Source organism: Castanea sativa, chromosome 2, assembly GCF_040712315.1.
Source record: "Castanea sativa cultivar Marrone di Chiusa Pesio chromosome 2, ASM4071231v1".
NCBI lineage: Eukaryota > Viridiplantae > Streptophyta > Magnoliopsida > Fagales > Fagaceae > Castanea > Castanea sativa.
The window spans coordinates 1,718,630-1,845,041 of record NC_134014.1 but is presented as its reverse complement, the minus strand read 5'-3'; the positions used below and the strand labels follow the sequence as shown (position 1 = coordinate 1,845,041).

Genomic DNA, 126,412 nt, shown 5'->3' with positions numbered 1-126,412 from the left:
CCCACACGCCCTCATGCGCCGCCCAAAGTTTCGACAAGTTGATCCTTGCGCCTCATGCGCCCCACACGCCACTGGGTTACCTTCTAACGTCATCTCTAACATCATCACTCCCACGTTAGCATTCACGTAAGCCCTAGCTGATGTCATCACTCCAAGTCATTGCTTACGTCATTAGGCCATGTCATCACCAGTCAGTTGCTTACGTCAGCTGCTTACATCGTCACAGTGAGTTCACAGTGCCGTTGATCGTTGACTTTCCGCAAAGTTGACTTTTTCCAGTCCAGGTGCTCCTTACCCAATTTTTCACATAAATTTCATTTTTTTAGTCCATTTTTGCATATTTTGCTTTTAAATGAAGAATAAGGACGTGTCTTCTTTTTATTGCAACAATCGTCACCGACAATCCAACAAACGTTTTTGCAATTTTTGTAAACGTTTTGGCTATGATTTTAAGACTTGTTATCAACGTAATAAATCAGCAGTTCCATTTCTGCTGTTACGGTTGCTAACACTGAGAGTGTCCAACCCATGGCTCCTATCTCTGCATAGTCTAAGTCCTTTGGATCCACTTTCACCATTTCCAGAGATGACCTTAAAAACATCATTGCTAATGTCATTCATATGGTTGGTAATGCATCTTATTCCTCTTCTCCCTTAGCTTATGTCTCTTTCCTCTTGGCTTATAGATTCTGCTTGTTGCAATCACATGACACCTCACTTGTCCTTATTTTTGAACCTTAAACCAGCACAACACCCTCTTAATATTTGCACAGCAAATGGTTCCACAATGTCTGGTCATAATATAGATTCCGTTTCAATCTCCAACCTCTTGGTTCCTGGGGTCTTTAATGTGCTTGACCTTTCTTATAATTTATTTTCAGTGAGACAATTAGTTTAGTTGGGTTATTGCATTATCTTTGATTATTCTAGGTGTATTGTGCAGGATCTGAGGACGGGACATGAGCTTGGAACCGATCCCAGAGTTGGGCGTATGTTTCCCATGGACAACCTTTGTCTTCCACTTGTTGCTCTTATTTCTGTTGCTATAGCTACTACAGTTTCTTCTATTCCTTCCCTTGCATTTTGGCATGCCCGACTTGGTCACTCATCTTCCTCTCAGGTACAACACTTGGCTTCTAGAGGTTTGTTAGGTTCAATGTCTACAGAAAATTTTGATTGTGTTTTGATGTCAGTTAGGAAAACAACTAGCTTTGCCTTTCAATACTAGTGAATCAATGTCCACTGATATCTTTGACCTAATTCATTCCGATGTCTGGCGGCCTTCCTCTGTTTCTAGTATTGGTAGATCTCGATATTTTGTTGTCTTTATTGATTATTATTCCTGCTATAGCTGGATTTTTCATATGAAACATCATTCTGAATTATTGTAAGTACATTCTAATTTTGCAAAAATGGTTGAAACTCAATTTTTCAAACGTATCAAAAATTTTCGATTTGATAATGCTCTTGAGTACACTCAATATGCTTTCCAAGCTGTTTTGCATTCATATGACACTGTTCATCATCTAACTTGTCCAAGTACCTCTCTGCAAAATGGTAGAGCTGAACGAAAACTTCATCATATTCTTGACACTATCTGTGCTCTCCTTTTCTCTACCAAAGTTCCTACTCGTTTTTTGGGCGAAGCTACTCTTCATGTTGTTCATGCTATTAATCGCATTCCAAGTCTTGTTATCCAAAATCAAACTCCATATGAACACCTTTTTGGGTCACCTTTAGACTATCACCACCTTCGCTCATTCGATTCTGCTTGTTTCGCTATTCTTCAACTACATGAGCATAACAAACTTGAGCATCGGTTAAGGCTTTGTTGTTTTCTTGGCTTTGGCGAAACTCAAAAGAGGTATCGGTGTTATGACCCTGTCTCTCATTGTCTTCATATCTCCCGCAATGTTGTCTTTTGGGAACATCACTCCTTTATCAAGCTCTCTCACTTTCGTGCCCCCTATCTTCCATTTCTGTCTTAAATCTTTTTCCAGATGAGGCACATATTCCTTCTGTAATAACAAGCCCTTATAATAACATCATCTTCATTTATATATATACTACTATGTATTGTTGTTGAATGCAAAAATCATTATATGTTCCATTACATAAAACTTATAAAAATAGAAAATACTTTTATATAACACATGCACTATTTAACCTACAAATTTTACATTATTTTCTTATCAAATAATTATATTACATTTTCCTATAGTTGGTGTAGGTTTTCGACTAGCATGGATGAAAATGAAAAACATTCTTAAAGCAATTAGAAAGGGAAATAGTCAATCCTTTATTTTTTGACAAATAAACAAAATATATAATAATCATATAACATCTTTGAATAAGGGATGGCAATGGGGTGGGATGAGGCCGAAGGATGGGATCTTCACCTCCGCCCTGCACGATTTTGTCTTACCCCATTCTCGCCCCGTCCTACATGGCGAGGCAAATTTCCTTGTCCCATCCCTACCCCTTGGGGCTTCGCAAGGCCCCGCCCCACATTGCAAAACTTTCTTCATATTAATATGTCACACCTTGCGACATAGCTATTAAAGTTTTTTAAAACTTGTTTCATTAATATAAATATACTTAAAATTACAATTGAATTATCAAAATAATTTCTAAGAAGGACTAAATAATATTATCTAAAGTGTTTAACAAGATAATATCACAATAAGAAAATCTTAATATTCATGCATTTAAATACTTAGTAATTCAAACTAAGCTTTTAATACTAATAGAGTGGGGTAGGGCTAAAAAGCCTAAACCCATCCTCACCCTGTCCGAATGTGTAGAAAAAAAAAAAATCTTGCTCCATTCCTATCCCACCACCTTTGCAAGGCAAGAAAAAGCTTTTGTGGGGTGGGATGGGTTAGGGCGGTGAGAAACTGTCAGGCCTACTTGAGATTTTGTAGGTTCTAAGGCCAAAAGAAGTAGTTATTGGAACCCACCCGTACCCCTTTTTTTATAGTTAACTTCAATGCAACCATTAGTAAGGACAAAGCTTATAGTAGTAGTTGGCAAAAATAATAAAGGAGAAGTCATCTATGTTTTTTTATCTTTAAGATTATAAATACACAAACTTTGAAAGGATATGTTTATTGCACACATTATTCCTAGAGCAAAATTGTGTCTCGAAATCTTTTCTGATTGGTCCATAAATCGTACATATTGAAATTTTGTCAAAATTGGACATGAAATGGTCTTACAATTTTGGCTTAAAAAGTAGACTTGGCAAACAAATCGGCTGGTCATGTTTTGGTTTAACGCAGTATGGTACAAATCAAATTGAGTATGTGTCAAAAAAAATTTGGACCGTTGGATTGTTATTTGTACGACTCTTACTCTGTCTTTTATACATGCATCCTTAAGTTTATAATTCAATAATCATTAATTCAATAATTCCACTAAAAAAGAGATATATATACACACACACACACTCATCATAGAGGGGAAGAATTTGCAGCAGTGTCTCAATTTGAATTCAAACATGAGTTTGATTCGCACTCCTTATTCTAAGAGATATTTACCCTCTGAAAGGAGGAAAAAACGGAGTCTTTGTCTAAGAAAATGCCTTGAGATAGGACAAATGTATAAAACATCTCAACGGAAGAGTGCTTTTTCAATTCTATCAAAATGGAATCTATTCCAAACATATATGTTATGTTTCCTTACTTCGACAGAGTACAGATATCCAAAAATTTGATATTTTTAGATACTTTTTCAAACATAATGACAAAAAGCGACAGCCGTTTAACATGCCAACTCTCTCCTTCTAATACTAGTACCCACTTCAGTACTACTCACTAATCTCCACCGATCTTCACCTATATATATTCTAAAGTGGGTGATGGCAATGGTAGTAACCTAGAAAGCACCGATGTGGCTCCAAGGTCGCCATACCGGAGTCCGATGCGGCATCCGGGGTCCAACTCGCCGACTCTCCCTTTTTTTTTAATTCGCGCCGATTCGCGTCGACTTGGCCAGATTCGCGCCGATTCAGGCCGATTCCGGTAGATTCCAGCGGAAACAGTAAACGATATGGCCAAAACAGCCACCAAAACATGCCGATTCCGGCCGAAACGGCCACCAAAACAGGCCGATACAGCTGATTCCGGCTGAAACAGCCGCCAAAACAGTCCAAAATGGGCAGCAGCTGCCATTCTTCTGCTTCATGTGACCTTGTGAGAGGAAAAAAAAAAAAATGAAGGAAGAAGAAGATGAGAAGACAAAAAAAAAGGATGGAAGAAGAATAAAGGTATGTAATAAAAGAATATAAATTAAGTAGGTGGGAATGTCAATTATTTAATGTGGGTGGGCTTGTGAATTGGAAAATGAGTAAAGGGACCGACTTGAAATGTGGTTTTTTGTTTACAATTATCGAAAGTATTGATTTTATTAAAAACAAATCATAAATAATTGTTTTTTAATAATAAATTCTACCATTTATTTGAATTTTTTTATATAAAAATATTTTTAATAATTTTTTAATCACCGAGTCCCGCCGCACCCACACCCACCTTTTTCAAAAATTCCCGAATCCCGCACCCGTACCCGAGTCTTGAAACGCACCCGTGCTTCATAGTTAGTAACCATGCCATCATCTTTGTATGAATAAAAATGGTTATGAAACCATAAGACCATAACCGAGTATCAAAATAAGTCAATAATTGTTGGGTTAAAATTTAAAAACCAATTATCGTCTTTAAAAATGAAATTGTTTAAGTAAATAGAAGAGTAGGGATTCTGGGACTTGCAAGGTACCAGTTGATCAATGTTTGAACTAGAATTGGGTGGGGTGCGCCAGGCCCGAGCTATAGTGCAACACATGGGCGACGCTTAAGAGCCCCAGTAGCAAGCTAGTGTGATGGACTCTACCCCTCAAGAAATAAATTTAATATCATGTGGGCCGATGACCCACATATCAGATATTAAACTGATAAGAACAGATACTACACTTGATCTTAGCCAAAAGGCCGAGAAAGGTATGAATGTTTCTGTCACACATGCCATCTTTAATGTCCACCTCGTCCTGGTTTTCCTCTTCTGGAGGCAGTGTGGGACAATACTGCGGTAAGCTATATACACTTCTTTTTTACATCTAATTTTGTATTTCTGGTTGAGATGTCAAATGCAAAGCTCAAAGTTAAACTAGTTTTGTATTATCAGATACGATTCTTGTGATTGAACCTGATAAGGCTATTGAGTCTTAAACAGATCAAAACTTTGTGTATTATAAATAATTTACGAGATTATCAAAATGATGCAGCGTAAGAGGCTGTCCAGAAAAAAAAGAATAGATGATTTTTTGGCTGCATTAATGTAGCCTGCTACCATTGCAAGGATGATGGACGCTAATAACGACATTCAATGTGTTACAATTCTCAGGATGATTGTGTCTACTGTAGATTCAATATAGAAGCATGGTTTAGAGTTTATACACGACACAGGAACATTTTTCTTTAACAAGTGAAAGATTGAAAGTTTCAATATTATGAAGTGATTTGACGATCACCAGTAACAAAAACTACTTGGATCAATTCACCAAGGCCTTCCAGATTTTTTGATATGCAGTTTTGACTCCATCATTGATGGATGAGCCTTATGATAGAATCACAAGAAAAGTTGAAGTTCTCAAAAGAAGACGCAAGAAACTTTACATTATTCGTAGCAGATTGTTGTGGTATAATACGAATGAAAAGGAACAACATTCTATATAAGACAATCAGAAAAAGGAAGTTGTCCATCCTTTGTTCTTACTTAGAGAAATAAACAAAATATATAATTTTTTGAGAAATAATTACAAATTGTTGCTATCTCCGTAGCTCAAACCCTTTTCCCCCAGTCCCTCAAACACTTTGTACATAGGGAGGTGCCAATTCAGCGACAAGGTCTTTGGCAACAAAATATATAATGATTATCTACATCTTGGGATTTTGTAGACATTTGTTGGAACCCACCTCTACTCCTTTTTGTTAAAGTTAACTTCATTTTAACCATCAGTGTTAGTGATGACAAAGCAAAATTATAAGGGAGAAGTCATGACTTTATTGATGTTTAGGATCCTCTTATAGTTGAGGCCAAAGCAACCCTTTTTGGTTGAATTCGGCCCATTCCATCTAGTTTGGTCCACTTGGCATTATTCGGTACACTTCGGTCTTGCTCGGTTCATTTGGTCTTATTTCGTCCATTTGATCCAATTCAGTCTTATTCAGTCCATTTAGTCTAGTTCAGTCTATTCAGTCCACTTCGGTCTTATTCAGTCCATTACAGTTCAATTCCGCTCACTTCAGTCCAATAAGGTCTTATTCAGTCCATTTGGTCCTATTCCGACTACTCGGTCCACATCAGTCCATTCAGTTCACTTCGGTCCAAATTCATGACTTTATTGATGTTTAGGATCCTCTTATAGTTGAGGCCAAAGCAACCCTTTTTGGTTGAATTCGGCCCATTCCATCTAGTTTGGTCCACTTGGCATTATTCGGTACACTTCGATCTTGCTCGGTTCATTTGGTCTTATTTGGTGCATTTGATCCAATTCAGTCTTATTCGGTCTATTTAGTCTAGTTCAGTCTATTTGGTTCACTTCGGTCTTATTCAGTCCATTACAGTTCAATTCCGCTCACTTCAGTCCAATAAGGTCTTATTCAGTCCATTTGGTCCTATTCCGACTACTCGGTCCACATCAGTCCATTCAGTTCACTTCGGTCCAAATTCATGACTTTATTGATGTTTAGGATCCTCTTATAGTTGAGGCCGAAGCAACCCTTTTTGGTTGAATTCGGCCCATTCCATCTAGTTTGGTCCACTTGGCATTATTCGGTACACTTCGGTCTTACTCAGTTCATTTGGTCTTATTTGGTCCATTTGATCCAATTCAGTCTTATTCGGTCCATTTAGTCTAGTTCAGTCTATTCGGTCTACTTCGGTCTTATTCAGTCCATTTCAGTTCAATTCCGCTCACTTCAGTCCAATAAGGTCTTATTCAGTCCATTTGGTCCTATTCCGACTACTCGGTCCACATCAGTCCATTCAGTTCACTTCAGTCCAAATTAGTCTTATTAAGTCCAATTCGTTGCACTCTGTCCAATTGGTCTAACTCAGTTTCACTTTGGTCTTATTTGTACCCATTCAGTCCACCTCAGTCTGTTCAGTTGATTTCGGTCCACTTTGTTCTTATTCGGTCCACTTCTGTCTATTCAGTCCACTTGATCCAATTCAATCCACCTTTGTCCAGTTGGTTCACCTCAATCCAACTTAGTCTTATTTGGTCCCCTTCAATCTATTTCGATCCACTCTGGTTGATTTAGTCCACTTATATTTAGTCTATTTTGGATTAATTGAGTCTTAAATTTTCTTTTCTTTTTTTCCTTTTGTAGGTTGCATTTTCAGTTTTGGGCTGAAATTTTTTTTTTTAAGCCAAACTCTTTAGTTTTTGACCTAAAAAAAAAGGAATTAGAAATTAGAGATAGGGGCTCTAAAAATGCAATAAAAATAATAAATATTCAAAGAATTACCTTAAAATTTCAGTTTCAATAATATAAGTATTATGAGAGTTCCAAAACATGTAAAAATACATTTGAACGTTTAGACCCCCAAATTACAAATTACCAATTCAAGCTTATTAACAAACAATGTACGTGCGGAAAATGTAGATAAGCTAAAAACAGAATTGATAACAAAATCTAAACCAAATAAAATCACATCCACAACAGAAATTGAATGGCAATGATTAAGGAAAGAGAGATGCAAACACAAGGAAAACACAACGATGTGTTATCGAAGAAGAAACCAAAGTCCTCGGCGTAAAACATCTCCGCTGCCCTCCAAGCGGTCAATAATCCACAAAAGAATGTAGTTGGGATACATGGACAACAAAAGACCCTCCAAGCCTAATTTACCCAATGTACCTAAGCCCTCCAAGCTGCTACTCCAACGAGGTTGCGTCGAACCTATTTCTTCTTTAGCTTACCGGATTCCGCTACAGCCCATAACATCAACCACTGTGAAGTTGGTCTCTTCTTAATTGCTTCCCAAAGCACCAAACAGCCTTTTCACAGATATGGGTATGATGAAAAAGAATTTTGGTAATTTACCTCTCAAGGATGTAACAATGGAGAGAAAGAGAGTAGAGGAATTTGAAGAGTCTCTATGTGATGATTGTGGATGAGTCAATCTTGTTTTTTTCTAAGGTTTTTCTCTCAAAATTCTCTTTGGAAGCTCTCTACATTTCGTGGGTGTAAGGGGTATTTATACTGGGACGAGAAAGGAATGCGAAGAGTCAAATTTTCTCAAACAGCGCTGGCTAGCGGCTTGGCCGCACGACTTGACTGAGTCGCGAGTTCAAGCCGCGAGCAAACAAAATGGCCAGACTGGACTTTTTGTCCTGTAGTGCTTCAGTTAGCGTGACTGTTCAACTTCTCAGCATACTTTACTCATGTGCATCTTCTGGCGGCTTGAAAGTCGCGAGCCACCCGCAAGTCCCTGCGTTACTGCACATTCTTGAACATTTCTTCATACTCTCTCACACACTACCCTTACATGAATCTCACCTAAATACAGGGTTTCTAAGTGCTGAATTACAAGTAAATTGGCACGGAATAAAGCCAACAAAATGGTTGATAAATTTCAACCTTACATATTATACTTATATTTTGGGGGGAAAAAACCTACGATTCTAAAACTTATATAATAATTTAAACTTAATGTAACATGTTACATTTATTTCCATAGAATGAACGTGTACATTATTTTTTTTTTATTCTTAATATGTTCAAATTAGTCAACTAATTATAGTATATTTAAAAAAGCCTTTTTAATAACATCATCTCACTTAATGTGATATATTTAAAAAAGCCCTTTTGAAACGAGATGCAATGAATGTGAATATGTGATCCTTCCACTTAAAAATTCCTTAGCTTTCTCCATTGGTGAGCTAAACTGTGTCTTCAAGCCTTTTCTGATTGGTCCATATATAAATCATACATATTGAAATTTTGTCAAAATTGAACTTGAAATGGTCCTACAATTTGGCTTAAAAAGTAGACTAGGCAAAAAAATCGGTTGGTCATGTTTGGGTTTAACCCAGTACGGTACAAGTCAAATAGTCAAAAAAAATTCCAGACCATTGGATTGTTATTTATTTTTTTTAGAAGAAACATCATGAACTTTCATAGAAAAGAAATCAGCCAAAATTGGCTAAATGTACACCAGTAAGTTGCGAAGATATAGACTCCATCCACACAATAGAACCACTAATATGTCTTGCATGTTTAATTAGGTTATAAGTTATTGAGTTGCCTAGTCTACGGTTATTAGAAAAATAAATATAATTGAAGGCATTTATTGATAGTTCTACAGGGGAAAACAAATTCTCAAAAGAAGAAAAAACTCTTGTTCACTTCTCAAAGTTTTAATAATGATAGGATTGAGATGTTTTTTCAAACCAAAATCACATAATTGCTCCTTAAAAAATTGAAAAATATAACCAAATATTAATTTAAAAAATTTACATGGTACTTTATTTCTAAGAAGTAAAGTACCATTAAAAAAAAAACCCCAACACCTTCCCAAAAGAAGAAGGAACTCCTGTTCACTTCTCAAAGTTTTAATAATGATAGGATTGAGATGTTTTTTCAAACCAAATTCACATAATTGCTCCTTAAAAAATTGAAAAAATATAACCAAATATTAATTTAAAAAATTTACATGGTACTTGATTTCTAAGAAGTAAAGTACCATTAAAATAAATAAATAAATAAAACCAACACCTACTTGGTTTAGTCATTTAAAAAAAATGACAGTCTCTTAACATGCCATCTCTCTCCTTCTAATACTAGCATCCATTTTCAATACTACTCACTAATCTCAACTCTCTCACTCTCTCTCAACATGGATCCACTCTCGGCGGTCCGCGACTAGATGATCCGAAACGAGTTGGATCGGATCGTCCGATACAATGACGAGTTCCGGTTCAGATTACTCTAGTACCAATCAACTACACGCCAACTATAGATCAAGTCAAAAAATCTAAAGATTTACTATGAGACATGACCAAAAGAAAATATCTTGATGTATTGTATGGCTTTTTTTTTACTAGCAGATGACATCTCTTTTGCCATCATTACAAAAAGAAGAATATCACAACCTCATTAACTAAATGGAAGGATGAGATATGCACGCCTGAAGCTTGGTGGATTCTTGTAATCAGTATGGTGCTAGTCATACCACACTTCGTAAAAAGATATAGATCCTCGAATTTAAAAAGTTGTACATATCCATGCATTATTGAGACATCTATTCATGTACTATTGCACTATGAGACTTGTGTTGCACCTCAAGTCAAATGAAGCAACAGGAACTAGGGAGTTATACGAAAACACAATTTTAATTGATTCAACATTGTAAAGGCAACTAGGCAAGAGACTGTCAACGTTTGCTATTTCACTTCACACTCTTCCCCTTTCTTAATTACTAGGAAACGCTCTGATGACTCTTCTTGTACAATAATGCGTACAATCAGACTTTACATGGTGAGTACAATAATTGGCTTACACTTGAGACAACTGTTCAATAACTTGTCTGACATTTCAGACAACTCTGATGCTATTGGAATAATTGCATTTACTTTCACAAAGACTCGAAGGATGCAGATGCACTCTACATGGATCATTTGACATAGTTGGATGCTACACACATCAGACGGTCAACAATAAATTAAGTTTCAAATACTTGAGCACTTATTAATCAGCATTCTAGAATCAAAATCATCTCTACCTTCATTCTACACTTTTGATGCGGCTGTCACTAACATACAGAAAGCTTAATGGCTACAGAAAATTTGGGTCATCCACATAATGCAAATATGCGGAGCTTTGAACTAGAATTGGGTGGGGTGCGCCAGGACCGAGCTATAGTGCAACGCTTGGGCGACGCTTAAGAGCCCCAGTAGCAAGATTATCAAAATGCAACTTTGTGTATAATAAATAATTTACGAGATTATCAAAATGCTGCAGCGTATTGTCCAGAGAGAGAGAGGGAAAAAAAAAAAAACAAGAAGAAGAAAAATAATAGAGAAATTTTTGCAGCATTAGTGGAAGGAAATATAGCCTGTTACCATTGTAAGGATGATGGATGCTAATGACAACATTCAACATGTTACGATTCCCAAGATGATTGTGGCTTCTGCAGATTCAATATAGAAACGTTATGGTTTAGAGTTGATTTATACATGACACAATGATCATTCTTCTTTAATCAAATAATAATATATTTTAAATAATGCATTTTATGAATGTTTTCATTAAAATTTTTAAAGTAAAAAGAACGTTTAAAGTTTTAAACTATATCATTTTTTAACTAAAAATTGTACAAAGTGACATGATCAATTAGTTTCACATTAACTATAATACAAATTATACTACATATAAGTCTTACAAATCTATATTTATATATAATATCTAAAAGTTAAAGCGTAGTATTTATTGTTGCTACTCTACTTTGATCCATTCAGTCAATTGGTTCCATTTTGGTCAATTCAGTCCATTCGTTTCACTTTTCTCCAATTCATTTTTATTTGATCCATTTTATTCAACTTCGGTCCATTCACTTGGTCCAATTTGTTCTTATTTGGTAAATTGGTCCATTTCGCTCTATTTAGTCTAATTCAAACTTATTCGGTCCACTCAATCCAATTCGGTCTTGTCAGTTCAATTCAGTCTTATTCTGTCCACTTCGGAGCATTCCATCTACTAAGGTCCATTCGGTCTTATTCCAACCATTCAATCCAATTCTATCTTATCGGTCCATTTAGTCCATTCCATCTATTTGAGTCCATTCGGTCCTATTCTATCCACTTCAGTCTAGTTTGGTCTATTTGGTTTACTTCAGTCCAATTCGATCCACTGCAGTCCTTTCGGTTCACTTCGTAAACTTCGGTCCACTTTGATGTTATTCAGTCCAATACGGTCACATTTCGTTCACTTAGGTCCATTCAGTCCACTTTTTCCAATTTGGTCCACTTCTATCCATTTCGTTCACTTTGGTCCAATTTGGTCTTATTTGGTCAATTTCGGACCAATTGTGCCTTAAATGTATTCTTTTTGTAGGTTGCATTTTTAGTTTTGGGTTGATTTTTTTTCCACAATTTTTTGGGCCAAAATCTTTAGTTTTGGGCTAAAAATTAGGCATTAGAAATTAGAGATAGGGGCTCTAAAAATGAAATAAAAATAATAAATATTCCAAAGATTATTTTAAAATTCAAGTTTTAATAATATAGGCATTATCAGCGTCACGTTATCAACTTATTTTCAATATTTTCTCCCACCTATTTAATAATTTTTCTCCATAGTAATTTCCTATTTTACAATTACACTTTGGTCCAATTTGGTCAATTTTGGACTAATTGTGCCTTAAATGTATTCTTTTCGTAGGTTACTTTTTTAGTTTTGGGTTTATTTTTTTTCCACAAATATTTTTGGGCCAAGCTCTTTAGTTTTGGGCTAAAAATTAGGCATTAGAATTTAGAGATAGGGGCTCTAAAGATAGGGGCTCTAAAAATGAAATAAAAATACTAAATATTCCAAAGATTATCTTAAAATTCAAGTTTCAATAATATAGGCATTATCAGCGTCACATCATCAACCTATTTTCAATATTTTCTCCCACATTTTAAATAATTTTTCTCCTTATTAATTTCCTATTTTACAATTATACCTTCTCCAAAAATTACACCTTCTCCACCCCTTCATCTTCCTTTTATTTTGACTCTTCTTCTTTGAGTCTTTTTTTTACTATAAAATTTGTTATTTTCTCTTCCATTCAATCCATATTTTGCTCACACAAAAAGGTGAATACTCTCTCTCTCTCTCTCTCTCTCTCTCTCTCTCTCTCTCTCTCTCTCTCTCTCTCTCATTATTTCTTGCAACTCTACTTTAGATTGATGAATTTTTTTGTTTTGTTTTTTGTCCCTACTTTTGGATGGTACACTTTGGTGGTGTGATTTGAGTTATTTATCACATACACTCTCTATCCCTCTTATAGTTTTGATTTTAGTTCATTTTTAGATTTTTTAGAAGTGAAAATTTGAGTTTATATCAAATTAAAATTTACATGATCATGTATTTGAATGTGTCTATAAATTATTTGAGTAATATCAATCATAAATTTGTGATGAAGTTTAGTTATCATGATAATTTTCTTAAGAGAATGAGAAATTCAAATAATTAATTTTGGAACTTAAAAATTTTAGTTGTATAAAAAATTAACCATTACACACTATACAAAAATTTGAATAATATAGATTACTTGAAGAAAAAAAAAAATAGTATTTCCATTTTTTTTCACGAAAAAAAATAATGGAATAATATCAATCAAATGCACCTAAGTTTTTTTTTTTTTTTTTAATTTCAAAATAATAGAATGAAATATTTGTAGAGATGGAGAGATGAAAAATAATTTTAGAAATAATATCTTTAGTACGTTTTGGAGAATAAATCATACATTATATCACGTTACAAAATAGTTTTATATTTCACATGCAACTAGTACAAAATAATAAGGGGAAAATTACATAAAAAGCCCACAATGTATACCATGTTTTAGATTAGGTCTCAAGTCTTTAATTTGATCGATTAAAGATCCAAAGTTATGAAATTGTTTTAATTTAAGGCCAGTCTACATTATATTTTTAATGTTGTTCTGGGCAATATCAGTGAAAAAATAAAAAGAGAAAACCATGGACTAAACTCTGTGTCCACCTAACCTAAGGCTTGCTTATAAATTAATATGGCTGTCATTGAACAGAGTGTGTAGAGAGAAAACTCTTTGTTTAGAGAGAGAGTTTCTTTGTCAGTGAGAAAATGATTGTTAGAAAATTGAAATTGATTAAAGTAAAATAGAAAATTAATAGACAAAATGTTTTATAAGTCTGGGACTTTAATTGACAAAATTAAAAACTTTGAGACCTTATTCGAAACAAGATGTAAACTCTAGCCTTGTTGTGTAATTTCCCCAAATAATCATATTTAAATGCTTTAATATTTCATTTGTTAACTACTTTCCCTAGTATAATTTTTTCCATTTTTCTTCAGTATGAATTTATAGACCATAGTGTTGTAGAAATTCACTACTCTTACTTAAATGTTACATTGAGGACTGTGTTTCTACATAGATAGGTGCTACCGAGCCCTAAATTTGGGCTGCCATTTATAAACTTCTGTCTATTTTTAATACGATTTTGATCAGTTTTATATGTAAGTTCTTGTAATTTCAATCATTGTGGATCAAAGGTGTAATCAAGATTTAGTCGTTCACTAATTTCTCCGCAGTTGCAATGACACCATGACACAAACAAAAAAATCATAAGACAATTTTATTTGATAATAAATATTTTAATGGCAATACAGGTTGGGAAACAAGGCAAATTTTAATCAAGCTCTGCTATGTAATGGTTCATCATTCCTATTACAAATATTTTTCCTAATTGTGGTTAGACTAGAATTGTTTCTGAAGATATTCAACAACATTCTTGTCCAACTGGAAGGCCTTGGCAAGAACATCAGGATTGATTGGAGGATTAGATCCAAAGACTGCGTTTGCTATGGTGATCAACCCAGGATTCTGACTGCTAAGACCAGCAAAGGCAACGGCATTGGTCTGCCCTATGTTGAATTGGAAGTGAATGAGACCAATAGGGAATACAAAGACGTCTCCCTTGTTTAGAACTTTGGTGAAGAGTTTGTTTGGATTGGATGTGACAAATCCAACTAAGAGAGTACCCTCTATGACAACCAAAAGCTCAGTTCCGCGAGGGTGAGTGTGAGGTGGATTCAAACCATATGGTGCAAAGTCAAGGCGAGCCAAAGATATGCCTAGAGTGTTGAGACCTGGTAATTTATCGACGTTCACAAGATTGACACTTGATCCGACTTTATTTGTAGCTGTGTTTCCAGGAATATTGAGTCCAGAGAAGAAAAAATCATTGGCTGTGACAAGTGTTGGGTCCTTGCAAAATTTTCCATTCACAAAAACTGCACAAAGAAAAGTTTGTTATTGTCACAAATTAGATAGTTCTGTAGCAATTGACAACATGTCATGTAGGGGAAAAAAATGTGATAGAGATGATATAACCGGCGAGCATAATTTCGTCAATGTGTAGAACTTATAATGATTTCAAAAGAAAGTGATAATAATACTACTACTGCTAATAATAACAAGATTATGTACGTACCAGCAGAATTGGTGTTGTTAATTGCAACACAAAAGTCTTGCAAAGGACTAGGGTCATAGGCAGAAGCAAGGGAGGATGCCAAAGCCAAAAGGGCCACAGTTACAAGGTAAGAAACAACTTTCTTCATATTTGAGATTCTAGTAGAGTACTCTGCGTATTCTTGCTTTGGTGAGGGGTGGGAAGCATAGCATATGGGGATATGTCTATTTATAGATAGGAGTCAGTGAACCGGTCAATTGATTTTTAACAAACGAAGCATAATAGACTCGGCAATTTTTCAACCTTAATCACAATTTTTTATTTAATGGGTTCTCCATTCTTTAACCACTACTAGCCGTATTTTTTTTTATTCAAAGATGGCAGAAATTTATTTAAGAAATTGAGCTTATATAATATTGAAAAGAGAAGTAAGGAGCTTATATATTTGATGAAAGCAATCAAATTGGACCTCTTCAATGCCATTTTGAAGTTTTAACGTTGCTTTGGGAAACCCACAACTAAAGTTTATGTTGAAAGTATCTTTGAAATTGAAATGACTGAAGCTGCAAGTATGTTGACTCTGTCCTCATCAATGAAGTGGTCCACCATTGTAGGCTGCAGCTGGGGATATGCAATACAACTCTGTTTTGCGTAAATTCTCTAAGTCGAATGGTTTGAACTTATCATGTGTTGACCTCAGGGTGAGTACTAAATACTTTTAATGGTTAGGATTTAATGGTTTTCTAGAACCAACGACTACCAAATCTTCTGGTATATTCTTGCCATTTCCCCTCTCTTGTTCTCTCTTCATATTAGTTAGTGTTGAAGATTTTTCCCTGCTTAGAGATTGATAGGCCAAAAACGTATTGACCCCTTGCAATGGATTAATTGATTAATTAGCCCAGTTTAATTAATTAACCAATTTAACATATAAACCATTGTTATTGATTCCATTCCATTCCGGCCGGAACGGCCGGAATATTTCGTACCGGCATGCAAACCGGTACCACAATACCCCTTGTTCCACCTCGGGTCAAATTTCGGCCTATTTCGGGGCGTTCCGGCCATTCCGGCCAATTTCGGCCGAAATACAAATTTCAGCCGGTACCAGATTTTGGCTTTAAAAAAAAAAAAATCATACCTTCTTCTTCTTCTTGGTTACGGACCCTTCTGCTTCTTGTTTTCTTTTCTTTTTTTTTTCTTCTTCTTCTTCTTTTTTTTCTTCTTCTTTTGGTGGGTTTCGGACCCTTCGTCTCTCCTTCTCTTTTTTATTTTTTCTTCTGGTTTGTTTCGGTCCTGCTGCGGGCTGCCACTCTACCTTTCCTTTTTTATTTGTGTGCTGTAAAGGTAATGTATGGGACTACTTGTGAGCCTCCTTACTCTTCATTAATTGCTATGTCCTTTGTTTTGATTTTTTTTATTTGTTTAGTTTTTGCCAGCCGACATGCTCCCCATTTGTTACTTGTATTTTAAAATTTGAAATTTTTCTTTGTTTTGTTTTTGTGTGCCCCACGTGATTAACAATAAAAATGAATGTGGGAGCTTTTACCCTCTTTCACTGTTCCAACCTCCAATATTAACTTCAAGTTTTTTTTTTTTTCATATTATTACTCTTATTATATTTTATACATGATTTAACTGATACTTATTATTATTATTATTTGGACTTAAAGATTACATATTAGTTGAAATATGTACTTATAACTTCTTTAAAACCTTTAATAATTTATATAGGTTTTTTTATTAATAATATATATATTTTATTATAAAATATCGTAACTCCGAAATACTCTGAAACGGTACGCCGAAATAGGCCGGTGCCGCCGAAACGGGGTCCGAAACGGTATTCATAACAATGATATAAATGCGTGATAGCACAAACAAATCACCAATAAACTAAAGTATAGCAAAAAATAAATTAAGTGATGGGATTTGCTAACAGATCGAGCCTAGACATGAACTTTCCTTTTCCCTCATTAAGTGATAATTAACCTCAATATGGTTTGTTCCTATGTGAAAATAAGATTAGAAGCAATGGCTAAGGTGGAGATATTATCGAACCATAGAACATAATTATGAGAAAGAAAGTCACCAACGTCTTTTGGTATCATCTTTAGCCAATGTTGCCAGAGTTCCATACAGTGAGTTATGGTTGCTTATCTCTTTGTAAACCAAGTAACAAGAGTGTTACCTAAGAAAATGACAAAGCCTGTGGTTGAGCGCCAGTCAATAAGTTTCTTGGGCTAATTTGTGTCATTAAATGCAAAGAAAGCAAGAGAGCCAGGGGCAAAGGATAGCCCATGGTAAAATCTTTTGAAGGTACCTTTGGTAGTGTTAATGTGTATGTGAGCTTTAGGCCAACCTTATTTACTTGTACAACACACTTACTTGTACTGCACACTCTGCCTCTTATATAAAGTCACTCATATATACTCTATTACTTGAGAAATACAATACACTTATTTAGTGTTTCTAACATGGTATCAGAGCCATTGCTCTGACTTTTGCTTCATAGTCTTGTCTCTCATTGGTGTTATTCTAGACTCACAATTGCTTCTGCTGTTACAACTACTACTGCAACCATTCGCCGTTAAACTTTTGACGCATCTCAATTATCGTCTCTGGTTTCGGACCTGCAGCCGTCGCCGTTCAGAGTTTCGAGACATTGCCATATCGTTGCCACCGTGATCCTTGCCCCAATTGTGTTTTTGCAGGTACCACTAAGATCGTCCTCCGCCGATCTACTACTTGGTAGAAACTTGACAGTCATCAAAGGCCCCACACACCCTCATGCGCCACCCAAAGTTTCGACAAGTTGATCCTCGCGCCCCACACGCCATTGGGTTACCTACTAACGTCATCTCTAACATCATCACTGCCACGTTAGCATTCACGTAAGCCCTAGCTGACATCATCACTCCACATCATTGCTTACGTCATCAGGCCATGTCATCACCAGTCAGTTGCTTACATCGTCACAGTGAGTTAACAGTGCCGTTGATCGTTGACTTTCCCCAAAGTTGACTTTTTTCAGTCCAAGTGCTCCTTACCCAGTTTTTCACGTAAATTTCATTTTTGTAGTCCATTTTTGCATATTTTGCTTCTAAATGAAGAATAAGGACATGTCTTCTTTTTATTACAACAATTGTCACCGACAATCTAACAAACGTTTTGGCAATTTTTGTAAACGTTTTGGCTATAATATTAAGACTTGTTATCAACGTAATAAATCAACAGTTTCCATTTCTGCTGTTACGGTTGCTAACACTGAGAGTGTCCAACCCATGGCTCCTGTCTCTGCATAGTCTAAGTTCTTTGGATCCACTTTCACCATTTCCAGAGATGACCTTAAAAACATCATTGCTAATGTCATTCATATGGTTGGTAATGCATTTTATTCATCTTCTCTCTTAGCTTTATCTGGTATGTCTCCTTCCTCTTGGCTTATGGATTATGCTTGTTGCAATCACATGACACCTCCCTCGTCCTTATTTTCTAACCTTAAACCTGCACCACACCCTCTTAATATTTGCACAGCAAATGGTTCCACAATGTCTGGTCATAATATAGGTTCCGTTTCGATCTCCAACCTCTTGGTTCCTGGGGTCTTTAATGTGCTTGACCTTTCTTATAATTTATTTTTAGTGAGACAATTAGTTTCGTTGGATTATTGTATTATCTTTGATTATTCTGGGTGTATTGTGCAAGATCCGAGGACTGGACATGAGCTTGGGACCGATCCCAGAGTTGGGCGTATGTTTCCCATGGACAACCTTTGTCTTCCACTTGTTGCTCTTATTTCTGTTGCTATAGCTGCTACAGTTGCTTCTATTCCTTCCCTTGCACTTTGGCATGCTTGACTTGGTCACGCATCTTCCTCTCAGGTACAACACTTGGCTTCTAGAGGTTTGTTAGGTTCAGTGTCTGCAGGAAATTTTGATTGTGTTTCATGTCAGTTAGGAAAACAACTAGCTTTGCCTTTCAATACTAGTGAATCAATGTCCACTGATATCTTTGACCTAACTCATTCCGATGTCTAGGGGCCTTCCTCTGTTTCTAGTATTGGTGGATCTCGATATTTTGTTATCTTTGTTGATGATTATTCCTGCTATAGCTGAATTTTTCATATGAAACATCGTTTTGAATTATTGTAAGAACATTCTAATTTTGCAAAAATGGTTGAAACTCAATTTTCCAAACGTATCAAAAAATTTTGATCTGATAATGCTCTTGAGTACACTCAATATGCTTTCCAAGCTGTTTTGCATTCTTACGACACTGTTCATCATCTAACTTGTCCAGGTACCTCTCAGCAAAATGGTAGAGCTGAACGAAAACTTCATCATATTCTTAACACTGTCCGTGCTCTCCTTTTCTCAACCAAAGTTCCTACTCCTTTTTTGGGCGAAGCTGCTCTTCATGTTGTTCATGCTATTAATCGCATTCCAAGTCTTGTTATCCAAAATCAAACTCCATATGAACACCTTTTTGGGTCACCTCTAGACTATCACCACCTTTGCTCCTTCAGTTCTGCTTGTTTCGTTATTCTTAAAATACATGAGCATAACAAACTTGAGCCTTAGTCAAGACTTTGTTGTTTTCTTGGCTTTGGCGAAACTCAAAAGAGGTATCGGTGTTATGATCCTATCTCTCATTGTCTTCATATCTCCCGCAATGTTGTCTTTTGGGAACATCGCTCCTTCATCAAGCTCTCTCACTTTCGTGCCCCCTATCTTCCTCTTCTGTCTTAGATCTTTTTCTAGATGAGGCACATATTCCTTCTGTAATAACAAGCCCTTATAATAACATCATCTTCATTTCTATATATACTACTATGTATTGTTGTTGAATGCAAAAATCATTATATGTTCCATTACATAAAACTTATAAAAATAGAAAATACTTTTATATAACACATGCACTATTTAACCTACAAATTTTACATTATTTTCTTATCAAATAATTATATTACATTTTCCTAGAGTTTGTGTAGGTTTGCAACTAGCATGGATGAAAATGAAAAACATTCTTAAAGCAATTAGAAAGGGAAATAGTCAATCCTTTATTTTTTGACAAATAAACAAAATATATAATAATCATATAACATCTTTGAATAAGGGATGGCAATGGGGTGGGATGAGGCCGAAGGATGGGGTCTTCACCTCCGTTCTGCTCGGTTTTGTCTTGCCCCATTCTCGCCCCGTCCTACATGGCGAGGCAAATTTCCTTGTCCCATCCCCATCCCTTGGGGCTTCGCAAGGCCCCGCCCCGCATTGCAAAACTTTACTTCATATTAATATGTCACACCTTGCTACATAGCTATTAAAGTTTTTTAAAACTTGTTTCGTTAATATAAATATACTTAAAATTACAATTAAATTATCAAAATAATTTCTAATAAGGACTAAATAATATTATCTAAAGTGTTTAACAAGATAATATCACAATAAGAAAATCTTAATATTCATGCATTTAAATACTTAGTAATTCAAACTAAGCTTTTAATACTAATAGAGTGGGGTAGGGCTAAAAAGCCTAAACCCATCCTCACCCCACCCGAATGTGTAGGAAAATAACAAATCTTGCTCCATTCCTGCCCCACCACCTTTGGAAGGCAAGAAAAAACTTTTGCGGGGTGGGATGGGTTAGGGCAGTGAGAAATTGTCAGGCCTACTTGAGATTTTGTAGGTTCAAAGGCCAAAAGAAGTAGTTATTGGAACCCACCCGTACCCCTTTTTTTATAGTTAACTTCAATGCAACCATTAGTGAGGACAAAGCTTATAGTAGCAGTTGGCAAAAATAATAAAGGAGAAGTCATCTATGTTTTTTTATCTTTAAGATTATAAATACACAAACTTTGAAAGGATATGTTTATTGCACACATTATTGCTAGAGCAAAATTGTGTCTCGAAACCTTTTCTGATTGGTCCATAAATCGTACATATTGAAATTTTGTCAAAATTGGACATGAAATGGTCTTACAATTTTGGCTTAAAAAGTAGACTTGGCAAACAAATCGGCTGGTCATGTTTTGGTTTAACGCAGTATGGTACAAATCAAATTGAGTATGTGTCAAAAAAAGTTTGGACCATTGGATTGTTATTTGTGCGACTCTTACTCTGTCTTTTATACATGCATCCTTAAGTTTATAATTCAATAATCATTAATTCAATAATTCCGCTAAAAAAGAGATATATACACACACACACACTAATCATAGAGGGGAAGAATTTGCAGCAGTGTCTCAATTTGAATTCAAACATGAGTTTGATTCGCACTCCTTATTCTAAGAAATATTTACCCTCTGAAAAGAGGAAAAAATAGAGTTTTTGTCTAAGAAAATGCCTTGAGATAGGACAAATGTATAAAACATTTCAACAAAAGAGTGTTTTTTCAACTCTATCAAAACGGAATCTATTCCAAACATATATGTCATGTTTCCTTACTTCGACAGAGTACAGATATCTAAAAATTTGATATTTTTAGATACTTTATCAAACATAATGACAAAAAACGACAGCCGTTTAATATGCCAACTCTCTCCTTCTAATACTAGTACCCACTTCAGTACTACTCACTAATCTCCACCGATCTTCACCTATATAGATTCTAAAGTGGGTGATGGCAATGGTAGTAACCTAGAAAGCACCAACGTGGCTCCAAGGTCGCCATACCGGAGTCCGACGTGGCATCCAGTGTCCGACTCGCCGACTCTCCCTTTTTTTTTTTATTCACGCCGATTCGCGCCAACTTGGCCAAATTCACGCCGATTCGGGCTGATTCCGGCAGATTCCAGCAGAAACGGGAAACAATACGGCCGAAACAGCCACCAAAGCATGCCGATACGGCTGAAACGGCAGAAACGGCCACCAAAACAGGCTGATACAGCCGATTCCGGCTGAAAGAGTCCAAAAATGGGCAGCGGCTGCCATTCTTCTGCTTCATGTGGCCTTGTGAGAGATAAAAAAAATAAAATAAAAAATAAAAAAAAGAAGGAAGAAGAAGATGAGAAGACAAAAAAAATGGATGGAAGAAGAATAAATGTATGTAATAAAAGAATATAAATTAAGTAGGTGGGAATGTCAATTATTTAATGTGGGTGGGCTTGTGAATTGGAAAATGAGTAAAGGAACCTACTTGAAATGTGGTTTTTTGTTTACAATTATCAAAAGTATTGATTTTATTAAAAACAAATCATAAATAATTGTTTTTTAATAATAAATTCTACCATTTATTTGAATTGTTTTATATAAAAATATTTTTAATAATTTTTTAATCGTCGAGTCCCGCCGCAACCACACCCACCTTTTTTAAAAATTGTCAAATCTCGCACCCGTACCCGAGTCCCGAAACGCACCCGTGCTGCATAGGTAGTAACCATGCCATCATATTTGTATGAATAAAAATGGTTATGAAACCATAAGTCCATAACCGAGTATCAAAATAAGTTAATAATTGTTGGGTTAAAATTTAAAAAACAATTATCGTCTTAAAAAATGCAATTGTTTAAGTAAATAGAAGAGTAGGGATTCTGGGACTTCCAATGTACCAGTTGATCAATGTTTGAACTAGAATTGGGTGGGGTGCGCCAGGCCCGAGCTATAGTGCAACGCATGGGCGACGCTTAAGAGCCCCAGTAGCAAGCTAGTGTGATGGACTCTACCCCTCAAGAAATAAATTTAATATCATGTGGGCCGATGACCCACATATCAGATATTAAACTGATAAGAACAGATACTACACTTGATCTTAGCCAAAAGGCCGAGAAAGGTATGAATGTTTCTGTCACACATGCCAACTTTTAATGTCCACCTCGTCCTGGTTTTCCTCTTCTGGAGGCAGTGTGGGACAATACTGCGGTAAGCTATATGCACTTCTTTTTTACATCTAATTTTGTATTTCTGGCTGAGATGTCAAATGCAAAGCTCAAAGTTAAACCAGTTTTGTATTAACAGATACGATTCTTGTGATTGAACCTGATAAGGCTATTGAGTCTTAAACAGATCAAAACTTTGTGTATTATAAATAATTTACGAGATTATCAAAATGATGCAGCGTAAGAGGCTGTCCAGAAAAAAAGAACAGATGATTTTTTTGCTGCATTAATGTAGCCTGCTACCATTGCAAGGATGATGGATGCTAATAACGACATTCAATGTGTTACAATTCTCAAGATGATTGTGTCTACTGTAGATTCAATATAGAAACATGGTTTAGAGTTTATACACGACACAGGAACATTCTTCTTTGACAAGTGAAAGATTGAAAGTTTCAATATTATGAAGTGATTTGACGATCACCAGTAACAAAAACTACTTCGATCAATTCACCAAGGCCTTCCAGATTTTTTGATATGCAGTTTTGACTCCATCATTGATGGATGAGCCTTATGATAGAATCACAAGAAAAGTTGAAGTTCTCAAAAGAAGACGCAAGAAACTCTACATTATTCGTAGCAGATTGTTGTGCTATAATACGAATGAAAAGGAACAACATTCTATATAAGACAATCAGAAAAAGGAAGTTGTCCATCCTTTGTTCTTACTTAGACAAATAAACAAAATATATAATTTTTTGAGAAATAATTACAAATTGTTGCCATCCCCGTAGCTCAAACCCTCTCCCCCCAGTCCCTCTAACACTTTGTACATAGGGAGGTGCCAATTCAACGACAAGATCTTTGGCAACAAAATATATAATGATTATCTACATCTTGGGATTTTGTAGACATTTGTTGGAACCCACCTCTACTCCTTTTTGTTAAAGTTAACTTCATTTTAACCATTAGTGTTAGTGATGACAAAGCAAAATCATAAGGGAGAAGTCATGGCTTTATTGATGTTTAGGATCCTCTTATAGTTGAGGCCAAAGCAACCCTTTTTGGTTGAATTCGGCCCATTCCATCTACTTTGGTCCACTTGGCATTATTCGGTACACTTCGGTCTTACTCGGTTCATTTGGTCTTATTTGGTCTATTTGATCCAATTCAGTCATATTCAGTCCATTTAGTCTAGTTCAGTCTATTCGGTCTATTTCAGTCTTATTCAGTCCATTTCAGTTCAATTCCGTTCACTTCAGTCCAATAAGGTCTTATTCAGTCCATTTAGTCCTATTCCGACTACTTGGTCCACATTAGTCAATTGTGTTCACTTCAGTCCAAATTAGTCTTACTAAGTCCAATTCGTTGCACTCAGTCCAATTGGTCTAACTCAGTTTCACTTTGGTCTTATTTGTACCAATTCAATCCACCTCAGTGTGTTCGGTTGATTTCGGTCCCCTTCATTCTTATTCGGTCCACTTCTGCCTATTCAGTCCACTTGATCCAATTCAATCCACCTTTGTCCAATTGGTTCAACTCAATCCAACTTAGTCTTATTTGATCCCCTTCAATCTATTTCGATCCACTCTGGTTGATTTAGTCTACTTATATTTAGTCTATTTTGGATTAATTGAGTCTTAAATTTTCTTTTTCTTTTTTTCTTTTTGTAGGTTGCATTTTCAGTTTTGGGCTTAAAATTTTTTTTTAGCCAAACTCTTTAGTTTTGACCTTAAAAAAAAAAAGGAATTAGAAATTAGAGATAGGGATCTAAAAATGCAATAAAAATAATAAATATTCAAAGCATTACCTTAAAATTCCAGTTTCAATAATATAAGTATTATGAAAGTTCAAAAACGTGTAAAAACACATTTGAACGTTTAGACCCTCAAATTACAAATTACCAATTCAAGCTTATTAACAAACAATGTACGTGCGGAAAATGTAGATAAGCTAAAAACAGAATTGATAACAAAATTTAAACCAAATAAAATCACATCCACAGCAGAAATTAAATGGCAGAGATTAAGGGAAGAGAGATACAAACACAAGGACAACACAACGATGTATTATCGAAAAGGAAACCAAAGTCCTCAGCGTAAAACCTCTCTGTTGCCCTCCAAGCGGTCAATAATCCACTAAAGAATGTAATTGGGATACATGGACAATAAAAGACCCTCTAAGTCTAATCTACCCAGTGTACCTAAGCCCTCCAAGCTGCTACTCCAACGAGGTTGCGTCGAACCTATTTCTTCTTTAGCTTACCAGATTCCGCTACAGCCCATAGCATCAACCAATGTGAAATTGGTCCCTTCTTAACTACTTTCCAAAGCACCAAACAGCCTTCTCACAGATATGGGTATGGTGAAAAAAGGTTTTGGTAATATACCTCTCAAGGATGTAACAATGGAGAGGAAAAGAGTAGAGGAATTTGAAAAGTCTCTATGTGAAAATTGTGGATGAGTCAATCTTGTTTTTTTCTAGGATTTTTCTCTCAAAATTCTCTTTGGAAGCTCTCTACATTTCGTGGGTATAAAGAGTATATACACTAGGGTGAGAAAGGAATGCGAAGAGTCAGATTTTCCCAAACAGGGCTGGCTGGCGGCTTGGCCTCGCAACTTGACTGAGTCGCGAGTTCAAAGCCGCGAGCAAACAAAATGGCTAGACTGGACTTTTTATACTATAGTGCTCCAATTGGCGTGACTGTTCAACTTCTCAGCATGCTTCACTCGTGTGCATCATCTGGCGGCTTGCAAGTCGCGAGCCACCCGCGAGATCCAGCCGCAAGTCCCTGCTTTACTACACATTCTTGAACATTTCTTCTCACTCTCTCACACACTACCCTTACATGAATTTCACCTAAATACATGATTTCTAAGTGCTGAATTACAAGTAAATTGGCACGGAATAAAGCCAACAAAATGGTTGATAAATTTCAACCTTACATATTATACTTATATTTGGGGGGAAAAAAAGCTATGATTCTAAACTTATATAATAATTTAAACTTAATGTAACATGTTACATTTATTTCCATAGAATGAATGTGTAAATTTTTTTTTTTTTATTCTTAATATGTTCAAATTAGTCAACTAATTATAGTATATTTAAAAAAGCCTTTTTAATAACATCATCTCCACTTAATGTGATATATTTAAAAAAACCCTTTTGAAAGGAGATGCAATGAATGTGGATATGTGATCCTCCCACTTGAAAATTCCTTAGCTTTCCCCATTGGTGAGCTAAACTATGTCTTCAAGCCTTTTCTGATTGGTCCATATATAAATCATACATATTGAAATTTTGTCAAAATTGAACTTGAAATGGTCCTACAATTTGGCTTAAAAGGTAGACGTGGCAAAAAAATCGGTTGGTCATGTTTGGGTTTAACCCAGTACGGTACAAGTCAAATAGTCAAAAAAATTCCAGACCATTGGATTGTTATTTATTTTTTATTTTAGAAGAAACATCATGAACTTTCATAAAAAAGAAATCAGCCAAAATTGGCTAAATGTACACCAGTAAGTTGCGAAGATATAGACTCCATCCACACAATAGAACCACTAATATGTCTTGCATGTTTAATTAGGTTATAAGTTATAGAGTTGCCTAGTCTACGGTTATTAGAAAAATAAATATAATCGAAGGCATTTATTGATAGTTCTACAGAGGAAAACAAATTCTCAAAAGAAGAAGGAACTCCTATTCACTTCTCAAAGTTTTAATAATGATAGGATTGAGATGTTTTTTCAAACCAAATTCACATAATTGCTCCTTAAAAAATTGAAAAATATAACCAAATATTAATTTAAAAAATTTACATGTTACTTGATTTCTAGGAAGTAAAGTACCATTAAAATAAATAAATAAATAAAAACCAACACCTACTTGGTTTAGTCATTTTAAAAAAATGACAGTAGCTTAACATGCCATCTCTCTCCTTCTAATACTAACATCCATTTTCAATACTACTCACTAATCTCAACTCTCTCTCTCTCTCTCTCTCTCTCAACATGGATCCACTCTTGGCGGTCTGCGACTAGATGATCTGAAACGAGTTGGATCGGATCGTCGGATACAACGACGAGTTCCGGTTCAGATTACTCTAGTACCAATCAACTACACGCCAACTATAGATCGAGTCAAAAAATCTAAAGACTTACTATAAGACATGACCATAAGAAAATATCTTGATGTATTGTATGGCTTTTTTTTTTACTAGCAGATGACATCTCTTTGCCATCATTACACAAAGAAGAATATCACAACCTCATTAACTAAATGGAAGGATGAGATATGCACGCCTGAAGCTTGGTGGATTCTTGTAATCAGTATGGTGCTAGTCATACCACACTTCGTAAAAAGATATAGATCCTCGAATTTAAAAAGTTGTACATATCCATGCATTATTGAGACATCTATTCATGTACTATTGCACTATGAGACTTGTGTTGCACCTCAAGTCAAATGAAGCAACAGGAACTAGGGAGTTATACGAAAACACAATTTTAATTGATTCAACATTGTAAAGGCAACTAGGCAAGAGACTGTCAACGTTTGCTATTTCACTTCACACTCTTCCCCTTTCTTAATTACTAGGAAAGGCTCTGATGACTCTTCTTGTACAATAGTGCGTACAACCAGACTTTACATGGTGAGTACAATAATTGGCTTACACTTCAGACAACTGTTCAATAACTTGTCTGACATTTCAGACAACTCGGATGCTATTGGAATAATTGCATTTACTTTCATAAAGACTCGAAGGATGCAGATGCACTCTACATGGATCATTTGACATAGTTGGATGCTACACACATCAGACGGTTAACAATAAATTAAGTTTCAAATACTTGAGCACTTACCAATCAGCATTCTAGAATCAAAATCATCTCTACCTTCATTCTACACTTTTGATGCGGCTGTCACTAACATACAGAAAGCTTAATGGCTACAGAAAATTTGGGTCATCCACATAATGCAAAAATGCGGAGCTTTGAACTAGAATTGGGTGGGGTACGCCAGGACCGAGCTATAGTGCAACGCTTGGGCGACGCTTAAGAGCCCCAGTAGCAAGCTACTGTGGTGGGCTCTTCCCCTCAAGAAATAAATTTAATATCGTGTGGGCCGATGACCCACATATCAGATATTAAACTGATAAGAACAGATACTACACTTGATCTTAGCCAAAAGGCCGAGAAAGGTATGAGTGTTTCTGTCACACATGCCATCTTTTAATGCCCAACTCGTCTTGGTTTTCCTCTTCTGGAGGCAGTGTGGGACAGTACTGCGGTAAGCTAAATACACTTCTTTTTTACATCTAATTTTGTATTTCTGGCTGAGATTTCAAATACAAGCTCAAAGTTAAACCAGTTTTGTATTAACAGATTCGATTCTTGTTATTGAGCCTGATTAGGCTATTGAGTCTAAAACAGATCAAAACTTTGTGTATAATAAATAATTTACGAGATTATCAAAATGATGCAGCGTATTCTCCAGAGAGAGAGAGGGAAAAAAAAGAAAAAAAAAACAAGAAGAAGAAAAATAATAGAGAAATTTTTGCAGCATTAGTGGAAGGAAATATAGCCTGTTACCATTGTAAGGATGATGGATGCTAATGACAACATTCAATATGTTACGATTCCCAAGATGATTGTGGCTTCTGCAGATTCAATATAGAAACATTATGGTTTAGAGTTAATTTATACATGACACCATGAACATTCTTCTTTAATCAAATAATAATATCTTTTAAATAATGCATTTTATGAATGTTTTCATTTAAATTTTTTAAGTAAAAAGAACGTTTAAAGTTTTAAACTATATCATTTTTTAACTAAAAATTGTACAAAGTGACATGATCGATTAGTTTCGCATTAACTATAATACAAATTATACTACATATAAGTCTTAGAGCATCCACAGCAGTGGAGCTAAAAATTTAGCAATTTAACTTTACCAAAAGTTACTTTATCTATTTTACCTACACACATGCTGCAGCAGTGGATCTATTTTAGCTTTCAACACAATAAAATGATATAAACATCACAATAAAATAATATATCTACCACAATAAAATAATACATCTTACTACAATAAAAACACCACAATAAAAAGGTAATGTGAACACAAAATAAAAAATTAATTTTTTTTAGCTCTCATGAACAGTGCACATCTATCTATAGATGTGCACTGTAGCAATGAGCTAAAAAAATATAGATTTAGCTCCACTGCTGCATGCTTCTTTTTAGTGTTTTGGTGGAGCTAAAATAGCTATATAGCTATTTAGCTCCACTGTTACAAGTGCTCTTACAAATCTATATTTATATATAATATCTAAAAGTTGAAGCGTAGTATTTATTGTTCTACTCTACTTTGATCCATTCAGTCAATTGGTTCCACTTTGGTCAATTTAGTCAATTCAGTCCATTCGTTTCACTTTTCCCCAATTCATTTTTATTTGATCCATTTTATTCAACTTCGGTCCATTCACTTGGTCCAATTTGTTCTTATTTGGTAAATTGGTCCATTTCACTCTATTTAGTCCAATTCAAACTTATTCGGTCCATTCGATCCAATTCGGTCTTGTCAGTTCAATTCAGTCTTATTCTGTCCATTTCGGAGCATTCCATCTACTAAGGTCCATTCGGTCTTATTCCAACCATTCAACCCAATTCTATCTTATCGGTCCATTTAGTCCATTCCATCTATTTGAGTCTATTCGGTCCTATTCTATCCACTTCAGTCTAGTTCGGTCTATTTGGTTCACTTCAGTCCAATTCGATCCACTTCAGTCCTTTCGGTTCATTTGGTAAACTTCGGTCCACTTTGATGTTATTCAGTCCAATTCGGTCACATTTCGTCCACTTAGGTCCATTCAGTCCACTTTGTCCAATTAGGTCCACTTCTATCCATTTGGTTCACTTTGGTCTAATTTGGTCTTATTTGGTCAATTTCAGACCAATTGTGCCTTAAATGTATTCTTTTTGTAGGTTGCTTTTTTAGTTTTGGGTTGATTTTTTTTCCACAAAATTTTTTGGGCCAAACTCTTTAGTTTTGGGCTAAAAATTAGGCATTAGAAATTAGAGATAGGGGCTCTAAAAATGAAATAAAAATAATAAATATTCCAAAGATTATCTTAAAATTCAAGTTTCAATAATATATGCATTATCAGCGTCACATCATCAACCTATTTTCAATATTTTCTCCCACCTTTTTGATAATTTTTCTCCATATTAATTTCCTATTTTACAATTACACTTTGGTCCAATTTGGTCCATTTTGGACTAATTGTGCCTTAAATGTATTCTTTTTGTAGGTTGCTTTTTTAGTTTTGGGTTGATTTTTTTTTCACAAATTTTTTTGGGCCAAACTCTTTAGTTTTGGGCTAAAAATTAGGCATTAGAAATTAGAGATAGGGGCTCTAAAAATGAAATAAAAATAATAAATATTCCAAAGATTATCTTAAAATTCAAGTTTCAGTAATATAGGCATTATCAGCGTCACATCATCAACCTATTTTCATTATTTTCTGCCGCCTTTTTAATAATTTTTCTCCTTATTAATTTCCTATTTTACAATTATACCTTCTCCAACAATTACACCTTCTCCACCCCTTCATCTTCCTTTTATTTTGACTCTTCTTCTCTGAGTTTTTTTTTACTATAAAAGTTTGTTATTTTCTCTTCCATTCAATCCATATTTTGCTCACACAAAAAGGTGAATACTCTCTCTCTCTCTCTCTCTCTCTCTCTCTCTCTCTCTCTCTCTCTCTCTCTCTCTCTCTCTCTCTCTCTCTCTCTCTATATATATATATATATGTGTGTGTGTGTGTGTGTGTGTGTGGGGTCATGGATTTTGGGATTTGGCCGAGAAGCATGGGTGGTCCGAGTCCGAGGAGTACTATCTCCTCGGATAAAGCTAAACGCAAATCTGGTATAGATCCTAATGATCAAAGATGACCTTTCAGGAAGTTCTAATGATAACAACAAGTATCATGAATGTACATGAGGGATAAGGACTCAAAAATAACTAAGGGAAAGCTGCTACCACCACATTAATGAGGAAGTGGCCTCTAAACAGTATTATGGCAGCCTTACAGCCACCCCAGAAGACTTTTAGAGGGGGCTGATGGGACAAGTATCTGCATAAACCATCAACTGTCCACATGTAGTCCACGTGTAGGGTAAGGATGAAGGGAGAGATGTAATATAAATAAAGATAGAGATCCCAGAGAAGAGGGAGGATGAAAAAAGGAGAAGAGAAATCACTATAGCAATCTCAACAACTCCTGTAACCATTGTCATCCAATATATACTAGAACAGAGCTCCTCGGACTATGCCGAGGACAAACTTTCTCGCACAAACCAGGTTCAATTCTTGTTGGCTCATCATCTAAAACCATATTAACTGTTATTTATGCACTAAAGCCTAGCTCTTTGACCCACTCTCTACAAATTTATTGTATTGAGTTTACTGGGCCAAGATCCCTTACATTTTGGGCTTGGTCTGGAAATCGTGTCCCTACAATATATATATTCTTTTTTTTGGTGGATTTTTATTTAGATTGATGAATTTTTATGTTTAACTCTACTTTAGGTTGATATAATTTGGTTGTATTCTAATTTTTTTTTTTCTTTGTTTGTTATATGTTATCCTATGAAATTATTAAATCATTTAATGTCATTCTATTACATAACATGATTTGGATAATTAGATGTGTACAACTATACATTTTCTTTTGAATGTTCTTCTACTCATTTTCTTTTATATAATTTTTTTTATTTGTCTCACATTCTCTTCCAAAAAATAGGTGATTGTTCTCTCTCTCTCTCTCTCTCTCTCTCTCTCTCTCTCTCTCTCTCATTATTTCTTGCAACTCTACTTTAGATTGATGATTTTTTTTTTTTGTCCCTACTTTTGGATGGTACACTTTGGTGGTGTGTTTTGAGTTATCACATACACTCTCTATCCCTCTTATAGTTTTGATTTTAGTTAATTTTTAGATTTTTTAGAAGTGAAAATTTGAGTTTATATCAAAATATAATTTACATGATCATGTATTTGAATGTGTCTATAAATTATTTGAATAATATCAATCATAAATTTGTGATGAAGTTTAGTTATCATGATAATTTTCTTAAGAAAATGAGAAATTCAAATAATTAATTTTGGAACTTAAAAATTTTAGTTGTATAAAAAATTAACCATTACACGCTATACAAAAATTTGAATAATATAGATTACTTGAAGGAAAAAAAAAAGTATTTCCATTTTTTATCACAAAAAAAAAAAGGAATAATATCAATCAAATGAACCTAAGTTTTTCAAAAAAAAATAAAAACTCAAAATAATAGAATGATATATTTGTAGAGATGGAGAGATGAAAAATAATTTTAGAAATAATATCTTCAGTACATTTTGGAGAATAAATCATACATTATATCACGTTACAAAATAGTTTTATATTTCACATGCAACTAGTACAAAATAATAAGTGGAAAATTACATAAAAAGCCCACAATGTATACCATGTTTTAGATTAGGTCTCAAGTCTTTAATTTGATCGATTAAAGATCCAAAGTTATGAAATTGTTATAATTTAAGGTCAATCTACATTATATTTTTAATGTTGTTCTGGGCAATATAAGTGAAAAAATAAAAAGAGAAAACCATGGACTAAACTCTGTGTCCACCTAACCTAAGGCTTGCTTATAAATCAATATGGCTGTCATTTAACAGAGTGTGTAGAGAGAAAACTCTTTGTTTAGAGAGAGAGTTTCTTTGTAAGTGAGAAAATGATTGTTAGAAAATCGAAATTGATTAAAGTAAAATCGAAAATTAATAGACAAAATGTTTTATAAGCTTGGGACTTTAATTGACAAAATTAAAAACTTTGAGACCTTATTCGAAACAAGATGTAAACTCTAGCCTTGTTGTGTAATTTCCCCAAATAATCGTATTTAAATGCTTTAATATTTCATTTGTTAACTACTTTCCCTAGTATAATTTTTTCCATTTTTCTTCAGTATGAATTTATAGACCATAGTGTTGTAGAAATTCACTACTCTTGCTTAAATGTTACATTCAGGACTGTGTTTCTACATAGATAGGTGCTACCGAGCCCTAAATTTGGGCTGCCATTTATAAAATTCTGTCTATTTTTAATACGATTTTGATCAGTTTTATATATAAGTTCTTGTAATTTCAATCATTGTGGATCAAAGGTGTAATCAAGATTTAGTCGTACACTAATTTCTCCGCATTTGCAATGACACCATGACACACAGGAAAAAATCATAAGACAATTTTATTTGATAATAAAAATTTTAATGGCAATACAGGTTGGGAAACAAGGCAAATTTTAATCAAACTCTGCTATGTAATGGTTCATCATTCCTATTACAAATATTTTTCCTAATTGTGGTTTGACTAGAATTGTTTCTGAAGATATTCAACAACATTCTTGTCCAACTGGAAGGCCTTGGCAAGAACATCAGGATTGATTGGAGGATTAGATCCAAAGACTGCGTTTGCTATGGTGATCAACCCAGGATTCTGACTGCTAAGACCAGCAAAGGCAACAGCATTGGTCTGCCCTACGTTGAATTGGAAGTGAATGAGACCAATAGGGAATACAAAGACGTCTCCCTTGTTCAGAACTTTGGTGAAGAGTTTGTTTGGATTGGATGTGACAAATCCAACTAAGAGAGTACCCTCTATGACAACCAAAAGCTCAGTTCCGCGAGGGTGAGTGTGAGGTGGATTCAAACCATATGGTGCAAAGTCAAGGCGAGCCAAAGATATGCCTAGAGTGTTGAGACCTGGTAATTTATCGACGTTCACAAGATTGACACTTGATCCGACTTTATTTGTAGCTGTGTTTCCAGGAATATTGAGTCCGGAGAAGAAAAAATCATTGGCTGTGACAAGTGTTGGGTCCTTGCAAAATTTCCCATTCACAAAAACTGCACAAAGAAAAGTTTGTCATTGTCACAAATTAGATAGTTTGTAGCAATTGACAACATGTCATGTAGGGGAAAAAATGTGATAGAGATGATATAACCGGGGAGCATAATTTCATCAATGTGTAGAACTTATAATGATTTCAAAAGAAAGTGATAATAATACTACTACTGCTAACAATAACAAGATTATGTACGTACCAGCAGAATTGGTGTTGTTAATTGCAACACAAAAGTCTTGCAAAGGACTAGGGTCATAGGCAGAAGCAAGGGAGGATGCCAAAGCCAAAAGGGCCACAGTTACAAAGTAAGAAACAACTTTCTTCATATTTGAGATTCCAGTAGAGTACTCTGCGTATTCTTGCTTTGGTGAGGGGTGGGAAGCATAGCATAAGGGGATATGTCTATTTATAGATAGGAGTCAGTGAACCGGTCAATTGATTTTTAACAAACGGAGAGTAAAAGACTCGGCAATTTTTCAACCTTAGTCACAATTTTTTATTTAATGGGTTATCCATTCTTTAACCACTACTAGCCGTATATTTTTTTTATTCAAAGATGGCAGAAATTTATTTAAGAAATTGAGCTTATATAATATTGAAAAGAGAAGTAAGGAGCTTATGTATTTGATGAAAGCAATCAAATTGGACCTCTTCAATGCCATTTTGAAGTTTTAACGTTGCTTTGGGCAACCCACAACTAAAGTTTATGTTGAAAGTATCTTTGAAATTGAAATGACTGAAGCTCCCAAGTATGTTGACTCTGTCCTCATCAATGAAGTGGTCCACCATTGTAGGCTGCAGCTGGGGATATGCAATACAACTGTGTTTTGCGTAAATTCTCTAAGTCGAATGGTTTGAACTTGTCATGTATTGACCTCATGGTCAGTACTAAATACTTTTAATGGTTAGTTTGATTTAATGGTTTTCTAGAACCAACGACTACCAAATCTTCTGGTATATTCTTGCCATTTCCCCGCTCTTGTTCTCTCTTCATATTTAGTTAGTGTTGAAGATTCTTCCCTGCTTAGAGATGAAGTTAGCCCGCCCTCAAAAAAATGGGGGATTCAGCCATGAGTTTGAAAGGATATGTTTATTGCACACATTATTGCTAGAGCAAAATTGAGTCTCGAAACCTTTTCTGATTGGTCCATATATAGTACATATTGAAATTTTGTCAAAATTGGACATGAAATGGCCTTACAATTTTGGCTTAAAAAGTATACTTGGCAAACAAATCGGTTGGTCATGTTTTGGTTTAACGCAGTATGCTAAAAATCAAATTGAGTATGTGTCCAAAAAATTTTGGACCATTGTATTGTTATTTGTACGACTCTTACTCTGTCTTTTATACATGCATCATTAAGTTTATAATTCAATAATCATTAATTCAATAATTCCATTAAAAAAGAGATATATATATATATACACACACACGCACACTCATCTTAAAGGGGAAGAATTTGCAGCAGTGTCTCAATTTGAATTCAAACATGAATTTGATTCGTACTCCTTATTCTAAGAAATACTTACCCTCTGAAAAGAGGAAAAAACGGAGTCTTTGCCTAAGAAAATGCCTTCAGATAGGACAGATGTATAAAACATTTAAACAAAAGAGAGCTTTTTCAATTTGTAGTAACCATGCCATCATCTTTGTATGAATAAGAATGGTTAAGAAACCATTAAGTCCATAACCGAGTATTAAAATAAGGCAATAATTGTTGGGTTAAAAAACAATTATCGTCTTTAAAAATGCAATTGTTTAAGTAAATAGAAGAGTAGGAATTCTGGGACTTCCAATGTACCAGTTGATCAATGTTTGAACTAGAATTTGGTGGGGTGCACCAGGCCCGAGCTATAGTGCAACGCATGGGCGACGCTTAAGAGCCCCAGTAGCAAGCTAGTGTGATGGACTCTACCCCTCAAGAAATAAATTTAATATCATGTGGGCCGATGACCCACATATCAGATATTAAACTGATAAGAACAGATACTACACTTGATCTTAGCCAAAAGGCCGAGAAAGGTATGAGTGTTTCTGTCACACATGCCATCTTTTAATGCCCACCTCGTCCTGGTTTTCCTCTTCTGGAAGCAGTGTGGAACAATACTGCGGTAAGCCATATACACTTCTTTTTTACATCTAATTTTGCATTTCTGGCTGAGATGTCAAATGCAAAGCTCAAAGTTAAACCAGTTTTGTATTAATAGATACGATTCTTGCGATTGAACCTGATAAGGCTATTGAGTCTTAAACAGATCAAAACTTTGTGTATTATAAATAATTTACGAGGTTATCAAAATGATGCAGCGTAAGAGGCTGTCCAGAAAAAAAAAAAAGAAAAAAGAAAAAAAAGAATAGATGATTTTTTTGCTGAATAATGTAGCCTGTTACCATTTCAAGGATGATGGATGCTAATAACAACATTCAATATAGAAACATGGTTTAGAGTTTATACACGACACAGGAACATTCTTATTTAACAAGTAAGATTGGAAGTTTCAATATTATGAAGTGATTTGACGATCACCAGTAACGAAAACTACTTGGATCAATTCACCTACGCATTCCAGATTTTTTGATATGCAGTTTTGACTCCATCATTGATGGATGAGCCTTATGATAGAATCACAAGAAAAGTTGAAGTTCTCAAAAGAAGACGCAAGAAACTTTACATTATTCGTAGCAGATTGTTGTGGTAAACTACGAATGAAAAGGAACAACATTCTATATAAGACAATCAGAAAAAGGAAGTTGTCCATCCTTTGTAGACAGTTGTTGGAACCCACCTCTACTCCTTTTTGGTAAAGTTAACTTCATTTTATCCATCATTGTTAGTGATGACAAAGCAAAATCATAAGGGAGAAGTCATGACTTTATTGATGTTTAGGATCCTCTTATAGTTGAGGCCAAAGCAACCCTTTTTGGTCGAATTCGGCCCATTCCATCTACTTTGGTCCACTTGGCATTATTCGGTACACTTCGGTCTTACTCGTTTTATTTGGTCTTATTTAGTCCATTTTATTCAATTCAGTCTTATTCGGTCCATCTATTCTAGTTCAGTCTATTCGGTCTACTTCGGTCTTATTAAGTCCATTTCAGTTCAATTCCGTTCACTTCAGTCCAATAAGGTCTTATTCATTCCATTGGTCCTATTCGGACTATTCGGTCAATATCAGTCCATTCAGTTTACTTCAGTCCAAATTGGTCGTATTAAGTCCAATTCATTGCACTCAGTCCAATTAGTCTAACTCAGTTCACTTTGGTCTTATTTGTACCAATTCAGTCCACCTCAGTCTATTCAGTTGATTTCAGTGCACTTCTTTCTTATTCGGTCCACTTCCATCTATTCAGTCCACCTTTGTCTAATTGGTCCACTTCAATCCAGCTTAGTCTTATTTGGTCCCCTTCAATCTATTTCGATCCACTCTGGTTGATTCAGTCCACTTCTGTCCATTTAGTCTATTTTGGATTAATTGAGTCTTAATTTTTTATTTTTTTTCTTTTTGTAGGTTGCATTTTCAGTTTTGGGCTGAAAATTGTTTTTGAGCCAAACTCTTTAGTTTTGACCTAAAAAAAAAAAAGGAATTAGAAATTAGAGATAGGGGCTCTAAAAATGCAATAAAAATAATAAATATTCAAAGAATTACCTTAAAATTCAAGTTTCAATAATATAAGTATTATACTTATATTTGGGGAGAAAAAAAGCTACAATTCTAAACTTATATAATAATTTAAACTTAGTGTAACATGTTACAATTATTTCCATAGAATGAACCTGTACATTATTTTTTTAATATTCTTAATATGTTCAAATTAGTCAACAAATTATAGTATATTTAAAAAAGCCTTTTTAATTACATCATCTCAACTTAATGTGATATATTTAAAAAAGTCCGTTTGAAAGGAGATGCAATGAATGTGAATATGTGATCCTTCCACTTGAAAATTCCTTGGCTTTCCCCATTGGTGAGCTAAACTGTGTCTTCAAGCCTTTTCTGATTCGTCCATATATAAATCATACATATTGAAATTTTGTCAAAATTGAACTTGAAATGGTCCTATAATATGGCTTAAAAGGTAGACTTGGCAAAAAAATCGGTTGGTCATGTTTGGGTTTAACCCAGTACGGTACAAGACAAACAGTCAAAAAAATTCCAGATTATTGGATTGCTATTTATTTTTTTATTTTATTTTTTGAGAAGAAACATCATGAACTTTCATAAAAAAGATATCAGCCAAAATCAGCTAAAAGTACATCAGTAAGTTGTGAAGAAATAGACTCCATCCACACAATAGAACCACTAATATGTCTTGCATGTTTAATTATGTTATAAGTTATAGAAAAATAAATATAATTGAAGGCATTTACTGATAGTTCTATAGAGGAAAACAATTTCCCAAAAGAAGAAGGAACTCCTGTTCACTTCTCAAAGTTTTAATAATGATAGGATTGAGATGTTTTTTCAAACCAAATTCACATAATTGCTCCTTAAAAAATTGAAAAATATAACCAAATATTAATTTAAAAAATTTACATGGTACTTCATTTCTAAGAAGTAAAGTACCATAAAAAAAAAAAAAAAATACCCAACACCTTCCCAAAAGAAGAAGGAACTCCTGTTCACTTCTCAAAGTTTTAATAATAATAGGATTGAGATGTTTTTTCAAACCAAATTCACATAATTGCACCTTAAAAAATTGAAAAATATAACCAAATTTTAATTTAAAAAATTTACATGGTACTTGATTTCTAAGAAGTAAAGTACCACTAAAAAAAAAAAACCAACACCTTCCCAAAGAAGAAGGATCTCCTGATCACTTCTCAAAGTTTTAATAATGATAGGATTGAGATGTTTTTTCTAACCAAATTCACATAATTGCTCCTTAAAATATTGAAAAATATAACCAAATTTTAATTTAAAAAATTTACATGGTACTTGATTTCTAAGAAATAAAGTACCATTAAAAAATAAAAAAAACCCAACACCTTCCCAAAAGAAGAAGGAACTCCTGTTCACTTCTCAAAGTTTTAATAATGATAGGATTGAGATGTTTTTTCAAATCAAATTCACATAATTGCTCCTTAAAAAATTGAAAAATATAACCAAATTTTAATTTAAAAAATTTACATGGTACTTGATTTCTAATAAGTAAAGTACCTTAAAAAAAAAAAAAAAAAAAACCCAACACCTTCCCAAAAGAAGAAGGAACTCCTGTTCACTTCTTAAAGTTTTAATAATGATAGGATTGAGATGTTTTTTCAAACCAAATTCACATTATTGCTCCTTAAAAAATTGAAAAATATAACCAAATATTAATTTTAAAAATTTACATGGTACTTGATTTCTAAGAAGTAAAGTACCATTAAAAAAAAAAAAATACCAACACCTACTTGGTTTAGTCATTTTTAAAAAATGACAGTCGCTTAACATGCCATCTCTCTCCTTCTAATACTACCATCCATTTTCAATACTACTCACTAATCTCAACTCTCTCTCTCTCTCAACATCTCTCAACATGGATCCACTCTAGGCGGTCTGCGACTACATGATCCAAAACGAGTTGGATCGGATCGTCCGACACAACGACGAGTTCCGGTTCAGATTACTCTAGTACCAATCAACTACACGCCAACTATAGATCAAGTCAAAAAATCTAAAGATTAACTAGAAGACATGACCATAAGAAAATATCTTGATGTATTGTATGGCTTTTTTTTTACTAGCAGATGGCATCTCTTTGCCATCATTACACAAAGAAGAATATCACAACCTCATTAATTAAATGGAAGGATGAGATATGCACGCCTGAAGCTTGGCGGATTCTTGTAATCAGTATGGTGCTAGTCATACCACACTTCGTAAAAAGATATAGATGCTCGAATAAAAAAAGTTGTACATATCCATGCATTATTGAGACAGTTATTCATGTACTATTGCACTATGAGACTTATGTTGCACCTCAAGTCAAATGAAGCAACAGGAACTAGCTAGGGAGTTATACGAAAACACAATTTTAATTGATTCAACATTGTAGAGGCAACTAGGCAAGAGACTGTCAACGTTTGCTATTTCATTTCACACTCTTCCCCTTTCTTAATTACTAGGAAAGGCTCTGATGACTCTTCTTGTACAATAATGCATACAACCAGACTTTACATGGTGAGTACAATAATTGGCTTACACTTCAAACAACTGTTCAATAACTTGTCTGACATTTCAGACAACTCGAATGCTATTGGAATAATTGCATTTACTTTCATAAAGACTCAAAGGATGCAGATGCACTCTACATGGATCATTGGACATAGTTGGATGCTACACACGTCAGACGGTCAACAATAAATTAAGTTTCAAATACTTGAGCACTTATCAATCAGCATTCTAGAATCAAAATCATCTCTACCTTCATTCTACACTTTTGATGCGGCTGTCATTAACATACAGAAAGCTTAATGGCTACAGAAAATTTGGGTCATCCACATAATGCAAATATGCGAAGCTTTGAACTAGAATTGTGTGGGGTGCGCCAGGACCGAGCTATAGTGCAACGCTTGGGCGACGCTTAAGAGCCGCAGTAGCAAGCTACTGTGGTGGGCACTTCCCCTCAAGAAATAAATTTAATATCGTGTGGGCCGATGACCCACATATCAGATATTAAACTGATAAGAACAGATACTACACTTGATCTTAGCCAAAAGGCCGAGAAAGGTATGAGTGTTTTTGTCACACATGCCATCTTTTAATGCCCAACTCGTCTTGGTTTTCCTCTTCTGGAGGCAGTGTGGGACAATACTGCGGTAACCTATATACACTTCTTTTTTACATCTAATTTTTTTTTTTATTTCTGGCTGAGATTTCAAATACAAGCTCAAAGTTAAATCAGTTTTGTATTAACAGACTCGATTCTTGTTATTGAGCCTGATTAGGCTAGCTATTGAGTCTAAAACAGGTCGAAACTTTGTGTATAATAAATAATTTACGAGATTATCAAAATGCTGCAGCGTACTGTCCAGAGAGAGAGAGAGGAAAAAATAAAATAAAATAATAGAGAAATTTTTGCAGCATTAGTAGAAGGAAATGTAGTCTGTTACCGTTGTAAGGATGATGGATACTAATGACAACATTCAATATGTTACGATTCCCAAGATGATTGTGGCTTCTGCAGATTCAATATAAAAACATTATGGTTTAGAGTTAATTTATACATGACACAAGGAACATTCTTCTTTAATCAAATAATAACATCTTTTAAATAATGCATTTTATGAATGTTTTCATTTAAACTATTTAAAGTAAAAAGAACGTTTGAAGTTTTAAACTATATCATTTTTTAACTAAAACTTTTACAAAGTGACATGATCGATTAGTTTCACATTAACAATAATATAAATTGTACTACATATAAGTCTTATAAATCTATATTTATATATAATATCTAAAAGTAGAAGCATAGTATTTATTGTTGCTACTCTTCTTTAATCCATTCAGTCAATTGGGTCCACTTTGATCAATTCGGTCCAGTTTAGCCCATTCGTTTCAATTTTGTCCAATTGAGTTTTATTCGGTCCATTCGATCCAACTCGGTCTTATCAGTCCAATTCAGTCTTATTCGGTCCATTCCATCTTCTTAGGTCCATTCGGTCATATTCCGACCATTCGATCCAATTCTATCTTATTGGTCTATTTAGTCCATTCCGTCTATTTCGGTCTATTCGGTCCTATCCTGTCCACTTCAGTCCAATTCGATCCACTTCAATTCTTTCAGTCCATTTAGTAGACTTCAGTCCACTTTGATATCATTTAGTCCAATACGGTCATGTTTTGTCCACTTAGGACCATTCAGTCCACTTGGTTCAATTCGGTCCACATCTATCTATTTGGTTCACTTTGGTCCATTTTCGTCTTATTTGGTCCATTTTGGACTAATTGTGCCTTAAATGTATTCTTTTTGTCTGTTGCTTTTTTAGTTTTTGGTTGATTTTTTTTTCCACAAAAATTTTGGGCCAAACTCTTTAGTTTTTGGCTAAAAATAAGGCATTAGAAGTTAGAGATAGGAGCTCTAAAAATGAAATAAAAATAATAAATATTCCAAAGATTATCTTAAAATTCAAGTTTCAATAATATAGGCATTATCAACGTCACATCATCAACCTATTTTCAGTATTTACTCCCACCTTTCTAAGAATTTTTTACCTTATTAATTTCCTATTTTACAATTACACATTCTCCAACATCTACTTACTTTTACAATTTTGTCTCCCCACTACTCTATACTTTAACCTTACAATTTCTCCACCCCTTCATCTTCCTTTTATTTTGACTCTTCTTCTCTCATTTTTTTTTACTATAAAAGTCTATTATTTTCTATTCCATTCAATCCATATTTTGCTCACACAAAAAGGTGAATATTCTCTCTCTCTCTCTCTCTCTCTCTCTCTCTCTCTCTCTCTCTCTCTCTCTCTCTCTATATATATATATATATATATTCTTTCTTTTGATGGATTTTTAATTTAGATTGATGAATTTTTATGTTTAACTCTACTTTAGGTTGATATGAGTTGGTTGTATCCCTTTTTTTTCTTTGTTTGTTATATGTTATCCTATGAAATTATTAAATCAATTAATGTCATTCTATTACATAACATGACTTGGATAATTTGATCTATACAACTATACATTTTCTTTTGAATGTTCCTCTGCTCATTTTCTTTTATATAATTTTGATATTTGTCTCACATTCTCTTCCAAAAAATAGGTGATTATTATCTCTCTTTCTCATATTATTTTTTGCAACTCTACTTTAGATTGATGAATTGTCTTGTTTTGTTTTTGTTTTTGTTTTTGTTTTTTTTTTGTTTTTGTCCCTACTTTTGGATGATACACTTTGGTGGTGTCTTTTGAGTTATTTATCACATGCACTCTCTATCCCTCTTATAGTTTTGATTTGAGTTAATTTTTAGATATTTTAGAAGTGAAAATTTGAGCTTATATCAAAATAAAATCTACATGATTATGTATTTGAATGTGTCTATAAATTATTTGAGTAATATGAATCATAAATTTGTGATGAAGTTTAGTTATCATGATAATTTTCTTAAGAGAATGAGAAATTCAAATAATTAATTTTGGAACTTAAAAATTTTAGTTGTAGAAAAAATTAACCATAACACACTATACAAAAATTTGAATAATATAGATTACTTGAAAAAAAAAATAGTATTTCCATTTTTTTTTATCACGAAAAAAAAAAAGGAATAATATCAATCAAATGCACCTAAGTTTTTCCAAAAAAAAAAAAAAAACTCAAAATAATAGAATGATATATTTGTAGAGATGGAGAGATGAAAAATAATTTTAGAAATAATATTTTCAGTACATTTTGGAGAATAAATCATACATTATATCACGTTACAAAATAGTTTTATATTCCCACATGCAACTAGTACAAAATAATAAGGGGAAAATTACATTAAAAGCCCACAATGTATACCATGTTTTAGATTAGGTCTCAAGTCTTTAATTTGATCAATTAAAGATCCAAAGTTATGAAATTGTTTCAATTTAAGGCCCATTTCAGTCTACATTATATTTTTGATGTTGTTTTGGGCAATATCAGTGAAAAAATAAAAGAGAAAACCATGGATTAAACTCTGTGTTCACCTAACCTATGGCTTGCTTATAAATCAATAAGGCTGTCATTGAACAGAGTGTGTAGAGAGAAAACTCTTTGTTTAGAGAGAGAGTTTCTTTGTAAGTGAGAAAATGATTGTTAGAAAATCGAAATTGATTAAAGTAAAATAGAAAATTAATTGACAAAATGTTTTATAAGTTTGGGACTTTAATTGACAAAATTAAAAACTTTAAGACCTTATTCGAAACAAGATGTAAACTCTAGCCTTGTTGTGTAATTTCCCCAAATAATTGTGTTTAAATGCTTTAATATTTCGTTTGTTAACTTCTTTCCCTAGTATAATTTTTTCCATTTTTCTTCAGTATGAATTTATAGACCATAGTGTTGTAGAAATTCAATACTCTTACTTTTTCAACATCGAAAATGTTGCTTAAATGTTACATTTAGGACTGTGTTTCTACATAGATAGGTGCTACCGAGCCCTAAATTTGGGCTGTCATTTATAAAATTCTGTCTATTTTTAATACGATTTTGATCAGTTTTAATATAAGTTCTTGCAATTTCAATAATTGTGGATCAAAGGTGTAATCAAGATTTAGTCGTACACTAATTTCTCCGCATTTGCAATGACACCATGACACAAAGAAAAAAATCATAAGACAATTTTATTTGATAATAAATATTTTAATGGCAATACAGGTTGGAAACGAGGCAAATTTTAATCAAACTCTGCTATGTAATGGTTCATCATTCCTATTACAAATATTTTTCCTAATTGTGGTTTGACTAGAATTGTTTCTGAAGATATTCAACAACATTCTTGTCCAACTGGAAGGCCTTAGCAAGAACATCAGGATTGATTGGAGGATTAGATCCAAAAACTGCGTTTGCTATGGTGATCAACCCAGGATTCTGACTGCTAAGACCAGCAAAGGCAACAGCATTGGTCTGCCCTACGTTGAATTGGAAGTGAATGAGACCAATAGGGAATACAAAGACGTCTCCCTTGTTTAGAACTTTGGTGAAGAGTTTGTTTGGATTGGATGTGACAAATCCAACTAAGAGAGTACCCTCTATGACAACCAAAAGCTCAGTTCCGCGAGGGTGAGTGTGAGGTGGATTCAAACCATATGGTGCAAAGTCAAGGCGAGCCAAAGATATGCCTAGAGTGTTGAGACCTGGTAATTTATCGACGTTCACAAGATTGACACTTGATCCGACTTTATTTGTAGCTGTGTTTCCAGGAATATTGAGTCCGGAGAAGAAAAAATCATTGGCTGTGACAAGTGTTGGGTCCTTGCAAAATTTCCCATTCACAAAAACTGCACAAAGAAAAGTTTGTCATTGTCACAAATTAGATAGTTTTGTAGCAATTGACAACATGTCATGTAGGGGAAAAAATGTGATAGAGATGATATAACCGGGGAGCATAATTTCATCAATGTGTAGAACTTATAATGATTTCAAAAGAAAGTGATAATAATACTACTACTGCTAACAATAACAAGATTATGTACGTACCAGCAGAATTGGTGTTGTTAATTGCAACACAAAAGTCTTGCAAAGGACTAGGGTCATAGGCAGAAGCAAGGGAGGATGCCAAAGCCAAAAGGGCCACAGTTACAAGGTAAGAAACAACTTTCTTCATATTTGAGATTCTAGTAGAGTACTCTGCGTATTCTTGCTTTGGTGAGGGGTGGGAAGCATAGCATATGGGGATATGTGTATTTATAGATAGGAGTCAGTGAATCGGTCAATTGATTTTTAACAAACAAAGCATAAAAGACTCGGCAATTTTTCAACCTTAATCACAATTTTTTATTTAATGGGTTATCCATTCTTTAACCACTACTAGCCGTATATTTTTTTTTATTCAAAGATGGCAGAAATTTATTTAAGAAATTGAGCTTATATATTTGATGAAAGCAATCAAATTGGACCTCTTCAATGCCATTTTGAAGTTTTAACGTTGCTTTGGGCAACCCACAACTAAAGTTTATGTTGAAAGTGTCTTTGAAATTGAAATGACTGAAGCTCCCAAGTATGTTGACTCTGTCCTCATCAATGAAGTGGTCCACCATTCTAGGCTGCAGCTGGGGATATGCAATACAACTCTGTTTTGCGTAAATTCTCTAAGTCGAATGGTTTGAACTTATCATGTATTGACCTCAGGGTGAGTACTAAATACTTTTAGTGGTTAGTTTGATTTAATGGTTTTCTAGAACCAACGACTACCAAATCTTCTGGTATATTCTTGCCATTTCCCCTCTCTTGTTCTCTCTTCATATTAGTGTTGAAGATTTTTCCTTGCTTAGAGATTGATAGGCCAAAAACGTATTGACCCCTTTCAATGGATTAATTGATTAATTAGTCAAGTTTAATTAATTAACCAATTTAACATATAAACGCGTGGTAACACAAACAAATCACCAATAAACTAAAGTATAGCAAAAAATAAATTAAGTGAAGAGATTTGCTAACAGATCGAGCCTAGACATGAACTTTCCTTTTCCCTCATTCAAGGATAATTAACCTCAATATGGTTTGTTCCTATGTGAAAATAAGATTAGAAGCAATGGCTGTGGTGGAGATACTATCGAACCATAGAACATAATTATGAGAAAGAAAGTCACCAACGTCTTTTGGTATCATCTTTAGCCAATGTTGCCAGAGTATACATGTTGCTTATCTCTTTGTAAACCAAGTAACAGGAGTGTTACCTAAGAAAATGACATAGCCTGTGGTTGAGCGCCAGTCAATGAGTTTCTTGGGCTAATCTGTGTCATTAAATGCAAAGAAAGCAAGAGAGCCAGGGGCAAAGGATAGCCCAAGGCAAAATCTTTTGAAGGTACTTTTGGCAGCGTTAATGTGTATGTGAGCTTTAGGCCAATCTTATTTACTTGTATAGCACACTTGTACTGCACACTCTGCCCCTATATAAAGGCACTCATGTATACTCTATTACTTGAGAAATACAATACACTTATTTAGTGTTTCTAACATGGCATCAAAGTCATTGCTCTGACTTTTTCTTCATAGTCTTGTCTCTCATTGGTGTTACTCTAGACTCACAATTGCTTCCGCCGTTACAACTACTGCTGCAGCCATTCGCCGTTAAACCTTCGAAGCATCTCAATTATTGTCTTTGTTTTCGAACCTGTAGTCGTCATCATTCAGAGACCATTGCCATATCGTCACCACCGTGATCCTTGCCCCAATTGTGTTTTTGCAGGTACCTATAAGATCGTCCTCCACCGATCTACTACTTGGTAGAAACTTGACTGTCATCAGAGGCCCCACACGCCCTTATACGCCACCCAAAGTTTCGACAAGTTGATCCTTGCGCCTCACGCGCCCCACACACCACTAGGTTACCTACTAACGTCATCTCTAACATCATCACTCCCACGTTAGCATTCACGTAAGCCCTAGCTGATGTCATCACTCCACGTCATTGCTTACGTCATTAGGCCATGTCATCACCAGTCAGTTGCTTACATCGTCATAGTGAGTTCACAGTGCCGTTGATCGTTGACTTTCCCCAAAGTTGACTTTTTCCAGTCCAGGTGCTCCTTACGCAGTTTTTCACATAAATTTCATTTTTGTAGTCCATTTTAGCATATTTTGCTTCTAAATGAAGATAAGGACATGTCTTTTTTTTATTGCAACAATCGTCACCGACAATCCAACAAACGTTTTTGCAATTTTTGCAAACGTTTTGGCTATAATATTAAGACTTGTTATCAACGTAATAAATCAGCAGTTCCATTTCTGCTGTTACGGTTGCTAACATTGAGAGTGTCCAACCCATGGCTCCTGTCTCTGCATAGTCTAAGTCCTTTGGATCCACTTTCACCATTTCCAGAGATGACCTTAAAAACATCATTACTAATGGCATTCATATGGTTGGTAATGCATCTTATTCCTCTTCTCTCTTAGCTTTATCTGGTATGTCTTCTTCCTCTTGACTTATGGATTCTACTTGTTGCAATTATATGACACCTCACTTGTCCTTATTTTCTAACCTTAAACCTGCACCACACCCTTTTAATATTTGCACAGCAAATGGTTCCACAATGTCTGGTCATAATATAGATTTCGTTTCGATCTCCAACCTCTTGGTTCCTGGGGTCTTTAATGTGCTTGACCTTTCTTATAATTTATTTTCAGTGAGACAATTAGTTTAGTTGGGTTATTGCATTATCTTTGATTATTCTAGGTGTATTGTGCAGGATCCGAGGACGGGACATGAGCTTGGAACCGATCCCAGAGTTGGGCGTATGTTTCCCATGGACAACCTTTGTCTTCCACCTGTTGCTCTTATTTCTGTTGCTATAGCTACTACAGTTTCTTCTATTTCTTCCCTTGCACTTTGGCATGCCCAACTTGGTCACGCATCTTCCTCTCAGGTACAACACTTGGCTTCTAGAGGTTTGTTAGGTTCAGTGTCTACAGAAAATTTTGATTGTGTTTAATGTCAGTTAGGAAAACAACTAGCTTTGCCTTTCAATACTAGTGAATCAATGTCCACTGATATCTTTGACCTAATTCATTCCGATGTCTGGTGGCCTTCCTCTGTTTCTAGTATTTGTGGATCTCGATATTTTGTTGTCTTTGTTGATGATTATTCCTGCTATAGTTGGATTTTTCATATGAAACATCGTTCTGAATTATTGTAAGTACATTCTAATTTTGCAAAAAAGGTTGAAACTCAATTTTCCAAACGTATCAAAAATTTTCGATCTGATAATGCTCTTGAGTACACTCAATATGCTTTCCAAGCTGTTTTACATTCCTATGACACTGTTCATCATCTAACTTGTCCAAGTACCTCTCTGCAAAATGGTAGAGCTGATTGAAAACTTCATCATATTCTTGACACTGTCCGTGCTGTCCTTTTCTCTACCAAAGTTCCTACTCCTTTTTTGGGCGAAACTGCTCTTCATGTTGTTCATGCTATTAATCGCATTCCAAGTCTTGTTATCCAAAATCAAACTCCATATGAACACCTTTTTGGGTCACTTCTAGACTATCACCACCTTCGCTCTTTCGGTTCTGCTTTTTTCGCTATTCTTCAACTACATGAGCATAACAAACTTGAGCATCGGTCAAGGCTTTGTTGTTTTCTTGGCTTTGGCGAAACTCAAAAGAGGTATTGGTGTTATGATCCTGTCTCTCATTGTCTTCATATCTCCCGCAATGTTGTCTTTTGGGAACATCACTCCTTTATCAAGCTCTCTCACTTTCGTGCCCCCTATCTTCCTCTTCCGTCTTAGATCTTTTTCCAAATGAGGCACATATTCCTTCTATAATAACAAGCCCTTATAATAACATCATCTTCATTTATATATATACTACTATGTATTGTTGTTGAATGCAAAAATCATTATATGTTCCATTACATAAAACTTATAAAAATAGAAAATACTTTTATATAACACATGCACTATTTAACCTACAAATTTTACATTATTTTCTTATCAAATAATTATATTACATTTTCCTATAGTTTGTGTAGGTTTGCGACTTAGCATGGATGAAAATGAAAAACATTCTTAAAGCAATTAGAAAGGGAAATAGTCAATCCTTTATTTTTTGACAAATAAACAAAATATATAATAATCATATAACATCTTTGAATAAGGGATGGCAATGGGGTGGGATGAGGCCGAAGGATGGGGTCTTCACCTCCGCCCTGCACGGTTTTGTCTTACCCCATTCTCGCCCCGTCCTACATGGCGAGGCAAATTTCCTTGTCCCATCCCCACCCCTTGGGGCTTCGCAAGGCCCCGCCCCACGTTGCAAAACTTTGCTTCATATTAATATGTCACACCTTGCTACATAGCTATTAAAGTTTTTTAAAACTTGTTTCATTAATATAAATATACTTAAAATTACAATTAAATTATCAAAATAATTTCTAAGAAGGACTAAATAATATTATCTAAAGTGTTTAACAAGATAATATCACAATAAGAAAATCTTAATATTCATGCATTTAAATACTTAGTAATTCAAACTAAGCTTTTAATACTAATAGAGTGGGGTAGGGCTAAAAAGCCTAAACCCATCCTCACCCCGCCCGAATGTGTAGGAAAAAAAAATCTTACTCCATTCCTGCCCCACCACCATTGCAAGGCAAGAAAAAAACTTTTGCGGGGTGGGATGCGTTAGGGCAGTGAGAAATTGTCAGGCCTACTTGAGATTTTGTAGGTTCAAAGGCCAAAAGAAGTAGTTATTGGAACCCACCCGTACCCCTTTTTTTATAGTTAACTTCAATGCAACCATTAGTGAGGACAAAGCTTATAGTAGCAGTTGGCAAAAATAATAAAGGAGAAGTCATCTATGTTTTTTTATCTTTAAGATTATAAATACACAAACTTTGAAAGGATATGTTTATTGCACACATTATTGCTAGAGCAAAATTGTGTCTCGAAACCTTTTCCGATTGGTCCATAAATCGTACATATTGAAATTTTGTCAGAATTGGACATGAAATGGTCTTACAATTTTGGCTTAAAAAGTAGACTTGGCAAACAAATCGGCTGGTCATGTTTTGGTTTAACGCAGTATGTTACAAATCAAATTGAGTATGTGTCAAAAAAAAATTGGACCGTTGGATTGTTATTTGTACGACTCTTACTCTGTCTTTTATACATGCATCCTTAAGTTTATAATTCAATAATCATTAATTCAATAATTCCACTAAAAAAGAGATATATACACACGCACACACTCATCATAGAGGGGAAGAATTTGCAGCAGTGTCTCAATTTGAATTCAAACATGAGTTTGATTCGCACTCCTTATTCTAAGAAATATTTACCCTCTGAAAAGAGGAAAAAATGGAGTCTTTGTCTAAGAAAATGCTTTGAGATAGGACAAATGTATAAAAAATTTCAACGAAAGAGTGCTTTTTCAACTCTATCAAAATGGAATCTATTCCAAACATATATGTCATGTTTCCTTACTTCGACAGAGTACAGATATCTAAAAATTTGATATTTTTAGATACTTTTTCAAACATAATGACAAAAAACGACAGCCGTATAACATGCCAACTCTCTCCTTCTAATACTAGTACCCACTTCAGTATTACTCACTAATCTCCACCGATCTTCACCTATATAGATTCTAAAGTGGGTGATGGCAATGGTAGTAACCTAGAAAGCACTGACGTGGCTCCCAGGTCGCCATACCAAAGTCTAACGCGGCATCCGGCGTCCAACTCGCTGACTCTCCCTTCTTTTTTTTTGATTCGCGCCAATTTGCGTCGACTTGGCCAGATTCGCACCGATTCGGGCTGATTCCGGAAAATTCCAGCAGAAACAGGAAATGATACGGCCGAAACAGCCACTAAAACATGCCGATTCCGGCCGAAACGGCCACCAAAACAGGCCGATTCAGCCGATTCCGGCTGAAATAGCCGCCGAAACAGTCCAAAATGGGCAGCGGCTGCCATTCTTCTGCTTCATGTGACCTTGTGAGAGGAAAAAAAAAAAAAAAAGAGAGAAGGAAGAAGAAGATGAGAAGACAAAAAAAATGGATGGAAGTAGAATAAAGGTATGTAATAAAAGAATATAAATTAAGTAGGTGGGAATGTCAATTATTTAATGTGGGTGGAAAATGAGTAAAGGAACCTACTTGAAATGTGGTTTTTTGTTTACAATTATCAAAAGTATTGATTTTATTAAAAACAAATCATAAATAATTGTTTTTTAATAATAAATTCTACCATTTATTTGAATTTTTTTATATAAAAATATTTTTAATAATTTTTTAATCGCCGAGTCCCGCCGCACCCACACCCACCTTTTTCAAAAATTACTGAATCCCGCACCCGTACCCGAAACGTATTTTCAAAAATTACTGAATCCCGCACCCGTACCCGAAACGCACCCGTGCTTCGTAGGTAGTAACCATGCCATCATCTTTGTATGAATAAAAATGGTTATGAAACCATAAGTCCATAACCGAGTATCAAAATAAGTCAATAATTGTTGGGTTAAAATTTTAAAAAAAATTATCGTCTTTAAAAATGCAATTGTTTTAGTAAATAGAAGAGTAGGGATTCTGGGACTTCCAATGTACCAGTTGATCAATGTTTGAACTAGAATTGGGTGGGGTGCGCCAGGCCCGAGCTATAGTGCAACGCATGGGCGACGCTTAAGAGCCCCAGGAGCAAGCTAGTGTGATGGACTCTACCCCTCAAGAAATAAATTTAATATCATGTGGGCCGATGACCCACATATCAGATATTAAACTGATAAGAACAGATACTACACTTGATCTTAGCCAAAAGGCCGAGAAAGGTATGAATGTTTCTGTCACACATGCCATCTTTAATGTCCACCACGTCCTGGTTTTCCTCTTCTGGAGGCAGTGTGGGACAATACTGCGGTAAGCTATATACACTTCTTTTTTACATCTAATTTTGTGTTTCTCGCTGAGATGTCAAATGCAAAGCTCAAAGTTAAACCAGTTTTGTATTAACAGATACGATTCTTGTGATTGAACCTGATAAGGCTATTGAGTCTTAAACAGATCAAAACTTTGTGTATTATAAATAATTTACGAGATTATCAAAATGATGCAGCGCAAGAGGCTGTCCAGAAAAAAGAAAAAAAGAATAGATGATTTTTTTGCTGCATTAATGTAGCCTTTTACCATTGCAAGGATGATGGATGCTAATGACAACATTCAATGTGTTACAATTCTCAAGATGATTGTGTCTACTGTAGATTCAATATAGAAACATGGTTTAGAGTTTATACACGACACAGGAACATTCTTCTTTAACAAGTGAAAGATTGAAAGTTTCAATATTATGAAGTGATTTGACGATCACCAGTAACAAAAACTACTTGGATCAATTCACCAAGGCCTTCCAGATTTTTTGATATGCAGTTTTGACTCCATCATTGATGGATGAGCCTTATGATAGAATCACAAGAAAAGTTGGAAGTTCTCAAAAGAAGACGCAAGAAACTTTACATTATTCGTAGCATATTGTTGTGGTATAATACGAATGAAAAGGAACAACATTCTATATAAGACAATCAGAAAAAGGAAGTCGTCCATCCTTTGTTCTTACTTAGACACATAAACAAAATATATAATTTCTTGAGAAATAATTACAAATTGTTGCCATCCCCGTAGCTCAAACCCTTTCCCCCCAGTCCCTCAAACACTTTGTACATAGGGAGGTGCTAATTCAGCGACAAGGTCTTTGGCAACAAAATATATAATGATTATCTACATCTTGGGATTTTGTAGACATTTGTTGGAACTCACCTCTACTCCTTTTTGTTAAAGTTAACTTCATTTTAACCATCAGTGTTAGTGATGACAAAGCAAAATTATAAGGGAGAAGTCATGACTTTATTGATGTTTAGGATCCTCTTATAGTTGAGGCCAAAGCAACCCTTTTTGGTTGAATTCGGCCCATTCCATCTACTTTGGTCCACTTGGCATTATTTGGTACACTTCGGTCTTACTCGGTTCATTTGGTCTTATTTGGTCCATTTGATCCAATTCAGTCTTATTCAGTCCATTTAGTCTAGTTCAGTCTATTCCGTCCACTTCGGTTTTATTCAGTCCATTTCAGTTCAATTCCATTTACTTCAGTCCAATAAGGTCTTATTCAGTCCATTTGGTCCTATTCCGACTACTCGGTCCACATCAGTCCATTCAGTTCACTTCGGTCCAAATTCATGACTTTATTGATGTTTAGGATCCTCTTATAGTTGAGGCCAAAGCAACCCTTTTTGGTTGAATTCGGCCCATTCCATCTAGTTTGGTCCACTTGGCATTATTCGGTACACTTCGGGCTTACTCGGTTCATTTGGTCTTATTTAGTCCATTTGATCCAATTCAGTCCTATTCGGTCCTCATCGGTCCATTCCATATACTTAGGTTCATTCGGTCTTATTCTGACCATTCGATCCAATTCTATCTTATCGGTCCATATAGTCCATTCCGTCTATTTGGGTCTATTCGGTCCTATTCTATCCACTTCAATCTAGTTCGGTCTATGTGATTTATTTCAGTCCAATTCGATCCACTTCAGCCTTTCGGTTCATTTCGTAAACTTCAGTCCACTTTGATGTTATTCAGTCCAATACGGTCACATTTCATCCACTTAGGTCCATTCAGTCCACTTTGTCCAATTAGGTCCACTTCTATCCATTTGGTTCACTTTGGTCTAATTTGGTCAATTTCGGACCAATTGTGCCTTAAATGTATTCTTTTTGTAGGTTGCTTTTTTAGTTTTGGGTTGATTTTTTTTCCACAAAATTTTTTGGGCCAAACTCTTTAGTTTTGGGCTAAAAATTAGGCATTAGAAATTAGAGATAGGGGCTCTAAAAATGAAATAAAAATAATAAATATTCCAACGATTATCTTAAAATTCAAGTTTCAATAATATAGGCATTATCAGCGTCACGTCATCAACCTATTTTCAATATTTTCTCCCACCTTTTTAATAATTTTTCTCCATATTAATTTCCTATTTTACAATTACACTTTGGTCCAATTTGGTCTTATTTGGTCCATTTTAGACTAAATGGGCATTAAATGTATTCTTTTTGTGGGTTGCTTTTTTAGTTTTGGGTTGATTTTTTTTCCACAAAATTTCTTGGGCCAAACTCTTTAGTTTTGGGCTAAAAATTAGGCATTAGAAATTAGAGATAGGGGCTCTAAAAATGAAATAAAAATAATAAATATTCCAAAGATTATCTTAAAATTCAAGTTTCAATAATGTAGGCATTATCAGCGTCACATCATCAATCTATTTTCAATATTTTCTCCCACATTTTTAATAATTTTTCTCCTTATTAATTTCCTTTTTTACAATTACACCTTCTCCAACATTACTTACGTTTACCTTTTTATCTCCTCACTACTATATACTTGAACCTTACAATTTCTTCACCCCTTCATCTTCCTTTTATTTTGACTCTTCTTCTCCCAATTTTCTTTTTCTATTAAAGTTTGTTATTTTCTCTTTCATTCAATCCATATTTTGCTCACACAAAAAGGTGAATACTGTCTCTCTCTCTCTCTCTCTCTCTCTCTCTCTCTCTCTCTCTATATATATATATATATATTCTTTCTTTTGGTGGATTTTTAATTTAGATTGATGAATTTTTATGTTTAACTCTACTTTAGGTTGATATGATTTGGTTATATTCTAATTTTTTATATTTTCTTTATTTGTTATATGTTATCCTATGAAATTATTAAATCATTTAATGTCATTCTATTGCATAACATGGCTTGGATAATTTGATGTATACAACTATACATTTTCTTTTGAATGTTCATCTAGTCATTTTCTTTTATATAATTTTGTTATTTGTCTCACATTCTCTTCCAAAAAATAGGTGATTATTCTCTCTCTCTCTCTCTCTCTCTCTCTCTCTCTCTCTCTCTCATTATTTCTTGCAACTCTACTTTAGATTGATGATTTTTTTTGTCCCTACTTTTGGATGATACACTTTGGTGGTGTGTTTTGAGTTATTTATCACATACACTCTCTATCCCTCTTATAGTTTTGATTTTAGTTAATTTTTAGATTTTTTAGAAGTGACACTTTGAGTTTATATCAAAACAAAATTTACATGATTTTGTATTTGAATGTGTCTATAAATTATTTGAGTAATATAAATCATAAATTTGTGATGAATTTTAGTTATCATGATAATTTTCTTAAGAGAATGAGAAATTCAAATAATTAATTTTGGAACTTAAAAATTTTAGTTGTAAAAAACATTAACCATAACACACTATACAAAAATTTGAATAATATAGACTACTTGAAAAAAAAATAGTATTTCCATTTTTTATCATGAAAAAAATAATGGAATAATATCAATCAAATGCACCTAAGTTTTTCAAAAAAAAAAAAAAAACTCAAAGTAATAGAATGATATATTTGAAGAGATGGAGAGATGACAAATAATTTTAGAAATAATATCTTTAGTACGTTTTGGAGAATAAATCATACATTATATCACGTTACAAAATAGTTTTATATTCCCACATGCAACTAGTACAAAATAATAAGGGGAAAATTACATATAAAGCCCACAATGTATACCATGTTTTAGATTAGGTCTCAAGTCTTTAATTTGATTGATTAAAGATCCAAAGTTATGAAATTGTTTCAATTTAAGGCCCATTTCAGTCTACATTATATTTTTAATGTTGTTCTGGGCAATATCAGTGAAACAATAAAAAGAGAAAACCATGGATTAAACTCTGTGTTCACCTAACCTAAGGCTTGCTTATAAATCAATATGGCTGTCATTGAACAGAGTGTGTAGAGAGAAAACTCTTTGTTGAGAGACAGAGTTTCTTTGTAAGTGAGAAAATGATTGTTAGAAAATCGAAATTGATTAAAGTAAAATAGAAAATTAATTGACAAACTGTTTAATAAGTTTGCGACTTTAATTGACAAAATTAAAAACTTTGAGACCTTATTCGAAACAAGATGTAAACTCTAGCCTTGTTGTGCAATTTCCCCAAATAATCGTATTCAAATGCTTTAATATTTCATTTGTTAACTACTTTCCCAAGTATAATTTTTTCCATTTTTCTTCAGTATGAATTTATAGACCATAGTGTTGTAGAAATTCAATACTCTTACTATTTCAACATCGAAAATGTTGCTTAAATGTTACATTTAGGACTGTGTTTCTACATAGATAGGTGCTACCGAGCCCTAAATTTGGGCTGCCATTTATAAAATTCTGTCTATTTTTAATACGATTTTGATCAGTTCAATATGTGAGTTCTTGTAATTTCAATCATTGTGGATCAAAGGTGTAATCAAGATTTAGTCGTTCACTAATTTCTCCGCATTTGCAATGACACCATGACACAAAGAAAAAAATCATAAGACAATTTTATTTGATAATAAATATTTTAATGGCAATACAGGTTGGGAAACAAGGCAAATTTTAATCAAACTCTGCTATGTAATGGTTCATCATTCCTATTACAAATATTTTTTCTAATTGTGATTTGACTAGAATTGTTTTTGAAGATATTCAACAACATTCTTGTCCAACTGGAAGGCCTTGGCAAGAATATCAGGATTGATTGGAGGATTAGATCCGAAGACTGCGTTTGCTATGGTGATCAACCCAGGATTCTGACTGCTAAGACCAGCAAAGGCAATGGCATTGGTCTGCCCTACGTTGAATTGGAAGTGAATGAGACCAATAGGGAATACAAAGACATCTCCCTTGTTTAGAACTTTGGTGAAGAGTTTGTTTGGATTGGATGTGACAAATCCAACTAAGAGAGTACCCTCTATGACAACCAAAAGCTCAGTTCCGCGAGGGTGAGTGTGAGGTGGATTCAAACCATATGGTGCAAAGTCAAGGCGAGCCAAAGATATGCCTAGAGTGTTGAGACCTGGTAATTTATCGACGTTCACAAGATTGACACTTGATCCGACTTTATTTGTAGCTGTGTTTCCAGGAATATTGAGTCCAGAGAAGAAAAAATCATTGGCTGTGACAAGTGTTGGGTCCTTGCAAAATTTCCCATTCACAAAAACTGCACAAAGAAAAGTTTGTTATTGTCACAAATTAGATAGTTCTGTAGCAATTGACAATATGTCATGTAGGGGAAAAAATGTGATAGAGATGATATAACCGGTGAGCATTCATCAATGTGTAGAACTTATAATGATTTCAAAAGAAAGTGATAATAATACTACTACTGCTAACAATAACAAGATTATGTACGTACCAGCAGAATTGGTGTTGTTAATTGCAACACAAAAGTCTTGCAAAGGACTAGGGTCATAGGCAGAAGCAAGGGAGGATGCCAAAGCCAAAAGGGCCACAGTTACAAGGTAAGAAACAACTTTCTTCATATTTGAGATTCTTGTAGAGTACTCTGCGTATTCTTGCTTTAGTGAGGGGTGGGAAGCATAGCATATGGGGATATGTCTATTTATAGATAGGAGTCAGTGAACCGGCCAATTGATTTTTAACAAACGGAGCATAAAAGACTCGGCAATTTTTCAACCTTAATCACAATTTTTTATTTAATGGGTTATCCATTCTTTAACCACTACTAGCCGTTTTTTTTTTTTTATTCAAAGATGGCAGAAATTTATTTAAGAAAAAAGAGCTTATATAATATTGAAAAGAGAAGTAAGGAGCCTAATATTTGATAAAGCAATCAAATTGGACCTCTTCAATGCCATTTTGAAGTTTTAACGTTGCTTTGGGCAACCCACAACTAATGTTTATGTTGAAAGTATCTTGGAAATTGAAATGACTGAAGCTCCCAAGTATGTTGACTCTGTCCTCATCAATGAAGTGGTCCACCATTGTAGGCTGCAGCTGGGGATATGCAATACAACTGTGTTTTGCGTAAATTCTCTAAGTCGAATGGTTTGAACTTATCATGTATTGACCTCATGGTGAGTACTAAATACTTTTAATGGTTAGTTTGGTTTAATGGTTTTCTAGAACCAACGACTACCAAATCTTCTGGTATATTCTTGCCATTTCCCCGCTCTTGTTCTCTCTTCATATTTAGTTAGTGTTGAAGATTCTTCCCTGCTTAGAGATGAAGTTAGCCCGCCCTCAAATAAATGGGGGATTCAGACATGAGTTTGGATGCCAGGTCTTGAAAACGAGGAGAATGCATGCCTTCATAAAGAGATCTGCTAACAGATCGAGCCTAGACATGAACTTTCTTTTTCCCTCATTAAGTGATAATTAACCTCAATATGGTTTGTTCTTATATGAACATAAGATTAGAAGCAATGGCTAAGGTGGAGATAAATCTCATTAAATTGGACATAAACAAAATATCACAATAGAGAAATGGCAATAATAAATCTCACACACCTTCTGTCTCCTCTGCTTCTGTAGTCTCCTCCCCCATTTCCAACTCCTCCTCTGCTGCTTCGGCCTCCTCCGCGTCAGTGGTTTCCTCTGCCACGTCAGCCACATTGTCCTCTGTCTCCATTGCCTCCTCCTCCTCCTCTTCCTCCTCCACCAAGTGCTCCTCAGCCTCTACCGTCTCCTCTGTCACGTCAGCCCCAACATTTGCTTCCTCCACTGCTTCTGCTTCTGCGTCTTCCATCTCATCCACTGGGGCAACTAACTCAGTCTCCTCAGCCACCGCAGGTTCCATTATATCCCTCTCCTCTTCCACCTTTGGCTCGACGAAATCTGTCTCCTCAGCCGCTGCTGGCTCCTCCAAACCTGTATCATCTGCCGCCGCCACTGCTTCTGTAGTCTTGCATATTTAGTTAGGTTATGAGTTACAAGATTGCCTAATCTAAAAGTATTAGAAAAATAAATATAATTGAATGCATTTATAGACAGTTTTGCAAAGGAATACAAATTCCCAAAAGAAGTAACTCCTCTTCACTTCTCAAAGTTTTGATAATTAACTCTTACACCACCGAGCGCGTTGATCAACTGGGAAGGGGTTGTCCTAGCTTAACCAAGGTCTCGTGTTCGAGCCTTGGGCATGCAGCTGCGTTAAAACTCTGTTGGGAGAGCTTTGCCGCCCTTGTGGTCCTACCCGGCTCGAATCCGGATTTAGTCGGAGCCCCTGTGGTTCCGGACACCGGGTGGTTTAACCAAAAAAAAAAAAAAAAAAGATAATTAACTCTTACTATTGGTCTTTGGTAAGTCATATCAATATGGTATGAACCATATTTTCTTCACATTCAAAAAGAAAACTTTAAAATGTCTTCTAACCTTTATTTTCTCTCTATACAAATAAAATAACAAAGAAAACACTCAAATCTAATATAAGCTAAATTATACATATCCTTAAGTTCATAATTCAATAATTCTATAAAATAAGAAAAGAGAATATATATATCTTACATATAACACATAAAACCAAGTTAAATCACATATAAAAATAGCTTTAGAACGCATTTGAATGAGATTTTTGTTAGGACGAAATACTATTTTACTACCTAAATTTTATTCCAAGTTTGTTTTTTTTGTCTTTAAACTTTAAAAAAATTATTTTTTCCTCCCTAAACTACTGAAAATTTTCCTATTTTTGTTCTTAAAATTTAAAAAACGACAGTCGTTTAACGAGCCATCTCTCTCCTTCTAATACCAGCATCCTACTCGCTAAAATCTCCACCTCTCTCTCTCTTCTCACAATATGGATCCACTCTCGGCGGTCCGCGACTACACGATTCGAAACGAGCTGGACCGGATCGTCCGGTACAACGACGAGTTCCGGTTCGGGTCGGACTACTCGTTCCCATGCTCCATCGAAACCGGGTACCGATCGAAGCAAGGCAATCTCTACACCTTGGAAACCCTACTTTTCTTCATCAACAACCACCACCTCAAGCACATCGAGTACATACAGAAGGCTCGCACGCAGGGAATCACCGCCGTCACTTTACCGGACCGGAAACCCTTGCTCGATTACCTCACCGGAAAAGTCTCCTCCTCCGATTCGGTACAATTAAACGACGTCGTTAACCTAAACCCCCAGAAATTCCCCGATTTGCCCCTGAATTCTTCGGTTATTGCGTCGGAGCCATTCCCCTCAAATTTCTCCGAGCAAAACAGCGCCCAATTGCCCGAACAGGAGGCCGTCGAATTCACGGCGGCGATGGTGACCTCGATGGAGCGGCCGTTGAAGGATCGAGAGTCGTTGTTGGAGTGCAAGCAGAGGGATTTCTACAGCGTTTTGGTGGCGTCGACGAAGCGAGAGGAGGAGCGGCAGCGAGTCGATTCGCAGCAGAGGAAAGACGGGCTCGTCGCGAAGAATCGGCTGATGGGATCGGAGGAAACTCGGTACGGCGTCGACGAGTCGATGAATTACGACAACTCGATGACGCCGAAGCCGAAGATGATGCATTTGATGATGAAAGGGAGCAAGATTGGCGAAGGGGTGCCGATAATTCTGGTGCCCAGTGCGTTCCAGACTCTGATTACGATTTACAATGTGAAGGAGTTTTTGGAAGATGGGGTTTTTATACCTACGGATGTGAAGGTGAAGCAGATGAAAGGGGCGAAGCCGGACTGCGTCACGGTGCAGAAGAAGTTCAGTAGGGATAGGGTGGTGACGGCTTATGAGGTTAGGGATAAGCCTTCCGGGCTTAAACCTGAGGATTGGGATCGGGTTGTGGCGGTTTTCGTGTTGGGGAAAGAGTGGCAGTTTAAGGATTGGCCGTTTAAGGACCATGTTGAGATATTCAATAAGAGTGAGTGTGATTGCTGTTTTTTTTTATGCTGTGTTTAGAGCTAATTTTGAATTGGGTGTGGTTGTGTTTTTTAGGCTTATAGAATGGCATTTTGTGTTTTAGGGGAAATGGGTTTGTATTTTGCTTTATTTAAAGTTATGTACTTGGGTTGAAATTGTGTATTCTTTGTGGAATTGACTTTGGGTTGTGTGTTGGATTGGTGTTTTGCAGTTTTAGGATTTTTTATGCGGTTTGAGGATGACAGTTTGGAGTCGGCGAAGACAGTGAAGCAGTGGAATGTAAAGATTATCTCAGTGAGTGTTGTTTTGCTTGATCTAGTTGGTTGTTTTGATTATCTTGAATGGGATATGAGTGTATCTGTGTTTGCCACTTTGATTTCCTTGCCATGTATTATTAGGATTTGATGTGAATGTATATTGAAAATGTGCAGATTAGCAAGAATAAGCGACACCAAGATAGAACTGCAGCGTTGGATGTGTGGGAAAAACTAGAAGATTTTGTTCGGTCACGATCACATTCTTGATGGGCACCGACTTTTTAGATAAGTTGTGTGAATATTTGTAATGTTTCTGAGATTTTTGACCCTCGTACTCAACGCAACTTTGTATTTATTTAGTTCTGGTATTGGAATAGATTGATTGCTTTTGCTAAAATTCTCGAGATTCTATTTGCTAGGCTTCATGAGAGTTTATAATTTGAACACAACCCTAGTTCCTGTGCTTATTTTTCTCATTAGCTAAGCCTAAATATCCCCGAGTTTGCTTTGGTTATACTTGTCAATGCTTTGGAATTCATTTCATGCATATACCAGAGACCAGGGATGATAAGATAAATGCACAAACTTCTCATAAACAACTAGTGTGCAGCTTGGTAGTAGCTGATTTCAGTATGCTCTTAAGTCTTAACCAACCAAGTTGAAGCAAAGCTAGGCTCAACTTAGATCTATTATTGAGTAGTTGGGAACTTCATTTAGCTATGTCGGCAGATATTTTCAGAACCTTTTATAAAAACACTATTAATTACCAAAGAGTGAGTATCAGTGAACAAGTCATTGGTTGAGGTTATGAGAATACTGGTGTGTAGCTTATTAGGGGATGGGAAAATAGGAATTATTAGAATAGACCCTTCTTGCTAAGGTGTTGTCGTCTTATCTTTACAATCCTCATTAGGACTGCTCAAAAGCTAAGCATATTTGAGTTAAGAGACTTGTAGCTAAGTGGAATTGCTTGGTCTCCTTTATGAGGACAACCAGAGTTTGAATCCCCCGTTGCCTACTTGTTGTAACAATTAAATCTATCAAAAAAAGAAACAAGAAAAATAAAAAGAAGCTAAGCATATATGAATATACCCTGCTCTTTTCGTTTCGTTATCTGGCATGGCTAAAAATATAAGATAATTCAACTCTTAATGATCTGCAATGTTATTAAGTAGGTTCAAATTAATCTGAACTGTAAAGAAAAAAATATATATGGAGCAGTCTGAAATAGAACTCAGTTCCTCATGCTAATAAATTGATTGACTAGAAAGACTGCATTCATCTTTGATCATTTAGTAGAAAAGCATAGCTGCAGCTTTCCTATAGTTGCTAAATGATTCTAGACAGATGTTTGATGTCATTGGAGGTAGGCAACAGGCATGATTGATCTGAGATGATCTTTTGACCCTTCCTACTATTACCTATTTACACTAACAACTAGCTATGAAAAAGCCTCCTGTTGTATGAATGTTTTCCTGCTGGCCCAGCAAGATGTATTTTAGAAGCAATTTTGTCACAGTATCAAGTACAACTAGCCTTCTCATTTTACTTACTAACTGGTTAAAATTTTAGTTCAAACCCATGTTTGAGAATTTTTTTTCAAGCTCATTTGCCAATTGAAAAAGGTTGAGCACAAGCCTCATTTCTGTGCATATTTTTCTCATTAGCTAAGCATAAGTCACCCTGAGTTTGATTTGGTTATGCTTTTCAATGTTGTGAAATTCATGCACATTGGGATATCAGAGATTAGGGATGAAAAGATAAATGCATAAACTTCTCATAAACAGCATGTGCGGAGCTTGGTAGTAGTTTATTTTTAGTATGCTTTTAACAGACCAAGTTGAAGCAAAGCCGGACTCAACTTATATTTGTTCTTGAATAGTTGGGAGCTTCATTTAGCTGTGTCAGTGGATATTTTCAGTACCTTTGATAGAAACACTACCAAAGTGTGAGAATCAACTAACAAGTCATTAGTTGAGATTATGAGATTATTGATGTATAACTTATTAGGGGATGGGAAAATAGGAATTTTAAGAATCAAGCTGTCATGGTTGGTGTTGTCATCTCATCTGGCATGTCTTTACAATCTTCTTTAGGATTACTCAAAAGCTAAGCATTTTTGAATATGCCATGCTCTGTTCTTTTATTATCTCGTGTGGCTTAAAGTAAAAGATAAATCAACTTTAAATTTCCTGCTACTTTATTAACCGGCTTTCAAATTCTGGATTGTAAGGGAAAAATATATAATTGAGCAGTCTGAAATAGAACTCAGTTCCTTGCACTAATCTATTGATTGACTGGGAAAACTGCATTCATATTTGATCCTTGAGTAGGGCTGTAAATGAGCCGAGTTTTGTCGAGTAGTGCATGTTCAAGCTTGGCTCGTCAGGAAAAAATCAAAAGCTCGAGCTTGGCTTGAACTTGAGACAAGCCTAAAAATAGTGTTTGAGCTTGAGCTTGAGCTCGTGAGAAAGCCAAAAAGCTTGAGCTTGACTTGACTTGACTTGACTTGACTTGGCTTGATTAATTAGTCAAGCCAAACTCAAGCTTAATATCAAGCTCAGGTCAAGTTTTTGAGCTTGAGATAAAAGTGACATTATTAAATGCTTAAATCTCTAAAACTAAGAAGAAAAAAATAATAATAATATATTCATTTTATCATGCATCTAGTCTTGCTTATGATTAGCTATTATTCAAATTAATAATTTACATAATTAAATTCATTTATTCATCATTTCTTATCTATAGCTTCAGCATTTGTTCAAAATACAATTTTTACATTCAAGTTAGATGGTGAAGGGCTAGAAAAATACTTGTTTGTAACTATTATGAATGAGAAAATACTAATATGTTTCATAATTTTACTTTAGATAATTGATAGAAAAGGATCATATGTGGTTTACTTAATTATTTATTTATTTTTTAATATAACTATAGTCTAAAGTGGTTCTTAATCAGTTTAAAGGGAAGGAAAAATTAAGGTAATATAGGTAGTGGTCTCATATTGGCCATGTCAATATTAAGATATGTGTAAAGAGTAGATTTAGCTAACACATATAAACTTATAAATGAGTCTATACTTGAATTGTTGTGTATCAAGCCTAATAGCTCACGAGCTTGTTCGTGAACACATTTTTTTGCTTGGGCTCGGCTTGTTTATTAAATGAGCCTAAAACTAAGGCTCAAGCTTGGCTTATTTATAAACAAACAAATATAAACAAGCTTTTTATCGAACCGAGCTTGAGTTGTTCGTGATCAGTTTAGTTCATTTACAGCCCTACTTGAGTAGGAACGCTTAGCTTGAGCTTTCCCATAGTTGCCAAATGGATATAAACAGATGTTTGATGTTATTGGGGGTAGGCAGGCAAGGGTGATTGATCAGAGATGATCTTTATGCCCTTACTATTACCCTTTTACGCTAACAAGCTGCTATGACAAAGCCCTTCTATTGCATGAATGTTTTGCCTCTAGTCCAGCAAGATGAATTTTTGGTTTTAAAAGCCATTTTGTCACAGTATCAAGTACAACTGGCCTTTTTTTATTTCACTTAATCACTGATTGTAAAAATTTTGGTTCAAACTGACTTAGAAACAACAGGTAAAACCAAAAAAAACCTCCAATTAGCTTTTCCTGAACCATCAAATTAGAATCTTGATCAATGATTCCAGACATGACTCTCAGACTTGCTTGGAACTTGGACCAAAAAATATCTTAGATGAGTGGAAACGTGTGTATTCTTGCTTGAACCTAGGTGCAAGTTGTATGGAATCAACTGTAATCTTTAATGGCACATTCATGGGGATTAAAAGTCTTCTTCCTGCAGATATGTCACATGATGATGAATGCAGCTACACTGTGGCTGTAGTTTTAAGTTTTGTACTCAAATTCTCATGGGCCAGGAAAAAAGAGAGGATATCAGATGCGCTATCTATATTATTACCCCATGTCTTAGGGCTGTAGTTCTATTTTAATTTGATAGCTTCTTCGGCTGGTTGTATGCATATATTAATGGTCACTGTGAGTGTTTTTTATATCTGGTACTTATCAGGGGCAGAGGCCACAGAGCCAGTAAGGGGGAACAAAAGAAATGAAAAACATTCCTTGACTTAGCAAAAAAAGAAAAGGAAAAAACACTTGTTCGCTTGCCAGTATGCCTTACCGAAGAGCCTTTAATAGTTTTGATGGAAGTTTTTCACCAATTATGATTGGCCTTTTGTGATGTAATTGGGAAATACATTTGTTTCTGGCTTGGCAAAGAAGCTTGGGATGTTTCATTTTCTACTAGTTAGTTGCAATTTAAACAAATCAAGGGAGCAGGTTCCTTGGCCAGGGCTGGTGCCATTCTTGTATCTGTTTCCGCTTTTGCAGGTTACTTGTGTTTGAGTAGCGTATCAATTATTTTACCTTTTGTGTAAGCGAAGATGAAATGTGTGTGATAATGATAACAACTTATGTTGGTAGGCAACATTGAAAAATGATAGGGATATGCATTTGCAGCATATACAGTCATTCATTTTCAGCAACAATTTTCCTTATTTAAACCTCAGTATTAGAGGTTTGTCACAGCTGCTAATCATTTTGTGTATATTGAAGGATCAAATATTATGTTGGAATACAGACTATAGTGGGAAGTAATGAAATTTGATATGCATATAAATTTTCTTTTCTGGCGGTGATGCAAACTTAAATACCAAAGATTGCTGTAGTTAATATTTTCAGTGAAGAACGTCTAGAATCCTTGCCTTTCATAGTTTCATTTTGGTTAGTTTACTATCTTATTGTTAAATTGGTTATTGTTGACGCTGGAAGTGATACTGCATGACTTCTTGGTAATAAGTTTAGGTGTCTGTTGTATTACTTAAAAGGCAGAAATCATCTTTATTAAGAAGGGAAGAGCACAAGATGTCTCCTCAATAATACAAGAACATATCAACCCCTGAAGAGGTCACAAAAAATAAATACACATGAACCCCACAACCTAAGGGAAGTCATAAAGGGAAGAATACAGTAATAATCATCAAGAACAGTTAGGAAAGTTTTTCTGTGAAAAGCAGGCCAACAAATGAGATCAATATGTTGTGAAGGCAGTAGCAACTGTTGCAGCACATATAAGGAAGAAGAGATGAGAAATTGAAAACTTGATGGAATTTCCGGCTGATGAACTGCCTTCTGTTGATGGCACAGTTTTAGATCCACTTCCTACACAAGTGAACATAAACACCAATGATGAATAAATGATGAATAAAACTTGTTTAGTGCCACTTATTTATTAAGGTATATTGAAAGGATTGAACTTTTTAGTATAAGTCAACATTTGACTGATCATGATATTTTTGCATGTAATTGAACAAATGAAGCAGTTTGAACCTGAAGGAGTTGTAGTTGATCCTGCAGGAGAGGCGGCCGGTGATGAAGCTGCTAATATTCAGGAAGTGTGTTAGCGGAGATGAAAATGATGATTTAATATTTGTCTAAAATGGTATCCAGGGAGGATTTTGCATCCATACACAAGGCTATACAAGCAGATTAAAATGTTAAGAAATAAAAATGAGAATCATAATGTGTTCTTACCATTACAGCGGCTGAGAGGTGGGGTCTGAACATTACAAGCACCAGGTAGGGCTAGAGCCCGAGTCTGGTTAATGTTGATTCCCAGTGAAGAGCCACCTCCATTAAGGACTTGACACAAGCACTGTGCTTGCGAGCGGACTACACTAGCAAGCTGTGAGCAGCAGCTTGAAGATGGGGTTGAGGAGTTTCCGGTAATGTAGTTAAGGCATGGTGACATACTGATGATCACATTTGTACAACTTGACTGAGCCGTAGCTCCTGCCCAGAGCATAGTCACCAAAACTAGGACCAGAGCCATCTCCATTTTTCCATGAGCCATTGGATGTTGTCAAATATGTGCTTAAAATGCCTGTGGATTGCTCTGATCTTGTACCACTTAAGTTTTGGATTAGTTTGGTGGAGCAAGGGGAGAGATTTATGGCTTTTTGTAGGGAAATCAAGAAAGAAAGACAAAACAAATGATGGGTTTGTGTGGTTCAACAACTTCTCCTACTTTCTAACGGGCTTCTAATGCGTGGTACTTGACATTTGGCGTGCTTAGAAGTTCATATGTTCTGACCTGGAGACTTGGAATTTTCTTCAGTAGTTATGCCTAGGAAGAAAATATTAATTTTTGAAGTTCGTTTATGTTGGTGACTGACTCCAATTATAATTGAGAAGTCTAAAATACAAATTTCCTTAACCAATCAATTGATTGACCAGGAAGACCGCATTCATCTATGATCCTTGAGTAGAATATGTTTGTCACGGAATCTAGTACAAATGGCCTTGTCATTCATTTAATAACCAATTCTTGACATTTTGGTTCAAACTGACAATTTTTTATTACGGTATCAGACTTCAGAGTGAATTTTTATTTTAATCCCTTACAAAATTTCAGCTGATTTAGGTTGCTTTTAATCCCTTACAAACTTTATTTTTTTTATTTCTTTTAGGTTGCGTTTGAATACCGCTTATTTTGCTGAAAACTGAAAACATTATAGCAAAATAATTTTTAAATGTGTGAATAGTGTCGTGAAACTCATTTTTAATAAAAAAAGTTATTGAAAAAAGAGGTTTGTAGGTCCAATAAACAGTGCACGGGATTCATTGATAGACACATTCTTGTGAAATATTTGCTGGTCAAAGAGGTAGTGGGTTCCGTGCACAGTGCACAGGACCCACTAACAGTACTGTCTCACGTGAAATGCGAGTCAATAAAAAAAAGGCAAACGCAACATGGAGAAATGCAATCCAAACGTATAATTATTATGATTTAGATTTGTGCACGGAATCCACTAACAATATTATGTCTCACATGAAACGTGGGTGTCAAAAAAAAAATGCAAACGCGGCATGGAGAAACACAATCCAAACACATAATTATTGTGATTTAGATATTGGGGTGATGAATTTTGATTGGTGTTTGATATTTTGCATTATGGGATTTGATGGAGGTTTGTATGGCTCTGCTCAATGTTAAAAATAATGCCTCTGTAACATGGGCTAGGTGTTGACAAAATTTTGGGCCTAAAGTAGAAGTATTGAAAGGCCTAGTAAAAGGCCATAAAAAGAGACTAAGAAATGAAACGGGCCCAAGATTCACCGTGGCAAACTCAGAAAACCAAATCCAAAACCAAAGCCTTGCATGTGGGCCGTGCTAAGAGATTTTTAGATCTTAGAAGAAATACGTAAAAATATCTGTAATATTATTTAAACACCAAAAATTTGTTTAAACAGCGCTAACTAGTGAATCCTATATTTATCAGACAACCCGTGACTCTCTATGCACAGAAATAAAGAGTATTGAGAAAAATCGTGTACTGGAGATTCGGGCATGGCTTAAGAGAGATTTCAGAGTAGACCTTTTTCTTTTTCCTTCCTACCGACTTCATTAAAAGACACACCAATAGCATTCTTCTAAACTCTCTGCTAACTCAGTTCTTCTGACAAACCAATACAATTTCTCTAACTCTCTACTACATTCCAAAATCCAAACAGTAAGATTTACAAATAATATTAGGAAATATTCAACAAACACGATCTATCAAAGTATACACGGAACACACGGCTCCACCTCCCATTCTGCACCGCCATAGATCTTGATAGACTTTTAAAATAATTCTCTAGCATATGTGTAGTCCCACATGAAAATATTTCTCTAATATATGGGTAGTCTCACGTTAAATAATAATAAAAAAAATTAATAATTTATATAATATAATTGAATATATGCTCATTGAGTTTAGGTCTTTTGAGTAATGGGTCAACCTAAAAGGTTTAAGCTTTTTTCGAGTTTTATACAGAAATTTATGCCCAAATTACATCTGGTGTAACTCTTATTAAGTATTAAATGATTATTTTGTTTCTCTTCCTTATTTATGATAAATTAATTCTATCCTTTTCTTTTTCCCCCTCTTTCTTATCCAATATAAAACAAAATTCTCTTCTTCTTTTGCTCACCAATTTTCTCTCTCTTGCTTACCCAATAAAAAACAAAATTTTCTTTTCTTACCCAATATAAAAGAAAATTCTCTTCTTCTTTCTCTCACCAATTTTCTCTCTCTTGCTCACCCAATAAAAAACAAAATTCTTTGCTTCTTTCTCTCACCGTGATCTGCATAAAGGAAGAAAAGATAAAAACAAAATGATTTTATTATGAATTTAAAAAATTACGGAATTAAGGAGCTTGACCAAAGCTTTGCAAGAAAATAAATCTCCTGAGCTTTTTTAAGCTTTAATTTTGAGATATTTTTTTTCCCGTTTAGGAGACTTGGCAGGTTAATTGGTTTTGAAGTAGAAATGTATGATTTTTGAGTTATGTTTTGTACGAGGCTTTGTTTTGCCTCTATAGCTGACACCTCTAGCAACACATGCACGGTCTTGGTGAGCTAGATACACTAATTTATATAATCATTTTACATCCATAAAGTTTTCTATCATTTTGTTTGAGTGTGTGTATTTGTGTGTGTATATATATATATATATATATATATTATTTATTTAAATATAATTTTGATATATAGATCCTTTATTTACGTAGTTTGGAAGATGAAGAAGAGGGTCCCACATGCTTGAAGCTCTCAGCTGAGAAACTGGATTGTGGGAGCTGAGTTGGTTGAGGTTGAGGTTGTGGTTGTGGGTGGAGAGATTTTTCCATAGCGGCTTTAGCAGAAGCCGCGTTTTCTTCTTTCATGTGGTAGTCTCTGTAGCACTTGGAGCAAAGGTTCATGGTCGCCGCATTGCCAAAGAACCCACAGTTGTTGGCGCAGAGCATTAGCTCTGATGGCTGGTACCTTGTACCCTCGTTCTGCTCAGAACCCATCTTTCCCTTTCTCTCTCGGATCTCTGTCTCTCTCTCTGTTGAAATAGAAAAACTAGAATTTCTTAGAACGCTAGCTTTGTAGTGTGTGTGAATTTCAATGACTATTTTCGATTCTTTATATAGTATTAGTTTCATTAAGGTTTAAGTTAAAGTTGTACACACACGGCTGGGATTATTAAAAAAAGAAAAGAAAAAAGAAAGACCCTGTTGTTTCTAGGGAGATCTCATGAAAAGCATCGTCAGGAACTTTGATGTGCTTTAAAATAACAAGGGAAAAAAACTTTAATATATTGAAGGAACTTTGATATAGTGTCAGAGCCTCAGAGGCTTGTCTCAGCTGCTAATCATTTTAATATATTGAAAAGAACTTTGATATGTCCGTAAATATTGTTTAGCCCGTGACACAATGCACACTTAAATACCAAAGATTTCTGTGGTTGATTTTTTCAATGAAGAACTTCTGGAATCATTGCCTTTCGTTTGGTCAGCTTTATTATCTTATAACTTAATTGGTTTTTGTTTATACTTTATATGTTGGGTGTTGTATTATGTAATTTACATATAACCCAGAAATCGTCTTTATTAAGAGCATCCACAGCAGTGGAGCTAAAATATTAGCTTTTTAGCTCTACTAAAAATTACTTTATCTATTTTACCTATACATATCTACACACATGCTGCAACAGTGGATCTATTTTAGCTTTCAACACAATAAAATAATATAAACATCACAATAAAATAATATATCTTCTACAATAAAATAATATATCTCACAACTCAAAAAACATTCACAGCACCAATTACAATAAAATAATATTTTTTTTGTTTAGCTCTCATGAACAGTGCACATCTATAAATAGATGTGCACTGTTCATTAGAGCTAAAAAAATAGATTTAGCTCCACTACTGGAGTATGCTTTTTGGTGTTTGAAGAGTTAAAAAATACCAATATACCAATATACCACCACTGCTGTGAGTGCTAAGAAGGGAAGAGAGCAAGATGTCTCCTCAGTAATACAAAACCATATCAACCCCTGAAAGAGGCCACAAAAAATAAATATACATGAACCCCACAACCTAAGGGAACTCTTATAATAAATGATGAATACAATAATAGTCATCATTAATCAAGAATAGGTAAGAATGTGGTGCTGCAAAAGGCAGGCTGACAAATGAGAAGATCAGTACGTTGTGAAGGTTGAAGCAACTGTTGCAACACATATAAGGAAGAAGAGATGAGAAATCGACAACTTGATGGAACTTCCAGCTGATGTACTACCTTCTGTTGATGGCACGGTTTTAGATCCACTTCCTACACAAGTGAAAATCAACACCAATGATCAAATTAAGAAAATAAATAAATCCAATGATGTTTCATTGATAAGTATAAATTTAATAGAACTTGTTCAATGTCACTTATTTCTTAAGGTTCTTTGTAAGGATTGAACTTTTTGAACCTAGAATTTGGTTTGTATAAGTCAAAATTTGACTGATCATGGTAATTTAGCACAATTGAACAAATGACGAAGCAGTTTGTACCTGAATCCGAAGATGTTGGTGATCCTGCAGGAGAGTTGGATGGTGAAGCAGCTGCCGATATTCAAAAGTTAAGTTAGCATAGATGAAAATGATGTTTGTTTATGAGAATTTTAAATCCATCCACAAGCTAAACAAGCAGTTTTGATGGGTAAATTACTAATTTTAACAGTTAAAATATGGGCTCGTACCATTACAGCTACTGAGAGGTGGGGTCTGAACATTACAAGCACCAGGCAAGGCTAGAGCCTGAGTTTGGTTGATGTTGATGCCCAATGAGGAGCTACCTCCATTAAGGACTTGGCACATGCATTGTGGTTGTGAGCGGACTACACTAGCAAGCTGTGAGCAGCAGCCTGAAGATGGGGTTGAGGTGTTGCCAGTAATGTAGTTAAGGCATGGTGACATACTGATGATCACATTTGTACAACTCGACTGAGCCGACGCTCCTGCCCAGAGCATAGTCACCAAGACTAGAACCAGACCCATCTCTATTTTTGTATAAGCCATTGGAATTGGATGCTCTCAAATTCAAATATAAGCTGGAAATGCCTGTGGATTTCTGTGATCTTGTAGCACTTAACTGACTTAAGTTGTGATTAGTTTGGTGGAGAAGGGGAAAGATGTATTGGCTTTTGTAGGGAAATCAATCAAGATAGAGACAAATGAATGATGGGTTATGTGGCTCAACAACTTCTCCTACTCTCTAACAAGTTTCTAACTCGTGGTACTTGGCATTTGGCATGCTTAAAAGTTTGTGTTTAGACCTGGAGACTTGGAATCTTCTTCCGTAGTTAAGCTTAGGAAGAAAATATTAATTTTTGAAGTTCGGTTATGTAGGTGACTGACTGACTTTCAATAAATATATATATATATATATATATATATATATATATATATATTTTTTTTTTTTTTTTTTTTTTTTTTTTTTTTTTTTTTGATGTGGACTTTTAATATTTTTGGCAAGGGGCTAATAAGAACTTTCAAGGATTTCAAAGCTGAAGAGTTTAAGAGGTAATCTCAATTTGATAGTTCATAATTATAAACAACCTAAATTACCAAACATTAAAAATTTACTTAAGAATTGAATTTTTGCATTTGAAAGCGAGGAAAGTGGCACCGAATTTCAACTTATCAAAACAAAATGTATAAACATAAACTTCAAGAAATTTTTTCAAGAAAAACTACGAGTTGAGACCTTGGCAATAGGTTTGCTTTGATAACTGAAAATAGCTTCATTAGCATTGAGATGTGATGAAAATTAAAAAAGTAGTATTTTTTGCGAGGTCCTGCATATATCCTTCCTAGGCTAGTTTTGCGAACAACAAATCTATATTATGAGTAAATGCTGCATTTGAAATATAGATTATAACTTCAAAGTGTTTAAAACTTCAATGGATCATGCCATATCTTGACCAATATCCTTTTTTAGCCCTACACCTTCAATAAATCTCATTTTAACAATTATTTTCTTATTTTATTCCGTTGTATATTTCAATTGACACAAACTTGCTAAGCCAACTACATATTTATCCCTTTTGAGAATCCTTTGTTGCAATCATATCCAATAGATTATGGTTGATGAGGATCTAATTAATAAAGTTCCAACAATTCAAGCTAAGCTTTTCAAAGTTTCTTTCAAACTCTATAGCTTCAAAGAGCTCCAATACAATTACCTGTAGTATGAAATATATGATGTATTTTATGAACATAATGAAAATGAAAAAAGAAAAAAAAAGAAAAGAATAAATGATAGAGTTAAATAACCTTGGAGAAGAAAATAGAACATGCAGCTTTCATTGTAGACATCCTCAAAGTATCCACACAATCTAGCCTAGTACAATACACTCTAGTGATTATAGCTTCCGTTGCTAACCCATTTCCTATCGGATTCGGATGCTGATACACTTTGAAACTTAAAAATCAATAAACCCATTATAGAATAAAACCATCCAACTAAAAATATATACACAATTTAACCAAAAATATATATATACAAAAAAAAAAAGAAGCTAAGAATACAAAAAAAAATATAACCTTGATGACAAAGAGAGCATAGTCCGAACTTGAAGTTTGAGGGAGCGGAGCAAAAATATTTATAATTAATTTCTTTTTCTGATTGATTTTATTCCCTATGATCTAATCGGAAGTTTTAGATATACCTGAAGGTAAGCAAAAACTGCAGCAATTTTTTTAGATAGACACAAAATCTTAATTATTCTTATCAACTTTTCCTCTACTAATCTCTAAATAAATACAAATATTTAATTTTTCTTATCAAATTTCCTCTATTTATTTCCTCAAAAAAAAAAAATCCTCTACTTATCTTTGGAAAAACATAAATGTTTAATGTTTATATTAACATATTTTCCTTCATTTTATGAATAATTGTAACACGGTAGGAAAGTTTAATTATTAAGAGTTTGAGTTTTAGACAAAGAGTTTAATTAGAATTTCCCATCAAAAAAAGAGTTTGATTAGAATTGATTTTACTTTTTTGATGGCAGGACACTTGGACATATACTTAAGAGAATTTTTTTGGATAGATCCTAGAAAACAATATATATATATATATATATATATATATATATATATATATATATATATATATATATATTAGATAAAAAGACTAGTTGTACGTTAAATGATGGCAGGACATTTGGACATGTATTGATCAGTACTCACTTCCTAAAAGATTTTTTTATGTAATTTTTTTAAGATAAAAAGAGTAGTTTCATGTTAAAAGAAAGAAAATTCATTCAAAATAACGCTCTATTAACGATTAAAGATAATTTGCTTGAAAATAAACTTTATTAGCTATACGTTGTTGTGAGGTTGAGCAGGCTGAGTAAATAAGTTGGGCCGTGAGCTACGCCCAAGGACACCTAGGTAGTTGAGGATGGTCGTAAGGTTTATTAAGTTTTGGGATCAATGAGCCGAGGACAAGAAAGTATAACAACAAATTGGTGGTAGTTCCCGAGGCGTCGAGCTTCCTCGGGAAAGCATTGTGGAAGGTTGGAACCCGGCCATCTCGGGAATGCTTTACAAAAGGTAATCATTCCTTTTATAGATAAGCTTCAAGTAAGATAATCAACAACAAAAGAAGAAATATATGGGAAGAAGGCTGCTCCACCACATTAAATGCTCTGCACCTAACCAGTTGGCCTTATTTATGGGAAAATGACACCTGAATAGAGATATCTTAGTTCGTAGTTACTCACAAAGCTTCTAGGAGGTTTCTGATGGGACAAGCATCTAGGAAATCACCTACATGATCAACAAGTGAAAGACTGGGATTGAAGATGGAGAGACTATATAAGGGAAAGGCCCCCGTGAAAAATGGGGTATGTAATCTAAAAAAGAGAAAAAGAGAGCAAGAACATTTTGTACTTAAATAAATTTGAGTGAATATAAGAACACCTCATCCTTGGATCCGATCGAGGAGTGTTATTTCTATAAAAGCGTGTTTGCTTATCTTCTTGGCACAAATCCAATCCATTAAGGCCCATACTTGATTTGCAGAATTATTTTCTTGTAAAATTCATTCTCTTATAAATATATAATTTTGGGCTTGTTGGGCCATCATTCATTGTTGGTGGGCTGAGAGTCTAAATCTAGTCCTTACAGTTGTTTTCTTTTTATGTGTAGTAATTAAAAAATAAGGATTAGATCGATTTTTTATACTTTTAAAATAAAAATTAGATGAAGAATTTGGATCGTAATCATTTTTATTAACTTCAAAATTATAGGAAAAGAAGATAAAGAAAAAAAATTATATCTTTTTTTTTATAAATATAAAACAATTGCAATTTTTACGTGTGGTAATATAATTTTAAAGACAATATATGGATTAGATGGACTTTTTTTTTATTTTTTATGTAGGATTAGATGAAGAGTTTGGATTGTAATCAAATTAATATTTTTATCAACTTAGAAATTATAGTAGAAGAACAATTTTTTTTTTTTTATAAAAATAAACTTGTGTCTTGCACGGTTTAAAAAGAAAACTTATATTATTTCTTTTTATGATTTAATGAAAATATTTTGATAAATACAATACTATTTATGTTTCTCTCTCTCTCTCTCTCTCTCTCTCTCTCTCTCTCTCTCTCTCTCTCTCTCTCTCTCTCTCTCTCTTAATGCATTGCATTTGATTATTAGACATATTCTCAATGTCAACAATGATATATGCACTTTTAATTTGAGCAAATAACAAATTCGAAAGTACAATTTTTTCAATAATGTAAATGAGGGTTCAACATGGAATGTAATTGAGGTTACATTATTTTGAACTTTTGAGCAAATAGAAATATGAAAGTACTTTTTTTTGATAATGTAAATGAGGATCCAACATGGAATGTAATTTCATAATTTTGTTTTCATCTAGTTCAATGTTATTTTAGCATTTTTCTACACATGAATGGAAATATCCATGAAAAAAAGTTAGCATATTAACACATTTGTCAAGAAAAAAAAAAAAAATGAACGCAACACCCAAAATGTGTACAATAAACTAAGGCAACCTATCCCAAATAAAACTTTAAACTGAATTAGCATTTATACAATAGCTTAGAAGTAAATAAATTTTTCCAAACTCAAATCATTCTAAAATGAAAGCAAACATAATTTCAAGATGGTAAAGAAGTCATTAAAAAGAAAAAGACTACTGACATAATATCAAGATATAGTAAACAATGACGTATGTACTTAATGTTGATATTTAATGACAGTGGAAAGTGGGGAGGTGCGGTAGATTATTTCAATATGAACCTAAGTTACCTATATTAAAAATGATGGACTACCTCTCCTGAATAGTAGTATGGCAACAATTCCCTCAACAAAATATAACACCCAAAAAAACATGCAAAAAGTAGAGTATAATAATATATTGATTTGGGCTGTGGCTAATTATATCAGGGTCGTCGGATTATATGATTCAACAATCATGGATGCTACACAAGTGAAAAAAAAAAAATTTATGAAAAAATTGCGCTCGGGAAAGCCTGAAGTTATGATAATTGGTGATAGCAACCTATGGACTTATGATCTCTACTATATTCCAAAATCAAAATAGTAAGATTTACAATAATATTAGGAAATATTAAACAAACATAAAATATCAAAGTATACACGGAACACACAGCTCCACCTCCCATTCTGCACCGCCACAGATCTTGATAGACTTTTTAAATAATTCTCTAGTATATGTGTTGTGTAGTCCCACATTGAAAATAATTCTTTAGTATATGTGTAGTCCCACATTGAATAATAATAAGAGAAATTAGTAGTTTATATAACATAATTAAATACATGTTCATTGAGCTTGGGTCTTTTGGGTAATGGGTCAACCCAAAAGGCTTAAGCCTTTTTGAGTCTTATCCAAGACCGTTCCACCCAACCAACGGCAGTGTCATTGCCCGGGCCTTAGAATTTCTTTGTAGTGTGTGTGAATTTTAATGACTATCTTCGATTCTTTATATAGTATTAGTTTTAATCACACGGGTGGGATTACTAAAAAAGGAAAAAAAAAAAGTTGATTCTCAATCAAAAAAAAGAAAGATCCAGTTGTCCTAAGGAGACTCGGCCGACCTCATGAAAAGCATTGTCAGGAACTCTGATATACTTTAAAATAACAACAGAAAAAAACTTTAATATATTGAATGAGCTTTGATACGTGTGTGTTTGGCTCCAACTTAAGATGCTAGTTTATTTTATAATTTATTTTTACTATTATTTATAGGTCTTACTATATTATTTTAACTAACTTTTATGTTTATCAATGGTACTTTTAACAAAAACTTTTCAACGGATTTCAAATAAACCCACAGTGTAATGGCCTCATAAGTTTGTCTCAGCTGCTAGTCATTTTAATATATTGAAAAGAACTTTGATACAAATGTAGTAGAAAATAAAAACTTTGATACGTCCGTAAATTTTGTTTAGCCAGTGACACAATGCACACTTAAATACCAAAGATTTCGATGGTTGATTTTTTCAATGAAGAACTTCTGGAATCATTGCCTATCGTATTGGTCAGTTTTAATATCTTATAACTTAATTGGTTTTTGTTTATACTTTATATGTTGGGTGTTGTATTATACAATTTACATATAACCCAGAAATCGTCTTTATTAAGAAGGGAAGAGAGCAAGATGTCTCCTCAGTAATACAAAACCATATCAACCCCTGAAAGAGGCCACAAAAAATAAATATACATGAACCCCACAACCTAAGGGAACTCTAAAATAAATGAAGAATACAATAATAGTCATCTTTAATCGAGTACGAATGTGGTGCTGCAAAAGGCAGGCTGACAAATGAGAAGATCAGTACGTTGTGAAGGTTGAAGCAACTGTTGCAGCACATATAAGGAAGAAGAGATGAGAAATCGACAACTTGATGGAACTTCCAGCTGATGTACTACCTTCTGTTGATGGCACGGTTTTAGATCCACTTCCTACACAAGTGAACATCAACACCAATGAACAAAGAAAATAAATAAATCCAATGATGTTTCATTGATGGGTACAAATTTAATAGAACTTGTTCAATGTCACTTATTTCTTAAGGTTTTTTGTAAGGATTGAACTTTTTGAACCTAGAATTTGGTTTGTATAAGTCAAAATTTGACTGATCATGATAATCTTGCACAATTGAACAAATGATTAAGCAGTTTGTACCTGAATCCGAAGATGTTGGTGATGCTGCAGGAGAGTTGGATGGTGAAGCAGCTGCTGATATTCAAAAATTAAGTTAGCGTAGATGATGAAAATGATGCTCGTTTATGAGAATTTTAAATCCATCCACAAGCTAGACAAGCAGTTTTGATGGGTAAATTACTAAATTTAACAGTTAAAATATGGGCTCTTACCATTACAGCTACTGAGAGGTGGGGTCTGAACATTACAAGCACCAGGCAAGGCTAGAGCCTGAGTTTGGTTGATGTTGATGCCCAATGAGGAGCTACCTCCATTAAGGACTTGGCACAAGCATTGTGGTTGTGAGCGGACTACACTAGCAAGCTGTGAGCAGCAGCCTGAAGATGGGGTTGAGGTGTTGCCAGTAATGTAGTTAAGGCATGGTGACAAACTGATGATCACATTTGTACAACTCGACTGAGCCGAAGCTCCTGCCCAGAGCATAGTCACCAAGACTAGAACCAGACCCATCTCCATTTTTGTATAAGCCATTGGAATTGGATGCTCTCGAATTCAAATATAAGATGGAAATGCCTGTGGATTTCTGTGATCTTGTAGCACTTAAATGACTTAAGTTTTGATTAGTTTGGTGGAGAAGAGGAGAGATGTATTGGCTTTTGTAGGGAAATCAATCAAGATAGAGACAAATGAATGATGGGCTATGTGGCTCAACAACTTCTCCTACTCTCTAACAGGTTTCTAACGCGTGGTACTTGGCATTTGGCATGCTTAAAAGTTTGTGTTTAGACCTGGAGACTTGGAATCTTCTTCCGTAGTATAGCTTTAGGAAGAAAATATTAATTTTTGAACTTCGGTTATGTTGGTGACTGACTGACTTTTAATATACTTGGCAAAGGGGCTAATAAGAACTTTCAAGGATTTCAAAGCTGGAGTCTTTAGACACCTGTTTTGAGAAGAAACTAGAAAGCATAACGTGTTTCTTACTCCACCTTCACTAGAATTGGCTTTATACCTCTAATCTTTGAGAAGCTGTACTTATAGGGTAGATAGAAAGCAGAAATTTCCTATAGAAAAATAAAAAGGGATGCATGATGTAACATAGGTATTGAGTATTGGAGGAGGTTGATACTTCCTGATAATGACATACCTTAATGTTCCTTTGCTTCGAGCATGAGAAAATTGACTTGGCTAATGGTTCCTATTTATGATTGAGTGACATCTGTCTAGGGAGCATGTCAGCAACTCTATCAAATGTATTCTTCCTCATAGAATTTTGTGCTTTATTCGGTTTGCAAAAATGTTATAATAGCTTCATGGGGACCCTGACCATTATGTGGTATCATGTTCCTTCCAGATTCTAGTATGGGGCTAGCTTTGTTGTGAAAGTTGTGGGCATCTTTACCTTAAAACAACCCCTTTGATGCAAATTAGTTTTGAAAAAATTTACCTTCAAAGGGAGGAAAATGCCATTTACATTAACCATTGATAAAACCATGTACTTGTACTTTTTAGTCACATGACTTATTTAGTTATTCATGCGGTTTTTTTCCCCCAAATATAAGTATAATCCTTATATTTTTAAAACTTGAATTGTTTCCTTTCCAAATATAAGTATAATCCTTATATTTTTTAAACTTGAATTTTAAGGTAATATTTTGAATATTTATCATTTTTGTTACTTTTTTAAGGGAGTAATGCTATAATCACAAACTATTTTACAACATTTTATTGGTTTTCATCTAAACTCACCATTAATATCACTTTTCATTTACCAATAATTACTCACCACATCTGCAGTTTGTAAATTTTTTTGTAAAATAGTTTGTATCTCTAACATTATTCTTTTTAAGGTTCATATATCTAATTTATAATGCATATTTTGTTTGCATTTTTTAGCCCAAAACTAAAGAGTTTGACCTAAATAGAATAAATTTTCATACTTTTTAACTCCAAAATTGAGAGGGAGAAAAAAAAATTGAGCCAAAACTGAAAAAGACAACTTACAAAAAGAATCAATTTAAAGCGTAATTAGTCCAAAATGGACCAAAGTAGATTGAGTGGAGCGAATTGGGCTGAAATAGACAGAATGGACCAAAATGGGCCAAATGGTTCATTCGTTCCACTTTGGTCCATTTGTTTCATACAGTCCACACTGGTCCTTTCCTTCTGCTTCGGTCCACATCAGTCGATTCGGTCCTTCTCAGTCTATTTAGTCCATTTTGGTCCAAAAATTCTTTTAAAAAAAAAGAGTTTTGGACTCAAATGTCCATCTTTTTTCTTAATTTTTAGGTTGAAAAGTATGGAATTTTATTTTATTTGGATCAAAATCTTAGTTTTGGGGTAAAAATTACAAACAAAATATGCATTAGAAATTAGCTTAAAATGATAAATATTTAAAGGGGAAATTTCACTTTGTTCATCTGTGGTTTACCTAAAAAATATTTTGCCTACTTGTGATTTAAAAATTGGCACTATACCCACCTAAAGTAAACTCTGTCTGTCTCTAGTAACCCACATTTGTTAAAAACAGAGATAAATTTGTATTTTTGCTACCCTTTTATGTTTCTCATCTCTCAAAACATTAAAAAACTAAAAAAATCAAGAGAAAAGAAGATCTAAAAGCTAGTGTAAGGTCGCAATTCGTGCCTAGGCCCAACAAGAAGAAGGGTATAGGCCCAAAAAGCCCAATACAATAAATTTATAGTGTAAGTCAGAAATCTTGTTTCTAATGAGCTTAAACGGTAACAACAATGGCCCAAGATTACAACACAACAAGGATGAACGAGTTTATATGATGAAACTTATCCTCAAACTCAATCCGATGACCAAATACTTATATATCTCATCACTTAAAGATTAATTACAAATATCCAGTCTATAGTGTTTTTCTCTTTATCTCTCGATCCCCTTTTCTACAAGACCTTCCTCCTTTTTATAGTTCCTCCTCCCCTCCATTCTTGCTTTCCACGTGTAGATTCAAACTACTCCCCTTGATACTTGTCCCATCAGCCTCTTCTTGAAATCCTTAGGTAATAGCTGTAAGGCTGAAAATCATTGTTCAAGTATCATTTCCTCATAAATGCGGCCAGAGGCTTAGGTAAAGAGCATTCAATGCAGTGGTAGCAGCTTTCTCTGAGATATTTCCCAACTGCCCTTTCTCTTTGTGCCCTTATGAAACATATTTTCATCCCTAAGACCTTCCAAAATATAATTCTAGTCAACACGACGTACCACCTGATCCTCACTGCACTTAGTCGAGGAGGTACTCCTCTTTGGATTATTTACGTTCACTTCATCCGCCACACTTGCTTTTGGGGCTATAAGTTTGATATCATTATTACCATCAATCCGTCTTCGGACAAGTAAGCGTCCTCGGACCAAGCCCAGGGCCCAAAAACATATCTTAGACCTTTTATCCCCACAGCTAGGTTTCGTAAAAATTAAAATATATCATATTTTGTTTGTAATCCAAAAAACTTAGTTTTTATTAATAAATCATAGTTACACTATATATTAACACATAACACTACAAATTCCAATCGCAACAAAAAAATCTTGTCAAAGGTATGGCTTTGTTAACTTCTCATTCTTTTTTAGGTTATTTAATCTTTTACATTTTGCATTCTAACAATTTTTTCTCCATTTTGAAGTTATTTTCTATTTCCTTTGATAAATAAAATACTATATTTTAACTTTGTTGTTGATGTTCTTCATAGATATAAAGTCACCAAAAAGTTCAACAAAAATTTGGCCAAGAGAGAGAGAGAGAGAGATGGAATTCATGAGCTTCCCTTCTCTTGATTCTGATGGAGTTGTATTGAAAATTTAATTTTTTTAATTAGCTATAAAAGGAGAGCTACAAAGCTTCCCACATCATTTATCTTAATGCAAATGGAGTTTTATACACATACACACACACACAAACAAAAGTTATGTTTTTAAAGGGAAAAAACATTCTAATCAAATTCAGACACAATCAATGGAGGACCAAGTAAAATAATAGCAAAAAACTTTCATATATAATAATAATAATAATAATAAAATTTTCTCTCAAATAAATAGTTTTTTTTCTCATAACATGTCTACTTATAATATTTATAACTTATAATAAGTTGAATAAAAAAATAATGCAAAGCACAGGCCAATAACTAGTAAACATCTAAAAGCTGAAGTGTAGTATTTATTGTTGCTATACCCAGTTGAGCCACATTATTGCCATGTCACATTTTTTTTTTTGGGTTTCCACTTCACACATTCTCTATAATCAATCATCTTCTCTCTCTCTCTCTCTCTCTCTCATCATCTTCCCATCATTAATTTTTCAACTTATTTTTACACATTCTCTAACTTTCCCCTCTCTTTCTTTTTACATTTTCATATCCCCACTACTATCTACCTTAATGTCACCATTCCTCTACCTTTTATCTTCATTTTATTTCTAGATCTTCTTATTCCAATCATCTTACTATAAATTTGCAATTCCCTTTCTCTCATTCTATGTATAGTTTTCTCACACACACAAAATTATTTCTCTCTCTCTCTCTCTCTCTCTTTCTCTCTCTCATTTTTTTTTCCATTATTTGGTGGATTTTACCATTTTTCTTGCATCTATACTTTAAGTTGATGACTTTTTTTTTTTTGTTTCTTATAACTCAACTTTAGGTTGATGTGATTTAGTTTTGTATTTTTAAGTTGTTATATTTTTATTTTCTTTGATTTCATAGATGTTATCTTATTGAGTTATAAAGATAGTATATAAGAAATATAATGTTATTTTTTTACATAGTATGACTTGGATAATTTAGTATTTATTACTCTATCTTTTATTTTTATTATTTTTCTTTTCATCTTATTTTCTATAAATTTGTTATTTTCTCTTTTATTCGTTCTTGAAAAAGTGATTATGCTTTATTTTTGATTTTATATTCTTCCTTGTATGAATCATTGTATTTTTTTAAAACTCTATTTGGGTTAATACGTATTTGTGTTGTATTTTTTAGTTTCCCATCACAAGTAGTCTTTCTCCCCTCTTATAGCTTTGATTTGATTTTTGTTTGAGTTAATACTTAGTTATTTTCGAAGTGATAATTGAATTTATATCAAAATGTAATATTGATTATGCATTTGAGTGTGCCTATATTTTTGTAATATTAAGTGCAATTTTGTTATGATTTTTTATTATCATGATTGTAGGGATAGAGGGCCCAGAAATGGGTATTGGGCCGTGGGCCGTATCTGAGGACATTAAATCATCCGAGAATAGGTAAATACTAATAGGAGTATACAAGTTAGTGGCCCGTGGAAGAAGTCTGGTCATAAGAGATTGAGAGTGTAGTCTGAGGAGAAATATCTCCTCGACTAAGCAGAGTAGAGGTCAAAGGTCCGACATTTCGTCAAGAACAAGACATTAGATGATCACACTGGTAAGGATAAGCATCAGATGGAGATAAGACAAAAGAAAGCTGAGAAATATCTAAGAAGAAAGCTACTACCACCGCATTGAATGCTCTGCAGCTAACTCCCTAGCCACATTAATGTGGAGGTGATAGTAACATTTAGCCTTACAGTTACCCACAAAGATTTTAGGAAGGTGCTGATGGGACAAGTATCAAAACTAGCAATCTGATCTACATTTGGAGGGCTGAGGTGGAGTGAAGAAGGGAAATATAAAAAAGAAAGACCCCATTACAAGGGGATCATCAAATAATTTGTAGAAGTACTGTACATTCAAGAACTATAATTGTGGTTAAGTCTAAGAGAAATATACAAGAACAACCTACCTCAAACTTTGTAGAGGAGGATTTTCCTTGCACTAAACTATCTATTTTTACATTTAAGCATGACTTAGCCTACTGTGATTGTTGTCCAAAACTCATTGGAGTTCAGTTTATAGTCCATTATCTACAAATTCATTATTTTAGGCTCTTTGATCTTTGTCTTTTCCATTTTGGCCTTGGGAAGCAAACTGTATCCTTACAATGATAATCTCCTTTAAGAGGATGATGCATTTGAATAATTTATTTGAAACTATTTACCATAGGCAGTGTAATTGTTTTTTGACCATGTGAGGTTTAATTTGGCTGGGGTTTGATTTACTTGAGTTAAATTTAATTAGGTTGGGTTAACATTCCTTAGTTTTATTTTGCATAGTTGGGTTAGGGGGCATTTTCAGTATTTTGTTATTAACTGTGGGTATTTTAGACTTCGGATAAAGGTATATTCTAAAAATCAAATAATACCATTGATTTAATTGATAAAGTAAATTGAGAGTATTTATTCATTTTCCAAATATAGTTGATTGGTTTCAAAGTTGGGTTCGGTTAACGGGTGCCCTTAAGGCATTTATTGGTGGATTATTTTAAAAAAATTAATACCACTTTTATAGAAAATATAAAAAGTAGTAAAAAAAAAATCAATTTCTTTTTTCTTTTTCCATACAAAATTTCTAAAAATAATTCCTAAATCAATACCCTTATGCCATTCATTAATTTTTCCTTTAAAAAAAGGGAAATTGTGAATTAAAAAAAGAATAATGTTACATGTACAAACTATTTTACAATATTTTTACAAACGGTTGATGTTACCAGCTTATTATTGATTTTCATCTAAATGAAACTTTAACATCATTTTTTCATTTACTAATAACTACTTATCACATCAGTTTTAAAATTTTTTTGATAAAATAGTTTATATTTCTAACATTACTTTAAAAAAAATTAGAGAAAGTATCATTTTTTTTCCCCTAAAAACACATTCTGATAAAGTTATTAAAATCGAGAAAAGCATAATAAAATTATAATTTTGATATTTTTTTTGGAGTGGAGTAACTATCAAAGAAAGCTCAGTCAATCAGGAAACTGGAACTTTCCTTTAACTCTCTAACCTGAACAGAACCCCACACTTCATTTAAAGCGAGTCACCGTTACCTTCCACAAGTTCTCTATAACATACACTTTGTGATCTCAATCATTTTCTATTTTTTCAAACTGAGCACACACACAAAAGTTCTTTTGCTTTTATATTTAATTTGTGTGTTTTGTGGGTTTTGATCTTTGATAAGCTTCAATCTCAGCTAAGTTTTTCTTCGATACCCGACTCGATCCTAAACGTCACCGGCCCACCAGCTGACCCACTTCGTCGAAACTCCCAAGCCGCCGATGATCCACGCCTCCGACCCGACTCGCCTTCAGGTGAGTTGCCTCTGTCTTCTTCATCTACATGCTTGGGATTTTTGATTTGGGTAATTGGAATGATAAATTTATAATATTTGTTGAATCTAATGATAAATCGTTGAGGATTGGAATATTGTATTGGGAATTTTCTGCTTGCAGGAATTTATGTTTTTGTTTTTAAATGTTAGTTTGGGAATTTTCTGTGTGTAGGGAAGGCTACAATTTTATTTATTTTTTTTGTTTCTGTTCTTGCTTCTTGCTGATTTTCTGTATGGTGATTTTTTTTTTTATTGAAATGTGTATCACTGATTTTCTGTACGTTCCTGAATTTACCTCTTTTTTTTTTTTTTTTCAGTATATTTCCGATGGCTTCCATAAGCACTCAAAAAGGCTCATCCTCCTTGTCATTTTCTTCTTCAACACCACAATGGAAATATCATGTCTTTCTTAGTTTTAGAGGTGAGGATATCCGCAATGGTTTTACAAACCATCTCTATGCTGCCTTGAAACAGAAGGGCATTGTCACTTTTAGAGATGAGGAAAAACTTGAGAGGGGTAAATCCATTTCACTAGAGCTCTTGGAAGCAATAGAAAAATCCGAGTTTGCAATTGTCATTCTTTCAAGAAACTATGCATCTTCTACGTGGTGCTTGGATGAACTTGCAAAAATCATTGAATGCATGAAAAAGATAGGAACAACAGTTTGGCCAATTTTTTATGATGTGGATCCATCTAATGTGTGTAAACAAATGGGAAGTTTTGCCCAAGCCTTTGCAACGCATGAGGAGCATTTTAAGGATAACATAGAGAAGGTGCAAACCTGGAGAGCTACTTTAAAAGAAGTGGCCAATCTTAAAGGGTGGCATTTACAGGATAGGTAATCGAATATGAAACTTTTCACTCCTTTAAATATTCAAAACATACTTCTTATCTTTAGTCGTGTTGTGAACCTTAGGCTTACCTATATACACGTTCATGGTTCTTTCAAGTTTGACTTGATCCAATTAATTTATATTTTCATATTTCTTTCAATTATGTCTTGAGCAAAGTTATTTAAATTTTTCCGGTTTCACCCAATAGAGTAGAACTTTGGATTTCAACTATCATAAGCTCACCAAATGTCATACTCTCTCAATTGCAGGTCTGAGTCAAAATTTATCCAAAATATTGTGGGAGAGTTATGGCATAAATTGAGTTATGCGTTCTTAGAAGATACCAAAGACCTTGTTGGAATAGAATCTCGAGTGAAGAAATTGGAGTCATGTTTGGCTATGGAGTTTAACGATATTCGCATTGTAGGGGTTTGGGGGATGGGAGGAATTGGTAAAACAACCCTCGCTAGAGTTGTTTCTCATATGGTTGCTAAGAAATATGAAGGCTATTGTTTTCTTGCTAATGTTAGGGAGGTTTGTGAAAAAGATGGGGTAGTTCCATTACAACAACAGCTTATTAGTCAACTTTTAAATGTAAGAATGAATATACAAGATGTTGATGAGGGGGTGTTCGTGATCAAGAATCGATTCCGTCATAAAAGAATTCTTCTTGTTATTGACGATGTAAATCAATTAGACCAGTTAAAAAAGTTAGCTGGGAAGCGTAACTGGTTTGGTTTAGGTAGTAGAGTTATCATAACAACGAGGGACAAGCATTTACTACATATACTTGGAGTAGATGAAATGTATGAAATTGAAGGATTGGATGATGATGAAGCTCTTCATCTTTTGAGTTTGAAAGCTTTTCATAAAGACCATCCTCCCAAAGATTATCTAGAGTTATCTAGAGATGTTGTAAAATATACTAAAGGTCTTCCTCTGGCTATTGAGATTTTAGGCTCCTTTTTGTTTAGTAGAAGCCTTAATCAATGGAAAAGTACATTAAATAGGCTTACAGAATATCCAGAACGTGAAATTCTCCAAGTACTTAAAATAAGTTATGATGGATTACATGAAATAGAGAAAAAAATATTCCTATATATTGCGTGTTTCTTTAATCATTGGGGCAAAGATAGTGTAGTAGAAAAAATAGATTATCTTGGCCTTCACCCTGATGTTAGATTAGGGGTTCTTGTTGACAAATCTCTCATAAAGATGAGTGACACTAAAGTGTGGATGCATGATTTACTAAAAGAAATGGGCAGGAAAATAGTTCTTGAAGAGAGCCCTGAAGATCCTGGAAGGCGGAGCAGTCTATGGTCATTTGAGGATATTAACAATGTTCTAACAAAAAATACGGTAAGAGGTTATTTAGAAAACTTGAGCACATACCCTATCATATTATTCAAGAAAGCTGAAGTTATAGTAGCTTTGGCAATCATACATTTTGCAATTCTCTAAGCCCTTTTGTTCATGATTATTATAGGGAACAGGAGCAATTCAAGCCATAGTCCTAGAGTTGCTTAAATTGAAAGAGGCAGATTGGAATCCTGAATCTTTTTCAAAGATGCATCATCTTAAATTACTCATAATTCATAATGTTCAACTTCTCCATGAACCCAAACATCTTCCTAATGGCTTAAGATTTCTTGATTGGAGTGGATACCGTTCGAAGTCTTTGCCATTAAATTTCCAACCAAACGAGCTTATTGAACTTCACATGTGCAGTAGCTACATTGAACGGCTTTGGAAAGGAGCAAAGGTAATATAAGTATCCTTGTACAAATTTATATCTAAGGTCCATTAAATTTCCAGGTTTTGTTGAAGCTAATTGTTTCTTCTTTATTTTTTGTTGTTGTTGCTTCTTATAGTCTTTTGAGAGTTTGCAAATCATCCAAATGAACAAGTCTTCAAATCTTATTGAAACCCCTGATTTCACCAAAGTCCCAAATCTTGAGAAATTGGTCCTAGAAGATTGTATAAATTTACTTAGGTTGCACCCATCAATTGGAGTTCATAAAAAGCTTACTCTTCTCAATTTAAAAGGCTGCAAAAACCTAAAAACTCTTCCGAACAAGTTTGAAATTGAGTCTCTGAAGATTCTTATTCTTTCTGGTTGCTCAAAAGTAAGGAAAATCCCAGAATTCGAAGAAAATATGCAACGTGTATTGAAGCTTTACTTGGATGAAACTGCTATTACTAGACTGCCCACATCAATTGGGCATTTAACTGGCCTTGCTTTATTGAATATGAAAGATTGCAAAAGTCTTACGTGTCTACCAAATACCATTTTTAATTTGAAATTTCTTAAAGATGTGAATATTTTTGGATGCACAAAATTGGGGAGACTGCCAGAGAATTTGGGGAATGCAGAAAGTATAGAGAAGCTTGATCTGAGTAAAACTGCTATAAGACAGGTGCCTTCTTCCATTAGTCTTCTAAAAAATCTTAAAGTGCTATCTTTCTATGGATGCAAGGGGTTGTCATCATCTAATAATTCATGGTATGAGCTCCTCCCTTTTTATTTTATGCCAAGAAGCCCAGATTCAGTGGGATTGTCCTCTTTATCGAGTTTGCGTTCTTTGACCAGATTGAATCTTAGAGGTTGCAATCTCAAGGCAATCCCCATTGATATTGGTAGTTTATTCTGTTTAGAAAAGATGGATCTAAGTGAGAATAGTTTTGTTTGTCTTCCTGAAAGCATCAGTCAACTATGTAAGTTGAGAATATTTTGGTTCTTGAATTGCAAAAGTCTTCGATCATTGCCAAAGTTTCCATCAAATATTGTTAATATTGGGGGAGATGATTGTACCTCACTGGAAACGATACCAGATTTACTAAAACCTAATTATTTATGTGAGGCAGAGCTTATTCTTACAAATTGCCGTAGACTGGCTAATAATCAAGGTGTAATTGACACGTTTTTTGCCGTGATAAGAAAGCACCTTCAGGTCTCTCTCTCTCTCTCTCTCTCTCTCTCTCTCTCTCTCTCTCTCAATGTGTGTGTGTGTCTCTATTATAACAACCTTCTTTGTACGTTTCAGGGACTTTCTCTTGACAATAGATATGACATTCAACATTTTAATTGGCTATATGTAATCATTCTTCCTGGAAGTGTAATTCCGAAGTGGTTTAGCCATCAAAGTGTGGGGGCTGAAGTGACTATAACAATACCTTCTTGTTATTTGTGTGACGAGTTGATGGGAATTGCTGTTTGCGTTGTATTTTGTTCACTTCCACATCACCAAATTGATGAGAAAATTTCACTTCAATGTTTGTTGATGGTTAATGGAAAAGAAATGTCTTCTTCACCACTTACAACTGTATATTTTACTTTATCAGATCATATTTGGCTACTTTATGTGCTTCCTCAATACTTCATGGATGAGGAGGACGACTTAGCATTACTGAAGGAATGTGAAGCAAATGAATTTAATCAATTTGGTATTAAAATTGTAGCCAATTCAGCCTTGGACGTGAAGGAATGCGGTTTCCGTATGGTATACAAGAAAGACATGGAAGATCCCTACCAAACTATGGCTCAAAGCAGCAACACCAGCATCATTCCTTATGAGGACTTAGGTGTTCTCCATCATAATTTCGACAATTCGGTAGTGGTAGCAGACGGCAACAAAGCAAAGCGAACCCGTGATGATTATGATGGGGTTGGACCTAGTGGAGACGGAAGCTCTAATGATGTGCCACACCCAAAAAGGATTGAAAGACTCGCAGAATTTAACAAACATGGTAACTCTGATTGTGCGGAGTCAAGTGAGTACAAGGATTGAAGTGATGGGTTTAGTGATTGGTGGTAATCTAGTGAAACTGAATTGGAATGTTGATGGAATTTGAAGGGTTTAAATACTCTGTAAGTCAATGAATTATAATTAATTCCTATATTTTCTCTTGATTACTTGTATGTCATTGTCTTTTTTCTTAATCTCTTGTTTTGTCAATTGCTGCATTATCTTTCTTCCTTGAGGCTACTTGTTTAATCTAAAAACAAAAATTAAAAAATAAACCTAGTTTTATAAAATAAACAATGGTTATAGTAATTTTGGTTTAGTGATTTGTGTCAGTTGTTTTGTGTTGGTTTCCTTCTTGATGTAGGATTATTGGACTTGTTCATAAGGAGAAACTATCACACAACCAAGAGATGAGAAGACTAGTGCGGTCCATTGTATGCTTCTAAATTTTCCTTACTCTAATATATTACCGGGTAAGATCTGCACTTTTGTTGCCTATATAATTCATCTTTTTAAAAAAATTTCAAAGTTTAAAAACAATAGATGTATGCCACTGCAAATATTATAATCGGAATTAAGTATTATGTCGCTACATATTGTATATGAGAATTCGTGTATAGATCACAATTAGAATGATTAGTCTAACTAGATGTTGCATCAAGCTTTCTCACTAAAGGTTTCCTACGGTTGTGTACTGATAACCTTCAACCAAAAAAAATTTTCTTTTGGTTTGGTTTAAGAGAACAGATAATTTTTCTATTATTGTTTTTTTCTTTTTATTTTCATTTTTGCTCTGAAATTTATATTATTTTAATGTGGGATAACAATTTTAGAAGTTATTAAAATGATTTTGAGGACTTTGTTATTGTAATTCTCATAATGTAACAAACTTTACAATTACGCTTAGTAAATGTTCAAAATTCAACTTTCTTTTTATGAGGAAATGTAAATATGCAAAATTTCCCTGTTGACCAAATCATTCAAAACAGTTCAGGTATTGGTGTTACTATACGAAATAGTGAAGACTTGGTGATTGCGTTTGGTGATTGAGTCTCTAGCTCAAATGTTGAAACAAGCATACAAAGCTGTTGGAATTGAACCTATGGCTGCCATTCATGCCTTGGAATTTGCAGCAGAGATTGGTCTGGACAGAGTTGTGGTAGAGGGGGATTCCAAGATAGTAACACAAGCTTTGAAGACTAAAGATACAGGTTAGGCGTTGTGTGGTCTGCTTATTGCAGATGTGTGTGTTTTTGAAAGAAACTTCTCTGAATTATCCTAAGAGAGAGGGTAACTAAGTAGCACATTGTTTAGCTAAGTTTGCTGCTAATTTTATAGCTAGTGTTGTATGGATGGAGGATCTTCCACCATCAGTTTTTTCTTTTGTTTAGACTGATTTGGCTTTTCTTTCTTAATAAAGTTAGATGTCTTCCTTCTCCAAAAAAATAGAAAAAAAAGTTCATAATTGATTGATCCATGGATCAACTGAAAAAATCATCTGCATCAACATAAGTTATGTTTTTGTCAATTTTCTTAAGCTATCATCATTAGGAACCTAAGGTTGTACCTATCTGTAAATAGATGTGTGATAACCAACTAAATAAAAAGCTCTCACAAGAGACAATCTTCAAAGCCAGAAGCATGCTGTGATTGTTAGACAATCTTCAATTTATCTTCACCAAAATAATGTTATGAATGACCATATATTGCTTGATTGTTAGACTTAGTCATGTCATGATGATTCAATGATTTATCATAATTGAATATTGAATGGTAAGTAGTGCTAAATAGCCTTAGCCATGTGCTGCTTTTATTCTGCAATGTAAGTAAATCATCATTCACATCAGTGTCCCACGTAATACTTGTGTAGAAGCATTGGTGAGACCTTAATAATATTCAATCCCACTTAAAAACCATAATCTTTTCCCTCTGCCATATATAAAAAAAAAAAAAAAAAAATATATATATATATATATATATATATGATCTTGATCAAGTTTAAAGAAAACTAGTTGCAGACCCATCCAATGTGTGAGAATATATATGAAATTGCACTAGCCCCCCCCCCCCCCCCCCCCCCCCCCAAATTTAATTATGACTTATTAATTTTAGTCTAAACACAATTAAAATGGTATTTAATTAGCCAATTAATTAACTAGCGCATTCTACAATTGCATGGATAACCATAGTTGAACAAAGCAATTGAGTAAAGGGCAAAAAGAAAAGAAGATGCAAGCCAAAGATAATCATCTTTTCTCTCTCTCAAGTTATCATCTTCACATCATTATTTTCCAAACTTATTTTTACACATTTTCCAACTTTTCCCCTTTTACATTTTCATGTTCCCACTACTATCTACCTTAATATCACTCTTCTTCAATCCTTTTATCTTCCTTTTATTTTTGACTCTTCTTATTCCTATCATCTTACTATAAATTTGCAACTCCCTCTCTCATTTTATGCATAGTTTTCCCATACACAAAACGTTTCTCTCTCTCTCTCTCTCTCTCTCTCTCTGATTTTTTTTCTTTCCAATTTTGGTGGATTTTATTATTTTTCTTGCATCTCAACTTTAAGTAGATAATTTTTTTTTTTTACAACTCCAATTTATGTTGATGTGATTTAGTTTTGTATTTTTAAGTTGTTATATTTCTTTTCTTTGATTTCATAATGTTATCTTATTGAATTATAAAGATAGTATATAAGAAATATAATGTTATTCTATTATATAGTATGACTTGGATAATTTGGTGTTTATTTCTATGTATTTTATTTCTTCTATTTTTCTTCTCATCTAATTTTCTATAAATTTGTTTTCTTCTCTCATATTTGTTGTTGGAAAAGTGATTATTCTTTCTCTTTTGATTTTATATTTTTCCTTGCAACTCTATACTTTAGGTTGATGAATAATTGTGTTTTTTAAAAACTCTATTTTGGTTTAATACATATTGATGTTGTATTTTTGAGTTCCCCATCATAAGTAGTCTCTCTCCCCTCTTATAGCTTTGATTTGATTTTTCTTTGAGTTAATACTTAGTTGTTCTCAAAGTGATTATTGAATTTATATCAAAACACAATATTGATTGTGCATTTGAGTGTGCCTATATTTGTGTAATATTAAGTGCAATTTTGTTATGATTTTTTATTATCATGATAATCTCCTTTAAAAGGATGGGGAATTTGAATAATTTATTTGAAATTTAAAAAGTATGACATAATTTTGAAGAATATGTACCACCTCATAAAGGAATAATACCAATCAAACACACCCAAAATAATAGTATGATATTGTGGGGGTCAAAAACACAGAACTAAAGAACTAAGCTTGGGTTTAAGATCAATACAACTAATTTCTTAAGAATGGGAGTTAGAGTTCCATAATGGGAAGATCAAATAGGTGGTTGGAGTCGAGTATAACTAAATTAAGATCTTGAAAAAATGAAAAACGGTTTCCCGAGGTGCATGCAAGAGTTCTATAGGGAAAATACAAGTCAAGACTCCTCACTTTCTTTCTGTTGTTCTTCCTCTAATTTTTCTGGATCCTTTCTTCTATTGTCCTCCTCTTCCTTTTATAGCCATCTTCCTCCTCCTCTAGCTGTTTTGCTCTTAGCTAGATTTAGGGGGATACTTGTTCTATCAACACCTTTTCTAGCCATTTCTTGATCATGAAGATAGACTTTTGGAAGTGCTTTTACTGTTTAGGTCATTCATTCAGTATTTAATGTGGTTGACATTAGGTAGGGAGAGTTTATTAATGCGGAGGTGTCCTTGATATGAATACAGTAGGAAATAAAAAACTTTGATCTGTATATAAATTTTGTTTTCTAGTGGCAATGCACACTTAAATACCAAAGATTGCTAAGGTTGATTTTTTCAATGAAGAACTTCTAGAATCATTGCCTTCCGTTTTGGTCAGTTTTATTATCTTATCGCTTAATTGGTTTTTGTTTATATGTTAGGTGTTGCATTACATAAAACCCAGAAATTGTCTTTATTAAGAAGGGAAGAGAGCAAGATGTCTCCTCAGTAATACAAAACCATATCAACCCCTGAAAGAGGCCACAAAAAATAAATATACATGAACCCCACAACCTAAGGGAACTCTATAATAAATGAAGAATACAATAATAATCATCATTAATCAAGAATAGGTAGGAATGTGGTGCTGCAAAAGGCAGGTTTACAAATGAGAAGATCAGTACGCTGTGAAGGTTGAAGCAACTGTTGCAGCACATATAAGGAAGAAGAGATGAGAAATTGACAACTTGAAGGAACTTCCAGCTGATGTACTACCTTCTGTTGATGGCACGGTTTTAGATCCACTTCCTACACAAGTGAACACCAACACCAATGAACAAAGAAAATAAATAAATCCAATGATGTTTAGTATAAATTTAATAGAACTTGTTCAATGTCACTTATTTCTTAAGGTTCTTTGTAAGGATTGAACTTTTTGAACCTAGAATTTGGTTTGTATAAGTCAAAATTTGACTGATCATGATAATTTTGCACAATTGAACAAATGATGAAGCAGTTTGTACCTGAATCCGAAGATGTTGGTGATCCTGCAGGAGAGTTGGATGGTGAAGCAGCTGCTGATATTCAAAAGTTAAGTTAGCGTAGATGAAAATGATGCTCGTTAATGAGAATTTTAAATCCATCCACAAGCTAAACAAGCAGTTTTGATCGGTAAATTACTAAATTTAACAGTTAAAATATGGGCTCTTACCATTACAGCTACTGAGAGGTGGGGTCTGAACATTACAAGCACCAGGCAAGGCTAGAGCCTGAGTTTGGTTGATGTTGATGCCCAATGAGGAGCTACCTCCGTTAAGGACTTGGCACAAGCATTGTGGTTGTGAGCGGACTACGCTAGCAAGCTGTGAGCAGCAGCCTGAAGATGGGGTTGAGGTGTTGCCAGTAATGTAGTTAAGGCATGGTGACATACTGATGATCACATTTGTACAACTCGACTGAGCCGACGCTCCTGCCCAGAGCATAGTCACCAAGACTAGAACCAGACCCATCTCCATTTTTGTATAAGCCATTGGAATTGGATGCTCTCGAATTCAAATATAAGCTGGAAATGCCTGTGGATTTCTGTGATCTTGTAGCACTTAACTGACTTCAGTTTTGATTAGTTTGGTGGAGAAGAGGAGAGATGTATTGGCTTTTGTAGGGAAATCAATCAAGATAGAGACAAATGAATGATGGGCTATGTGGCTCAACAACTTCTCCTACTCTCTAACAGGTTTCTAACGCGTGGGACTCGGCATGCTTAAAAGTTTGTGTTTAGACCTGGAGACTTGGAATCTTCTTCTGTAGTTTAGCTTTAGGAAGAAAATATTAATTTTTGAAGTTTTGTTATTGATGATGCCGAAAATCGTCAGTAAGCCATACGGTCCTCACGAGCCTTTGACTAGAACCTGCACAACACAAAAGCTGAAGACCTTAAGAGGTGTACCGGTGTGGTACCGGCCAAATACCCTTTGACGGTCAAGTTAGAGAAATCTCTTGTTCACCCTAGCTCTGGTATTCTAGAGTTGCGAACAAGAGATTTCTCTAACTTGACCGTCAAAGGGTATTTGGCCTACCACACCGGTACACCTCTTAAGGTCTTCAGCTTTTGTGTTGTGCAGGTTCTAGTCAAAGGCTCGTGAGGACCGTATGGCTTACTGACGATTTTCGGCATTATCAGTTATGTAGGTGACTGACCGACTTTTAATATATTTGGCAAAGGGGCTAACAAGAACTTTCAAGGACTTCAAAGCTTTATACACCTGTTTTGAGAAGAAACTAGAAAGCATAACGTGTTTCTGGCTCCACCTTCACTAGAATTGGCTTTATACCTCTAATATTTGAGAATCTGAACTCATAGGGTAGATAGAAAGCAGAAATTTCCTATAGAAAAATAAAAGGGGATACATGATGTAACATAGGTATTGAGTATTGGAGGAGGTTGATACTTCCCTGATAATGACATACCTTAATTTGCTTCGAGCATAGAAAAATTGACTTGGCTAATGGTTGCTATATGTGATTGAGTGACGTCTGTCTAGGGAGCATGTCAGCAACTCTATCAAATGTATTTTTCCTCATAGAATTTTGTGCTTTGTTCGGTTTGAAAAAATGTTATAAGAGCTTCATGGGGACCCTGACCATTATGTGGTAGCATGTTCCTTCCAGACTCTAGTATGGGGCTAGCTTTGTTGTCAAAATTGAGGGCTAGCTTTGGTCCAAAAATTCTTTAATAAAAAAAAAAAAAGAAGAGTTTTGGAATCTAATGTCCATCTTTTTTCTTAATTTTTAGGTTGAAAAGTATGAAATTTTATTTTATTTGGATCAAAATCTTAGTTTTGGGATAAAAATTACAAACAAAATATGCATTAGAAATTAGCTTAAAATGATAAATATTTAAAGGAGGAATTCCACTTTGTCCACCTGTGATTTGCCCAAAAAATACTTTTGCTTACTTGTGGTTTAAAAATTGACACTTTATCCACTTGAGGTAAACTCTGTCTGTCTCCAGTAACTCACATTTGTTAAAAACATAGATAAATTTTTATTTTTGCTACATTTTTATGTTTCTCTCCTCTCAAAACTTAAAAAACTAAAAAAATCAAGAGAAAAGAAGATCTAAAAGCTAGGTTTTGTAAAAATTAAAATCTATCATATTTTGTTTGTAATCCAAAAACCTTAGTTTTTATTAATAAATCATAGTTACACTATATATTAACATATAACACTACAAACTCCAATTGCAACAAAAAAATCTTGACAAAGGTATGACTTTGTTAACTTCTCATTCTTTTTTAGGTTATTTAATCTTTTACATTTTGCATTCTAACAATTCTTTTCCCATTTTGAAGTTATTTTCTATTTCCTTTGATAAATAAAATAGTTTATTTTAACTTTGTTGTTGATGTTCTTCATAGATATAAAGGCACTGAAAAGTTCATCAAAAATTTGAAGCAGAGAGAGAGAGAGAGAGAGACATGGAATTCATGAGCTTCCCTTCTCTTGATTCTGATGGAGTTGTATTTGAAAATTTAATTTTTCAATTAGCTATAAAAGGAGAGCTACAAAACTTCCCACATCATTTATCTTAATGCAAATGGAGTTTTATACACACACACATAAAATTTATGTTTTTAAAGGGAAAAAACATTCTAATCAAATTCAGACACAATTAATAGAGGACCAAGTAAAATAACAACAAAAAACTTTCATATATGATAATAATAAATTTTCTCTCAAATAAATAGTGTTTTTTCCCCATAAAATGTCTACTTATAATATTTATAACTTATAATAAGTTGAATAAAAAAATCATGCAAAACACGGGCTAATAACTAGTAAACATCTAAAAGTTGAAGCGTAGTATTTATTGTTGCTATACTCAATTTGAGCCACATTATTGCCATGTCACAATTTTTTTTTTTTTTTGGGTTTCTACTTCACACATTCTCTATAATCAATCATCTTATCTCTCTCTCTCTCTCATCATCTTCCCATCATTAATTTTTCAACTTATTTTTACACATTCTCCAACTTTCCCCTCTCTTTTTACCTTTTCATATCACACTACTATCTACCTTAATGTCACCATTCCTCTACCCTTTATCTTCATTTTATTTATGGCTCTTCTTATTCCTATCCTCTTACTATAAATTTGCAATTCTCTCTCTCTTATTCTATGCATAGTTTTCTCACACACACAAAATTGTTTCTCTCTCTCTCTCTCTTTTCCATTTTTTGGTGGATTTTACTATTTTTCTTGCATCTCTACTTTAAGTTGATGACTTTTTTTTTGTTTCTTATAACTCAACTTTAGGTTGATGTGATTTAGTTTTGTATTTTTAAGTTGTTATATTTTTATTTTCTTTGATTTCATAGATGTTATCTTATTGAGTTATAAAGATAGTATATAAGAAATATAATGTTATTTTATTACATAGCATGACTTGGATAATTTGGTATTTATTACTCTACTTTTATTTTTATTATTTTTCTTTTCATCTTATTTTCTATAAATTTTTTATTTTCTCTTTTATTCTTTCTTGAAAAAGCGATTATTCTTTTTCTTTTTGATTTTATATACTTCCTTGCAAGTCTACTTTAGGTTGATGAATCATTGTATTTTTTTAAACTCTATTTGGGTTAGGTATTAGTGTTGTATTTTTGAGTTCCCCATCACAAGTAGTCTTTCTTCCCTCTTATAGCTTTGATTTGATTTTTGTTTGAGTTAATACTTAGTTATTTTCGAAGTTTAAAGAAAACTAGTTGCAGACCCACCCAATTCCTGAGAAAATATATGAAAGTGCACTAGCCAAATAATTAGTGCTATTTTAGAACACCCCACCCCCCCCCCCCCCAAATTTTAATTAAGACTTATTAATTTTAGTCTAAACACAATTAAAATGAAATTTACATAATTAGCCAATTAATCAACTAGAGCACTATACAATTGCATGGATAACCATAGGAACAAATAAATTGAGTAAAGGGCAAAAAGAAAAAGAAGATGCAAACCAAAGATAACACCCAATGTCTCAAAATAAAGAAAAACATTGGCCTGAAACATAATCAATCATCTTTTCTCTCTCTCTCAAGTCATCATCTTCCCATCATTACTTTCCAAACTTACTTTTACACATTATCCAACTTTTCTCCTCCCTTTTACCTTTTCATATCCTTATTACTATCTACCTTAGTGCCCGTTTGTTTCAACGTTTTGAGCTCAAAAAGCCACTTTTTCAAAAAGCCAGCCCTTTATGTGCGTTTGGTTCAGCACAAAACGCAACTTTTTGAAAAAAATTGCATTTTATATTTGTGAAGAAACGCGCATATCCTGAAAGGAGCTTAGAGCTCCATTTTGGAAAAAGCCAGGGCGCGTTTGAATCTATCCGTTGGACTCACAGGGTAATTATCAAATTACCCTTTCACGCCATTCCTCATTCCTCTCATCTCTCTGCTCTGCCCTCTGTCCTCTCAATAACAAATTTCCAAATCCAAATACAAAAAAATCTATAACAAATTCCCAAATTAGCTAAGGAAAATAAAAAATCAATCCCTTGCAAAAGAAAAGAATCATCCCCTTTGCTGATTTGATATGATCCCATTTGCTCTGCCCTAATCCAATCTTCCCGATCTGATCTGATCCCATTTGTGAGTGGTTGAATTTAGAGAAAAAGAAAAGAATCAAGAAGATCAGGGTTAAGAAGTGCATGGATGTTACAGACGAAGTGGAGAAAAGGGAGAAAGGAAAAAAAAATTAGAGGAAGAAGAAGAGCTGGAACGTTCTGGACTCTGGAGTTTTTGGAGGAATGGCAGGGATAATAAAAAGGAGGAAAGAAGGAAAAATAAAAGATAAGATTAAGGGTACGTGTGTGGAGGAGAATAAAAGAGGAAAAAAAGAGAGAAAGAAATGTTGTGGGTGGAGGATAAAAAAAGAGTAGAAAAAAAGAAAGAAAGAAATGTTATTATAATATTTTCACAATAAATCTTAAGTGGTAGGTTATTATTAGCTAATATTGATGGGAAAAAAATAATTTCTTTAGAAAGAGAAAAAAATAATTTTAATAGTACGTTAAAATTAAAATCAGTATCAATTTTTATCACAATATTTTCATAATAAACTTTAAGTGGTAGGTTATTGTTAGCTAATATTGTGAGAAAAAAACAATTTTTTTAGAAAGAGAGAAAAACAATTTTAATAATACGTTCAAATTAAAATCAGTATCAATTTTTATCACAATATTTTCACAATAAATTTTAAGTGGTAGGTTATTATTAGCTAATATTGGTGAGAAAAAAAAATTTAGAAAGAGAAAAAAACAATTTTAATAGTACGTTCAAATTAAAATCAGTATCAATTTTTATCACAATATTTTCACAATACTTTCACAATAAATCTTAAGTGGTAGGTTATTATTGACTAATATTGGTGAGAAAAAAATAATTTTTTTAGAAAGAGAAAACAATAATTTTAATAGTACGTTCAAATTAAAATCAGTATCAATTTTTATCACAATACTTTTACAATAAATTTTAAGTGGTAGGTTATTATTAGCTAATATTGGTGAGAAAAAAATAATTTTTTTAGAAAGAGTAAACAATAATTGTAATAGTACGTTCAAATTAAAATCAGTATCAATTATCACAATAATTTCACAATAAATCTTAAGTGGTAGGTTATTATTAGCTAATATTGATGAGAAAAAAATAATTTTTTTAGAAAGATAAAAATTAATTTAAGTATATGAAGTAGTTGATTTAAGTATGAAATAAACTTCCTTATATATACATTATCCTTTTTGGTAATTTATCCTTCAAAACGTAACTTTTATAAGTGCTAGCCAAACACTCAGCTTTTTTAAAAAGCACTTTTTAACAATTTTTACAAAACATTCAGCTTTTTAAAAAAGTACTTTTTCATTATGCACCTTTTGAAAACTCCATTTTTCATTGTGCACTTTTTCAAAAAGCCCAACCAAACTCACCCTTAATAACACTCTTCTTCAACCCTTTTATTTTTGGCTCTTCTTATTCCTATCATTTTACTATAAATTTGCATCTCTCTCTCTCTCTCTCTCTCTCTCTCTCATTTTTTGGTGGATTTTATTATTTTTCTTGCATCTCTACTTTAAGTTGATGATTTTTCCTATTTTTTTTATAACTCTATTTTAGGTTGATGTGATTTAGTTTTGTATTTTTAAGTTGTTATATTTTTTCTTTTCTTTGATTTCATAGATGTTATCTTATTGAATTATAAAGATAGTATATAAGAAATATAAAGTTATTTTATTACATAGTATGACTTAGATAATTTGGTGTTTATTACTATATGTTTTATTTTTTCTATTTTTCTTCTCTCATATTCTCTCTCTTGATTTTATATTTTTCTTTGCAACCCTACTTTAGGTTGATGAATAATTGTGTTTTTTAAAACTCTATTTTGAGTTAATACATATTGATGTTGTATTTTTGAGTTCCCCATCACAAGTAGTCTCTCTCCCCTCTTATAGCTTTGATTTGATTTTTCTTTGAGTTACTCCTTAGTTATTTTCGAATGATGATTGAATTTATATCAAAACACAATATTGATTATGCATTTGAGTGTGCCTATATTTGTGTGATATTAAGTGCAATTTTGTTATGATTTTTTATTATCATGATAATCTCCTTTAAGAGGATGAGGAATTTGAATAATTTATTTGAAACTTAAAAAGTATAACATAATTTTGAAGAATATGTACTACCTCGTAAAGGAATAATACCAATCAAACACACCCAAAATAATTGTATGATATTGTGGCGGTCAAAAACACAAAACTAAAGAACTAAACTTGGTTTAAGATCAACCCAACTAATTTCTTAAGAAAGAGAGTTAGAATTCCACAATGGAAATATCAAATAGGTGGTTGAAGTCGAGAATAACTGAATGAAGATCTTGTATAAATGAAAAACGGTTTCCCGAGGTGCATACAGGAGTTTGAAAGGGAAATACAAGTTAAGACTCTTCTCACTTTCTCTCTCTTGTTCTTCCTCTAATTTTTCCGGATCCATTCTCCTATTGTCATCCTCTTCTTTTATAGCCATCTTCCTCCTCCTCTAGTTGTCTTGCTCTTAGAAAGATTTAGGGGAAACTTGTCCCATCAACACCTTTTCCTGCCATTTATTGACTATGAAGACAGATTTTTAAGGGTGCTTTTGCTGTTTAGGCCAGTCATTCAACATTAAATATGATTGACATTAGTTAGGGAGAGTTTATTAATGCGGAGGTAATTGTCTTTGATATGAATACAGTTGGAAAAAAAGAACTTTGATCTGTATGTAAATTTTGTTTTCTAGTGGCAATGCACACTTAAATACTAAAGGTTGCTAAGGTTGATTTTTTCAATGAAGATCCCCACAATGGGTCCACCGCTGCCGGTCAAAGCAAAACCATATCCATACCCACTTATTCAGCTCAAGGCCAAACAAATAATCGACCCGTCATTTCCCATCACCAGAGAAGGGAGGCTTGATTACCAAAGGCACCCCACCCAGTCTCGCAGAAAGAGTCACGTGTTCGACTGTCAAACAAAGAAATGCCTTAAAATAGGAACCATCATGGACTACCTAGCCGAATTGTAGGGAAGGTATGATGTTTCAAATGATTTGGGATCTAGCGAACACACTTTCATTTTAGAATTGGACTCCACATTGGTAATTTCTAGGCAAACATCTTGGGTATTCTTTTCTTTTTTTTTTTAATTTTTTTTATAGTGTTTTCATTTGTTTTCTCTTCTTTATTATTTGGTATTGAAAGAATTAAGCTGAATTCTTCCACGAAGAAGGATATGAGAAACATGGAAAACCCCAGTATTTAAAAAAAAAAAAAAAAAACCCTTTTCTTTCACTAATACTGAAAGGAAAAACACACAGGTCTCTTCTTCTTCTTCTTTTATTTACTAAAAAAATTACCTTCTTTTGCCACAAGTGTGTGTATATATATATATATATATATATAATTTATGTAAATATAATTTTGAATATATAGATTCTTTATTTAGGTAGTTTGGAGGCGAAAATAGCAAATTAGCCATTACTTTCCAACTATATAGTTAGGAGGCCCAGTTCCTAAACTATATAATTTAGTAACATCTCGAGTCTTAGAGGCTCGATTTTGGGCCAATAAATCGAGTCTTTGAGGCTCGGTTTTCCAGTTTGATGTGGCATTTTTTCCATGTGGCGTCCACTTGAAAATCGAGTCTCTAAGACTTGAGTTTTATACCAAGCATTAGAGACTCGATTTCTATGCTCGAAGATTCCACGTAGATGCCACTTGGATCTCGAGCCTTAGAGACTCGGTTTGCTAAAAGTGAAACCGAGTCTCAGAAACTCAATTTTTAAATAGGGTCTATTGGTCCACGTTGGCTGGTCAGAGGTCCCATCTGTCACTTCCATGTCTGTAGGTCTCTCATCCATGTCTGTAGGTCTCTCGGGAATCTTCAGAAAAGGAACTGCCCAGGAATCTTCAGAAAAGCAAAACCCTCTCCAGATTCTTCAGAAAAGCAAAACCATCCCAGTTGGATATTTAATGAATGTCTAGGTCTCTCAACTCTCATACACATTCAGCAAACATTGCTTCTCTCTCAACTCTCATACACATTCAGCGAAAGAACATTGCTCCTCTCTTAACTCTCATACAAGCCCAACATTCATTGTAGTCTCCCTCTCTCACTCTCATACAATCCCAGCAGCATATTTGCACATCCTCATGTCAGGTAAGGGTCTCCTCACTCTCTAGTTGGTTGTTTAGTGTATATAAGTGCTTTAGAAAGTGTTGCTTGCATTGAATTTGTCATGACATTTCTTGATTATTTGTTATTTGTTTGTATTAACCACTATATATATAAATATATTTAAATATATGTTTACATACATATATATGTATATATATATATATATTTATATTTATATATATGTATATAAATATAAATATATATATATATATTTATATATTGATATTTATATATATATATAAATATATATATATATATATGTGTGTGTGTGTATAAATACACATATATTTATATATATATATTTATATTTATATATATGTATATAAATATAAATATATATATATATATTTATATATTGATATTTATATATATATATATATATATTTTAGAAAGTGAGGAGAAAGATATATATATATATATATTATTCATGATATAGGAAGTCTTTTTGCTAGCTTCCTTTTCTCCATAATTTGTATTAAATTTGAGTTTGAATATCACATCTAGTATATTTGACTGTATATTAATGCCTTGATTTTGAAATTAGATGATATGTCTAATTTTGATTGCTCATGATCATATTTACATTAGTTTTTTTTTTTTTTTTTGTCTGATGAACCCTGCTCTATGTTATTTCATTAATAGTAGTGTAATAGGGTATGCCATGAATTTTCTTGCACTGGAATGATGATGTTACATAATTGCACTCATTCATTTGCACATCCTCATGACTTTTGTTGTTTGGTTTGATATTTTTATTTATATTTTTGTTAGAACTGAGTTGAAATTTTGTAATGGGGGTGAGTTTTGTTTTTAGTTTTTTTATTTGTTTGAGTACGAAATGATAATGATTGAGTGTGTTTGTATGTGATGTGGGGTGAGTATATGCAATTGTGGGGTGAGAAGTTGTAATTTTTGCAGGCTGTGTATAGTCAATCCACTTAGCATTTGCAGCAGCCATTATGCACAAGAAAGTAATACAAACATTAATTGGAATAGATGACAGAAGTAAACAAACAATAATTCAATATCAAAAGTTTTCAATAAGTTAGTAATAATTATCCCATGATTAACAAAATGTTAAAAAAAATATTTTGGAACTGCACAATCAAAATTGACACTTAATTGACACAATCAAAAAATATTTTGGAACTTTTTAACACCATTTGTATTTAGAAAGAAATCTTACCCATCCATGCACACAAAATTATTGGGAAAATAACGTGACTTTACAATTGACATTTCAATTCAAAAAAAAAAATTCAATTAAACAGGTTTTTTGCGTAAACTAGCAAACTCGCCAACATTTATGCAAATAATTAATGATCCTCATCAACATTTTAGGGAACTAATTGAATTTTTTGTTTCCTAGAATCTTAGATTCACCGAATTACATTTCTAGGAATAAAAGACTGTTTCATTATTACAGTCTCATAACAACTCGACAACAATCAATCTACGCCATTAATCAAAACGTGCAACAAACAAGCACACCTTCCATACAAAGCAAACCAAACTAAAATGGTCATGAGAAGATGAATTGGAACTTGACCTTTTAGTTTTAGAAGCACTTTTCTTTAGTAATTTGATACTCTTTTTAAAATAGACCATGAATTCAAGTATACCTTACTTTTCCTAGAATGTAAGGAACATAATTCCATTCAACTACAACAACAGAATTGATCATTTTCACCAAAAAATCTATAAAAACAACCAACAACATTTTATGATATGCTTATAGCACATGAAGGTGAAGAAATAATGAACAAACCTATGAACTAAACAAATACTTATCAGAAAAAAAAAAGAATGAAACAAAAAATGGGCACGTATAAACAAAAATAGAACACTCACTAAAGAGTAAAGTGTTTAATTTCCTTAGACAATGTGGCTCAAGTCAAGTCACAGCAATGGCTTGAAATGAAACTGTGATACTTCGTAGCAAAGATTGAATAAGTCACACATGCACACCTTGTTGGATCTTCAATCCAAGACCTCACTCTTCACTTAGCCCTTGTAAGGGGGAGGAGGAGCTTGTTAAGCTAAAGTTACTAACCAAAGATTAAATAATTTAAAAAATGAAAAATATCTGAATCTAAATTATGCCAATTCAAGGTTAGAACCCGATTAAAAAAAAACCTATTTTCACAGCAAATTCAGCATAGAAAGTTAACTATAGCATGGACAGAGCAAACTCAAACAGTGAAAAGTAAAAACTGTGATAAATGGAATTATACATTAAGTTTGAATTGTAAGTTTGTAATACATACCCAATAAAGAAAATTGCCAAAAACAAACACCTCAAATGATTCCAAATTCTCTACCAATGCCTAAATATGGAATTATTTAAATGAAAAAAACAATACAATTTAATATACTCTCTACCTACTAAGAATAGTAGGGATCAAGTCCAAATCACGTTACTTATAATCAACCAATTTTACCTTTTGTAAACCTGATCCTTCTCATCAATCAAAAATAAACTCTCAAATTATATAAACAGAAAAGGCAGACTTAAAGTAGCTTCAACTTTTTGCTTACTCAGCATCAAAACAAACACATATTATTATTTAACTCAACGAGAAATGATATGTCCACAACATTTTTACAACAAATCTTAAGTGGCAGGTTGTTACTGGTTGTTATTGTTGGGGCAAAAAAGTAATCTTAGTGTTAAGTTCAAATTTGAACCAATAATAACTAATCACCTATGATTTGTTGTGAAAATGTTGTAAAAATGTTGTGGACGTAGCACCTCTCTTAACTCAACCGTTACTCTGCAACAATCACGCGCACCATCTGTTCAAAGCAAACCAAACAAAAGCAGTCAAAACCGCAATCAAGACACATCATCAGATAAATTAACAAAGTAGCACCACATAATTGAACAAAATGAATCCAAAGAAACAAGTGCACCTTCCATACAAAGAAAACCAAACTAAAATGGTTTAAACCACCATCAAGACACATCATTAGATAAATTAACAAAGCAGCACCACAAAATAGAACAAAATCAATCCAAAATTCCCTGACATTATCAAATTTAGCATGAAGAAAGTCATCAAACTTTCAATAACATGGATCCAATTAAACACTAAATCATCAACTTTAACAAAACCCTAACATCAACAATTTAATTTAACAAAGACCCAGTTAACAAACCCTAACATCATCACTATAGAACAATGCATAGTTCAAGATAGAAATTTGAAATTTGCCTGATACCAACCCACGAACAGAAGAAAGCGCAAAACAAAACCAAAAAAAAAAAAAATCAAACCCGCAAACCAATTCAATCTCAAAAAAAAATAAAGCTTCGATCTTTTTTAACAACTCTATTAGAAATTCAATACAGAAGCCAAAATAGAAAAAAACTTGGTGAAACCAAAGTTTCTTTGATTTTTCCCACTGTTTCTCGGCAACCAAATAGTGAACTTTGTACAAAGCGACTCACCTTCTTCTTCTTTTTTTCTGAGAGACCGCGTAGATTGAAGGAACTCAAAGCTCTATATATCTTGCTGTGGCTTTATGAAATCTTTTGGCAAATGCGATGAATGTGAAATAGTGGAGACTGAGTGGAGACTGAGTGAGAGAACAGTGAGTGAGAGAAGAGGGTGAGTGAGTGAGAGTGGAGAGGGTGAGTGAGTGAGAGAGGCTGAGGTTCAGTGGTTCAGTGTGAGAGTGAGAGGGAGAGGGAGAGTGAGAGCGTGAAAGTGTCTGCTCTGTGTTAGAGAGAGGGTGAGTGAGAGTGGAGAGTGTCTGATCTGTGTGAGGCGTTAATTTTGAAAAAACCCCAACTGAAATCGAGTCTTAGAGACTCGGTTTCCTGTTTTTTCCACGTGGACCAACCACGTCATACCCAGATGGCCACGTCACATAAATCGAGTCTTAGAGACTTGATTTCCAGGTAGACGCCACGTGGAAAAAACGCCACATCAAATTGGAAAAATTGAGTCTCAAAGACTCGATTTATAGCCCAAAATCGAGTATCTGAGACTTGAGATGTTACTAAATTATATAGTTTGGGAACCGGGCCTCCTAACTATATAGTTGGAAAGTAATGGCTAATTTGCTATTTTCACCTAGTTTGGAAGATGAAGAAGAGGGTCCCACATGCTTGAAGCTCTCAGTTGAGAAACCAAATTGTGGGAGCTGAGTTGATTGAGGTTGTGGTTATGGGTTGAGAGATTTTTCCATGGCGGCTTTAGCAGAAGCCGCATTTTCTTCTTTCATGTGGTAGTCTCTGTAGCACTTGGAGCAAAGGTTCATGGTTGCCGCATTGCCAAAGAACCCACAGTTGTTAGCGCAGAGCATTAGTTCTGATGGCTGGTACCTTGTACCCTCGTTCTGCTCAAAACTCATCTTTCTCTCTCGGATCTCTGTTTCTCTATCTCTCTCTCTCTGTTGAAAAAGAAAAACTAGAATTTCTTAGAACGCTAGCGTTGTAGTGTGTGTGAATTTCAATGACTATCTTCGATTCTTTATATAGTGTGCGTTTGGACGTGGATTAAAATTATAAATTATTTTACTATTTATTTATTTTTGTTGTTATTCATAGGTCTTACTGCACTTTTTGACACTATTTATGAGCTTCACTATATTATTTCAATTAACTTTTACATTTATCTACAGTACTTTCAGCAATAAGTTTTCAGTTTCAACAAAATAAGCGGTATCCAAACAAATTGATAGTATTAAAAATAGTATTAAAATTAATAAGGTTTAAATTAAAGTTGTACACACGGGTGGGATTTTTTTATTAAAAAAAAAAGAAAAAGAAAGACCCAGTTGTCCTAAGGAGACTCGGTCAGGAACCTTGATATACTTTAAAATAACAAGAAAAAAAACTTTAATATATTGAAGGAACTTTGATATTAGTGTCAGAGCTTCCGAGGTTTCTCTCAGCTGCTAATCATTTTAATATATTGAAAAGAACTTTGATATGAATATAGTAGAAAATAAAGAACTCTGATATGTCCGTAAATTTTGTTTAGCCAGTGACACAATGCATACTTAAATACCAAAGATTTCTATGGTTGATTTTTTCAATGAAGAACTTCTGTAATCATTGCCTTTCGTTTTGGTCAGTTTTATTATCTTATACCTTAATTGGTTTTTGTTTATACTTTATATGTTACGTGTTGTATTACATAATTTACATATAACCCAGAAATCGTCTTTATTAAGAAGGGAAGAGAGCAAGATGTCTCCTCAGTAATACAAAACCATAACAACCCCTAAAGAGGCCACAAAAAATAAGTAATACAAAACCATATCAACCCCTAAAGAGGCCACAAAAAATAAATATACATGAACTCCACAACCTAAGGGAACTCTTATAATAAATGAAGAATACAATAATAGTCATCATTAATCAAGAATAGGTAGGAATGTGGTGCTGCAAAACGCAGGCTGACAAACGAGAAGATCAGTACGTTGTGAAGGTTGAAGCAACTGTTGCACCACATATAAGGAAGAAGAGATGAGAAATCGACAACTTGATTGAACTTCCAGCCGATGTACTACCTTCTGTTGATGGCACGGTTTTAGATCCACTTCCTACATAAGTGAAAATCAACACCAATGATCAAATTAAGAAAATAAATAAATCCAATGATGTTTCATTGATGAGTATAAATTCAATAGAACTTGCTCAATGACACTTATTTCTTAAGGTTCTTTGTAAGGATTGAACTTTTTGAACCTAGAATTTGGTTTGTATAAGTCAAAATTTGACTGATCATGATAATTTTGCACAATTGAACAAATGATGAAGCAGTTTGTACCTGAATCCGAAGATGTTGGTGATCCTGCAGGAGAGTTGGATGGTGAAGCAGCTGCTGATATTCAAAAGTTAGCATAGATGAAAAAGATGCTCGATTATGAGAATTTTACATCCAATCACAACCTAGACAAGCAGTTTTGATGGGCAAATTACTAGTTTTAACAGTTACAATGAGAATTTGAATATGGGCTCTTACCATTACAGCTACTGAGAGGTGGGGTCTGAACATTACAAGCACCAGGCAAGGCTAGAGCCTGAGTTTGGTTGATGTTGATCCCCAATGAGGAGCTACCTCCATTAAGGACTTGGCACAAGCATTGTGGTTGTGAGCGGACTACACTAGCAAGCTGTGAGCAGCAGCCTGAAGATGGGGTTGAGGTGTTGCCAGTAATGTAGTTTAGGCACGGTGACATACTGATGATCACATTTGTACAACTCGACTGAGCCCAAGCTCCTGCCCAGAGCATAGTCACCAAGACTAGAACCAGACCCATCTCCATTTTTGTATAAGCCATTGGAATTGGAGCTCTCAAATTCAAATATAAGCTGGAAATGCCTGTGGATTTCTGTGATCTTGTAGCACTTAACTGACTTAAGTTGTGATTAGTTTGGTGGAAAAGGGGAAAAATGTATTGGCTTTTGTAGGGAAATCAATCAAGATAGAGACAAATGATGGATGGGTTATGTGGCTCAACAACTTCTCCTACTCTCTAACTGGTTTCTAACAGCGTGGTACTTGACATTTGGCATGCTTAAAAGTTTGCGTTTAGACCTGGAGACTTGGATCTTCTGCTGTAGTTAAGCTTAGGAAGAAAATATTAATTTTTGAAGTTCGGTTATGTTGGTGACTGACTGACTTTTAATATATTTGGCAAAGGGGCTAATAAGAACTTTCAAGGATTTCAAAGCTAGAGTCTTTAGACACCTGTTGTGAGAAGAAACTAGAAAGCATAACGTGTTTCTGACTCCACCTTCACTAGAATTGGCTTTATACCTCTAATCTTTGAGAATCTGTACTTACAGGGTAGATAGAAAGCAGAAATTTCCTATAGGAAAATAAAAAGGGGTGCATGATGTGACATAGGTATTGAGTATTGGAGGAGGTTGATACTTCCTGATAATGGCATACCTTAATGTTTCTTTGCTTTGAGCATAAGAAAATTGACTTGGCTAAAGATTGCTATTTGTGGTTGAGTGACATCTGTCTAGGGAGAATGACAGCAACTCTATCAAATGTATTTTTCCTCATAGAATTTTGTGCTTAGTTCGGTTTGCAAAAATGTTATAATAGCTTTATGGGGACCCTGACCATTATTTGGTATCATTTTCCTTCCAGACTCTAGTATGGGGCTAGCTTTGTTGTGAAAGTTGAGGGCATCACTGCCTTGAAACAACCCCTTTGATAAAATCATTTCCCTTCAAAGGGAGGAAAATTCCATTTACATTAACCATTGATAGAACCATTTACTTGTACTTTTTAGTCACATGACTTATTTAGTTATTCATATGGTTTTTTTTTCAAATATAAGTGTAATCCTTATATTTTTGAAACTTGAATTTTAAGGTAATATTTGAATATTTATCATTTTTGTTACTTTTTTAAGGGAGTAACGCTATAGCTAGTTACAAATTATTTTACAACATTTTATTAGTTTTCATCTAAACCCCCCATTAATATCACTTTTTTATTTATCAATAATTACTCAATACATCAGCAATTTGTAAAAAATTTTGTAAAATAGTTTTTATCTCTAGCATTATTCTTTTTAAGTTTCATATCTCTAATTTCTAATGCCATTTTGGTTGTATTTTTTAGCCCAAAAACTAAAGAGTTTGACCTAAATAGAATAAAATTTCATACTTTTTAACCCCAAAATTGAGAGAGTAAAAAAAAGAATTTTTGAGCCAAAACTGAAAAAGACAACTTACAAAAAAAAAAATCAATTTAAGGCCTAGTTAGTCAAAAATGAACTAAAGTAGATTGAGTGGACCGAATTGAACGAAATGGACCGAAGTTAACCGAATTGGGCCGAAATGTATAGAATGGACCAAAATGGGCCAAATGGTTCATTCATTCCACTTCGGTCCATTTGTTTCATACGGTCCACACCAACCCCACCAACCTACCACCTTTGTTGGAGTTGTTGTTAAAGTAAAGACAAACCCAATTCTCCAAACACAATAACCCCTCTAGTACAAAGCCTTGAAACACAAGATTGAAGAAAACCCAGAAAGCCAAAACATGAAAAAAGCAACATTTCGTTGCAGTGAGTGAGTCAAGGGCGTCAATTGTACAGGTCAAGCATGGACTAACTCTACCTAAAAGCTAGGAACTTTAGAAAAAGGAAACCATTGTTTGGTATTGTACTTGAAGAGGAGCGGTTTCTCAAAAAAGAAAAAAGAAAAAAAGAGCGTGGAACCCAAGGAGAATCAAGGAGGCTTGGTGAGGAAAAATCCAGTGCCAAAGGTAAAAAGGATTAGGTTTTAAAACAAAGAGTAAGTTTTAATTTTTACAAAACTTAGTTTTTAGATTTTTTTTTCTCTTGATTTTTTTAGTTTTTTTATGTTTTAAGAGGAAAGAAACATAGAAGGGTAGCAAAAATACAAATTTACCCTTATTTTAAACAAAGGTAAGTAACTGGAGACTAACAAAACTTATTTCAAGTGCGTAAAATGCCAATTTTAAACCAAAAATAGGCAAAATGTAATTACCCCATTTTTAAAAGATTAACTTGAAATTCAAGTTTCAATAATATAGGCATTATGCTTATATTTGAAAAAAAAAATGCTAAAAATATAAACTTGTGTGTATTATTGTTGAATGCAAAATACATTATATGTTTCATCACATAAAAATTATAAAAATAGAAAATAATTTTAAATAATATATGCACTACTTAACTTACAAATTTACATTATATTCTTATAAAATGATTATATTACATTTTCTCACACGAGTTTGTAACTGGATATTAATAATTTTCATGCTTTTGAAAATTGGATCATAGTCCGGCTCCATTACTAAACTACATCATTTTGTTTTTCAATAATAAAAAAACACAATAATTTTTTAGTCATGTATCTGTTCATGTAGGTTCCTAAATTACATTTTTGTTTCTATAATGTCGGAGGGAAGGCCCCACTAGGATGCAGAAGGAGCCTATTTCTTCTTTAAATCCGTTCGGAATTTTTGGATGCTTCTTCTTGCTAAAAGCTGCTTATTGCTCAATTATAAATGTTCCTAGAAAAAAAAAATTGTATATAAACAAATAAGTTAAATTCAGAAACTATAGACAAACACACACCTGTTATAAACTATGCTTATATGAAATTTTCCTTGGCATTTCCCTGGTACTTTATGCACAAGACCTTTCTTATGAATTTGTGTGAGTAAAGCTTTGAATAATAATAAAAATATTAAGTGATTAATATACTATAATTAGGCCCAAATTTATAGGGTCACATTTTTGGATTAAGTAGTGTTCTTATATGTTATATTAACTCCATAATTGGAGTTTTTTCAAGATGCTATTTCTCCAATAATATCATAGGCCTTGCTATTTCGTCTAGTTAATGAACAATATTTTGATACTTACAATTTTAATTATTTGATCAAGTCTTTTGTCATTTTGTAGTTTGTTCAAATATAATTGGGATTAATAATCCAGATGCCACTATACTTTTACTTCCAATATAGTTCAGTATTCATTGTACAAGACTCTCTCACTTTTAAGAGCTTTAGGAAAAGTGGTTGGTAGACAATCCGACTGCTAATTTTGGAGAGATTGACTCTCATACTCAAATTTAGGACAAATCGTTTTATTGAAGGGTAGTTACCATAACAATAAGGTCTAACCTCAATGAATTTGCTTCTGATTCATCAAAAAAGAATCTTTGGCTCATCATCGTGTCTAGAGTATATTAAACTATTCCATGTATAATGCTCAGTAGATTCTTTTTGGGGCACGCATTCGAGAATTATGTGAGCTTAATTGCTTAGGAGACACCAATCATGCCAAGCAAAATGAATAAGAATAGGCCAAAACATAAGAAGAACAAGTTGGGTTATTGTTTAACAGAGTACACCTTTCTTCTTAATATATATATATAGGGTGAACCAAGTCTTACAGTAGAGATGAACATTAAACTATTGGAAACTGGAAAGTTATACCACTCATAAATATATTAAAAAGTAGAGTTTGGAAAACATATTGTATTAAACAGGATAACGCAATCATTAACCTAAAGCCGAACCAAGTGTTGGAGAAGAAACACTGGAAGTGTATTTGATACAACAATAATGCTAGTACTAAACACTTTCACACACTCACAATCTGTCATATAGGACAGTTAGCAAAGTGTGCGTGAAAATGTGTGATACTAGCATTATTGTATGATACAAGTTTTATAAAAGAGATTACATAAAAGCAGGTAAAACACACATGTAAGACCCCAAATTGTAGTTCGACTGTTCAAGCACAAAGAAATCCCAAAGAAAACTCAGAAGCTGACACAAGTTGAACCATATGCAGCCACGAAGATGAACAGGAAGATGAGCTGAAGGGGCATCTCTATGATAGCACCATTAGAAAAGCTTGCACTAGTCGATGGAACTGTTTTAGATCCAGCTCCTGCATCCATTCACATGTAAAGATGAACATTATTGTTATGGGTTCTGGTAGTGAACACTGGTATCAGAGTTTCCACAATCACAACATATTGACCCTTTAAGATAATGCGTAATTATCTTTTTGTTTAGGGAAGTGACATAGTTTCCAATGATAATGCTTTCACTTTGAAGATGAATTTATGACACTCAAATGAAAATCAAAACATCATATGGAATAATATTCACATCTTTGACACTCAAGACATCATGACCGTTTGAGTTCTTTCATGGTTACCGCTAACCTCTTATATAAATGCTGGAGTTGGTACTCGAATTTAAAGGAAGAAAAATTAATCAATGTAACTCTCACATTTTATTGAAGCTTCCTTTGATTGTTCAAGACTTATTAGAACTCCTCTTGTAGAAAGATGAGTAACAAAATATTAAGTTTGAAAATAACAAATTGTATTGTGATACCTCACATTCTGCGGATTGGATTGATGTCAAACCAGTAGTGAATTAGACCTTTGTATATATATCATTAATTTTAAGAAAAATTTGGTTGGCATATTTCAGATTGTGAAGTACCTGATGTTGATGAGCTAGTTGAAGCGTCACTAGGTGAGCCTTCTGGTGAACCAACTGGTGATGTTGCGGGTCCATTAGCAGCTGCCCCAAGTTAAATTTAATCAACAACTCTATGTTATGCAGTTTGATATATCACTAAAATTGAAAATGAAGTGTTGGTTTGAAAATTACCATTGCACTGGCTGACAGGTGGAGTTTGCACATTACAGGCAGCTGGGAGCTCAAGAGCAAGTGTTTGATTGATTGTAACACCCAGTGATGCACCACCACCATTAAGTACTGTGCAAAGGCATTGTGGCTGTGATTGTACAACACTAGAAAGTTGTGAGCAACATGAAGCAGATGGGGTTGAGGAGCTCCCACTGACATAGTTAAGGCATGGAGCCATGCCAATAAGCACACTGGTGCAACCTGATTGAGCAGCGGCTCTTGCCCAAAGCATGCTCACTAGGATCAAGGCTAGACCCATATCAATCCCTCCTATGGCCATGGATGGTTGAAGATATTTTGGTTTTGTCCCAAATGTCTAGTAGTGAAGGGAACTGTGTTGCACTTGGGTTAAACAGTGGAGGGGACTAATTTATACTAAAAGCCTTAAAGGTTTCCGTTGTATTAATTATTTGGGGATCATTATTTCCAATTGTGTTGTGTTTGGTAAACTAAACAGGCTATATGAGGCAGGGTTTGCTATTATTATAAGAAATCTCTAACAATGTCATGTAAAGAGTAAAGACGTTAAGATCTATGTAAATTGGTGTTGCCCGTATTGCAAGCTACGTGTCTTCATGTGTATGAAGGGCAATAAGCATCCCTGAGAAGAAAATGACCTTAAATAGGATAGACATAGTAAATCAGGTCACCTAATTACCAAAGTATGGACCATCTAGTGTGAGTCTACAAGTTTTTATTCCAGAGTATGAAGGCTACCTCCCTCTCTGTACCCCTTTTGTTATTCATAGCTGTTGTAAAGAAGACTTCATGGGATTTGTGGGGAACTAAGTTTCATTCAATAAGCTCACATGTAGTCAGAATCTAAGGTCTTAGATTGGCAAGGAACAAGAAGCACAGAGACCGTTAACAATATATGCTTTTGGTTTCAATAATTAATTAGCCTATGAGTGATGCCAGTGATGCCAATCAATCCACCAGAGTCTAGAAGTGAGGCCTTAATATAACATGTTACACCAACTTAACGTAGAAGTTTTTATTTTTTATTTTTATTTTTAAAGTCTATGGGTTTTAGATCCAATTATATTATGTTAAGGTCTAGTTAATGGGGATGCTCTTAAGAAATTTGTTAATGAACCATATTAAGAAAGTTATTATACTGTTTTTATGAGAAATAATAAAGACTAAAAAAAGGGGGAAAAAAAGTTGCTTTTTACTATTCTCTTAATTTCTACCTATGAATCTTAGAACTAATTATATTAACCAATACTCTTATACCTTCTTTCCCACTCAGACTTTCCCTAATGTGTGAGTGTCACTACCACATTCCTATTTCATAGAAAATTTTCAAGTGATCAACCTACCATCAAAGAAATACTCAAATTTTTGGGCCTTGATTGTTTCATGTTGATTAGTGTCCACACTTTTTATATCATGTATTAAGTGTGGAACATTGCTTGGAAAATGTGAACACGATATAAAAAAGGGAATATTGTATGAAGTGTCTATTTGGCTAACTTATTTTTTTCCAACTTATATTTTTATTCAGCTTATTTTTGTAACTACTTATGAGTCTTACTACACTTTTTAATACTATTTATAAATATCACTGTATTATTCTAACTAACATTTACCTTTATTTACAATACTTTCAGCAAAATAAACAAATTCCACACAGACCTAAAGTAGTGTACATTCATGTGTGAAACAATAATTTCTTTCTTCTTCTTCTTCTTCTTTATTTTTTATTTATTTTTTTGTTTATAGAGCATGGTGCCGCACGGCATGGGCCATCTCAACGATTTGGGAGTTCAAAAAGGAATTACTTTTATAAATATTGAGAAGACTTGGGCCTTATTGGGCGCCATGTGTGGTCTGGGCCCATACTAGGCTCCACATTTGATGAAGACTTGGGTTTTCAGTGGGCCCAAAAGAAAACCTAGCAACTTATGATACAGCTTTGAACTCTCACTGGGCGAGCGCCCAATCTGTGTGACTTCTTCTTTTGAATTTCCATGGGCTTGAGTTGCACGAAACCCACTCCAGAATAAGGGCCCTAAAAATTGACTAGTGGTGTTACCCAGTTTTAATCAATCTTTTAGCATTTTGTTTTGGCATCAATTGACCACTTTCATGAGAACTTGAGACAATCATTGCAGAGACTAATAGCTTGCCCTTGTTATTGTTAAAATGGAGGAAAAGAAAATGCTGATATTTTATTGACCTAATCATGCTTAAGGGTTTTTTTTTTATTAAAAAAAAAATTCTATATAGTTATAACGAGAGAATGAGGATTTAAACTCTGAACGTTTTCGTTAAAAACACTGAGAGACACTAATTGAGCTCCAAAGTTATGCTTAAGATTTAGAAAATGCTAATTATTATTACATGTCTTATGGTACCTCAGTTAATGATTTTTTTTTTTTGGTGTGAGCGTGTGTGGTTTTAATATCATTATTTTTTAATTTTTCTTTTCCCACTAGGCAAGTAAAATCCAAGACAACGAATTTGCTCAGGAAAATTAGGAGTGTTTGATTTCCAGAAAGCTAAACTAAACATTGAGATATCCATGAGCCCTATTGGCTGAATCATAAAGTGAATTTTAACTAGAGCAAATGGCCAATGATAGATTGACACAAAATGAGTGAAGGGGCCACCAGGTGAGCTGCCACAAATGCAAGTCAAAATAAAAGGCTACACACGGAGCTGACACAACATACTAGTTACACGGTTACACCTACTCAACCTACTTATAATTTAAAAAAGATTAGTTAATACATGATAAGTTGTTATCGGTGAAATATAGAGTAATATCCAAAAAATAATATAGAGAATTTGTATTCCTAGAAGTGAGGCCTTAATATAACATGTTACATCAACTTAAAAGTAGAAGTTTTTTATTTTTTAATTTTTAATTTTTTTAAGTCTATGGGTTTTAGATCCGGCCAATTATATTATGCTAGGATCTAGTTAATGGATACTTTTAAGACATTTGTTAATGAACTATTTAATAAAAGTTTTTACACTACTTTTATGAGAAATATAAAGACTATAAAAAAAAAAATCAGTTGTTTTTTAATCACTATTCTTGTAATTTCTGCCTATTAATTTTATATCTAATTATATTAACCAATACTCTTACAACTTCTACCCCACTTGGTCTTTCCCTTATGTGTGAGTCACTATAACATTCCTATTTCATAGAAATTTGTTTCAAGTGATCAACCCCCTCTCAAAAAAACATGAGTTTTTAGGCTTCGATTCTTTTATATTTATCAATGTCCACACTCTTTTTACATCATATATTAAGTGTGGAACATTGCTTGGAAAATGTGAACACGATATAAAAACGGGGAATATTGTATGAAGTAGTGTACATTCATGCGTGAAACAATAATTCTCTCTCACTTTCTTTTCCTTCTTTTTATTATTTTTTTATTATTATTATTTTTTTTATAGAGCATGGTGCCGCACGGCATGGGCTCAACGATTTGGGCGTTGCAAAAAGGAATGACTTTTTCAAATACTGAGAAGACTTAGGCCTTATTGGGCGCCATGTGTGGTGAAGATCTGGGCCTATACTAGGCTCCACATTTGGTGAAGACGTGGGTTTTCAGTGGGCCCAAACAAAAACCTAGCAACTTATGATACATTTTTGAACTCTCACCGGGCCAACACCCAATCTGTGCGACTTCTTCTATTGAATTTCCATGGGCTTGAGTTAAACAAAACCCACCAGAAAAGGGCCCGAAATTGACTAGTGGTGTCGCCCAGTTTTAGTCTCTCATCTAATGAGACTAGTATGGAATGACTAGATACCACTCTTGGGATCAATTTACCACTTTCATGAGAACTTGAGACAATCATTGCAGAAGACAATAGCTTGCCCTTTTTATTATTAAAATGAAGGAAAAGAAAATGCTGATATTTTATTGACCTAAGGGGGTTTTTTTTTTTTTTTTAAATTGAATTCAATAGTTATAAGGAGAGAAAGGGGGTTTAAATCCTGAACGTTTCCGTTAAAAAATACTGGAATATACCAATGGAGCTCCAAAGCTATGCTTAAGATTTTGGAAATGCTAATTGTTATTACATGCCTTATGGTACCCAAGTTAATGATTTTTTGTGTGTGTGAGTGTGTGTTTTTAATATTATTGTTTTTTTAATGTTTTTTTTTCCCACTAGGCAAGTAAAATCTAAGACAACTGCTCAGGAAATTAGGAGTGTTTGATTTCCAGAAAGCTAAACTAAAAACTTTGAGATATCCACGAACCCTATTGGCTGAATCATAAAGTGAATTTTAACTAGAGTAAATGGCCAATGATAGACTGACACAAAATGAGTGAAGGGGCTACCGGTTGAGCTGCCAGAAATGCAAGTCAAAATGAAAGGTTACACACAGAGCTGACAACATACTAGTTCCACCTACTCAAGCTACTTATAATGTCAAAGAGAATTGTTATGGTAGTTGAGCTCCAAAACCAACTTCAAATCCACCTATGTAGTAGTATCTTCCCTCCACTTCTGCTTCCTGACCTGCTCTGCCTATAAATTCCCACACCATTCTCATCCTTAAACACCAAATTCACAGACCCAACTTTTCTTTGTTCTATCAAAACCTTTAATCCCTCACATTTCTCAGACTCCTATACTCAAACATCAAGTAACAAATTTCACAATGGCTTTCCCAAGTTTTGTTCCAATATTGGCAATGATTGTGGTCTTGATTATTCCAGTTTATGGGCAAATCAATAGCCCATGCAGTGCTTCAATGATTTCTAGCTTCAGTCCTTGCATGGGTTTTGTCACAAATAGCAGTGCCAATGGTACCTCACCAACTGCTGACTGTTGCAACTCTCTGAAGTCCCTCACAAGTGGTGGCATGGGTTGTTTTTGCCTCATTCTAACTGGAAACATTCCCTTCCAAATACCCATTAACAGGACCATGGCCATTTCTCTTCCTCGAGCTTGTAACATGGCTGGTGTCCCTGTCCAATGCAAAGGTAAAATCTTTTACATACCATTTCATTAGGCAGGTCTTTATGGTACTATTCTATCAATCTTTGGAGACACTAATGAAATTTTTTGTACATTTGCAGCCTCTGCTACACCACTTCCTGCTCCAGGTACCCTTTCAATTTCCTACTTTGAACTATCACTATTTCTAATTTTTGTTTCTCCATAACTTATTTTTCAATTTTTATATATCAAAATATACCTAGAAAAAGAAATAAGTATAGAAAAGTTACACTAAAAGTGCAATTTGAAACCAAATTACTAAACAGGCACACTTGACTAACTCAGGTCTGTGTAGCTATCCCATTTTACACACCGAATAATTTTGGGGAGAAATCTAATATTTCTACATATTGTTACTGGAATTTTTATAGCTCACACTTCAGAGGCCAGAATTGGCTAAGATAACTCTGCATTGACTGTTACCAAAAAAATGAAAACAGAAGAAAGAAAGAAACTCTGCATTTTTCCCCCTAATTATGGGTTTATTTTACATGTTCGAAATCGATTGGCAGGTCCTATCTCAATTGCGCCAACACCTCTTCCTGAAGCCTCTGCTCCTAGTCCTAAAGGTATTATGCAAACTATCAATCATAATTCATAGCTATAGTAATTAAAAGGCATACATATTATTGTTTGAGTTGTTGGTGCTACTAATGCTTGATATTAATATCAAATAATGATAAATTATCGACTGCTTCAAAAAATTAAACTATTAATGAATAATAAATTTAGTACCCGTTTGGGTACTGATGAAAAGGGACGTGTCTGCGTCTGCGTTTCCCCTTTTTTTTTTTTGAGTATTTTGTGGCTTTCCCAGCATAGGACTTATAAATCTCTTTTTTTAACCAAACTTTTATTAAAAATGGGTCCCACGACATTATTCACATATTTAAAAATTATTTTGTTACAGTGTTTTTAGTTTTCAGTTTTTAGCAAAGTAAACGGTATTCAAACTCCAAACACACCATCATATAACTATAATTCTAACTAATAATTTATTTTGGTCATCAGCTTCTTCTGTCTCAGAACCCACATCGCCTGCTCAGGCACCAGAAGCTGACACAACACCACTTTTAACACCTCCATCTACAACAAGTTCCGAAGCTCCAACTGCTACTACTGGGAGCCGTCCAGTTGTGACCCCATCTTCTGCCATGCCCTCTCACAGTCTCTCATCATCTCTTCTGCTATTTGCATTAGGACTGTTTGTTATGAGCTACTGCTAGGTCCTTGGCATGCACTTATATATTGTTTGATAAGTATTAATTTTTGAGTGTGTGACTATTGTTTTGGGCTTGTTCAGATTATTGACAGCCCTGTTGGATGATTATTTAATTATATGAGATTGCATTCTTTGTAATATATATACATGTATTGGTGGAAATAAAGGTTTGGTTATTGTGCTTTAGAAAAATTTTGTTCATTATTAGAGAGGAAAGTCCGAGCTCCATGAGCCCATGTCTAAGCTTAAGTAGGCTTTTAGGCCCACAATCTAGGCCCAAATCAAGAACTTTCGCCAAACTAGTTAGCTGATCAAAAAGTATTTGCCTTGAAAAGTCTACTATTGACCCGATCACTCTCTGTGCATGGGTTTATGAATGGGGCCTCAACCCCCCAAGTGTGTGGGAGATTACCGATTGACACACTACTCGACATAAGTGGGCCCAAGCATGAGTGCAATCTTCATTCGTCTACTACTTTACTAACTTACAATACTTTTTTTTTGTTGAGACACGTTAGCAACATTATCACTCTCAATGCTAATATGGGATGAGATACAAAAAGCCATCTTAAGGCATGGTAAACTAGCTAGAGGATCTAATTTTGGCCATTGAACAAACTTGCACAATACCAATAATTATAGAATATTTCAGAAATACAGTTAATAAGTTAATAAAAATATAATCTCCACTCTTACCTAAATATTGAATCCTATTAATTAAAATTATTATGAGAACTATTATTCAAATATATATATATATATATATATATATATATATATATATATAAAGTGTAAACACCAAGATAAACAAGCTTTTGAGCTCGTGTTAAAATTAAAGACTAAATTTACACGTATTATTTTACTTATGTAAACATATAATGCATGAAAATCGTGATTTTAAGTCATCATTTTTTAATATGTTATGCGTGTACGAATAAAAGTATAAAAGTGTCCATAACAAACACGACACAAAATTAAATAACTGTTTTATGTATCATGTATGCACTATTGAATTCTCTAGGTAAGACTAACATGCCAAACCTATTTTGCAAACGCATTTCTATGTCAATGGCTTTCAAGCGCTCCCCATTGTGCACCATTTTTATCCTATTCATACTCTTCTCTTGCTCTCCATCTCTTGCTAGCTCCTCTACCTCAACCTCTACTTTCCCAAGTACCATTTGCAACTCCACACCCCATCCATCATTCTGCAAATCCAAATTACCACCAAATAAGCTCAGCACCATTCATGACTATGGCATGTACTACCTTCACCAGTCCCTATCATTTGCAAAAGGCTTTCTTTCGCTAGTCAAATCATACCCAATAATATTCCATTCCTCATATTCTATATCCGCCATTCATACCCTCAAAGATTGTCAGCTTTTAGCCGACTTGAACGTGGATTTCTTGTCAAAAACGTTCCAAACTATTAGCTCCACAAACAGTCTAAGTAGCATGCAAGTCGAGGATTTGCATACATTGCTTAGTGCCACTTTGACAAACCATGAAACATGTTCTGATGGTCTTTTAGAGTTAACATCTGAATTAGACTCTAGCCTTAAAAATAGTCTCTTGGGTCCTCTCTCTAATGGAACTAAGCTGCATAGCATATCACTTGCGCTTTTTAAGCATGGTTGGGTTCCAAAGACAAACACAAAAAGTTTCCCAACAGAAAGAAACCACATTATGTTTTCCAATATGGAAAAGATTATGAATGGTCTTTTTCCTTTAAAATTGTCCATAACTGGAAGGGGGTTGCTTCAAACAACTCTTGGAAATGTGTTGGTGAGCCGAACGGTGTTTGTGAACCCAGGTGGTCGTGGAGACTTCACCACTATCAATCAAGCTGTGGCTGCTGCACCAGAAAATACTGATATTAGTGATGGATACTTTGTCATTTACATTGCAGCTGGAGTTTATAATGAGTATGTTTCCATTGATAATAACAAGCGCTATTTGATGATGATTGGGGAAGGTATCGGCCGGACTGTGATCACAGGCAACCACAACAATGCGGATAATTGGACTACATTTAATTGTGCAACATTTGGTAAGCACCAATATTGGAAATTATATATTAAATAAGGTAATATCTTATATTAACATTTAAGATTAGATCTTATAAGATAAGATCTTAGAACCCCTTTCTCTCTTTTTGTGTGTTCGTTTCTCAAAAAAAAAAAAAAAAAGATTAGATCTTATAAAAAACATATTTAAGATTAGATAGATATGATAACCTCTAAAAAAAGTTATATATTCTACGCCATAGTTATCTTATATTCTATTAAAAATTTTGTGAAAATTAATATTGTTATAGTTGTCTTAAATTCTATTAAAACTTTTGTGGAAATTAATATTGTTGATAGGACAAAAGTTACGCATTGTTCCTTAAGTGCAATATATTAGTTTTTTTTAAAAAAAAATTTAAATATATGGTTGCATTGACTTATAAAACAAAAATCATATTGTCTTGTCCAAGGAAAATTGAATCTAATACATCTATATATTTGAATATAATTGAACAACCTAATGTACTAGTGTACTTAAGAAACTAACCTTAAATGTTACCCTTGGTGATAAACCCATCTCTCTTCCTTTGAACAATTTTATGATACTAACTTAGTTATAATGATCTATAATTCTATGCACTATAATTTCTATTTCAGCTGTAGGTGGGCAAGGGTTTGTTGCTAAGGAAATATCATTTCGTAACACTGCCGGACCAAAGAAGGGCCAAGCTGTGGCTGTACGAAATGGGGCCGACCTGTCCACATTTTATAGATGCAGTTTTGAAGGCTACCAAGACACATTATTAACCCATTCTCTCAGGCAATTTTATAAAGGATGTGATATTTATGGTACAATTGATTTCATATTTGGCAACGCAGCTGTTGTGTTCCAAGATTGCAACATTTATCTACGACTTCCATTACATGGCCAATGCAATGTTATCACTGCGCAAGGCAAATCTGACCCGAATCAAAATACCGGGACTTCCATGCATCTTTGTAGAATTAGGAAGGCTGAGAATTTAGATGGAACAGAAACATACCTAGGGAGGCCATGGAAGGAGTATTCAACAACTGTTTATACGCAATCCTTTTTGGGTAGATTAATTAACTCTAAAGGTTGGCTCACATGGAACGACTCAGGCTTTGCTTTAAATACATTATATTATGGGGAATATGATAACAGGGGTCCAGGATCAGTCACTAGTGAGCGGGTTACATGGCATGGTTACCATGTCATGAACGAAAAACAGGCGTATCATTTCACAGTGTGCAATTTTATACAGGGTAATAAGTGGTTGCCTGCAACACATGTGCCTTACACTTGTGGTTTACTATAAATTGCACTTTGAGATCCTTCAATATGTCTCTTTCTTATTGTTCTTGTAGCTGCTTTTCTATAATCAATTAATGTATGAGCATAATTGTGGATCATTTCAATAATATCCAATCCAAGATTTGGATGGTGAACTCTTGCAACCAAGCAACATCCATCTCTAGCTACCATATTATTATCATTATTGTTATTATTATTGTTGTTGTTGTTATTATTATTGTTTATTAATTATTATTATTATTATTATTACTACTACTGCTATTATTATTATTACTATTATTATTATTATTATCATTATCATTATTATCATTATTATTATTATTATTATTATTATTATCATCATCATTATATTATTATTACTATTATTAGTAGTACTATTATTGTAAGTGCACAATTGCACCTGGACTCAAAGACAACTACGGGCTCAGGCCCAATGAGCCTTAGACAATAAAATTTGTAGAGCGTGGGCTTGAAACCTAGATTAGAAGTGCTGATAACTTGATAACGGGCTAAGAGTTACAAACACATGTAAATAACAAAAGATAATTGTAAATAGGCCTCCTCGGACGTAAGCCGAAGACTACTTCTGTATTATTTCTGTTTCTTACTTAAAAGTTACAATTCTTAGTTTCTTTTTTTGTTTTCGATCCCCTTTCTCTCTGACCTCCACCCCCCTTAAATACTTCCTTCCCTGATACTTTTTGAATAGTGACTAGAAGTTTCAGCCCTACTGTTCAGGGGTCACTTCCCCATCAATGCAGCTAGGGAGGTAGGTGCAGAGCCTTTAATGCGGAAGTGGCAGCCTTTGCCCTTGATATTTTCTTTAACACTGATGCATCTAGAAGGTTCAGGGTGCCCCCCTTTAACCATTAGTCTTTCCAGAGTTGTGCCTTGACCTTCATAATGAAGTCTTGAGTTCTCTTGGATCTGTCCAAGGAGAAGCTCGCCCTCGGCTGTACCCTTGGATCCTCGGCGTATGGGCCAATTCGTAGAGTTTAATTCTGGAGCAGGTCGGCCCTCTATGCTACAGTCCAAAGGCCCATATGCCCATTTGGGTCCTTTTACTCCCCACAATTATTATTATTATTATTATTATTATTATTATTATCATCATCATCATCATTATTATTATTATTTAATTTTTTTCAGTTTTTGGTTGAGACCATGTTATATCAATAAGCCTTTCAATATTATAACAGCCTCTTTTGGGTTAAGTGATTATCAGGCAACCAACAATTCTAGAGTTAAAATGTTTTATCAATATTGTTTTCCATTCCTAAATTTTGCAAAATGTTTTACTTTAATTTTATTTCTTCCATTTGTGTTTGCTAATTAGTTTATGTCCTACGTAGCTTAAAGTAGTGTTGACATGGTATCTAACTTTAATCAAATTGATATATTTTTAATAGGGTAAATTTCACAAACCTACCATAAGGTTTGTGATAATACTAAGTAGGTCCAAAACACTCTAAAACCCACCAATTTAGTTCTCAAAAGACAACTTTGTCCCTAACTTTTTTTTTTTTTTCAAAAAAAGCAAATTTTCATTTGTCTGAGAGTTTAAATATGTTTAAACTAGCATAAAGCAACTGTTAGAGATGTTATGCTAGTCTAACATGATTTTTAGAGATTTCAATCTTTTAAATTTTTTTTTTAAGAATCCGCAAACTGCTAAACAGCTAAATTAGCAAATTTTCAATCCTATAATTTGCACTTTTTGAGGAACTTGAAAAAAAGAAAGGCATAAAATCTCCTAGAAAATTGATTTTTTCAAAGAAGGGCCTTGTTGACTCAAAACGAAAGGGCATTTTTGGAATTCTACCCTTAAAAAAATAAAACTCTCCCGCCACTCAACTATATTTAAAAGCCACTACAGTGTATCCTTAGTACGATGATCACTCTACAAGTATAATTGTTTGTGAGATATAAGGGGCAAAGACCAAAGTTCAAGTCTCCAAAAGAAAATTTCACACATATATACATTTAGATTAGATTAAAGTATAATTTTTATTTTGTATAAAAAAAAAAAAACTATATTTAAAAGCCAGCTCAAGGCATGGCCAAACCAGCTATAGGATCTAAGTTGGCCACGGAACAAACTGGCACAATACGAGGTCAGACCAAAGTACATATAATGAAGAAACATATTTTAATTCCTTGTTTTCTTTTTCTTTTTCTTGTTTTCCTTTCTTCTCGTAGCTATATAATTTTATCTACCAAAAAGAATGTAGTACATTGTCCTTTCTTAACCCAAAAAAATAAAAAAGAGAGCCTATATAAATATAAAAAAGAGTGAGGCTATATATTTTTATTTTGTCTTTGAGTCTAAGCATTTTCTAAAGTATTGATAACTACCAGTTTTTTTTTTTATTTTAATTCTCCCTGCTTATTATAAGTGGAAAAAGATAAATTTGAAT

General features: G+C 34.0%; 14 protein-coding genes and 6 non-coding genes across 28 annotated transcripts; 4 read left to right on the top strand and 16 right to left on the bottom strand.

The window, feature by feature from the left end:
- Positions 1 to 4,802: 4,802 nt before the first annotated feature.
- On the bottom strand, positions 4,803 to 4,998 carry LOC142626571 (U2 spliceosomal RNA). The gene has a single exon (XR_012842566.1). It is a non-coding gene; the product is annotated as a U2 spliceosomal RNA (small nuclear RNA).
- A 9,368-nt stretch (positions 4,999 to 14,366) lies between these two features.
- LOC142625637 (germin-like protein subfamily 1 member 7) lies at positions 14,367 to 15,412 on the bottom strand. The gene is made up of 2 exons (XM_075799301.1): positions 15,239 to 15,412; positions 14,367 to 15,038 (listed from the first exon to the last, which is right to left on the bottom strand). Exons 1-2 carry the CDS (start codon positions 15,363 to 15,365, stop codon positions 14,503 to 14,505), a joined length of 663 nt encoding a protein of 220 aa, XP_075655416.1. The 5' UTR covers positions 15,366 to 15,412; the 3' UTR covers positions 14,367 to 14,502.
- A 7,383-nt stretch (positions 15,413 to 22,795) lies between these two features.
- LOC142626568 (U2 spliceosomal RNA) lies at positions 22,796 to 22,991 on the bottom strand. The gene has a single exon (XR_012842563.1). It is a non-coding gene; the product is annotated as a U2 spliceosomal RNA (small nuclear RNA).
- A 5,053-nt stretch (positions 22,992 to 28,044) lies between these two features.
- On the bottom strand, positions 28,045 to 28,240 carry LOC142626555 (U2 spliceosomal RNA). The gene has a single exon (XR_012842551.1). It is a non-coding gene; the product is annotated as a U2 spliceosomal RNA (small nuclear RNA).
- A 5,087-nt stretch (positions 28,241 to 33,327) lies between these two features.
- LOC142625673 (germin-like protein subfamily 1 member 7) lies at positions 33,328 to 34,367 on the bottom strand. Its single transcript, XM_075799350.1, has 2 exons — positions 34,199 to 34,367; positions 33,328 to 34,000 (listed from the first exon to the last, which is right to left on the bottom strand). Exons 1-2 carry the CDS (start codon positions 34,323 to 34,325, stop codon positions 33,465 to 33,467), a joined length of 663 nt encoding a protein of 220 aa, XP_075655465.1. The 5' UTR covers positions 34,326 to 34,367; the 3' UTR covers positions 33,328 to 33,464.
- A 1,463-nt stretch (positions 34,368 to 35,830) lies between these two features.
- Positions 35,831 to 36,026, bottom strand: LOC142626572 (U2 spliceosomal RNA). Its single transcript, XR_012842567.1, has one exon. It is a non-coding gene; the product is annotated as a U2 spliceosomal RNA (small nuclear RNA).
- A 4,492-nt stretch (positions 36,027 to 40,518) lies between these two features.
- LOC142626565 (U2 spliceosomal RNA) lies at positions 40,519 to 40,714 on the bottom strand. The gene has a single exon (XR_012842560.1). It is a non-coding gene; the product is annotated as a U2 spliceosomal RNA (small nuclear RNA).
- Positions 40,715 to 44,321: 3,607 nt separating this feature from the next.
- Positions 44,322 to 45,328, bottom strand: LOC142625642 (germin-like protein subfamily 1 member 7). Its single transcript, XM_075799309.1, has 2 exons — positions 45,155 to 45,328; positions 44,322 to 44,955 (listed from the first exon to the last, which is right to left on the bottom strand). The coding sequence occupies exons 1-2, from the start codon at positions 45,279 to 45,281 to the stop codon at positions 44,420 to 44,422; spliced, it is 663 nt and encodes a 220-aa protein (XP_075655424.1). The 5' UTR covers positions 45,282 to 45,328; the 3' UTR covers positions 44,322 to 44,419.
- Positions 45,329 to 51,753: 6,425 nt separating this feature from the next.
- Positions 51,754 to 51,949, bottom strand: LOC142626573 (U2 spliceosomal RNA). The gene has a single exon (XR_012842568.1). It is a non-coding gene; the product is annotated as a U2 spliceosomal RNA (small nuclear RNA).
- Positions 51,950 to 56,571: 4,622 nt separating this feature from the next.
- On the bottom strand, positions 56,572 to 57,555 carry LOC142625629 (germin-like protein subfamily 1 member 7). Its single transcript, XM_075799293.1, has 2 exons — positions 57,395 to 57,555; positions 56,572 to 57,199 (listed from the first exon to the last, which is right to left on the bottom strand). The coding sequence occupies exons 1-2, from the start codon at positions 57,519 to 57,521 to the stop codon at positions 56,664 to 56,666; spliced, it is 663 nt and encodes a 220-aa protein (XP_075655408.1). The 5' UTR covers positions 57,522 to 57,555; the 3' UTR covers positions 56,572 to 56,663.
- A 2,207-nt stretch (positions 57,556 to 59,762) lies between these two features.
- LOC142625628 (protein CDC73 homolog) lies at positions 59,763 to 61,586 on the top strand. The gene is made up of 3 exons (XM_075799292.1): positions 59,763 to 60,854; positions 61,065 to 61,147; positions 61,285 to 61,586. The coding sequence occupies exons 1-3, from the start codon at positions 59,798 to 59,800 to the stop codon at positions 61,375 to 61,377; spliced, it is 1,233 nt and encodes a 410-aa protein (XP_075655407.1). The 5' UTR covers positions 59,763 to 59,797; the 3' UTR covers positions 61,378 to 61,586.
- Positions 61,587 to 65,962: 4,376 nt separating this feature from the next.
- On the bottom strand, positions 65,963 to 67,242 carry LOC142624000 (non-specific lipid transfer protein GPI-anchored 5-like). Of its 2 annotated transcripts, none has more exons than XM_075797492.1 (3): positions 66,682 to 67,242; positions 66,478 to 66,525; positions 65,963 to 66,309 (listed from the first exon to the last, which is right to left on the bottom strand). In XM_075797492.1, exons 1-3 carry the CDS (start codon positions 66,998 to 67,000, stop codon positions 66,179 to 66,181), a joined length of 498 nt encoding a protein of 165 aa, XP_075653607.1. In that variant the 5' UTR covers positions 67,001 to 67,242; the 3' UTR covers positions 65,963 to 66,178. The 2 variants fall into 2 exon arrangements, with proteins under 2 accessions (XP_075653607.1, XP_075653606.1); XM_075797491.1 differs by having other exon boundaries at positions 66,478 to 66,528; positions 66,682 to 67,132.
- A 3,723-nt stretch (positions 67,243 to 70,965) lies between these two features.
- On the bottom strand, positions 70,966 to 72,178 carry LOC142625982 (non-specific lipid transfer protein GPI-anchored 5-like). The gene is made up of 3 exons (XM_075799738.1): positions 71,713 to 72,178; positions 71,525 to 71,575; positions 70,966 to 71,297 (listed from the first exon to the last, which is right to left on the bottom strand). Exons 1-3 carry the CDS (start codon positions 72,029 to 72,031, stop codon positions 71,167 to 71,169), a joined length of 501 nt encoding a protein of 166 aa, XP_075655853.1. The 5' UTR covers positions 72,032 to 72,178; the 3' UTR covers positions 70,966 to 71,166.
- Positions 72,179 to 77,632: 5,454 nt separating this feature from the next.
- Positions 77,633 to 79,046, bottom strand: LOC142623919 (non-specific lipid transfer protein GPI-anchored 5-like). 2 transcript variants are annotated; one of them, XM_075797403.1, is made up of 3 exons: positions 78,393 to 79,046; positions 78,202 to 78,255; positions 77,633 to 77,978 (listed from the first exon to the last, which is right to left on the bottom strand). In XM_075797403.1, exons 1-3 carry the CDS (start codon positions 78,709 to 78,711, stop codon positions 77,848 to 77,850), a joined length of 504 nt encoding a protein of 167 aa, XP_075653518.1. In that variant the 5' UTR covers positions 78,712 to 79,046; the 3' UTR covers positions 77,633 to 77,847. The 2 variants fall into 2 exon arrangements, with proteins under 2 accessions (XP_075653518.1, XP_075653519.1); XM_075797404.1 differs by having other exon boundaries at positions 78,202 to 78,252.
- Positions 79,047 to 85,067: 6,021 nt separating this feature from the next.
- On the top strand, positions 85,068 to 94,584 carry LOC142624362 (disease resistance protein Roq1-like). Of its 5 annotated transcripts, none has more exons than XM_075797917.1 (9): positions 85,073 to 85,370; positions 85,708 to 86,229; positions 86,494 to 87,583; positions 87,711 to 87,986; positions 88,096 to 89,175; positions 89,269 to 90,092; positions 90,335 to 90,443; positions 90,960 to 91,181; positions 94,505 to 94,584. In XM_075797917.1, the coding sequence occupies exons 2-6, from the start codon at positions 85,718 to 85,720 to the stop codon at positions 90,010 to 90,012; spliced, it is 3,702 nt and encodes a 1,233-aa protein (XP_075654032.1). In that variant the 5' UTR covers positions 85,073 to 85,370; positions 85,708 to 85,717; the 3' UTR covers positions 90,013 to 90,092; positions 90,335 to 90,443; positions 90,960 to 91,181; positions 94,505 to 94,584. The 5 variants fall into 5 exon arrangements, with proteins under 5 accessions (XP_075654034.1, XP_075654032.1, XP_075654031.1 ...); XM_075797916.1 differs by lacking the exon at positions 94,505 to 94,584 and adding an exon at positions 93,930 to 94,068; XM_075797918.1 differs by lacking the exon at positions 94,505 to 94,584 and having other exon boundaries at positions 90,965 to 91,904.
- On the bottom strand, positions 93,938 to 95,186 carry LOC142624364 (non-specific lipid transfer protein GPI-anchored 5-like). 2 transcript variants are annotated; one of them, XM_075797920.1, is made up of 3 exons: positions 94,700 to 95,186; positions 94,512 to 94,565; positions 93,938 to 94,296 (listed from the first exon to the last, which is right to left on the bottom strand). In XM_075797920.1, the coding sequence occupies exons 1-3, from the start codon at positions 95,016 to 95,018 to the stop codon at positions 94,166 to 94,168; spliced, it is 504 nt and encodes a 167-aa protein (XP_075654035.1). In that variant the 5' UTR covers positions 95,019 to 95,186; the 3' UTR covers positions 93,938 to 94,165. The 2 variants fall into 2 exon arrangements, with proteins under 2 accessions (XP_075654035.1, XP_075654036.1); XM_075797921.1 differs by having other exon boundaries at positions 94,512 to 94,562.
- A 13,224-nt stretch (positions 95,187 to 108,410) lies between these two features.
- Positions 108,411 to 109,793, bottom strand: LOC142624010 (non-specific lipid transfer protein GPI-anchored 5-like). 2 transcript variants are annotated; one of them, XM_075797506.1, is made up of 3 exons: positions 109,238 to 109,793; positions 109,043 to 109,093; positions 108,411 to 108,815 (listed from the first exon to the last, which is right to left on the bottom strand). In XM_075797506.1, exons 1-3 carry the CDS (start codon positions 109,554 to 109,556, stop codon positions 108,685 to 108,687), a joined length of 501 nt encoding a protein of 166 aa, XP_075653621.1. In that variant the 5' UTR covers positions 109,557 to 109,793; the 3' UTR covers positions 108,411 to 108,684. The 2 variants fall into 2 exon arrangements, with proteins under 2 accessions (XP_075653621.1, XP_075653620.1); XM_075797505.1 differs by having other exon boundaries at positions 109,043 to 109,096; positions 109,238 to 109,685.
- A 3,398-nt stretch (positions 109,794 to 113,191) lies between these two features.
- Positions 113,192 to 114,811, bottom strand: LOC142625934 (non-specific lipid transfer protein GPI-anchored 15-like). The gene is made up of 3 exons (XM_075799691.1): positions 114,410 to 114,811; positions 114,239 to 114,319; positions 113,192 to 113,672 (listed from the first exon to the last, which is right to left on the bottom strand). Exons 1-3 carry the CDS (start codon positions 114,726 to 114,728, stop codon positions 113,542 to 113,544), a joined length of 531 nt encoding a protein of 176 aa, XP_075655806.1. The 5' UTR covers positions 114,729 to 114,811; the 3' UTR covers positions 113,192 to 113,541.
- Positions 114,812 to 118,976: 4,165 nt separating this feature from the next.
- Positions 118,977 to 120,839, top strand: LOC142625841 (non-specific lipid transfer protein GPI-anchored 20). Its single transcript, XM_075799573.1, has 4 exons — positions 118,977 to 119,409; positions 119,506 to 119,532; positions 119,938 to 119,994; positions 120,437 to 120,839. The coding sequence occupies exons 1-4, from the start codon at positions 119,085 to 119,087 to the stop codon at positions 120,649 to 120,651; spliced, it is 624 nt and encodes a 207-aa protein (XP_075655688.1). The 5' UTR covers positions 118,977 to 119,084; the 3' UTR covers positions 120,652 to 120,839.
- Positions 120,840 to 121,709: 870 nt separating this feature from the next.
- On the top strand, positions 121,710 to 123,999 carry LOC142623207 (pectinesterase-like). The gene is made up of 2 exons (XM_075796603.1): positions 121,710 to 122,700; positions 123,317 to 123,999. The coding sequence occupies exons 1-2, from the start codon at positions 121,710 to 121,712 to the stop codon at positions 123,997 to 123,999; spliced, it is 1,674 nt and encodes a 557-aa protein (XP_075652718.1).
- The last annotated feature ends 2,413 nt before the right edge of the window (positions 124,000 to 126,412 follow it).

Coding starts and splice junctions, on each gene's coding strand:
- LOC142625637 (XM_075799301.1), bottom strand. CDS start 15,365: ATGAAGAAAGTTGTTTCTTACCTTGTAACTGTGGCCCTTTTGGCTTTG. Junction 15,039..15,238: donor TAACAACACCAATTCTGCTG/GTACGTACATAA, acceptor TTCTTTGTGCAG/TTTTTGTGAATGGAAAATTT.
- LOC142624364 (XM_075797920.1), bottom strand. CDS start 95,018: ATGGCTTATACAAAAATGGAGATGGGTCTGGTTCTAGTCTTGGTGACT. Junction 94,566..94,699: donor ACCTCTCAGTAGCTGTAATG/GTAAGAGCCCAT, acceptor TTTGAATATCAG/CAGCTGCTTCACCATCCAAC. Junction 94,297..94,511: donor ACCAACATCTTCGGATTCAG/GTACAAACTGCT, acceptor TCACTTGTGTAG/GAAGTGGATCTAAAACCGTG.
- LOC142624010 (XM_075797505.1), bottom strand. CDS start 109,556: ATGGCTTATACAAAAATGGAGATGGGTCTGGTTCTAGTCTTGGTGACT. Junction 109,097..109,237: donor ACCTCTCAGTAGCTGTAATG/GTAAGAGCCCAT, acceptor TTTGAATATCAG/CAGCTGCTTCACCATCCAAC. Junction 108,816..109,042: donor ACCAACATCTTCGGATTCAG/GTACAAACTGCT, acceptor TCACTTATGTAG/GAAGTGGATCTAAAACCGTG.
- LOC142625934 (XM_075799691.1), bottom strand. CDS start 114,728: ATGGCCATAGGAGGGATTGATATGGGTCTAGCCTTGATCCTAGTGAGC. Junction 114,320..114,409: donor ACCTGTCAGCCAGTGCAATG/GTAATTTTCAAA, acceptor AACTTGGGGCAG/CTGCTAATGGACCCGCAACA. Junction 113,673..114,238: donor AACTAGCTCATCAACATCAG/GTACTTCACAAT, acceptor GAATGGATGCAG/GAGCTGGATCTAAAACAGTT.
- LOC142625673 (XM_075799350.1), bottom strand. CDS start 34,325: ATGAAGAAAGTTGTTTCTTACTTTGTAACTGTGGCCCTTTTGGCTTTG. Junction 34,001..34,198: donor TAACAACACCAATTCTGCTG/GTACGTACATAA, acceptor TTCTTTGTGCAG/TTTTTGTGAATGGGAAATTT.
- LOC142624362 (XM_075797917.1), top strand. CDS start 85,718: ATGGCTTCCATAAGCACTCAAAAAGGCTCATCCTCCTTGTCATTTTCT. Junction 87,584..87,710: donor ATGTTCTAACAAAAAATACG/GTAAGAGGTTAT, acceptor TGATTATTATAG/GGAACAGGAGCAATTCAAGC. Junction 87,987..88,095: donor GGCTTTGGAAAGGAGCAAAG/GTAATATAAGTA, acceptor TGCTTCTTATAG/TCTTTTGAGAGTTTGCAAAT.
- LOC142625642 (XM_075799309.1), bottom strand. CDS start 45,281: ATGAAGAAAGTTGTTTCTTACCTTGTAACTGTGGCCCTTTTGGCTTTG. Junction 44,956..45,154: donor TAACAACACCAATTCTGCTG/GTACGTACATAA, acceptor TTCTTTGTGCAG/TTTTTGTGAATGGGAAATTT.
- LOC142624000 (XM_075797491.1), bottom strand. CDS start 67,000: ATGGCTCATGGAAAAATGGAGATGGCTCTGGTCCTAGTTTTGGTGACT. Junction 66,529..66,681: donor ACCTCTCAGCCGCTGTAATG/GTAAGAACACAT, acceptor CCTGAATATTAG/CAGCTTCATCACCGGCCGCC. Junction 66,310..66,477: donor ATCAACTACAACTCCTTCAG/GTTCAAACTGCT, acceptor TCACTTGTGTAG/GAAGTGGATCTAAAACTGTG.
- LOC142623919 (XM_075797403.1), bottom strand. CDS start 78,711: ATGGCTTATACAAAAATGGAGATGGGTCTGGTTCTAGTCTTGGTGACT. Junction 78,256..78,392: donor ACCTCTCAGTAGCTGTAATG/GTAAGAGCCCAT, acceptor TTTGAATATCAG/CAGCTGCTTCACCATCCAAC. Junction 77,979..78,201: donor ACCAACATCTTCGGATTCAG/GTACAAACTGCT, acceptor TCACTTGTGTAG/GAAGTGGATCTAAAACCGTG.
- LOC142625628 (XM_075799292.1), top strand. CDS start 59,798: ATGGATCCACTCTCGGCGGTCCGCGACTACACGATTCGAAACGAGCTG. Junction 60,855..61,064: donor TGTTGAGATATTCAATAAGA/GTGAGTGTGATT, acceptor GGTGTTTTGCAG/TTTTAGGATTTTTTATGCGG. Junction 61,148..61,284: donor GGAATGTAAAGATTATCTCA/GTGAGTGTTGTT, acceptor GAAAATGTGCAG/ATTAGCAAGAATAAGCGACA.
- LOC142625982 (XM_075799738.1), bottom strand. CDS start 72,031: ATGGCTTATACAAAAATAGAGATGGGTCTGGTTCTAGTCTTGGTGACT. Junction 71,576..71,712: donor ACCTCTCAGTAGCTGTAATG/GTACGAGCCCAT, acceptor GAATATCGGCAG/CTGCTTCACCATCCAACTCT. Junction 71,298..71,524: donor ACCAACATCTTCGGATTCAG/GTACAAACTGCT, acceptor TCACTTGTGTAG/GAAGTGGATCTAAAACCGTG.
- LOC142623207 (XM_075796603.1), top strand. CDS start 121,710: ATGTCAATGGCTTTCAAGCGCTCCCCATTGTGCACCATTTTTATCCTA. Junction 122,701..123,316: donor ATTTAATTGTGCAACATTTG/GTAAGCACCAAT, acceptor TTTCTATTTCAG/CTGTAGGTGGGCAAGGGTTT.
- LOC142625629 (XM_075799293.1), bottom strand. CDS start 57,521: ATGAAGAAAGTTGTTTCTTACCTTGTAACTGTGGCCCTTTTGGCTTTG. Junction 57,200..57,394: donor TAACAACACCAATTCTGCTG/GTACGTACATAA, acceptor TTCTTTGTGCAG/TTTTTGTGAATGGGAAATTT.
- LOC142625841 (XM_075799573.1), top strand. CDS start 119,085: ATGGCTTTCCCAAGTTTTGTTCCAATATTGGCAATGATTGTGGTCTTG. Junction 119,533..119,937: donor TACACCACTTCCTGCTCCAG/GTACCCTTTCAA, acceptor ATCGATTGGCAG/GTCCTATCTCAATTGCGCCA. Junction 119,995..120,436: donor CTCTGCTCCTAGTCCTAAAG/GTATTATGCAAA, acceptor TTTGGTCATCAG/CTTCTTCTGTCTCAGAACCC.